The 144,179-nt window shown below is 40.1% G+C and overlaps 1 protein-coding gene across 1 annotated transcript; it reads right to left on the minus strand.

The window, feature by feature from the left end:
• Positions 1-710: 710 nt before the first annotated feature.
• PARM1 (prostate androgen-regulated mucin-like protein 1) lies at positions 711-95,900 on the minus strand. The gene is made up of 4 exons (XM_019720707.2): positions 95,434-95,900; positions 36,362-37,078; positions 15,921-15,999; positions 711-4,687 (listed from the first exon to the last, which is right to left on the minus strand). Exons 1-4 carry the CDS (start codon positions 95,474-95,476, stop codon positions 4,603-4,605), a joined length of 924 nt encoding a protein of 307 aa, XP_019576266.2. The 5' UTR covers positions 95,477-95,900; the 3' UTR covers positions 711-4,602.
• Positions 95,901-144,179: the final 48,279 nt, after the last annotated feature.

The raw sequence follows: 144,179 nt of genomic DNA on the forward strand, positions 1-144,179 counted from the left end.
TCACGGCAGGTCCTCAAGAAATGACTGAATAATCAGTGGGACGTGTCTGTTCCATGCTTACTCCTCATTCCCCATCTTGATTCTTCGCAGTCAATCCTCCATGGTGTGTCTCTGGAAGCCAGGTACCTAAACTTACTAAATTGGACCTTCATTTTACATGCAATATGAAATCACTGAACCCTAGTTTGCAGAAGCTTCCATTTGTCTCCTATGTTGCATAATGTGTGGCTTTGTTGATTTAGAATCAGAATCACCTTTGGGTAGTTTCTGGGCGTTGAAATTATATTTTGGATGATTGATATTGCTTGCCGTTTAACTGTCAGGTAAGGATGGGTATGCTGAGTGCAATTTTTTGAAGAAGAACAAACCAAGTACTACTAAAAGCACTGCTGATGCCAACAGGCTTTCATGTGACTTGATTGTGCATCATCATCTATTTATCAAATCAAAGTGTTTATTTTTACATCTATTTTGTAAGGCATGGTGTTTAAGTAAGACTAAAAATCACTGCTTGGAAAATTTCTTCATTTCTGATACTCTTCAATTGTTTTTCAAGATCAGAGAAATCTTCCTGATCTGCAGAAAATATTATTTATTGATTGGGATAGGTTTTCTGTAAAAACAAGCCAGGGCTACTTAATGTAAGCAGTATTGGGCTAAATGGCTTGAATAACAAAACATTTTAAAATGTGAATCACCACTGTTGGACACAAGCTTTTAACAACTTTAATTGATATAATTGGTATGCAATACATCTTACAACAAATGTAGATACAATTACATTAAATATCAAAGAAGTTGCACGCCTTTCCATCTTTAAATAATGCCAGCTGATTTTTGTTGAATGTTTGTTGAATTCAATTGCTAAAATCCTCTGACCAACTCAAAAATTGAAAAAACGCATGTGGAAAAATAAGGTTCCACCCATTGGTGTTTTATACTAACATAACAAGGAGTGTTAGAGTGTTCATGGGAAACTGTCACCCCAAGAAAGCAATCTGGCATTGGTCTCTTGGTTAGCATTATTACCAATAGCAAGTAGCACTTTAAAATCTAAGTTGAAATGGTACATTCATTTGCCAAAAAGGAGGTTAAAGGCAAATAAGGTGAATCAATGTGCAAATCTGCATCTGGCCCAGTTGCAAAATCCATTTCCCAGATGCAAGGGATTGGACCATGCACCCTTGCAAGCAAGATAAAGAGCAAACAGATGCCATCAAACCAAAATCAACTCCACAAAGAACCCAGCAGACCCCAGGATGATAAAGGCCAGGAGTCTGTTTCTGTTAGTGCTTAGGTATCCATACTGTGCTACCCTACCCTCCTAGATCCTAACTCAAGCCTGCGAGACCCATGTCCAGGGCCATCCTATGGAGATGGAAACTAAACTTTGTGGTCCCAGGCACAGTTAACCCTCAGTCAGTCAGCTGCACTGGGGGGTAGCCTAAAGCTGTAGCAGCTGTCTGATGTAGCTACGACACAGCTGTCTTTTTATAGATTTCAGTAAAAACAACACACCGGTATAACAACAAACAAGTAACGGAGATCGCTTACATATCTATGTAATACGTAAAGTACTTAAAATGTCTATAAATATTTCTCTGCAGAAACTGAAAACACTGTACACATGATTTCATTAACCCTCACAACACATTTGTGAGGTAGCATGGGTGAAGCCAATAAGAAAGCATCACCCCCACTTACGAAATGGTAACACAGATGTCCAAGAAGGGCAGGAAACTTCACTGGGGCCCCAGAAAAAGAAAACAATTTAATTTCACTGTTTTATCTTTTGCAAACTATAGTCTGGAAGAGGCTGCTTGCCTCCCTCCTGCTCTGACATTCCCTCTAATGCTTTCACTAGTCCTGTCCCTGGATGGTATGTGGTTTAGATCCACTGGAGTCATTTCCCATGGGTTGAGGTGGAGAGACTCCCTGAGGTAAAGATTATCAATTATCCACATATACTTCCGAGGTGTATCTGTGTGTGTAGCAGTGTTTGTTGAATTCAATTGCTAAAATCCTTTGGCTAACTCAAAAATAGAAAAAATACATGTCGCAAAATAAGGTTCCACCCACTGGTATTTTATACTGACATAACAAGGAGTGTTAGAGTGTTCGTGGGAAACTGTCACCTTGCTGAACAGATTTGCTTGAGGTCCAGATCCCTGCCTTTGCCATAAGGATTTGGAATTTAATAAGAGCACAAGCGCATCAAGTGTTCTTGTACAATTGGAGCCTTGGGTAAGGAAAGCCGCTGGCGCAATCCATGGCTCGTACTCATTGGTCAGGATAACGTGGGAAGAGGCTGGTCCCTCTGACCCAGTAGTTATGACGGAAGCAACGTCCAGAAGTGCACCTCGTCAAAGGCGTTTCATGGACATTTTCCCAAAACGTTTTTGATAGAGGGAGAAAAAAATATATGGAATGTCCTGTTTTTATTGAGTTGTCCTTTGCCAAAATGAAAGCCTATGCAGGGAGTGAGGGCAGGGAAGAGGGACAATTATTTAGGCCAACCTCGGCCAGAGGGAACATCGCTAGTCATTCTTGACTGTTTTTTTCTGAGAATGTCCACTTTTGTTTTTGTTGTTTGTTTGTTTTAAATAATCAGAGATATCAGAATTCTACTCCTTGTTACCCACTCCTGTTGTAAAATACCTCTGGCGGTTGCTCCTTTTCCTTTGGTCCTTAAGGAGTTTAGGAATAAATTCTTTTCAGAGTGTGGGATGGCAGGTCTGTGGAAATGGCCCGGATACTGGTGTCTTTGACATCAGAAGGTTTAGGACAACACAGCAATGGTGGTTTACATGTCAGTACTTGGCTGGGTCACAACGAGTGACAGGATGAGCTGAGAGTCAAGTTTCTGGAAACAGAGTCGTGGCAGCAGGTCCAAGTTTAAAAATAAAAATTGACCAGTGTCAAGTTCTTTATGACATTGTCAGACAATATAACCCATTTTGAAACAGGACACAATGCATGTTTTCTGTGCCATGAAATCAAGACATCAAATGCCAAGTTGTTAATATCAGGTGTTAGGTATAATAGGACAGAGATATAGCCATGAAATAAAGTTAGCTAGAACACACAAAGAAATAAAAAGGCAACCATGCATGCCCCAAACAACCCATTAGACAACACGTTAGAAAGAATAAAAATTTAACAAATCATTTTATTTAGTTAAAAATCTGGGAGTGTCTTGTTCTGTCACAATGGGCATTGTAATATTAGGGTTTTTCAAACTCAGCACTATTGACACTTTGGGCCAGATAATTCTTTGTTATAGTGGGCTATTCTGTGCATTGTAGGATGTTTAGCATATTCATAACCTCTGCCCACAAGTAACACCCCAAGTTGCGATAATAAAAAATGTCACCAGACATTTTCAGATGTCCTGTGTGTGGGGAGTTTGGGGGGTTGCAAGACTGCCTGCTGGTTGAGAACCATTACAATAAATGGATACCTACAAAAATGATCAGTTCTTTCTCAAAATTCATTATGCAGGATTTTAAGACTATCTAATCAGGGGTTTTCATTTATTAAAGGGCAGAATTAGTAAGGTAAATGTACGGGAAGAATACATGGATTAATCACGGTACCTGTTTCCTATGGAAATGCCTTACTGAGCACTGCAGATGGACTAGTGCCTTAAAAAAAATTTTTTTTTCAAAAACAGTTTACAGCCATTATCCAACAGACAGTAAGGCAGTGAACCAGTTGCTTTGTGGTTATAAAGCAAGGATTCTATGGGCTCCTCCAAGCGGTGGATGCCTCTGACAGTTACTGAGAGCTGATTCTCACTTTCCCTAATGAGGTACTCAGTGCGTGTCAGCTCCCTCCTTCCTCCACTCCTTCTTCTGTACACGCACTCCACCAGCTTCTCCCTTTCTCTTCTCTAACTAAGCTCATCTCATAGTCTTCTGTGCCGGGAGGGGAGAACAGATAGAGGATGCGCTGAGATCTGACAGCAACCTGCTACTCTGCTCTGCGGCCTGCAGGCCTCCTCCTGGGCACTTTCTAGTTTCCTCTTTCATTAATTAGGCAGCTCAGAAGCTGGGATCCAGCTTGTAGAGCCACGCAGGCTTCTTGTCAGACACAACCAGCTGAATAGAGATTTAAAAGGAATCTGAGAAACCCCTACTCCCTTACCTGCAGGGTGAAATCCTCCCAGTACTCATTTTCTTTCCCCTCATTGAGATTTAATGTAATTTCCTAAATAAGAGTTTAAGAAATACCACAAACAAAAAGCTCCCCTAAAAGTAACCCCCAACAAAATAACTCAATTCCTCTTCCTCAGTCCTTCTTGCAGTGGGTGTTGTGGTGGGTACAGAAGCCTCCATCGAGGTGGTCTGGCCTCACCGGCTCAAGGTTGGCCCATTTTAGCTGCAAATCAGCCTCCACTCACCTTTAAATAATAGTTCTTTTTGTACCAGAAAGGGTAAGTTGTAGCAGCCAGAGGAGAGGGAGGAAAACAAGACAACCAAACCAACAAAACAGGGCTTAAGATTGTCACTCAATGCGCGTCAGGTACTTGTTATTAATTCTACTGGATAAGCACTTATAAATAAAGAGCATTTATTCCTCATCCCAGGCCACATTCCTTTGTTAAGAGTCGTCATACAGAGGATTGTTGTAGTTTCCCCAGGACCCATAGTCGTGATCATCCAGAAGTCTTCCATAGGAGGAATGCCTGGTGGGAAAGAAGAGAGTTGTGGTTATTTGGAGAAGTTGCCCATCTGAGGGAAGCCTAATGGCCTGCAACCTGAACGGGGGAGGCTCACAGGGCCTACGAGAGGGAAGCCATGATTCTTCACTAGGACCACCTCTTGGCAACAGATCCACCAACTGTGGAGGCCCAGGGCTACAGACACCCTGTAACTTATGAATGATGGATGGGCTGGGAGTCTGAATGGCGCCTTCTGTTGAGATCAGCAGGGTCGTGACTCTCTCCTTGCCCTCTACCGCTGGAGAAGGAGGAGGCCCCATTTCCATGTCTATTTAATAAGAAGTAATGGGAAAGGGCAGGTTGCAGTCCTGGCATTTTTGACTTAGGTCCTGGACTTAGTTTTCCCTGAAATAATAATGACACAACCATAGCCACTGTTGCTCTCACCACCCTTCCTGGCATTTATATAGTGTTTTACAATCCACAGAGCGTTTCTAGGTTCCCTTTCTACTTGATCCTCAAAATAAAGCCAGGGGGCGGATATTGTTTATCATTATTTGTCCAATGAAGAAATGTGGCTCAGAGATGTTGATTGACATGCTCAAAGTCACCCAATTGAGCTATGAGTCAACACCCCCTAGATCTAAATCCAGTGCTTTGAGCTGAGCGTCTTAGAGTCTGATTAGCACCTTAGTTCAATGGTAATATGGGTTTAACAGGCTTTGGTGGGTTATTCTGGGAACCTGTTCCACAAGTAATATTTCTTTAATAAACAAGTCAGATTGTTATCACTCCTCTGTTCAAAAACTTTGAGTTGCTCCTCATCTCACACAGAGTAAAGTCATTACAATGGTTTGCAAAACCCAACAGGATCTATCTGGCCCCTCTTACTTTTCTGAGCACATCAGCTACAATTCCAGTTTCTCTCACTCCTTCTGTTCCAACCATACTGACCTCCTTGCTCTTCCTCTTCATGCCTGGCACACTCATGCCTCAGGGCCTTTGCATTTACTGTTCCCTCAGCTTGGAACAGTTGTCCTCCAGATCATATCCTTCAAGCCTTTGCACAAATGTCACATCCTCAGTGAGCCCTTCCTTAAGACCTCTATTTAAACTTGCAACTCCCTTGCCTCTAGTAGTGCGTGCATAATTTTTCTCATAGTACTCATCACCTTCCAACATACTATATAATTTACTTACTTTGTTGCCTCTCTCCCCCAACTAGATTACCGTGTTTCTCTGAAAATAAGACCTAGCCAGACAATCAGCTCTAATGCATCTTTTGGAACAAAAATTAATATAAGACCCGGTATTAATGTTATGTTATATTATATTATATTATATTATATTATATTATATTATATTATATTTATAGACCTGGTCTTATATTATAGTAAAATAAGACCAGGTCTTATATTAATTTTTGCTCCAAAAGACGCATTAGAGCTGATTGTCTGGCTAGGTCTTATTTTCAGGGAAACACGGTATAAGTATGGATTATTTGCCTGTTTTGTTTGTTCTTAGCTCTATCTCTAGCACCTAGAAGAATATCCAGTTGCTAGTAAGTCCTCAATAAGTAGAATAAATGTTGGTGGAAGAAACAGTGTTTGGGAAAAAAAATACATCCTGGAAAGCCATTCTGTTCACAAGATGGAATCTTCCTGGAGAGGATTATGGGCATTTAAAGACTAAAACCAATGACAAGACTGGGAAAACTACAAAATGAGCATGTGATGCCTGTGAGGTTCACACTAGCGTGTGAATTATTACACCTTGCCACTGGAAATCAGCTGTGCTATATATAGTACAGATAAACATGCCTAGCCCCCCTCATCTTTGTCTCAACTAGATATGAAAATTAAACAAAATGAAAATGCAATCTGAGAGGCACAGAACGCATTTGCTATACTTATATCTGTTGCTAAAATAATGGTTGTCACTCTCTGAAGCTTATTTCCATTTGCCAGCTATGTGAAGAGGGATAATCGGCTGAAAAGAACCAGACCTTTGATGTACTGGTTTCAAACTCTTAGCCTTCAAAATCCTGATTTCTGTCCTGAAGGCAGGCTCAGCTGACCCAATCTATACACCTGGAAACTAGAGGACGTTCCACAATACGTTTTGTGTTCTCTAAAGGTCCATATTCATTTCTGCAGGTGTGAGAAGGCAAGAGATCACAAATAATACACCACTGAGCTTCTGACTGACAGGAACGGGGAGGCAGTTTTGGTAAATGGGGTCACCTGTCATTCATCACCAACACACCCCCGCCCCATGTTTAAAACCTCCAATTCCAATCAAATCCTTTAACAGGATGGTTGACAAATGGAAGCGATGGAATAAACAAGTAAAAACCTGGGGATTACAAGACTGGAGCCAGGCCTACATTTCAGCATGACCTAGCGTTGTAAACCTGGCCAACATCTACCTATAAAGCATGTTCCTTTATTGACAGGGCATTCCTGCCTCACCTTTGCACGGTTATTTAACTTCTCACAGCATTTTTATGTCTATCATATAATTTTATTCCCATATCAGTAGGGACAATAGATGTATGTCCTTGAATGTGTTTTTAACGCCCCGTTTCTTCATCTATGAAATGGAGAATGTTAAAAAAAAATTGTGTTAGAGTTGTTGGGAGGATTAAATGAGGTAATACATATGAAAGGCCTGGCGCATAGTAAATACACAATAAGTGTTGGCCAATATTGCTTTTCAATTTTTATTATACTAAAACAATACAAACACATGACAAATGTGCAAGTAGTGAAAAAAGACTGAAAAATGAGCCTCCCCCTCCCACCAGGAAGTCCTGAAATGATGGCCCAGGCACAGTTATAAAACAAGCTTCTTATATTATTGTTATTTGAATTTTAGAAATTATCATGCTGGAGTGAGGTTAGAGGATTAAAAATCTTCTGGACATCAGGTTTTACTGATAATGTTTATTTTAGGCAAAAGCTATTTGATCAGAGCTGTCCCTGAAGCTGCTGTATTAGAAGAGATGTCTACTTACACAAACACTAGTGAAATAAAGGGAAATGATGGATCTTTCATTTTCCTTTGCCTTCTCATTTGAATGAACAGTGAGTTGAGAGAAATGCTGATAAATGAGGAAAACAAAGCAAGAGATATAGATAAATCATATTTGGGAATGTATTGAATCCGTAGGACTTTTTATTATATTAATGAGTCTAAGCAAGAAGAATTGGGGGTGCTGGGATTCAAGCCAGGTTTGGATAAACCCTATCATATTATAGAAAGAGTAAGACAAACCCATTTGTGTGTGTGTGTGTGTGTGTGGAGAGAGAGAGAGAGAGAGAGAGAGAGAGAGAGAGAGAGAGAGAGAGAAAGAAAGAGAGAAGGAAAGAGAGAAGGGGAAGATTATTAATGATCACTTTAAACTCTCTTAAGTCAAAATGTCTTCAATCATGGCATGTTTTAGATGGAAATTGGGTAGGTTTTCAGATTGGCATTTGTGGAGTCTAAGAGGTGAAAAAACTCCCATTCCCAAGAAAAGGAAGGTGGGGCTCAAGGAATCTAGATGACTGCCCATGTGATTTAGCGGTACAGCTGGTACTAAAACCTAGGTCTCCGGGATCTATAATGCAACACTGCTTCATCTAATTTCATTCTGAACAGCAATTTGTATGAATGACATCATTGTCAGGTCAAAGCAGTTTTGTTTACTCAATTTCTTAGTTAAGACTGGCACCTATCCAACATAGCTCAGTTTCTACTTGCTGTCCCTTGGCTCCCCTTAGATGGTAAACCTCTTGGGGGCAGACTATGTCTGATGTTTCTTCTTATTTTCTGAACATCTACTACATTGCTCTTGATGCAATGGTTCTTTTATACATGTTTGATAATTGCATACTCCAGTAGGACATAAACAATATATATAGAGTTTGCTTGGTGGATGCCAGCAGGGGGTAGTATGGCTTGTGGAATTCATTGTGAAAAAGTGAAAATATCTTATTAAAGAACACAAAGGGTCAAAGCCACCATTTTGTCTTTAAATATAGGAAGAGGAAAGAGAATTACAGCTAAAAGTCCCCCACGTGATGATGTGGCTTGATAGCACTCAGCACAGTGCTCACTGTCCCTGTTAATCAGTGGCACTGGGATTACTGCTGATACTATTCTATTGTATGGTGTAGTGAGCTAAACGCAGGACCTGAGGCGACAGGATAGAGAATGATTTGTGTTAAGCCCTTGCCTCATTGCATCCTTCTCAAGTGCTTTGGCTAGAATAGGAAGCAGCCCTCCCCACTCGTCCTCTCCCCAATTGGTGATGCCTTGCTGATGACAACTGGTAGATGTGGTGTTGACACTGTGGTTTGAGGCCTTCTCCACCCCTGCAAAATGGGACCTATTTTAAGACAACTGGCAGCAGTACTTAATGGAACTCAATTGTCTTTAAAAATGAATGAGATTTCACTTTCCTTGTGTTGAAACAAACATATTTTAGAGAACAGCTTCTCCTTTATAAGGGTCAACCCAGTTCCCCATTAAGGCTCCAAATTTATTACTTTTCTTCCCAAAGTCCTCTCCTCTTTAGTCAAGTGAGTCTTTTCTATTCAATTATTAGTGCTTATGATGTACTAAGAAGGACAGATGTAAAGATGAATAAGATATGGCTTAGTGCTGGGAAAACACAGCTGAACTTGTAGCTTATTAGTCATTAGTAATTAAGCCTTTGACGCATATCATCCATTAGCAAAGCTAGATTGGTGCAGCTGTCATTGTCTCCTTGTTTTGTTTTCATTGGTGGCTTTCTTTCTCTGAATGTCATTTCCATGTCTGGCTCCTTTCATTTAACGATTCATTGAAAACTTACTGTCTATTAGGCTCTACTGTGAGGCCTGGGGGATACTTTAGTGAACAATAGACCAAAACCCTTGTCCTAAGGGAGCTTACATTCTTGTGAAGATAGACACAATAAATCAGACATGAAAAATAATATGGCAGATGGTAATAAATGCAAGGGAGGAAAACAAAGCAGGGACGGGGCAGTGAGGAATTCCAATTGGGAGGTGGCGATTGTAATTTTGAATATGGTGATCAGGGAAAGTCTCACTAAGATGACATTTGAGCAGACACATAAAAGAGATGTGGATGAGCCACATGGATGCCTGAAATATACCCTACAGACATAGAGAATAGCAGGTGCAAAGGCTCTGGGGCAGGAGAAGACAACACATCTGTATGGTAGCTATTGAATTATAATTTTTTAAAAGTAAACTTTTTATATTAGAATGATTTTAGATTTATAGAAAGACTGCAAAGATAAATTCCTACATGCCCTTTACCCAGCTTTCCTCTATGTTAACATCTTACATAACCATGACACATTTGTGAAGACTAAGAAATTGACATTGTAAGCTGCGATTTTGAAGGGAAGGAACTGTGACCATTAGGGGTGATTTTATTTGTCCACAGTTACCAAACTTCAGGATTCTAACAGTTCTGTCTTCTTTCTACCAAAATCCCTATGATGGAAATATTTCCAAACATTCATTTTCAAAGTGCTCTTTACATAGCCGTTACTTTCAAACTTATCTTTCAATAATCACCTTTACTTTGAAGGGGCAGATAAAATTTGTTTATTTTCCTTTTCAAAATTATCTGCCAGATATCATCCTGGCAGACACTCCTCACAAAACAGGCTTCATTGGAACACTTGTCTATTGTGAACAAATTCAGAGTCACAAGGTAACTAGTTTGAGTGTGTGGTTTAACAGATTCCCATGGCTTCCCCTTTTCCAAACCTAGTTTCTCCTGATTTGGAAGAAATGAATACTCCTTCCACACCCTAAATTTTCCTACCCAGAATCATTCTCTCAGGAAACAATTGTTTATAAAGCTACTATTATATGCCAGTACTGTCAGGGGCTTTATATCTTGCTAGTAGAGGGGACGGGCAGAAAACAAAACGATTCTACTACAGGGAAGAGAGTGGTACAAAGGATGTATGTGCAGCAACACGTGGTGGGGATGTATGTGTCCCCACCACGAAGACGATGGGGAGGAGACTTCCGGAGAGGGTCTCTTTTGAGTTAGACAACTTGGAAGCAGCCAGATTCCAAGTTGCTGTGTCTATAAATCACCCAAAAGAGGTGAATCAAACATGTCTGACAGAGGGCTCAGCATGTTGAAAGTGACGGAGACATGAAACAGTAGGGCAGCCTATCGGGGACACTGCAGTGCAGTGTGCATTTGGAGTGTTAGGAGATGAGGATAGCGCAGGTTACTCAAAGTATGGTTCTTGGACCAGCAGCCGTGCCACCATCTGTGAGTTGCAGAGAAATGCCCTACCATGACCTACTGAAGCAAAACCTGTGGAGATGAGACCCAGCAAACTGTTTTTAATAAGCTCTCCCATTGATTCCTCTGCACATTAAAATTTGATGACCACTGAGGTAAAGAATCAAGTCACCTAGACCTACAGAATGCCAAAGGTGTAGGTCACAAATTCTAGAAGAGCTTAGCCTTTAGGTCTGGCTGGGCCTACTCTGTAAACCTAACAACAACCAGAAGGAATCCAGTTGTATAAATATAATCACCAGAAGACTTGAAGCAAAACAGGTGACTTCTAACAAGATGCCTTCAGAGCCAGGCCCTGTTGTGTCTATAAATCAATATCACATTTATTTTTGTGAAGGGAACAGCCGTGTTGTCTGCCTGGGTTACCAGCACACCTAATTATAGCAGCCTCCACGTTGCTGGTGATAGCAGATACGGTCTCCTGCACAGGGGACTATCTTGTGGCTGAACGGTTTTGAGCCAATTTAGACAAAACCGACTTACCTCATTCTTCAATCATCACTAATTAAAGACACCTCTCTGCAAGAGGCAGGGAAGGCCTTTGCTTTCTTTTAAAGTTGCAAACAAGCCCTGGAATAAAAGCTACTCACAGATAGTTTCTCTTTATGGACATATAACACGCATGCAACTTCACAGGCATTTAGAAAAAGCACGATTGAAACTGCCAAAATGGAACAAGAGAAAACTGAGCTGCTGTGCCGTCTTTCTCCTCTTCCTACAACTCCCCTGTCTTGTGAATCCCTGGTGCCTACCGAATGGGATTGTTGGCAGCTACCATTTTTCTAAGCACCTAAGCAGTAAGCATTGTTTTAACAAGAACAATTACAACAATAACAGGAGTTAGTGCTTCCATCATCCTCATCTGATACTCGGTACTGAATGTTTATCTGTATCATAATTTAATCCTCATGACAATCCTGAATTAGGTATTCGTATAGTCCCATTTTATAAATGAAACTGCACGCAGAATGATTCATATACTTGCTCCAGAGTACGTATTCTTAACCACCATGCCATCTGGTCTCTGCAGGAACTCGCCATTCATTGCTTCATCTTCGAAATAAGCTTGAAATGTAGGTAGTATTAGTTCTGCTTTTGCAGATGAAGAAATTAAAGATCAGGGAGATTATAATTTGTCCAAGGCCACCAACTAGGAAGTAGAACCTGACCGCAAAGCCCACATTCCTCCCTCCTCACCACGCTGCTGCTGGCTAAAATGGGGGGTCGATAAATAATAGAGGAGAGCCCTGGAAGCCACATTCAGTAGTAGCTGAGGTCTCAGAAAGATATAGTTCTCCAGGCTGGGGTCACTGTCCCTGCAGAATAGGAGTGTTAAAAGAGATGGCTAATGCGTTTACCGATCGATGCCTTCAGAGGGAATTAGAACTTGGTGAAACTACTGAGCTACTGTTAGCAGAACCTGTAAGCTGTGCCCGTTTTCTGGTTGTGAGGCTGTCCGTTCAAGTGGACTCTTCTTTCGCATTTGCAGGGACCCAGGTTTTAGGCCAGAAGCTAATGGTTCCCTCATGGGCTATGATTTCAGCCACTTGTTTGCTACTCCAGCCAAGTGTGCTAAAAGACCATAGACAACAGGCCTCTTATGATATTGTTCTCAGAAATCTGGGATGATAGGAGCGAAATAAATTCCAGCCAAGGTAAAACCTAGCCTTAGGTATACACACACATCACACATTCTTTCTCTCTCTCTCTCTCTCTCTCTCACACACACACACACACACACACACACACACACACTTGTGAATTGAGCCAAATGTACTTTTGATTAATTATTGATGGGGCTTTCCAAGAATCTGGGAAAATAACCCTTGAGGGGGTTTTAGCACAGCCTTAAGATTCATGAGAACTATTAGCTTCCTTATGTTACCATTTTGCCAAAATAATTAATAAAGCAGCAGAATGGGGTTTTCCTTAGGGGGTTTCCAAACAGGGGTCTGATCACTTTATCCATCCTTAAATTTGTAGTGCCAAAGATAACTACCAACATTATACTTACACAACAGGGGGCCTTTCTACATTTTAGAGGGAAGAACTATATGGGGGAGAGAAACCATGACTAATTCAATTAAATCTCTCCCCGAATTTATCCAAAGTTGAGAATGCCTGAAGACAATATACTTTAAAATTTTTAAATAAAATGTTATACAATTTTAATCAGCACTCATTAGAACCAATTGTAATGGCCTGCTAACAGAATTTTCCAAACACAGTAAGTTCTGTGGTGGCAGGACTGTGTCTCATCACTGGTGTGACCCCCATGCTTAGAAGAGTGGCACATGGCTAATGCTCCATAACTATCATCAAGCAACCGTCCTACTATTGGAGTCCCTTCCTGTTGACCACCTTGATGGTGATGGCAGGGCTATGTACTTGGGAAGCAGTGTCCATTAATCCTCCCAGCAATGCTACCAAGTAGTTAAAATTATGGCCCTTATTTTACAGAGTAGGAAAGTTACGGTCAGTGAAGCTCCATTACATGCTCGGGTCACACCAGAACCAGCTACAAAGTGGTAGAGCTGGGGTTCAAACCCAGGTCTCCCTACTTGTGGAGTCTGAATTCTTAATTGTTGCCTGTCTATAGGCAGTGGTAGGTTTGAGATGGTAAACTTGAATTCTTGCCTGAAGTCAAGAGGAGTCCTCAGGTTATTTCAATATTATTTTTTGGCAAGTGTGTGGTAAGAGGGAAGAATTTCTATTTCAAGCCACACTCCAGTGGAAGTCATATTTTTGGTGATAGCCCTTCAGAAACTCATCATTGGTGATTCCAAAATGACTCTAAATTAATGCATAAGTCCCCTTTTTGAGCAACTCCTGCCTTCATGCAAAGAAAAACTTTGTTATGACATGGGAATGAGGTTCCAAGACTAGTTCATAAAAGCCAATTTAACTCAGAATAAAAATATAATGTATCCTCAGTGATGAACTAGTAATTAAACCAGATGAAAAAGAATACCACTCACTAAGATATAATTCACAAAATTAAGTTTGCTGCTCAAGGAAATATAGACTTAATGAACATTTTTTTTTTTTTTTTTAAATATGAAGGAGACTTACGGATGCTTTGATAAAAGGCTTTTAAACACAGGTAGCACTGGCCCTTTAATTCCAATTTCTCTTCGAAACCTGGCTTTCCTGTTCTTTGTACCTTAGATACAGGTGATATTACAGGGCGCTCTTATACTTGACACCATCATTAGATTGATTTGGTGCACATTTAGAATAAAAGGTGGAGGGAGATAAAAGGGAAGGAGGAGGGAAGTGTTCCCTAGTGGGTGTTGGGCTGGGCTGGGATGACTAGAGGAGATGAAAGAGGGGGAGGAGAGAGGGTAGCAAAGGATATGTGTGCACAGAGATGAGAAATTAAATACATGAGCCACACATGGGGAACCAGGACAGGAGGGAAGGAGAGGGTGTGCACACGCCTCCTGAAAAAGAAACACAGCTGCAGGGAAGAGACGTCAGGAATGTATGTGTGCATCTGCATGGCAGTGCGTGAGTGACTGTGTATTCTTATGCCAAGTTATTCACGCATTCAACTTATAGAGCATCTTCTTTGTGCCCACCACTGAGTTCATAGATAAAGTCTGGGTCCTCTTGGAGCTTACATTTTTGTCAGAGAAAGAACCAATAAACTAACTAATATATAAAAATCAAATCAAATAATAGATAGTGATAACAGCCAGGATGAAAGTAAGAGAATAAATAATGGGCACCAAACTGGAAGGGAAGTCTCCTGGAGAGATATGAAAACCATGCATGAGGAAGAATTAGAAGACAAACATTTCAGGGAGAGGGACCAAGAAAAGTGAAGGGCCTGAAGAGAAAAAGAACCTGGCATATTCTAAGAATTGGCTAGAAAGACAGTGTGACTGCAGCTCAGTGGTTAAGAAGGAAAGACAAAAATGTGATGAGTGAGAAGAGGCAGGCAGGAATGGGTCCATGAATGAGCTCAAGGGCCAACCTGAGAGGATAGGATTTATTATAATTCTAAGTGCCTGGGAAAGCCACTGGGGGCTTTTAAGGGAGGGAGTGACAGGGTCAGAGGAGCTTCTGTAAAGATGGCTCCCGCTGTTGGGAGGAGAATGTGTTGGTGGTCAGGGAGTGGCTATGCTCATCACAGCGGCACGTGCCCTTCTGTCGCTTTTTACGGGCACTGCACAGACTGGCAAATAATACTGTCACTTGCCATTTGGCATTTTACAGCTGAAAGGACATTTAGTGTGAATAATGTGGTTTTGAGACTTTGGGATTTCATACAGCAGTAGACAACAGAAGTGCAGGCTCACAGAGTATTGCAACTTTCTATTTGGCTGTAAAAAGTAACAACTCAGCTACCATCTGTGATCACCTTCATTCCATAACAAAATATATTTTAAAACCAAAAATATAAGGACATAATCTCAAGGGGAAAAAAAACACAATTTTATAGATAATGCTATGCTTTCCTTATATTTTCAACATTTTGCTTTAGTACCAGTGGAAACTTCCTTACAGACTGGATATACATATACACATCAGTGTTCAGAACTTCCTTATTTAGGAGCCATGGAGCCCACCCCATTTCATAGATGAGAACACTGAGGGTCAGGAGACATGTGGCTCCTTCACGGTGATGAGGTGAGTTAAGGGCAGAGAGCAGAGGCCTCAGTCTCCTGACTCCAGGTTCACTCTCATCCCATTACATCATCACACTGTGTATTTCAGCTTACTTCTTCTGCTTTGCCAAGGTTCAGATACTGTACCATCTATTCCTGTCCAGTGAGGAGCACACTGGCCATTTTCACTTACCTGCCAGTATTTCTGAGAGCTAAGACACTTATTAATAAATAAGCACTCAGCAAAACAGCTGTTAGCCTGGAGCCCAACAAAATGGAATACTTTTCTTCATAAAGAAGAGTAAGGGGCTTCTCACCTGATCTTCAGATACGCTGCAACTCCAAACACCAACAACACCACGGCAATGACGGTCACCGTAATGGCGGCAATGCTGCCTGGGAAGGAGGAAAGGCACAGGAAGGAAAATCAGGAGGCGTAATCATTCAGATCCTTCTGCGTAGTAGTCAGAGCTAGAACAAAACCCAGGCTCTTACTTCATATCAAAATGCTTTTCATGCTAGGTGAGGTGAGGTAAATGGTCAATATTTATTAAAACCTTTTGGCTGGCTTGGAGGTCAGAGAACAGTCCACAGTGATATTTGATTATCTTTTTAATAATAACACCAATCTGTTACTGCTGCTGCTGCTGTTTGCAGGGGTAGGGGATTTAAAATCTCCTGACATCCTTTTTTTTTTCTTTTATATGCTCTGGCTCCTCTTTCTGCCATTTCCAAGTTATTGGGAGACTTAGGATGTTTTATTCAAGGGTTACTACAAAGTAATGTGGTTGGTTTTTAAATAAACCAGAATCACGTAGCTGTATCAGTAGTGTCAACTTCAAAAGGGTCATCTTGGTAGGAGATGCACTAATTTGAATGATGCCATCAAATCAAAGCATTTTTTAAAATTCCTCATTGGGAAGTGTGTCCAATTTTTATCCTTATATAGAATAAAATCAAGTTAGGTGTAAAAATAAGGTCAAGTCTCAGAGGTAACAGTATTTTTTGTATGTAGAATTAATCAGGTGCAATTATAAAGTAACATGAATGTTTTATTATGTAATTTGAAATCTGGTTCCAAAAGCAACTATTAATGGGCAGTCAAAAAAAACAACAAAACTTTGAGCATGCAACCTTGTAAGAATAACCATACTGCTTCCAACGATTACTACTTTGAAGAACAACACTCTTCTTGTGTGAGCTTTGGACTAGTAATGTACACAGACTTCAGTTTTATTTCATCTAAGAAATGCCAAGAATCAATTGAGCTCTTGTCCCCTATAGTTAAAGTGACATTTTTAGCACTGATGCTGGTATTAGGGACCCCATTTACTCTTTCGGGCCACTGGGAAATTATTTGCTACTTCAACAAATGAATAAGACTCTGAAACACTTTGGAAAGAGCATCTGAGATCTGGAGATTAAATATATGGATTCAAGTGTGGTTCCACCATGATTGGCCACGTGACCATGAGCTGTTTACTTAGCCCTGTCCACTCATGTACCACTAGACACCATATGCACTGAGCTAAAGCCCTCTCCCAATGTACTGCCCGGGACTGGGGCCCATCTCTTGTGGACTTAGGTCTCAAAGCTGATGGACCTGCCCCAGATTTTTGGAGATTTATTAGTTGTAGATTATTTTGCAATTTCTCCTTTTATTTTTCATGTCTCTGAGGAATGGCTTTTGTATATTGTTCTTGGCATTACCCCTTCCTCCAAAGGAATTGGAGTAGATCTAAGAAGCAAATCAGTCTACTAATTAACCTTCAGTCACTCCCCAAAAGTTTTGGGTGAGAGAAGGTTACAGCAGACATCCATGTCCCCATTTGATGTCTAAATTTCTAAAAGAGAACCAAGGAGGTTCAATGCTAACATAGAGACTGAGACCATCGCTTGGTGTGTCTGCACAGATTCACCGTATTGCAGCATTTCAGAGCTTCCACACATATGGACACTCACACGCCCATCTCCTTGCTCCTGGAATCCTTTACGGCATGATTAGTATAATGATCAGTGCATTTCTCTTCCCCTTTTTACTATTGTGAAGATAGAATTATGACCCTAAATGCTCAAATGTGCAGACCAGGTCAAATAGAGAAAGTCTGAGGTTAGTCCCAGTTATGAAAAGCCACCACTCCTGCTTTGAAAGGCTGCACTTAGCTTCTTGGCCTCCAAACTGTGCTGAAATTAGAACAATTCAAAGTTCACCGAAGCCTCCTAAGAGCTCTTTTAAGAACTTGTGAAATGAGGATTATTACTGCAAAGTAAGGTGATGGGAGTGTTTCAAGATTCAAAAAGATACAGTGATTGCAATTAGGAGCAATTTAAAAAACTGACCTTTTAATTCCTCCTTCCCACACCCATTTTAAAAAATGGAAGAAAAAGAAGAATATAGCTGATTTCCCTGTAAGATTCTTCTTTCTTGCCCAGGGATAATGTAATAGGTATAGGAAATTGTAGATTTGACCTGTTTTTCAAAGTTTCTTCCCTCACGCTGAGCAGTTGGATCTCATTCAACTCTGTGATTTACTGGATTTATTTATATACCACCTCTTTCTTAAGATAAATCAGGCAGGGGCCCCAACTCAAGTACCTTTTTTTTTTTTTTTTTAAACAACAAGTGATAGAGTGACCCGCTTCTCCTCTATGTGACTGGTGGCTGTCTAGCTCTCAGTGTAACACCAGTATCCAAACAGGGCTCTTTAAGGACACCTTTTCTTGTTCACAGAGGACAGCTTGTGTGACCAGAGCTGGAATTAGCAGGTGAGTTTTCACCTGATGGGCCCTTGAGGGCAGCAGAGCAGACGGGTACTTCTGATGCTTGGAACTGACCAATATGAGGCTGAAACATGTCTATTTTAAAGTAGATTGTACTTAGACCATTGTAACTATTCTGCCATCCACCAGCCCGTCTCAGAGGGTGCCAGCCATGAGAGCAAGGGTCCTCTGGAACTAGAAGACCTTTATCAGGCCCCTACCCTCAACATCTTGTGTCCTGCGCTCTCTGTCACCTTCACAGCAGCTGCTACCTTCAGAACCCACCAGGAACCTCACCCTGGGAGGTTCCACACATCAGGGCATCATAGTTTAAACATATGAGGGGGTGGCTGAGCCAACATTAGCACAACTTTATATGGTAACTGAAAAGGCTTGATTTTCTCCTTGTGAAAACAAATGTCATTTCCCCTTGTGTTCTGTTTGAACTAAACTGGAATTCCCCATCTCCTCCTACTCCTCCTTTTCTCAGAGAGGGGCAGGGAGAGGGAACATGAGGAATGTGTGGCTGGGGTAAGGGAGGCTTTGCCCTATGAGGAAGATGGGAACATTTGGTGGGTAGTGCCCTGGGAGTGGGGGTGGGAAGGTGGCGGGCATTGCAGTTCTTCCTCGTTGGGATTTGGAGTTACAGACTGGGTGTGACTCACACAGTAAAGCCCTGGAGCCAGGAGAAAATAAGAGAGAATTGGAGGAACCTTATCTGTATATTTTATGAGCCAAGATATAAGAATATTCCACTGTGCTAGCACATTCCATTCTGCCAACATGTTGCCTGACCAGACGGCTGTTGAAGATCTGTGAGCCAAAGCCTCCTTAAATTTTGGGCCTCTCTGAAGGCTGGGATTTTTCTGGGTACCGTTTTACGACTTTCATAACAACCCAGAACAACAACAACAACAAAATCAGAATAGGCAGAAGAATAAGCTTTTTATTCTACATTTGCAGGCCATTATTTTGGGCTGGCACTGTGCCAAGCACTTTATAGCGATCATCTCATTTCATTGTCTTCATGAGATGAGTAGAATTATTCCCATTTTACGGATGAGAACGTTATGGTTCAGAGAGATTAAGAACTTGATTCAGGTGTCACAATCTGGTAAATGGTTAAGCTAACATTTGAACCCAGGGCTATTTCACTCCAGGTTTTTTTGCATTTTTAATCATTAGTGTACTGGTTACTACCTTGTCCCTTTTCTTAGCTTGGCCAACTCTTACTCTTTCTTCATGACAACTAAATATCAATCCTTCTGAAAAGCTTTTCTGACACCCCCAAACAAATTACAGTGTTGTTGTGTGTCAGCTTCTTTCAAACACTGTGTTGTGTCTATGAGCTTCTCCGGGCAGACTTCATTCATCTTGCATCTCTTTCCCCTTCTTCCCACACTCTTAGCACCAACCAGTCTGTAGACCATAGTGGGCACTCAACTCAATTAATGTGGAATGAATAAGTATGATACTGGCAAAAAAATAAAAATAAAAAAAGAAGGATAACTGGCACTTTTTGAGCTCAATCATTGTGCACAGAAAGTTGCCAAGCAGCAGGCTCCCCACCTATCATCCGTCTTGGAATCCCCTCCTCTAGGTTTTACCTGAATATCTGCTCCCATGACTCTACAGCTATGCTCCAACCACCGCAGCCTGTGCTTGTGAGTCCCATGGATGCCTGAGCTGGAAGAGAGTTATTTTAGGAATACTGCCTGAAGAAGGTCTGATAATATCCTCGAAGTAGCCAGAACAAGCTCCCAGCAGGCCATGCTCCTGGTCAGATCTGGTCAGACTAACCAAGGAAGGGGGCTGCCCTGGAAGTCATTACTTCACCTGCTTTGGCTGCTCTGTGCCCTGTGCAGCCTGCAATAAACTGTGTCCTCATTTTAAGGCTCTTTCTCCACACATCTGCCTCTCACACCACAGACATACACCCGCTTTATCATACACCTGCTAGTCCTTCACAGACACAGAAAGTCTCCCACACTCAGAAGGGGCTCTCTTTCCAAACTACTTCCCCACTCCCTTGACCTAATGGTGCCCTCCTGTCTTCCTGGGCTTAGTCAGCAATATTCCTAAACTTCAAATGCTCCTTTGGGGACTTCTCTTATTGAACCTTTTTTTCCCTCACTTTAAATGTGAAAGAAATGTCTTTCACCTGCCCTCTTTGGCATGACACTTGCCAATCATATGCAAAATGATAATAGCAGGGTGTGGTGGGGTGAACCAAAGCAACCTCTGAAAGAAAGACCTTTCTTGGGCTCTTTTAAAAAGTTGTTATTGCTCTGAGAGGGCTGGGGCCCGGAAGAGGTGATGGTAGGAAGTTTCCAGGGGTGACAAAAAGGTAAATGGTTTGATCCTATCTGTAGATGACTCCTGAACTACTTTCTCCTTGGAAATGCAACAGTCAGCTTATTTAGAATGCATGTGTAAGTACTTTGACCAAGTGCCTGGGTGTGTGTGTGTGTGTGTGTGCGCGTCTGATCTATTTTAAGAGTCTTTAACAACGCTCTTGACTGTTTTTCAATATTCTTGCTATTTTCTTTCCTCTTCCTGGTCCAGGGAGTAGGTTAGAAGTGGAGAATAGAAGCAAGAGGCCACTTAAGAGTGTGTGGCGGCTCCTTCATTCAAGGTCACCAAGGGGAAAGGAACCTTTTGTCTCAGAGGAATTCTTTCTCTTTATTTTAATTAAAAAATTTTTTTTATTAGTTTCATGTGTACAAAACACTGTAATAGTTAGACATTTATCATTTATACCCGTTACAAAGTGATAACCCTCCTCCCCCAATCTACTACCCCTCTGATACCGCATACAGCCATTACATTTCCACTGTCTGTATTCCTTATGCTGTACTCCACTTCTTGTGACTATATATATAGAGATATATATTTATATATATCTCTATATATATACATATATATGTATATGTATATATACACACATATATACATAAACATATATATAATATATATGTATACATATATTACTATAGTTGACATTTATTATTATTCAGCTTCAGCTTCAGGTGTACACTGCAGTGATCAGGCATCTACATCATCCCTGAGGTGGTCTCCCTAATGAGGCAAGTGTCCATCGGATACCCTACAAAATCTTTACAACATTATTGATTAGATTCCCCAAATTGACTTTTGTATCCCCATGGCAATCTTGTGGTTACCAATTGTGCTTTCTAATCCCCTCACCTTCCCCTTTATCCTCACCCACCCCTTTCCATCTAGAGTAATTCTTTCTCTTAAAAGCATCTGTCTGCATGTGCTGGAGGAGGGAAGTGGTGACCGGTAAGGAAAGGGGCTTGAAGGTTAGACCTCTGTGTGTGCCTGAATCTCTTTGTTACACTAGGAAAGGACTCTTCCATCTTTATAACAATAGTCTCATATCACAGCTCCTTCCTCCAAACTACAATGACAATAGTAATAAACAACAACAGCGGCAATAAAAATAATAGCAATGGACACTTTCTTGTTACTTGCTCTGTGCCAGGGGCTGTTCTGTGAGCTTCAACTATTTCAATTCATGTGATTCTCATGAGAACTCTATAAGGTAGGTACTCTTGTTATCTCCATTTTACAGATGAGGAAACTGAGGCACAGAGAAAGTAAGGGCCCAGAATGACATGGTTGGATATTAGAAGAACTAGGACACAAGGGCAGGCTCTAGAGTCTGTGCTGTTACCGACGAGGCTCTTCTTCCACCCTAGGCTCTAGTGATATATCAGCATCTGCTTGTGGTTAAAACTGGCTGCTCCGATATATCCTTTCTGTTTTCTGTTGGCTGTCCAGGAATCAGCCTACCTTGCGACTGGGTGGTGGTTTGGGTCCTCTTGTTGGTACTGGTGAAGGTAGGTCAAAGCTCAATAATTCAGATTAATTGGGAGGCAAACTAGTTAGAAGCAGACAGTAGTCACAGACCTACTGTCTATGTTAGTGACCTAAGGTCTATGTCATTGGTTTCTAGAATGTGTTGTGGTCTAAAATCACTGCTGGGAATGCTGCCAACTGCTGTACCTTGCAGTATATTAAATAACCCAGGGTATAGTTTTGTTTTTGTTTTTGCTTTGGGTTGTGTATACACACACGTGTGTGTAGGTTGTGATACGAGGGAGAAGAGAGAAAAAGAAAATCTCAGTTTTTGGATACTATCATCTAAGTGGGTTCTAATTTTACCAGTATTGAAGGTTGCTTTGCCTTCTGGCCTTGAATCTGCTTGAATTTTCACTGCTGTTTTCCTCCCACTCTACCCCACACCGTGGGAAGCTAAGCTTATCTCATTCTAACCCTAAATCAATGCTGTAAGCTTCTCCTTAATGAGCTCTACAGGCTCTCCTTGAGCTAGGATGGTACAGGATGTAGAGATGCAACACGCCAGGGTGCTGAGGTTCACCACCCGGGCACAGAGGCAAGTGTCAGGCCCCAGGAATCGTACAGGGGAGGGAGAGGCTGGATGGGCAGACAAGCAGGTGGGTAAGGTGGAAAGTGGGTCGTGGGTAGTAACAAACTCTATTTCTGCCTCGCACTGGGCAGAAGGTGTGTGTATAAAAGCTGGAGCAGCTGTGGGAAGAGGTGGGAATGAAGCTGTTCTCTGAAGGATGAACAGGACTTGAACAGTCAGCAATGAAGGACTGAGGCAGGAACCAGCTAGATGGAGTACAAACACCAGACATTTCCAGGCTTGAAGTGTTAGCACTGAGCTTGGAGACAGAGCACCTCAGCTGGTGTCCTTATCTAAAAAATGGCATAGCCCTGGTCCTCTCCACTTCACAGGGCTGTGGGGAGGGTCTGGAGAGATGAAGTGCTTTGTGAATTCGCACAAATGAAGAGGACTGTTGGGACCTTTGCACAGTCCAGCCCCTTCACTGCATGGATTAGGAGACCGCAATACTGAAGGATTCAGAAGGACTTACCCCAGGTCACACAATTTACAGAGGGGACAAAACTAAGGCCACAGTCTACATTAGAGGGTACAATGGAAATTAATAGGGACCGTGAAATGGTTGGGTACTCAGGACCACATCATGGAAAATTGTGAAAGCCAGACACGGTGTTTGGGCTTGATAGTGTGGGAACCGGGAACCATGGAAGTGTTTTGGGCAGAGGGATGATTTGCGAGAACCTTGTGAAGGCCAGTCTTCTCTTGGAAATCATCCCAATGACCTCTGCTCCTTTCGAGCAATCTTTTGCTGATGTTTACTTCTTTATTTTGTATGCAAGAATTTGGTTAACTTATTCTAGTCTAGAAGTAATACTAACATATGTTGCTGTGGGTGGTTATTCATATACAGGCAAGATAAAGACGCATAAAATATACTATTATGCTAATGGTTTTATGTGAACATGTTCTGCCTTCCCTTTCGATCGAAAGTCCCTTAAAGCCAGGGACACCAAGTATTTGTGTAGGTACAAAGTAAGAAATCCATGAAATAACTGATTTCTTCTGAAGCATAGCTATTTTTTAAGTTGCACTTTTTTAGTAAAGATACAAAAATAAAACTCCTTTATAAGGCATATAGCCATACATGCAAATATGCTACAGAAGTGTTTTTAATTAACACAACCTAAGTTTGTCTCAGTAAATTAGTCCTTTTTCACCAGTGCCCCATCCCCCCAAATCTTTAAATCATTAAAGGACTGCTTAGTCATTACCTCCCACAGAGTGGCAGAGGTAAACTTTATCAAAATTAGCCAAATATTACCACAACTGGAATTTTTTACCTCATGTTTATACTCTTACCTAAAAGCTAGTTAGTGGGCAGACCTGGTCAGTAAGCAGACTTGGGATTCAAACTTTGGGCCAGAGTCCCCAATATCTATACTTTCCCCACTTCCTGTAATCAGGAGACCTGGTTCGGGGACTGGCTTTACTTTTATCTAAGAGCATTTTACCTACATAGGTAGCACATAGTTAAAAATATATACAAGAAAGTAAGTCTCTGTGGAGATAATAAGAGATTTGTACTTGCCTGTTTCCTCTCCCTGCATTTCTCTCTCAGATGGCACATGGGCTGTGCTTTAACGTCACAAGGAGCTCTGGTTTGCAACGAACCAACCCAGGGCGCTCAGGCCTCCATAGTCCCCAGTTACCATGGTTTTAAAGTCTCTTCACTTCACTTACAATTACAATCTTTCCCAGCAATGAGGCTTATCTCCCCAATCTCCCAATCCCAGCTCTCCTTTGACAACTATAATGTGTGAACTAAACTCAATTTCTAAGAATAGCAAAGGGTGTGCCTCATTCCCTTCCCCATAGCATTAGGACAAGCCCATGACCGCACAGCAGCCATAGGTCAGGGTCAGAGAGGATTCCTCCCATTCAGTTGGCTGAAAGGTGCTGCCCAGACCAAAAGGAGGCTGCAGGGAATGGGAATTCCTCCAGAAACATGGGTGACCCCTCCATCTGTTAATAGCAGTCTGTTAATAGCATTAAATCTGTTAATAGCCTTAACAACAGTTTTCAGGGACATCTGTAGTTTTGTGCTAAGAACAGTAATAGACGCAATAAGAAAAATAATCCTAGTCATGAAAGTCATAGAAGCCATCATTACTGTGGCTATCTTGTGACAGGCACCGAGCCAGGCAGAGCAGGGCACGTATCTCCATAGTGGAGTTCAGGAAATAAAGCAGTTAACAAAAATCTGTTCCCCTGGTTAGTGGGCAGAAACAGGATTCAACCACTGAGGCTGGCTTCCCCAAACCCATGCTTTCCACTTCCTGTGATGAGAAGAGCTGACATGGAGACTGGCTTTATAAACGCACTAGCTGAAGAGTTTGGAGCAAGTCACCTTAAGCCTCCCTCCCTCCCTGGCCTCATTTGTGTCCCCATCTCTACCTGTACATGGGGATTCACTCAATCATTCACACAGCTGATGTTTACTACGTGCTGAACTTTGATGAAACACTCACTTCCTCTCAGTGCTTTTACAATTTAAATAGTGTATCTAAAATGCTTTGTTCATCGTGAATGTAACACAAAGGTCCCACTTAAGCTCTGGGAACCTCTTGCCCATAAAAACTCTGAAGCCAGGAAAGAACCTTGAATCCAGATGAGATTTGAGCCAATTTGGGTATTAGAAATTAGTGAAGACTGCAAGTTCAAGTTTTGCTTCCAGCAAGATCATGACCAATGGAATAATGTAATTTTATTGTTGAAAGGACATTCTAAGAAGTTTCATTGAATCTAACCTCTTTATTTTACAGATGACAAAGTGGAAGTCTAAAGAAATTAAGAGATTTGGTTGATATGAGTTCATTAGTGGCAGAGCTGGACTAGAACTCAGAACTTTTGATTCCTGGTATACAAGCTTTTAAATTCTCTATCCCTTGGTCTCATCTCAAGTAAAAGCTTTAAACGCCTTAATTAGCTGAAGTAATAAAAAAGGACAAGACCCCAGCCTTGACTTCAGGGCAATATTTCCAAAATTCATAAACATCTTCATAACACCCTCATATTTTTTGCAATGTCCACACCACTTACACTATTATTTTCTTAATATCTGTCTTTAAATCAAGTCATTATTTTTCTTTAGATACTTATTACATATAGCCTTATCCTAAGCCATAATAGTTACAGAATCATTTATGGTTTTTTCCAATTCACATTAAAACACTAACACAGTTTTTTATTAGAATAAAAAAGGTTCATCACCTTGTATACTACCCATGTAGGAACTTAAGCCATACTTTTGAAGATACTGCTCCTGGGAATGCCAGATTCACAAAGGGGATGGGGGTGAGAAACTGGTCTGGGGGTAAATCAGTTGCCCTTGGAGCCCCTGGAAGAGACCAGGAAGAAGCGAGGGCAGTAGTCAGGGCTGGAGCAGCCTGTGTGCGGAGCAGAGAGTGACAGGTTCTGATCACCTGTCTCGACATCTTGGTCAAGGGCAGTGACATCAGTATAATTACTGCAGCCCAAGGACACAGGAATCTCCACGGAACGATTAATTTAATTTGGCCTCCATGTAATTAATCAGCAAGGCTGGGCAAGAACCTGCTTTTGGATACTGTATTTCACCAAGTTTTAATTTCTCCCAGACTCAGGCCCCCACAGTTTTGGAGTTGAAAACTCTGAAAAGAACATAATTTCCAAACTTGGATGCCAGTTAAGGGAAAAGGGCAACCACATCAAGCTCTTAGTTGTCACCCTAGGGGCAAGTGGGGCCTTGGCAAAATCCTACAGCACGGCCTTTGTATCCTCCCTCCCCCAAGATTTCTTTTCTTCCAGCTCGAAATCTCTAGTTGTTCGTACTCTTTAACCCTTCCTTTCAGATTTTCCAAGTTTCATGAAAGCATTACTATTTGAAATGTGAACATAGTTGTTTTTCTCTTTCACACTTTTAGATTATCCTGTTCTGTATTGTGTTATAGGCGGGTGCTTAAATGAATTTTTATTGCCTAATATTTATAGTAATAATCCTTTTGGGAATCATAAAGAGTTTTACAAATGTTGTATTTTTTCAAGTTAAGAAAAATCAAAGTCTAGAAGAGTCAACTGCTGTTGGTATCCACTGAGGATTAGAGACCCAACTGTAATAATAATAAGTTAACATTTGTTTAGTGCCAACTATGTGAGACACTTTATACTCTTGTCTCATTTAATCCTAATAAGAATTCTATAAGGCAAGCAGAGTACTATGATTACCCTCGTTTTACAGATGAGGAAAATGTGATACCCCCTGAAGGATAAAATTGCCCATCTAGCAAATGGCATTGGTGAGATCTGAACCAGGCAGTCTGATGACCAATTTTGTACTATCAGAAATATTCTTGCCTTCCTACAGCCTGGCTTTGAAATGACACCATAATATCTCCAAACAGAAATACGACAAAGGGTTTTTGATGGCCTGCTTCCATGGACTTAATTGAAATTATGATTTTAACCTAAGTTCACCTTCATTTCTGAGGGTGTGGTCCACCCCTGAAGGCTGAGTCTGATGATAAAAGAAAGATACTGCTAAATAAAATGTCTCTTATTGGTCAATATTTTTCTTTTCTGGGACTTGAGAAACAAGGCATGCTGAGGGCAATATCAATGTAGTATCTATTATGTGTTCTCCAAATACAGTGCTCCTGACTCAACATGCTGGGGTGGGATTTTTAGATCCTTTACTGATAAAGATGATGGGTTGATGCTGATTCATTCTCACTTTCCTGCTATTATTTTGTAATTAAAGAGACATGCCCTTGAGTCAAAAGATTACAATAAGGGTTTAGTCTGCATATGGAATTATAGGCATAATCCAATCAGTGTTCCCAATGAGCCAACAAGTCATAGATTCATTAATAATATCAGCTGTGCTTATAAGCGAACATCCACTTTCTCAGTGAAGCATTTCCAAAATCATTTTAGTCACAACTGGTGAAAGTATTTGAAGCAGAAAAAAGAAACTATGTTCACATTGCTCCGTGGAGACATAAACTCTCCAAACATAATGAAAAGTGACATTGACACAATTAAAATGTTGTATATTTATGTTATAAATATGTTGTATGGAGTTGTAGCCTCCAGATAACAGTGTAAATGGTAACTGTCTGATTTTACTACCTTGACATCTTTTTCAAAGGATATTTTGGAAATGTACTAAAACTAGATTAGGATTTAAGTAGTGAAAGTAAATGAAGGCAAAATAAAAGTAGTAGAGACAAGAATTAAGAACAATTTTTATCTAAAATAAAATTTGAGATTTGGAGTTCCTTATGGTAGTTTACTTGGCATTAGAAGGTTTTGAAGTTTAACCTGTTTAAAGAATTGGGTACAAAAGAAAACAATGTGAGTGAGAGTTTATAAAAATCCATAACTTTGTCAACCCTGAAATCCAAAGATAGGAGTAAGCATGGTGGCAAGAGAGGTGTGGTGGGAATGGGGGTGGGCAGAAACCCAGAGTGACAGCAGAGAACCCTTTTGATGGTCTGTTATTTGACGGTGTGTTAAAGGGGTACCTTTGCATGCACAGGTATAATGGACTGAATGTTTGTGTCCCTCTCAAATTCTCATGTTGAAATCCTTACCCCCAATGTGATAGTATCAGGCGGTGGGCCTTTGGGAGGTGATTAGGTCATAGGGTGGAGTCCTCATGAACGGGATCAGCACCATTATAAAAGAGGCCTCAGAGAGCTCTCTTTCCCCTTCTGCCGTGTGAGGACACAGCGAGAAGACAGCTATGTGTGATCCAGGAAGAAAGCCCTTGGCAGACACAGAATCTGCCAGCACCTTGAATTTGGACTTTCCAGCTTCCAAAACTGTGAGAAATAAATTCATTGTTTAAGCCATCAAGTCTATGGTATTCTTGTTATAATAACCTGTACAGATTAGGGCCACAGGTGAAGGTGTTTAATTCTTCTTCATTCTCAATTCAAAGGTTAGGATTTATGAAGCTAAGAAAATAGTGAATTTATGGCATAGAGCTTGATAGGTAGTCATTAAAAATCATTCATTTACTCATTCATCAGTCATTTATTGAGCACCTATACTGAGCTAGACACTGTTAGGGACTGAGAATATATTTGTGAGCCCAAACAGACAAGGCCCCACTTCAGGTACCTGGAAAAGCAGTGTAAGCAATGGACAAAGAGCTACACAAGTACGTGTATAATTGCACACTGTGAAGGAGAGATACAACTGAATTGTGACAGTTTGTAACTGGGAGACCAGAGCTGGACTGGGGACCCCAGCAGAGACCTCCTGAACAGGTCATGTTTGAGCTGAGACCTGAGGAATGAATTGGAATTAACCAGGTGAAGTGATGTGTTGTGGGTTCCAGGTAGAAGCATTCAAATGAAGAAAGGCCCTGTGTCAAGAGGGCGAGCAGCAGGTCCATGGAACCTGGAGACACCTGCATGGGAGATGCAGAGAGCCAGGCCTAGGGGCCAGGTGAGGCAGGGAAGGGAGCAGAGGCCCCACGTTGCCAGTCTCTGGGGGCTTGTGAATTTCATCCTAAGAGCAGTGAGATGCCCCAGAGGCACTGGGATCCTGGTGGTGGTAGGTTATGTGTGACTCAATCAGATTTGCATTTAATTGTCATTCTGGCTGCTGTGTCGTTGGGTAAGATGGTGAGATTGGTACAGGGGAGGCAGTAAAGTGGCCAGTTGGGAGCTAACATGGCATTATGGGAGCTTTGACATGCGTGTAAAAGTAAAGTAGATGAATTGAGAGCTACTAAGTTCAAAATCAGTAGTAATGGATGATGGAGAGGACATGGAGTGAAGGCGAGAGAACTGAAAAGATGGGGGTACCATTTACTGTACTAGGCTGGGTCTCGGCATGTACCATGATCTAGTATTTGTAAAACTGAGCCTAAGATAAATATAATACTTTGTAGGGTTACTGCTTCCTGATATATTCTGGGCATTCCAAAAGAATCTGGTCAGTAAATGTTTAACCTTTTTTTGCATGGTCTTCTCACCTATTTATTAATTAAATCATCAGTTTCCCTTTTTTTAACATATTTTTAATATGTCATCTAAGAATGATGGTCATGAACTTACTACAGTACACATTTTTACCCCTAAAATTGTTGTAAGTGTACTTTAAAAGTTATTCTTTCACCTGTTCTAGGAGTCAATCCTGTTTTCAAATGCATATCGATCCTAAGAATTAATCTGGGGTAAGGAGATGTCATGTAGAGCTGAAAGTCCCTTGCAGGTATTGATGCAGAGATGTCTCGATGTCTGCCTGCTCAGTGGCCTTTATTTAAGGGTATTTATTAGCACAGTTCATACTGAATATACTGGGATTCAGACTAGCAATTTAAAGTTCAAAAGCTTTTACCAATTTTCACAATTATGTATCCATCTCTTTGCAATGCAAAGTATAGGATAGCATAAGACCAGTTGACAATTGGATTTTACAGACAAAAGAATGTCCACTTTGCAACAAGCACGGTGACCATAATTTTAAAGCTTGCATATGCAAGAATTGATGATGTTCTGCGTAAAGTTGGTGCGTAATGTCAGTTAACCCCCAAAGCAGTTGCTGAGCATAGAATTGCACAGCGTCATTTGTTTTAGTTCAGGGAGTCAAACATTCTGTGGTTATAGTTTCCACCCTTGAAGAGGTCGGATTCAATAACACAAAATGACCCAAATTTAACACATCATGGCTCTCTCTCTCTTCCTTTAAAGTAAAACAGAAGCTGAAAAATGGAAATCAAAACTTGTTTCTTCTGGACAGCTGCTTTGGGATGAGAGCTACTGCCACCTGCTTCTCCTCATCCCCACCCATGAGACCCAGCGGGCAGCACTTGGCATGTGACAACGTCCCATGTCACTCATTTCCACAGTAGTTCTGGAGGCCATCAGTCCTCCCTCAACTTTTCACTTCTATGAGTTCATGTGGGATGGGTATAGTGAAAGGAACACTTGACTCAAGGTCAGTCAGGAACAATGAATTTGAATCCTCATCTGGTCACTCGCATGAGAATTTGAGTAAGTCACTTAATCTCGCTGGACCTTTGTCTTCACCTGTAGGATGGGTAACCTCAACTCACCTCAGTGGAATGTTCTGAAGATTAGATGAGGGGCTCCGTGTGTCACTCACTAGCCCCATCCAAGCAACATGTATATAGCTAGTAAACCTCACGTGAATATGAATCTCACTTCTTCCACATAGAAGAATTGTCATAAACAATTTTCATGGTATCATAAGCCAAAAGGACCCTGAAAGACTGCCTCTCTTGTACATAGTTTGCAGCTAAGATCTCTTAATGTCAGAGTAGCTAAGTGTCATGGTCTGTCCGTAGCAATGATGAGCCAGAAGCCAAGTATAAATGGTCTTCATGTTTCCAGGCCTGACCTCCCTGAAACGTACTACACGTGTTCCTGCCAGTTGAATCCTCTTAAAAAGAAAATTCCCATATGTCTCTCCCCTGATCAAAAGCCATTAGTGACTATCAATGGCCTGGATAGTAAAGTAAATTTTGCTTTACTACTTAGGGTCCTGCTCCTCAGGGTCCTCTAACACTTGTCCTGAAATCTTCCTGCGTGTTCTGCGTTGTACCCTTGCACACAGTCTGCGATCCACCAAACTAGGTTATTTGCCATACTACGTACATGCCACATTGCAAGTTCCACGAGGAAGTAACTATCTTATTCATGGCCCAATCCCAGTATCTAGCTAGATGCCTGACGCATCATAAAAGCTCAATAGGAGTTTGTTGAAGATGGTGGGCATTCTTCATTATGATAAATATAACAACAACAAAAATAACAAAAGCAAAACCAATAATGACGATGACGATAAATCACAGTAAAATACCAATCACAGGTATTGACAAAGCCATTGCTCAATGGCTACTATGCTGCAAATTTATTATGTCAACTAAATCTTACAATAACCCCATCATGCAGATACTATCCTTATCCCATCTTACTGACGAGAAGACCAAGGCTCAGAGAAATTAGAGCGCTTCCCCGGTATTGATTGGTTGACTCATTCATTTATTCAACAAATGGCATTGAGGGTCTCCCATGTATCAGGCTCTGCTCTAGGGGTTGGATGTAACCTACATCGTCCTCGTTGGGAAGAAAGTCCTTGTTTTCGTGGAGCTGATAGTCTAGTGACAGAAAATAGACACCCTCTAACCAAGTAAATGAGACAAATTCAGAAAGTGGTAAATGATCAAAAGGAAAATAAAGCAGGGTAAAGGGATTAAGGGTGATGAGATGACTATGTCAGACAAGAGTATGAATAAAGGCTCCTGAGGAGCAGGCAGCTAACCAAAGTCTGGATTCATGGAAAGGAGTAAGCCATTAAAGACCTTGTGGGGAAATTGTTTCAGGCACAGGAGATGGTAAATGCAAAGGCCCTGAGGGGAGAGGCCCTTGGTCTATTCAAGAAGCAGTCAGATGGGGGTGTCTTTGCAGATAAGAGGGAAACAAGGTGAGAGCAGAGAGGCTCTGCACAGATTCAGATCGAGCTGAGCACTGTAGGCAGGACGCAGACCTTGGCTTTGCTCTAGCTCACAGAGGAAGCAATTGGAATGTTAGAGCTTTGGAGCTACAGATCTGTCCTGAGTTTTAAAAGGGTCTCTCTGGCAAGAGTGTAGTGAGTAGTAAGGTCAGTTACAGAAATATTAAAGCCCTACATGTGAGAGATGACAGAGGGGTGAGAGGAGATTGGGTTCCGATGGACTGGATGTGGAGTTTGTGAGAAAGAGAGGAGTCTAGGATTACTAGTCCATGGTTTCTGGCCTGAGGAATTGAAAGAAGAGAGGGAAAGGCTGAGGGAGGAGCCGACTGAGGGTTGAGAAAAATCAGTAATTCATCTTGTACATATTAAGTGTGAGATGCCTAGGAGCCACCCACGTGAGGAGTATGAGTTTGGTGACAGCTGGATAGACATGTCTTTAGTTCAGAGAAACAAAACAGGGATAGAATTTTATATCTCAGGGTTATCAGCATTGGGTGACATTTGAAGTCATGAGACAGGATGAGATCATGTCAGGAGTGAGTGTGGAGGGTAGAGAGCGTGAATGTAGAAACGTTGGGGAGAGAGGAGGGCAATGCTGGCCCTGGGGTGCTCTGGTGTGGGAAAATTAGGGGTGAAATAAGGCAACAGAGACTGAGAAGGAGCGGTCAGACAGGTAGGTGAAGAACTAAGCGAGACTGTATCCTGGAGATCAAGTGGAGACAGTGTTTTAAAAACGACAGCAGTGACCTGTGTCAAATGCTGCTGATAGGTCAGGTCAAGCCAAGCCTAAGAATTAACCTCAGACTTGGCAACGTGGAGTTCTGCCTACCCTGACAAGGGCAGTTTCAGTGCTTACAGTTGCTGGGTGGCTTCTGAAGCCAGGCATATGCAGCATTAACTACCGTGCCGCTGGTCCCCCATCTTTGCACACACATGTGCCCGAATCACCTCCTTAGGCCTAAATTCCCTCCATCTCCTACCTCTCAGCTCCTGTGCTCCCTTCATCATGGAGTCTTCCTAATTCCTCTAGTCAAATTTAACTCTAAAAGCATTTACCTTGTTTTAGAATTACTCATTGGTGACTATGAATGGGCAAGTTCTTGGAATAACAGAAATATGCTATGTGAATCCACGGAGAAAAAGACAAGATGCTAAACAAAAGTGTGGTATTATTACTGCCACTATTAAGGCAGCACAAAAGTCTGTAAACAAGAACATCCCAAAAGAGTAATCTGTGAGCACAGTCTCAGCTGCCACTTGGTGTGCAGGGCTGAGAAAGGTAGTAAAGTAGCGCTGGATGCTGAAAGAAGACTTGATTGTGGTGTTAAGGATCTGGGCTCGGCCCAGCTCTGCCACTGAGGTGTGACCTTGGGTAAAGCGCTCCAAACTTCTGGGACATAATTTCTTCAGCTTTGAAATGAACAGATTGTATCACATCTGCTTCAAGATCCCTTCACCCACTCCAACTCATTCTCAGATTAGAAACTAATGAGTGGTATGAAAAGTGACTTGTGCCCTTTCTCTCTACTTAAACTATAAAATCTCAAAGGACAGGTCTTATACTTCTTATGCTTCGTTGCATCAAGCACAGGGTCCTGGGAGATGCAATATATATATATATATATATATATATATATATATATATATATATATATATTAAAGGTCATAAGAGATAAATCCTCTTTGGTCTGTGAAGTGGACTCTGGCCCGCAATCAGTGATCTCCCTCTAACCTGCCATGCCTTTCTCTTCAATCGTTCAATCATTCCTTCGTTCATTTACTCTGGAGTTGCTACTGGGCAGTATTCCCTAGAACTACAAAGGGTCATGACCCAGCTCTGTCCCTAACTTTGTGCCTCTTGACCCTGCTGGCTTAGAGTTGAGGAAATCAAGACACATGGTCTAAAACCCAAGCCAGAATACTGCAATAGGACTGTTTTGGATAACCAAATCCATGAAACTAGGGCACTTATGGAAAGTAGTAGGTTTTACCAGTTTAGGGAGATTCTTGCATACCGAGCTCATAATTTGTGGATCTACCATGTCCGAAGTCTCCTGGAGGGGCTAGAGAGTGGCAAAAGGGAGCTCAGTTAGAAAACTGAAGAGCTGTGCACACAGGTGGTAGTGAGGGCCTGAACTAGGAAAGATGGAAGAGTTGAGGCCACTGCTTGCAAGCATGCCCTTTCGTGGTAACTTTGTTAGGGACAGTCCTTCAGACAGTGAGCCAAGTCAACACGTACTCTGCTCCAAGTGGCTAGTCTATGTTACAGATGTTACCTGCATACTGGGAGGACGGAAAGTATCAGCAGAAGGGGGTGGGGGGGCTAGGACAGAGATGGAGACAGAAAATACTCATCTAAATGCAATGTGGTAAGTGCTGGCTGGAGGTATAAACAGGGTGCTAATGGGGGTGGGGGAATCCACATTTGAATTGGGTGTGCCAGATTTCCTCTGCTTGCCTCTCCAGATCCACTGTCCACCCTTCTACACTTCACTCTCTGAACAGGCCTCCGGCAGGCTGAGCTGTATGCACCACATCAATGGATCGCCTTGTCCCTGGCTTCCTGCTGCGTATCAGAGGGAAGTTGGAGAGTGAGGCTAGAGTACTGATTCCCTCCACTCTCAGGAGGTTAGCCTTGGGTTAGTTGTGTCTTTCAACCGAGAATCACTGCTCCAGTCAAGATGGTCTCTTTTATAAGACTTTCCTTCTGGGTTCTGGTTACTCTTCTCTCCTCCTAAGCCTCTCGCATAACTGCTCTGCTATTATGATCCCCTGTGGTTCCCCTATAACCCAGCCAAACCTTTTGATTGTATCTCCCTTTCTGATTGGGACCCTCACTGATACACTGGGCCTTTGAAATAAGAATTTGCAATTCTTTGGGACTTTATTCCTTAGTAAACTGGGAGCTCATCCATGAGGAATCACGTTTTGTTAATCTTAGCTGTCTCCCACCTCCACTGTCTAATAGAGTGTCCATTCATAGTGGTTGTTTATTAATTGGTTATTAAAGATGTTATTTTCTGGTCACAGCCATTCCTCTGACTCCAGGTGGTCATGTTTGGCTTGGTCAGTGTAATAAGTGCTGGCTGGAGGCACAAATAGGTGCTAACAAGGATGGAGCTGGCACAGAGGAACCCACATTGCCCTCACTTCAGGCCCAAGGCAGGAGCTGCCCAGGGATGGGTCCGCAGTTCCATGTTCCCCTTTCACCTTCTGGCTGTTCTCACCTTCCTGTTTCTCAATCAAGATTCCAAATGCTCCCACTAGAAACTTTTCCTGTTCAGGGCCCTAAAATTTACAGTCTCCACGTCAATGTCAGATACATGTGACCTCAGGAAAGACACTAAATCTCTCTCCATCATAATTTCTGAGATTGCAAAATCAAGATAAAAATAATTCTAACTTCACAGGGTTGTTGGGAGAATAAAAATAAATGCACTGTCCTGTAAAATTTATTGTCTTTCCCATGAAATATATCAGTGACTACAAAGAATATGCAAGTTCTCTACACCTCCACCCTACTCTTTTGGACTGGTTTCCATGGTTTCCATAAGCACTTTGTTATTATAATAACAACTGACATCTCCTGAGCACTTACTCCCTGCCAGAAACTGTTATAAGCACATTCTATATCATCTCATTTCATCTCCACAAGAACCATATACGATAGAACTTATTTTTATTCCCATTTTACAGATGAGGAAGAATAAGGGCACAAAGAGATGAAGTAACTTGCCCAAGGTCAGGAACCAGAATTGAAACCTAGGAAGCTTGACCAACAGCTGTGCTCTCAATTCCTTTGCTTATAGAGTCTCATTCGTTTACATTCCCTGTGACATATGTAAAGACAAGTTATAACGTTGGCAATTGGCCACAATTAATGAGTAAATTAATTAATTAATTTGGAAATTACTTAGTGACTGAAAATGAAGTTTGCGCTCTTGTGGAAATTCTTCTCAATTATACTTCAGCTCAGACGTTATGTTCCAAAATTCAAACCTAACCAACTGTGTCTGGTTAACTGAACTGCATTCTCAACATCTCAGTGTAGTCAAGTGGTGTTCTAGACAGACTCACCTGGACTTAGTGCGTGCTCCACTTCCTGCATGATCACCCTGGGCGAGGCGGTGGTGGTCTCCATGTCGACCAGAATACAGGTCACTTTGGCAGGCAAAGTCGTTTGGGGCGTTGTCTCCATGGGTACCAGCTCCGACGTGGCATGTGACGTGGGGGTGTGGCCAGAGCTGTGCTCCTCCGCTGGGGCCTCTGGCGTGGTTGCAGCTCCTGTGGGCTTGGTGCTGGTCTCAGTGGAGCTGTGGTTGGTGCTGATGGAGGTAGAAGGAACTTCTGGTGGTGAGGTTGGTAGGGGTGAGGGTGATGAGGCTGGAGTCTGAGGGGAGGTGAGTGCAGGAGACTCAGCAGGGGACTGCGACCCTGTAGCTGGCACACTCGCCTCGGAAGTGCCTGAGCTGTGTTCCCCGGGTGTGGGTGTTAAGTGGACCCCACCACTTGTTGATAAGAGGTCTGCGTTTGTGCCTTCCCCAGTCAACGTGGGGCTGGTGGTGTCCTGTTCTCTGGGCTGTTCTCTGGGCTCTAAGGAAACGTTCTTGGGGAGCAGAGATGTCTGCACCGGTGACACTGTGACAGGGAGCACTGAGTTGCTGGGCGTTTCGCTGGTAGGGGAGGCAGGAGAGCTTTGTGGAGAGCTCGTCCAGATGGCCACTGTCGGAGTAGTCTTTGCCGGATGAGACACAGGCAAGAGGGCTACTGTAGGCACGCTCTGTACCCTCAGTCCTGTGGAAGAGCCAGTACAAAAGTGGTTAATGGGTGAAAACCTGAGAGGTAAGGCTGTCTCCCAGCATTTTCACGGATCTTTCTCGTTTTGCACTGTGCCTATCCAATTGTGAAGGTGACTTTTAAATAGTCTCTTCCCACGAATTGCTCTCCGCTCTCTGTGGCTATCAATAGGAACCAGCCTGAAGGCTCAGTAAGAGCAATTAGTGGGTCAGTCAATGCAAGTCCAGCCAAACCATGGAATGAACTGATCTTGTCGCCTGCTTGCTTAAAACTGTGCCCTTAAAAAGTGTGACTCCCTGGGGGACTGACTTTATGGGAATTTGGACTGCTGAGGGCCCTGCTCCACATGCCTGTGGGGAGGGATGCCCAGAGTGGAGTGTTGGGAGTGGGGAAAGCATGACTTGTGAGTGGAAAGCTGGAGAAGCTTATAATTGGCTGCTCCCTGTCAGAGGAGCTTCCTAATTGGCTGTTCCCTGCCCCAGGGTTGTGAACTCTGCATTTACACACAGGGATGCAAGAGCTATGGGCTTGGGCTTGCTGGTTGGAATGAATAAAGGTGTGAGTACATTCACTGCTGAGGAGGAAAGGCGAGAAGTTCCAGAAAAAAAAGCTGAAAGAAGGATTGAGGTTTGTATATATTTTCTGAGGCTGGAATCCAGTTCTTCCAAATTCTAGCTTGGGGTCTTTAAGATCATATCATTTTGCAAAATATTCTTTATATTTTGTAAAATTTAAAATTAGTTTGCTTTCTTCCTCCCTCCTTCCATTTATCCATTCAGTTTCATTCATTCATTCAAATATTTAATAAATGGCCTCTATGTGCTAGCACTCGGCTAGATACTGGGTTTATGATTTCACTTTTTACGTAAAACGTCTTTTGATTCCCTCCCCATGCCCATTCCACAACTAGCTTTTCCCCGAGTCATTTCCATCTCAGTGGATGACACCCCACTTTATTCTGTTGCTCAGTTAGAAATGGAGACATCACCTCTGACACCCCACATCAAATCCATCAACAAATCATGATGACTCTGCCTTGAAAATACATCCCAATCCAACCACTTTTCATTACCTCCCCATTATCTCAACATCACCTGAGCCACCAGTCACTTGCCTAGACAACTGCCATGGTCTCTTAATGATTTCTGGCTACCAGGTTTCCTCCCTTTCACTCTGCTTTTCACATAGCAGCCACTATGATCGTTTAAATCGATAAATCAGATCATGTTTTTTAATTGATCAAAATCCTCCAAAGGCGTTCTGTTGCATTTAGAACAAAATCCCAAAGAAATCCCCTATGTCGTCCCATGTTCTCCTCATTGTTCCAGTTGTTTTCTCTCTACTCAGATGTCACCGCCTCTTCAGAGGATGCTTCCCAGATCATCCTAATCTTTCCCACTCCAGCCCCTTGCTTATTTTAAAAAAGGATTTAAAATTTTTAAATTGTTAAAACATGCATAACATAGCATTTTTCATTTTAACCATTTTAAATGTACAGTTCAGTGGTATTAAATACATTCCCATTATTGTTCAACCATCACGTCATCCATTTTCAGAATCTTTTCATCTTCCCAAACTCTGTACCCATTAAACAGCAACTCTCCATTCCTCCCTCTCCCCAGCTCCTGGAAACCACTATTCTACTTTCTGTCTCTATGAATTTGACTACTCTAAGTACTTCATGTAAGTAGAATCATACAGCATTTGTCCTTTAGTTACTGGCTTCTTTCACTTAGTATAATGTCTTCAAGGTTCATCCATGTTATAACATGTGTCAGAACTTCCTTCCTTTTTAAGGTTAAATAATATTAGATTGTATGTATAGACCACATCTTGCTTATCCACTCATTCATTAATGGACTTTGATGGGTTGCTTCCACCTTTCGGCTACTGTGAATAATGCTGTTATGAATCTGAATATACAAATATGTGTGTGAGATTCTGCTTTCAATTCTTTTGGGAATATACCCAGAAGTGAAATTGGTGGATCATATGGTAATTCTATGTTTAATATTATCAGGAACTGCCATACCCTTTGCTCGTTTTTGTTTTTAATAAAATGAAGTAGTTTGTTCCTGAAATTACATATTATTCATTTAGCTATTTATTATCTGTCTCTTCTACCAGAATATAAGCTGCACAGTGTGCAGGGACCTGGTCCCACTGTTATTTCCCTGAAGCCTAGGACAGTGTCTAGGTCATAGTAAGTGCTCAATAAGTACTTGTACAAAGAAAAAAGGAAGGAAAGGAGGGAGGTAGGAAAAATAAATTAAGAACTTTACTACGAAATACTCCAGAATCTCTCTAGTATCTTCTATATACCACTTAGTATGGCAATATCCATCATAGCTGCCTCAGGGATGGCTATTATATGAGGTCAGGAATCCTGCTTAAGAAGTCAACCCCACGCTATGTCATTCTACCATGACATATCCCTATGCCTTCTGCCTTGTTAGGTCTTTGACTATTAAACCCTTCATACTCTGAGGAGATTTCCATGGGGGTAGCATAGAGGTAATGGCCAACCATGATCAAGATTCACAAGGAATAAAACATGGACTAGATGCCAGCACAAAGGAAGAGAGAAGAGATGTATGAGGGGTGGGCAGGCACTTGGGATCAAACTGTTTACTTCTTCATTCTGCCACACAATAGATTCAGTAGCTGATGAAAAGCTCTGCTCCAGAATCTAACCTGAAAACACAGTGTTCTCATTATTTAACTAAATTTAACATTTGGATTATCATAAAAATAATTGGTTTTATTTTATTTAAAAGGAGTTGGTCAAGACTAAACTACAAGAGAGGTAATCTCTAGTAACATACTAGTGGACCTCCCAAATTAGGCCACATAATAGTCTATGAAGTTATGGTGGATTTTTGGCAGCTGAGAAGTGTCAACAATTTCAGGATAAATAAGGATCAAGAGATCTTTGAAATATGGACAAAACAACAGTTGGGACAAATATTATTAAAACACTGGATCTTTATATGTGATTTTGGAGTTTACTGGCTCTGCATCCTGGTAGCTCTTACGGCTCATTTAAGATTCTGAGGATAGAAAAACAAAAATGACAATGTTTACTACTCTTCATGGTATCATATTATAGATGGGCAGACAGAGGCAGAAAGAGGTAGCTGAGTCAGTTTTTGGAAGTCTTGGATGAATGAGGAATGAGTCATCCATGCTTTTATTGAGAAGCTTCTATGTCCATGGCCTTGCCCTCAGACAGTTCACTATCTAGCAAGACAGAATAGACACCTAATTTCCTGTACTATGATATGATAAATGCCGTATGGAAGTAAAAACAAGTTGTAATGGGAGCCCTGAGGAAAGACGAATACATTCTGTCTGGGGATCATGGAATGTAAAAATATACAAATGTCATTTAGAAAAATCACAAAGAGAAGATATTTGAGTTGGTTCTGAAAGGATGAGGACACATGAGATACCATTTAAGGTACATGATATTCAGGGTGACACTTGCATTGTCATTTCCAGTGGAGCTAAAAGCTGTACCATGGATTCATTATAGTGCTAAAAATGACATGCTCCAGGAATTGGTTTCGTCTGCAGAAGATATCCATTTTCTTGTTTAATTCTAATGTACTTTTAAAACTCCTGCCCTCCCTTCGTACATTAAAGGGGACTGGAAGTGGTCATTCATTTCCATGGCTATTTACTGAGTACTTATATAAGGTACTTTACAGTCTAGTTCAGGCAATTTCTACTCCTAACAAAACAACAGTGCATGAAATTGTGTAACAACACTGGTTATCTTCACTTGAACAATTAACATTAAACCTTATTGTTTAGTTAAACATTAAGAACATAAAAGCCTCTGCTTTGCCTTATTTGACGGTATATTCCGTATTGCTCTCACTGAATGAGGATGGGGCTTCTTTTAGCATGAAAATATCCAAGGCTCAGGCACCATGACTGTCCTAGAAAATGCTTGCTGTCCTAGTTACCTCCGGCTGCCAGAACAAAATACCATGGACTGGGTGGCTTTAACAACAGAAATGTACTTCTCACAGTTTGGAGGCTGGAAGTTCAAGCAAAGTATAGGCCATCAGGTTCTAGTGAGAGGCCCTCTTCCTAGGTTGTAGGTGGCTGCCTTTTAGCTGGTCCTCAAGTGGCTTCTCCTAGTGTGTGCTTATAGAGGGAAGGAGGGAGGGCGTCTCTTCTTATAATGAGACTAATTCCATCTTGAAAGCACCACCCTCATGACCTCATCTAACCCTAATTATGTCCCCAACGCCCCATCTCCAAATGCCATCACATTGGAGATTAGTGCATGAACATTCAGAATCACTGAGGAAATATCATTTCTGCCTTCTTATGTGTACACGTAGGACTTGTGTTTCTACAGGAATACCAAACTGAATAAGTCCAAAAGCTAAGGATATATATACTTCTTCAGGATTTCAAAAAAAAATTTTTTTAGAGCGAGAGAGGACCTAACTGATGAGCAAGGACAGCCCCTCATTGGTTAAATGAGGAAACAGACAGAGAGAGGGGAAGTGATGTGATTGAACTTACACATCTAAGAGGAAGAATTGAGCATTATTGTCTGGAAAGAATTGTGTAGGGACAGAGCCAGAACTAGAACTCCCACCCCCTGACCCCCACCCCCCACCACCACCACACTGTGCCCTGGTCTCCAAGAGGCTGGGAGAACATACTGTAGCAACAATCATTCCAGAGTAACACGGAGGAGCCCATGTCAGCCTGGGCCACTGAAGAAGTTAAAATAATGTAGTGCCCCATATACCTTCCCACGTAGAGGAGAGCCACTTTTCTTTGAAGCAAAGAAGCAAAGAAGAGTTCTAATGTTTCCTTGAGAAATGGCAGAGGAAATAGAATGAAGAAATTTAACACATTAATCTCTAAATTAGAGGTAAATGAGCATTGTCCTAAAACAGAGACATTGTCAGATGTGGTGTTTCCTGCCTGGCAATGAAAGGCCCACATACCTGAAATGGATTGACTCAAGGAAGGAACTCTTTCAGACTTGGCCCAAATGAGAGGTCTAGGGGTATGACAGCCAACTAAATCTGAAATTCCTCCCTGCACGTTTACAAATGGCAGTCTTTTCTGAAGTTTGGTCAGCTTTTGTGTTGCAAGAATAGCTGACAGATTGTCGCTTACAAGAAAAGCATATGTGTAGTTGGATAGAAAATTCCTCATTTCCATGTATATTGTCCTTTATAGGGCAGACCAATATCATTGTTTACATCTCTTTGACATATGAAAGAACTGTGTCTAGCTTGATCCCTGGTTCCTTGTCTTGCTAAAGGAGGGATTTGGGGGCTGGTGGCTGGGACAGGTGGGTGTGTTCTCCCAGTGCTGAGAGGAGTTACAGGACGCTGTAGGCTAGCAAGGCTGCTTTCTGCATGTGTTCTCACCTTCTGGCCAGACCCGGGTGTCAGGAATGTGGGTCTGCCACATCAACAGCCGGTGGACAGTGAGTGCCCTGAACTGTCACCTTTTCCTGGGTTTCAATGAGCAGCAACCTGGGCCTGTGCCAGAGTCCCAGGCAGCGAGATTACCTGTGTTGCTCATCTGTTCTCCCTGTCCCCACCCCCAGCCCCCAACATGTCCTTTCCTGTCCTTGGCTTGTCAAGTACCTGAGAAAACATGTGACAAAGCTTTGGCAAACTCAGTGAAACTCGATCAAAACACAGTCAAGGCCTCTCCTGTGGCTGCCAAGTCAGCGCAAGTATTGCCTGTGGTCTCAGTGGATCAGGCCAGGCCTGCCTGGCAGCGGCCCCACGGCTGCTGAAGATCTGCACGCCAAGTAATTACTAACGGTTACTCCACACAGCCACCCACCCCTGTGAGCTTCTTAAAAGGCCAACTGGACCATATCACGCCCCTGTGAGGGGGGAGGGGAGAAAAGGAAGTCTGCACTAGCTTCTCCCTGAACTAAGGAGAAAACGTCAGATCCTCACTGAGGCCAAGGAGCCTCTCTGTGATCCAACCCCAGCCTTGCCTCCCACCAGGTCCTCAAACACACCAGCCTCTTTATTCCTTCTGCCTAAACAGCTCTCCTTCTTCTCTGCCCCAGTTACTCCTATTTATCCTTCCAGTATTAGCTTCAGGGCCTTTGCTGATTCTGCTGCTAAATCCATCCTCCGTGCCTCCACCCCTATATGTGCTCAATTTCTTGTATCTTAACTCCATAGCACTGAAATTGGCATGTAACTATGTAATTGTTTATGGGAAGCTTTTTAAAATGTATGCCTCTCCCTTTAGACTCTAAGATGGTGTGGAACTGGGACTATAGTGGATTTGCTTACCACATACCCCATTGCCAGTAGAAATTCAAACACACACACACACACACACACACACACACACACACAGAGGGTGCCAAAAAATGTATACACATTTTAAGGAAAAAACTATTAATTGTAATAACTCAATATATACTGATAACAAAAGATGAATACAAGTCACGTTTGACTTCTGCAATTACAAGAGGTGCTCAAGTGGTTACCATCAGCATCCAGACGTTTCTGATTATGGTGAACTATTGCTTGAGCAACGTTGACCGAAGTCCACTTGTGTACATGTTTTTTGGCACCCCAGGTATATATAAAATGAGTGAAGGAGCTAAGTGCTCTATGCAGGGCACTATGCTAAGCACTTTATATGCATCATCTCATTTAATCATAATCACCATTGTTATCTTGATTTCACAGATGATGAAACAGGCTCAGAAAAGCTAAGTAACTTCCCCAAGGTCACTCAGCTACTACATGGCACAGCTGAAGCTTGAACCTGAAACTTCTTCCAGGCTAACCTTTTAACCAGTTTGCTGTATTATACTAGGAAATGCAACGGTATTTTTGAAGTCTGGGCCACAAGCTTGTAAGGCAATCAAACACCAGTTTTTCTCTATCTCCCTTAATAAATTCTCTTGTATGGGGCACCAGAATGATCTTTTAAAAAGTTATCTGACCATATGAACCATTCTCCTTCCTTTTAAGCCTAACAGGCTTCCTAAGGTCCTATGGTTAAATCTTGAGCTCCCTGGCATAACACATAACACCTTTTATGATTTCCTGATCCCACACCTCACAAGCCCCTAGATCTTAGCAATCTGAGTCACTGTGCGTCCATGAAACATTCCGACTGTCCGCCTCCCTGCCTTTGCACCTGCTGTTCTGCCCACCCTGACTCCCTTCTCACCACCCCAATTATAAGGACTCAAGAGGTTTATCTCCACTATGAGTATTCTCCAACTTGAAAGAGCCCTTCTCTTCTGTGTGGCCACAGCACTTCATACAAACTTCAGTTGTAGCACACGTTGTAGTGAGCCATAATTTCTCTCCATGCTTGGTTCCCATCAGGCTGGGAGCACTAATAATAGGGATTATGGCTTATTATTATTATTAGTTTTTTTTGTGTGTGTCTTAATGCCTGGCATAATGAAGGTGCTCAATAAATACTCATCGATTAAAAACAAGGATTTTCTACCCTTTTCTAAAGAGAATTGTTCTCCGGCTTATATGCTGGGACATGATAGTAGAAATGCACCCCTCCTTTGCTTTGTCTGTAAGTTCTGTATAAACCACCAGCTAATGTGAAATTTCTATTTGCTATTTTTGCTATTTTTGTTATTTTTGTTTGCTTGTTTCTACTTGGGAGACCACAAAGATTTCCTTTCTCTCTGCGTGACATAGACCACAGTCACCAGCTCTTGAAATGCTGACTGTCAATCAGGCTGCCTTCCCTTCCCTGCATTGAATGGACTAAACTTCAGCAAGCATTCAAGAGAGAGAAAGAGAGTAAAAAATAATCTGAAAATGATGTATATTTGTTAATATCAAAGCTAGTTCTTAGTGTTCTTTAGGTTGCATGAACCCACTGTTTGAAAGACTTACACTTATAGAAATTCCTCATGTTGCCTTTGGTTGGTGCTGTGAAGGGTACCGAACACTCCAGAAGTTCATCTAACATCTGCAAAACCATTACTAATCAGAGTCTGGTCCAACCATATGGTATTTGAAAGCTATCATATGTCTAGACAGAATGTGTATGCCCCAAAGCCATCAAACTGTGTTCAAGAAGAAATTTGTTTGAAGTAGAAAAGCCATATTCTCCTGAGAATTTTGTTTATGGAAATGAGATACAATTCTAGTCCAAAAAAGAGGAAAAGCGCTCTGTGTTCCAGCTGCCGAATCAGAACCTGCAGCTCTAGTGTATGGCTCAATTTCTCCATCCATAAAGTCAGGACAAATGGTATCACCAGGCTCCCCGTGGGTGCTGTGAATGTGAATGAGAGAATAACATTTGTGGAGAATGTTGTACTTCCTGGGGAAAAAAAATATACCATTTTCTTTCTTTTCCCCGGAAGCAACATCTGTTTTTGTCAGTCAAATGCCCCCTAAAACTCACTATCGTTAGTTGGGTGGGACTGTGGTGGGCAGCTTCGGGGGTGGGGGTTGGGGGTATTGAGCAAGGATGCCAACAGACACCTGAAATTCTGAAGATGCCATATAGGGGTTTCTTGGGGGGGCAGTGGAAAGGGAGCCCATGTAGGAAGGGCACATACCTTCTCTTCAGTAGCTTTGTGGTTGAAGGTGGATACGGGCAAGTGCAGTAGGTAGTAAGATGGGAAAAGAAGACCTAATGCCTCCTTCAAGTAGCAGGGGATTTTCTGAACTTGAACAAGGTCAGGTTCCACAGGCCCAGTTCCAACATTTGTGGGGCCCAGAGCAAGACTACACACAAAGGCCCACAAAGAATGTCTAAAAATGGAACTATTATAAATTAAGAAGTATGTGTGGCCTGTGCTCTATCAAGGGCCCTGCAGCCCACTCCTAGGGGATCCCTCTCGTGATCTCAATATTAGCAGAACAGGGATCTGCTGGGGCAGTGAGGCCAAAGCTGGTCCTTGGCCCACCCGAACCCAGGTTAGAGACCGACCTGGACACATTTCTCTGGCAGCTTTGGTGGGCAGGCTGTCCTTCCCCAGGCCTCATGTTGCTGGTAGGATTTTCAGGCATTCCAAATCAGGTAGTGCAGGTAGCACTTTGGCTTGTGGTGGTCAACTTTAAGCAAAGATAGCCACTCCTCTGGTGACTCAGAGTCCAGGCGGATTCTCTCCTCGCTACACTTCATCATGGGCTTGTTGGCCATAGGCTCTGTCCTGGGGGCCCAATTCAGCTCCAATGGGCCCTCCGGTTTGTTCAATCAGTTACTGACATTTCAAACAATTTGTTTCATGGGATTAAAAGCTAAAAAGTCTGCTTGGGTGTTTGTAAAATGCAGTGGTCTCTTGCCTGGTCAAGATGGAGGGAAGCTGCAGACCCTTCTTTCCATTCCACCTCCTCCTATAGGCCCAAATCACAATCAAGTCATTTCTCATCCCCTACAGCCCCTGGAAACAATTAGAACTTAAGAAAGCTCAGGATGTTGGCCTGCTTTGATTCTGAACCTCTTCCTTCAAGGGATCTTTTTATAGACTTAGAATTGCCCAAATGGCAGAGGAAGCCCTGGAACAGTTGCACCACTGCCTCTCCATCTCAGGACACCTGCCCACTTCTTCTCCCACTTCGTCTCCAGCTCAGCTGAGTGCCCCTTCCATGACTCCTTGTTATGCAAAGAGCTGTAGATCTTTAGGGAGTCAGTTCCATGGCAATCTGCCTTTGGAAGGACAGCTCTCAGGGGCATCCCAGGCTGATGCATCCTGGCATTCTTATTGGAGAATTAGTAGGCAATTTGACTAATCACAGGATAATACCCATGAAATGCAATCCAATAAATGAAGCTACTGGCTTCATAGCATCTTAGCTACCCCTTTCCAAATGCTTATTATGAGCCAAATTCTGCATACTTCACAAGTAGTAAGTCACTTAATCTCCACACTCAACCTGAGTTAAGTATTATTGTTGTCCCCATTTTAAATGTGAGCAAACTGAGGCAGAAAGAGGTTAATTTACCAAGACATATAACTACAAAATAGTATAGCTTGGATTCAATCTCTAGAAGGCACTCTACCTCAATGACTTGACTTCTTAACCATCTTGCTATATATAGCTATATAGCTGAGATTGATGGGATATAGGCTAAGGGACTTCTGAAAAAATTGTGCTTCCTTATGAAAGGAATATATAAGAAAGGGAAATTCTCTTGGTGCCTCCTCTTCCCCCCTCCTTCCTGTCTTTAATGTAGCTGTGATGTCTGGCACAGTGGCAGCCATCTTGTGAAGTCAAGGATGAAAGTCAATCCACTAAAGATGACAAAAATGAAAAAGAGAAAGAGCTTTCTCCTTGATGATACTGTTGATCTTGCCAAGCTAAGCCTGGGATGTCTGTCTCCAGACTTCCTGTTAAATAAACAGTAAATGCCTTTGGGGATTAAGACATTGTTGGTCAGATTGTCCTTTTCTTGCAGTATTGATCATAGATCATGTAAAAAGCTTATCACAATGCCTGGCACAAAGTAAGATCTCAGTAGATATTAGGCTATTATGTTGACCTCTGTCTAACAAGAACTTAGTCCTAAATGCCTTCACCTCCTTTAATTTGCTAATGGTTTTCAAAAGGTACTTTTTAGGCAACATCAGAGGCAGACTAGGGCATCCGCTGTGGGCCTCGTGGATGGAGTGCTCCCGATACCCTTAAACAAAGCAGTAAGCAGCTGGACCTGTCAGTGTTCCCAGAGCTATTATCTAGGCTGATGCCTACAAAAGATGAGCTGCCTCACACCCACAGAATGCATCAGAAAGGAAAAAAGCCGACAAACAAACAAAAAACCCCCAGCTCAATGTGATTTGTATTTTTCTACCTTATTTTAAAAAAGTTCCAAAATTTCTGAGGCAGTTTCCACCATGAGTCTTGATAGGACAGGCGTGTGGCTGAGTAGGCTGAGGAGGAGGAGGCAATAGCCCCCGCAACAATCAGGGACACTACCTTGTCATTGTTAGACAAGTTGGCCCTCCTTTATCAGTGCTAGGAGGTATAAGCAAGAACATACTCACTAGAATGGCATCCTACTATTGCTTTTAAATTTTAAGCATCACATAGCAGTTTACATTTGAAAACTTCTGTTAGACTCTGTTTGTTTAGGTCCCATTCAATCAACATGTATTGAGTGCCTGCTACGGCCAAGGTACCCAGGTAATCTAAGTGATACAAAGGAAGGCGTACTGGAAGAGAGAGAGTTGTTTTATATTTCCTACAGCCTTTCCATGGACAGCAGCAACGTTGGCTTTATTTTTCTCTCACGTATGTTGATGCTTAATGCCTTCTGCACCTGTCTTTTGGAATAATGACCTCTGATATTGGCACAATCATGTTTCCTCCTTTACCAGCTTTGCTCCACACATATTGTCGTCTGTTTGTTAAGTGTGCTGAAAGGCTGGTGCTATGGTCTGAATGCCTGTGCTCCCCGACCCCTGAGTCATATGTTCAAATCACAACCCTCAATATGCTGGTATTTGGAGATGAGCCCTTTGGCAGGGGATTAGGTCATGAGAGTGGAGCCCTGTGAAAGGGACCAGGGCCCTTATAAAAGAGACCCCATGGAGCTCCCTAGCCCTTCCTCCACATGAGGACACACAGAGAAGGTGCTGGCTCTGAATCAAGAAGAGGGCTTTCAACAGAACGCAGCCATGCCTTGATCTTGGACTTGCCAGCCTCCTGAACTGTGAGAATTAAATTTCTGTGGCTTATTAGCTACCAGTCTGTGGAATTTTGTTCCAGCATTGCTAACTAACTAAGACAGAAAGGGATAGACAAGGAGGTGTAGGGAATTGATAGGCTAGTAAGTAGCACACTAAAGTAAGGTATTCATTAATTCTGATTTTTGCCATGTAGCTCTCTTTCTGCCTTTTAAACTGTCTCCCAAACTACAGGTTTAAAAAACTTATAGGGTCAGGATACAGTTCCTAGAATCTGAAGATCTCTGTCCTCTGTACCTTTCTAAATGAGAATTGAGTTTTGTTACTCACTTGAGTGTGCAGGTCTGGAAGTGCTGAGGCAGAATTTGAAACCCTAATGTCTCTATCTGGCTTTGTGGGAGTTGAGGCCATGGTTTCTCGGAGAAGCTTCTTCTCTTCTTTGAGACTCAGTTTCCATAAATAGAAACCTTTTCCCTATAAGGGACCCTCAACGCTGTGCTGGGACTCTCTGCGGGGGAAGGAGGGGGTACTTTCAGAATTAGGACCTTGTGTTTTATTTTCTCGTGATATGTGGTCCAAGTCCTGATATGTTGTCAAAGACAGGCAGACCACCCTAGGGAAGCAGGGAACCATGTATCCCTTCTTTCCCTGAATAAAGCAAAGGAGCCGAGAGAGTGGGAGCTCAGTCTTTAGGAGGTTCCAGTTCATGTGCAAACTTGTAGCTCACCCGACGGTCTGAAGAGCATAAGCTAAGGGGAGACAAACCTTATTTCTAGTTCATGTGTTATTAGGGTAAACGATTAATTTTATAGGCATGAATCCCCTCTGCAGAAGTGTTCCTCATAATGAACTAAATCAGTTGAAATCAACATGAGGAACCATGCTTTATGTAAAAGATGTTGTGGGTAATGAATTTTAATCAAATACATGATGACGGGAACTGGCTGTTTGAAGAAATTCCATGGTGAATCCTCATTTAATGTGACTAATTACCTCGTAAATTGTCACCTGTGTAAGAAGCCTTCTGATTTTTAATTTGCCTAAATCCGAACTCTCTCAAGCTCTTATTCCTTAACATATTCACTACTCGAGAGAAGCTGCTTGCGCTCCTTACTCACGGAGTTTGCATGTCTGCTTAAAATAACCTAAGTCACCACTTGGTCTTCAGGGTTTCATTTGTTAACCAACCTCCAACTGCTGTTACTCTCAGTATCTCTTAAATGCCTGTAACATGGCCACCTCCGCTAAGGAAAGTGTCAGCAGTACCAACTGGGAGGCGCCACTGGCACTGTTACTGGAGTCCAGCATATTCTGATGAAAATCTTTGGGACCCATTAAAATGCTGCTGCACAGCCACTGCTGGCAGATGCTATTAAACACATCAGTCTGGAAGGACAGACTCTGGCAATGTGAGCTCACTTGGGTGAATTATGGAAACTGTATAAAAATTGGCTCTGCTGGTAGCTCAACTTGAAGAATAATTTTGCTTTTAGTATGCTTATTCAGAATAACTTTGGAAAAAGTGTTGCTACTTAGAAAGAAATTATTCAAAAAGTAACTCTGCCCATTCTATACCTTATGAATCACTTCTTTAATATAGCCCATGCTCTCTCTGTCAGTGTTGGGATTATATAGTTACACATGCTTAAATGCATACATGCTTAATTTGAGACAAAGGCAGCCCTGCCTCATGAGGTTATTTTAAAAGTGATTCCCGGGTTTAAATATCGAGTCCTGCATCCTCTCCAGTGCTCTAGCCCTCTTTCTCCAAATGCCTTCTGGGCTTTGCACTCTAAGTCAATACTCTAACAACTGCTTTATCTTTCCCCTGAAGCCAGTTCCTACAGGCTTCCTTTATTTCTATCATCACCCTTCCCCTTATCCAAGTTATTTTTATTTATTTATTTTTTAAATTGATGCAAAAGAATGAAACTAGGCCACTATCTTACACTATATACAAAAATTAACTCAAAATGGTTTAAAAATTTGGGTATAAGACCCGAAACCACAGAATTGCTGGAAGAAAACAGGCGATAAGCTCCTTGACATCTGTCTTAGCAATGTTTTTGTGGATCTGACTTCACATATAAGCAAAACCATCATTAAAATGAAAAGACAACCTACTGAATGGGAGAAGATATTTGCAAATCATACATCCAATACAGAGCTAATATCCAAAATATATAAAGAATTCATACAACTCAACTACAACAAAAACAACTCAATTAAAAAATGGGCAGAGGATCTGAATAGACATTTTTCCCAAGAAGACACAGAGATGGCCAATAGGCACGTGAAAAGATGTTCAACATTCACCAGTTATAGGGGTGATGCAAATCAAAATGCAATGAGAAATCACCTCACACCTTTTAAATGGCTGTTATCACAATGACAAGAAATAATAAGTGTTGGCGAGGATGTGGAAAACAGGGAACGTCATACACTGTTGCTGGGATTCTAAATTGGTGCAGCCATTAGGGAAAACAGTATGGAGACTCCTCAAAAAGTTAAGAATAAAACTAACATATAATCCAACTATCCCACTGCTGGGTATTTATCCAAAGAATATAACACTAATTGGAAAAGATATGCACCCCTATGTTCACTGCAGCATTATTTACAATACCCCAAATATGGAACCAACCTAAGTGTCCATCGATGGATGAATAGGTAAAGAAGATGTAGTATATACTACGTGTATATAATGGGATACTACTCAGCCATACAAGAGAATGAAAAGTTGCCATTTGCAACAACGTGGATGGGCCTTGAGGGCATTATGCTAAATGAAGTAAGTCAGAAAGAAAAAGACAAATACCATATGATTTAATTCATATGTGGAATCTAAAAAAGCGAACAAACAAAAACTCCAAAACAAACAGATCATAGGTAGAGAGAACAGATCAGTGGTTACGAGAAGGGAAGGGGGTTGGGAGTAGGCAAAAGGTAGGGAGGGTGTCAACTGTATGGTGATGGATAGTAACTAAATTTTTGAGGGTGATCACTTTGTAGTATATACAGATATTGAATTATAATGTTGTACAACTGAAACTTACACAATAAACATAAATTGTGTATATTTAAGGTAAACATGATTTGATATACATATGTATTATATATATACACATTGTGAAATAATTACTACTGTCAAGCTAATTAACATACCATGTCCTCCCACGTTTACCATTGTTTTTGTGATAAGAGTTCTTGAAATCTACTCTCTTAGCAAACTTTCAGCATGCAATATAGTATCATTAACTATATACACCAATCTCAAGAACTTATACATCCTAGATAAGTGCAATTTTGTACCTGTTAACCAACATGTGCCCATTTCTCCCACCTCCCCACCCCTGGGAATGACCATTCTACTCTCTGCTTCTATGTATGCTACTTTTTCAAATTGCACATGTAAGTGAGATCACGTAGTGTTTTTATTTTTTCTTTCTGTATCTGGCTTATTTCCTGTAGCACAATGTCCTCAAGTTCATGTTGCTGCAAATGGCAGGATTTCTTTCTTTTTTTAAGGCTTAATAATATTCATATACATATATATCATAATTTCTTTATTCATTCACCCAAAGTTACACAGCTCACAAGAAGCAAAGCTGGGGTTTAGGCCCAGATATGTTTATTCCAGTAATCCTTCCGGTCTTTTTGTAAAGAGGATCTTATTCCTGTAGATATGAAGGCTAGCAAAGGAAGAATTTTGTTTGCATTATGGTGAAATATTAAGCTACACATGAATACACACACACACACACACACACACACACACACCCTTCTAAATGATCCATTAAAAAGGCAGAACTTTTGCTTGTCCAGTCAAACACAGAAATTCCTCACAGAGCTAGCTAGAAGGAAACGGGTAGGTCATTGTTCAGGCTATAGGACAGATACCCACATGTCCTTTGGCAGGAGCTACCTGACAGCCAGACTACTGACACACCTCTCTAGTTCAGAGTCTGCTTTTAGCATGACAGATTCACATCTCACCCTAAAAGCATTTAACTGTTAGTCAGGTCTCTGTGGACTGAAGCAGAATCACTTTGGCTTGGTGTGGCTGTGGGGCTGTAATCGCATTCACAAGTCTTCATCCACCTTTTACTGAGTCCTTATCAGATAATGATACATAGAAAAGCCAAAATTGTTCTTTGCAAGATCAGAAATAGCATTTCTATTTGCTGTGTAATTGAATCAAGATCATTTCAGCTCTGGCTTCTTTCTCTGAAATCCACCCTTTCATTCAGGACCTAACCAAGTAACAGCAGAATAAAAAAGATACAAGAAAACTTTCATACACGTCTAGTGGGAATGAAAATTGGTGCAGTGACCATGGAAAACAGTATGGAGGTTCCTCAAAAAATGAAGAATAGAATTACCATATGACCCAGCAATCCCTCTTCTGGGTAGCTACCTGAAATTTTTTAAAACATTTATTCATAAAGATATATGCACTCTTCTGTCTACTGCAGCATTGCTCATGGTGGCCAAACGATGGAAACAATTGATATGTCCTTTGATAGATAATTGGATAAAGAAGATATGATACATATACATACATATATACATATACAATAGAATACTACTCAGCCACAAGAAAAGATGAAATACTGCCATTTGTGACAACATGGATGGATCTTGAGGATATCATGTAAGTGAAATGAGTTAGATGGAAAAAGTCAAGAGCCATATGGTTTGAAGAACACATATGTGGAATATAAAACTGAAAGCAACAAGTGAACAAGAAAAACAAACAAAAACAGACACAAACAATAATGCTATGGAGGTTACCAGATGGAAAGAGGTAGAAAAGGATAAAGGGGGTCCAATATATTGTGACGGAAGCTGATTTGACTTTGGGTGGTAAACACATAAGGCAATATACGGATGATGTATTGTAGAATTATATACTTGAAACCTATATAATTTTATGAACCAATATCACCCCAATAAATTTAATAAAAAAGAAAACTTTCTGAACCATACAGACAAAATTAATTCTCCCTTGTATGCATGATCATATTTGCAATGATACTTAATAATTTTGGCAATAGTTATTGATTATTTTTGGTAATAACTTAATTACCTGGTAATGATTTTGATTTCTGTTTCACTGTTCTAAATAAAGCCATGATCAATGTAGGCAAACACTACCAAGAAAAAAGGAGGAAAGCAAAATTCTCTTTGAAAACGAATGGTAGACTCTTTGGGAATTACCAAGTTTAAATCTCCAGACTCACAAATGATCCATGATTCCATCATTCCAGCTGCACACAGGGCATCTCTTCTTGGAAGACATTTTAACACCATATTCATTAGGGCCCAATCTAAACTGAACAATTTCTAAACAATTCTCCTAAATGCTCCCTTAATGTTGCCAATGGCACTAGCTAGGTTTAATGGTGTGAGAAGAAAGTTTGATTTCCTTCTCACTTTTGTTTTTTATATCCTGTCAAACTCAATCCTTGTTTATCCTTTGATCAAAAAAAAAATTATTCAGAGCCCACTATATACTAGGTGCCATGCTAAGTGTTGGGTATAAAATAATGACCAAGGTAATTACCCTCACAGAGCTTAATATTGAGTAAGCCAATGATTAAAGCATGACGTTAGAATGCTGTATAATTAGTGATGGTACAGCGTACAGTTCAAGCACATCAGAGGAGCCTAAGGCATATGTGGGTTAGGGTGTTTCACTGAACTTACTGAGAAAAGTGACCTCTCAGATTAGATGGGGGCATAAGTAGAAGTTAGTCCGTGAAGAACAGGGAAGGTGGAAAGAAGGGGGAATAGCATTTTAAACTGAAAGAGCATCATGTACAAAACCCCAGAAACGAGAGAGCATGAAGTCTCATGTCTGGAACTTAGAATGCAAAATGATCCAGATCATATAGGACCTTATGAGAGCTGTCTGAGCTTTGGACGTTATCCCAATGATTTTGAACAGAGGGGCGATGTGATCAGCCTTAGGCTTTTGGAAGATACTCTGCTGAGGGCAGAGACTTGATTGGAGGCTGGCAAGTCTTCAGCCAGGGAAAGCTGCTCGAGGCCATTTCAGAGAAGAGAAGCCACTGCCCTGGACTAAGAGAGTGGCCATGGAGTTGGAGAGAAGTGCACTCAGGACACCTCTGGAAGAGGGCTCCTTTAATGTCACTCTCAGTACTTAAGATGGGGCCTGAACAGTGAATACACATTAGCTCTCTGTGACCAGGGATAATTTAATCTCTTAGTGCCTCAGTTTTCTCAAATGTAAAATAGGGATAATAAGAGGTATATATCCATAGTAAACACACAGTAAATGCATAGCTAATACTAGTACATATAAGCAGTTTGAACAGTGTCAGGCACATAAGAAGCTCTCAATAGATATTATTATTATTAAATGTGTTTGGTATCGTATTGTCAGTTCCTTTATTTACAATCTCATCAGTCTACCCCATGATGACATTTCAAATAGCCTTCCCATCTTGTTCTTTCCTCGCTTAATCCTACTCTGCACCTGATTTCTAGATTAATCTTCAGGACACGTGACTCACAAGCCTCCCAATTAAGTCCAAAATTCTTGATCTAACAATTAAAACCCTTCCTTAACCTGGTCTTATTTATTATTCTCTCAGCTTATTTCCCATTATAGTTATACCCTAGGGAATACCCTTTTGGTTTACAGGAATTTAAATTTGCAAGGAGTTTCATGTAATATCTGCTTTGGCTTCTGATGTTGCATTTATTCACATTTATGAGAACTGTTTTGGATGGTCTGTACCTCTCAAGTAGCTGAGTGCCAGGAAGAGCTCCTATGAGGTCATCTTCCCAGTGGTGAAGTATTCCCAGTATTTGTGGTTTGTAAGTCTGCAGTAGTGACAATTTTATGCACCATTTTCTCTGCTTTTATTGATTTATTTTGTCTTTTGTGGGATAAAAAAGGAAAGGACAGTAAGGACTTAAATACATGTTATGCAATAGCTGTAAATGAGCTAAACAAAGGCATTCAGCTTTATTACAGAGTAATTAATGAAGGGAAATTGCCTTAGGCCATGCAATGATAACTGATGTCATTTACTAAAATGAGTGTCCATTGGAAGAGGATTTGGTGGTGTTTTAGTATGTGGCTTAATTTCAGGGCTCGAAAAGCAACATCTCTTGAAATTAATAGTAATTATGTTTTAGACTTACATGAGTTTGCCTTATGGAGGTTTTTAGGAAGAAATTACCCTTGAAAGATTGAGGAAGAGTGTTTTCTTCCAAAGGCATACTCTGCTCCGAGCTGGGCATCACCTTATTCTTCTCTTCACACCATACTAATTCCTGCTTCTTGGTCTTGCTGGTACTCTGCCCTCTGCCTTAGTTCCCTCCCCATTTTTCTTCTACCATTTTACCAATGACTCCATTACTAGGTCCTCTGTCCTCTGTGAAGTCTTTCATAATAATTACAACCCACGTTGATATTTCCCATCTTTAAACTTCTATTGCCTATTCCTTATTCTTTTATTTATATCTTTTTGACTACATAAATAAGGTATAATTAATGTACAATAAACAGTGCATATTTAAAGTATATAAAACTGATGTGATTTGACCTATGTATACTCATATAGAAACCATCACCACAATCAAGGGAATGAACATATCCATCAAAAGTTTCCTTGTGCCCCTTTGTAATCCCATTATTTTTTATATCCAGCCCTGTTCCCAGACAGCCACTGATCTGCTTTCTGTCACCAAAAATAAAAAATATTTTCATACATTTCACTTCTTCATTTGTTATAAATATTTTTGCCTTAACACTCAATTATATTATAAAAATATGTAAAAAATTAAAGGACAAAATATTTTATATTTATCCCCATGCATATTTAATTTCTCATCCCCTGGTGTATCAATTATATAGTGCTGTATAATAAATTACCCCAAAACTGAAACAGCTTAAAACAACATGTATTATTTCACAATTTCTGTGGATGTGGAATTAGGGTGTAGTCTAGCTGCAGATCTCCACAAAGCTGTAAGAAACGTGTCCAAAGTTTCAGTCAATTCAAGGCTCAATTGGGAAAGGATCTGCTAAGTTCATTCATATGATGGTTGGCAGGATTCAGGTCCTGGTGAGATTTTTGCCCTGAATACTTCAATTTTGTCATGGCTATTAGCTAGAGGCCACCCTCAGCTCTTTGCCACATGGACTTCTCTATAGAAGAAAGCACAGTGTGGTAGATTGCTTCATCTGAATAAGCAAGACAGAAGAAATAAAGAGAGTATGAGCAAGATGGAAGTCAGCACCTTTTATAACTTAATCCTGGAAGTGACATCCCAGCACTTTTGCTGGGAATGCATTAGAAGCAAATCTCTAGGTCCATCTCACACATAGGAAAGTGGATTACACCAGGAAGTGGAAATCATTAGGAGTCATTTTAGAAGATTACTACTTCGTACTATGTTTTTTTTTTGGGGTACATATATCATAAAGCACATAACACACTTATCATTTTTTTAAAAAAAGACAATTCCTGGAGCTCTTTATTTTTTTGTTTAGATCCTGATTTCCATCTGGCATCATCTTCCTTCTACCTAAAGAATTCCCTTTAACATGTCTTACATTGCTTCTCTGCTAATAGCACATTCTTTCAGCTTTTGTGTGTCTGAATAAATCTTTACTTTGCCTTTGCTTTTTAAAGTTATTTTTGCTGGGTACAGAAGTCTAGATTGATAGTACTTCAGACTGTCAGTCTAGAATTTCAGTACTTTAATGCTGTTGCTTCACTTTCTCATGACTTGCATTGTTTCCAATGAGAAGTGTGCTGTAATTTTTATCTTTGTCCTTTATAGTTGTGTCTTTTTTTCTTCCTGGCTGCTTTGAAGACTTTCTCTTACTCATTGGTCTTAAACAATTTGATTAAAATGTGGTTTGATGTAGTTTTCTTCATGTTTCTTTTGTTTGGGGTGTTTTGAACTTCTTGAATTTCTAAGTTTATAGTTTTCATCAAATTGGGAAAATTTCTGTCATTAGATCTTCAAATATTTTTTCGGAACCCCCATTTCCTTTAAGGACATATATATTAGGGTACTTAGAGTTGTCCCACAACTCATTGATGATTTGTTCATTTATTTTTTTTAAGTCTTTTTGCTCACTGTCTCATTTTAGAAATTTTCTATTGCGTTTTTTTTTTCCTCCAAATTTACTATTATTTCTTATGCGGTGTCAGGTTCTGTTAGTCCAATTTGGTGTATTTTTTCATATTAGACATTGTAATTTTCTTCTCTATAGGTTTGGCTTAGCTCTTTAAAAAATCTCCCACATCTCTTCTTAAAATTCTCATTCTTTCCTTTATTTTTCCTTTATTTTCTTGAACATATAGAGTACATTTATTATAATTATTTTAATGTTCCTTTCTACTAATTCCATCATATGTATCATTTCTCAGTCTGGATCTATTATTTACTTTTTATTCTCATTATGAGTTGTATTTTATTGCTTCTTTACATGCCTGGTAATTTTTTATTAGGTAATAAACATTGTGCCTTTTTATGTTGTTGGGTGTTAATTCCTTTTTTTCCACCGCTATTATTTTAACTGTTCTTGAACCTTGTTCTGGGACATGGTTAAGATACTTAAGATACTTAAAAACATTTTGATCCTTTCACAGCTTGCATTTAAGCTTTGTTAGGTGGGACCACAGCAACCTTTAGACTAGGGTTGATTTGTTCCCTATACTTACGCAATATCTTTTTGAGTACTCAACCTGATGCCCCATGAATTACCAGGTTTCTCTCCTCTGGCTGCTGGGAGCATGAATTTTTTCCACTCTTGAATGTGTCAACAATTTTTTTGGTCAATTCCTTTCTGATTACTTTTTCCTCAACTTTAGGAAGTTTCCATACAAGCATGTACTAATCAGTACTCAGCTTAGGACATGAAAGGATTCCTCTTCAGGTTCTGGATCTCTCTCTCTCTCTCTCTCTCTCTCTCTCTCTCTCTCTCTCTCTCTCTCTCTCTCTCTGTAGTTCTCATACTCTGCCTTGGGATTGGGAATTCTAGCTGCTTTTTCCTCTCCTAAAATTCTCAACTGTGTTTCCTCAACTCAGGGAGACTGCCTGGATCTGCCTAAGTTCCTTTTCTCTGAACCCCAGCCTGAAACCTTTGTCTGGGTATCAAGGTGAGGAAATTGTAGAGCTCACCTTGTTTGTTCCCCTTCTCTTAGAGATTATTGCCTGTTGTCCAATATCAGAAAATCACTAATTCATGTTTTCTTCTTCTTTTTTTCTTTCTGCTTGTGTTGGTGTTTAAGGTATAAAGTTAAATTTGGTCTCTGTTACTCCATCATGTTCAGAAGCGGAAATCTATTCCATATGCTTTAGTAACCTATAATACAACTTTATCCCTATGCCCATGAAAAAATGCTCCCAGAGGGCAGAGCCCATATTATCTGACTACTTTTGCCCTTAGTACAGTGCTGTGCACATATATATTTCTCTTTATATGGTCTCTTGGAAGTTTTGGCAGTATAGTGTATTTCCTTTGCTTCCATAATAATGCATCCTTTTGGTCCACTTATCTCTGTCATTTAGTTCCTATTCCTACTCTATAAATGTAGGAGCTCCACTTCACAAATTCACTCAATCTGATGGCTTTAGCTATTATCTTTGTCAAATACTTAGTGGAAATGTGACAATACCAGAGGGTCTCAAATTAGAATTTATGTGCCAAATATTTTAAAGGTTGATAGAGATGAAAACCCACAAAATTAGTCTGATTATCCTACTTACTAAGCTTGATTGCCACCCATTATTTTGGGTACATTCCCACCTTCTGATCCTAAGCTCCCACTCTCTGCTATGATTTTTAATGTCTTCTCAACTCAGCTGGTAGCAACTTGTGACTTTCCAAGACTTTCCTTGGATGGTCCTAAGTCTCTTTCTCTTGGATCACACACAGAGCCTGAAGTCCATTTGCTGTTTCTGGTACTGTTCCTGCATATCTAAGTTTGATCGCTGGTTAGACCTATGTTGTGCTGAGGCCAACAGTATTCTGGAGGAGCTCACTAATCCCTATTTATACTGTAGTTGCAAAATTCTTCCTCCTTCCAGCTGGAAAAGCTGGTTTTGTAGATGAAAATACCAATAAAATTACTGTCTTGTAGGTGAAGATCAATCCCTTAAGGACCAATGGCTGCAGCTCCCAGGCCTTGCTTGCTTCAATTAAAGACCCTGTCAATGGATGTGCTATTCATTTCTATGCAGATACTCTGCTCTCACCTCAAGCCTAGTATATCCAAAATTCACATTCTCATCTTCCCTGCCAATCTGATCCTTCCCCTGTGGTCTCTATTTTCATTAGTGATGGCTTCAATCTCCTGAAGAGATAAGATTGAATCTCAGGAGTCATTTTCAACACCTTGCTTTCTTACTATTTTCACCTGATCTGTTTTCTAGTCCCAAGAGTTTTACATTTATGATGTCTCATGTATGTTAATGGATTCTGACCCTCCAATGTTTCTCTTACTCCTTTTAAAATCTACATTCCCATTATTACTCCCTTGCTGTAAGGTTTCATTCCTGATTCTCCTGCCTCTAGCATCACCAACCCATCTCGCATAGTATTTCCATAGTAAAACACCCTCAAGGAAGACCTGCTTATGTGAATTCCCTCTTCCAAAGTTTTAATAGCTCCCCACTGTCTACAAAACTAAGTTCAAGCCAATCCTCCAACACTGAAGGCCCTTTCTTCAGTGATTTTGGCTTCTACTACTTTTGTAATCTTAGCCATCATACCTCACCTCACACCTGTCATCTCCAGCCAAACTGAACTTCTAGCTTCTCCTGGAATTCTCTCAGGCCCATTTATGCTTGTTTACACCTATGAATCTGATCTTTAAGGTCCAGCACACATGCCAACTCCTTCACGTCATTTTCTCAAAGTTTTCAGCCAGAAGTAATAGCCATGTGCTTATGCTTAGAACAGTGCCTGGCAGAGAAGTATCTATTTGATGAATGAATGATTCTTTTTTATACGTTCATAATATTTGATACTTGTTCAATAGCAGTTTTATCATCCTGCATTGATGTCCCAATTAGTCAATTCATTCAACAAGAGATGATTGACCACCCATGATGTGCAAAGGTTCCATTCTATAAGGTTGACTGACAATGGTTGTCTACATATGGCAGTGTGAACATGCCCAGTGTATCCATGGACATCACTTTCATGGCAGCGTGAATGTGTCCATTGCATACCAGCCATTTCCTCCTACAGTGAGGTGCCAAAGGGAACAGACCACATTTTACTTCTCCTGGCTTCACTCATGGAGCCTGGCACCAGGCCTTGCATGACACACAGTAAATACTGAATTGAACGGATATGGATTCTTTTCTGAATTAATGAAATAAACACAGCTCTGACAAGAGTCAGAATACTGATGATCTGTTTATGTCTCAAATAATTGAAAGGAAAACAAAGATCATTTAATATCCCTGGAGGTAGTAGGTGCTGACTGCTTCTTTGTATCTGACTGTAATCTCTTTCAATCGATCTACCATAATAGAACACCAAAAAAACAACGCAAAATCTGTCACGTTAATTTCTTCAAATGGTAATCAAGCTAACTGAGCAGCAAACTTTAAAACTTCACAATTTCATCTCCTGACTTGACATAACCTGGCTTAAATAACACCTCAAATATTTTAACTTTTAATGTACAAAATGCATATTAGTATAACTATTATTTCGAATATAAAAGAAGTCTTTACAAATAATTTTACTTCATGATCTTCTTATGTACGATTTAACATAGGGCTTGACTTATACACACCTTTCCTTAATATAATTACTATTTATAGATAGGACTACTAGAACACTCACTCTCTGTCATTTATAACTATGACTATTTATAGTAGATGCAAAAGTGTTCTGAAAATTCTGTGTCACTTATTTTCTAAGAACTAACAAAGGAATGGGCCCCTGTAGTCACATCCAAACACAGTGGCCCTGTCCTCCCACCATAGCTGACTGGACTGGGGGTAGAACTTGATCCATTGACCCAAGCTGGCCCAGTCAGATGCCTTCCTTCAGGAAATTGTATTTGGGACTGAGACATCAGGTAGTCTGTGAGAATTAATGTTTAAATTGGCAGGGCATCTTCCTATGTGCATAAAGAAGAAGGGGAAGCCAATTTGTAGAAGAAAAAGAATGAAACAAACATGAAAGAGAAGCCCCCAAAATATTGAACATTTAGTAAGTATCAGGTACTATCTCACTTAATTGTCATAGAATCAACTAAACTCAGGTGTTTAATGTCAAGAGGCTAAGAGAGACTAACGGAAGTGGCAGAGCAGGGATGTGAATTTGGCCATCTGACTAGGGAGCCCAGCTTGTTAATGTGACATTACATTGCCCTGGAGCAGTAGAGCAGGGTGAGGGGACCCCATGACTCCAGAGAGCAGAGCACTGCCTTCCTTATTGAGACATTTCCTGGTCTTGCCAGAGACTTGTCTGGACTGTCTGCCTTTAGATATTACAAGGAAGACCAACTTCTTCCATTAAATTCTCCCCATTTTACCTAAACAATTTCAGAAATTTCAGTTACCTGCAGCCCAAACATCACATACAACAGCCCTGCTCCCTTCATTCACACCCTCTGTTAGACCTGGCGTTGGCACTGAAGTTCATCTGCATGTGCTCGCAACCCCAGTTCTACAACCTCCTCTGCTGTGTGTGCTAGTTTCTACCCATAGGCACACACAAGCACAACATCTTTTCCCACTTGCTTCCACACTGTACACACAAATCAGTTACTTGTTTGTGGAAATGTAGACCAAATAATGCAAAAGGTTTGGAAGATGATGTCTGGGCTTTGTTTAATTGATGGGCCTGGATAAGTAATGAGGGATTATTTTATTTTGAGTTGCTGTTCAGATTATCTGCAATTAATGCTCTTAGTGTAATTAGGCAGTTTGAACATTAGCTAGAGAAGGGTAATTAAATCTGTGTTTTGCCTTTCATACTGCAAAGGGAAACTTTCAAAACAACTGGGAAGGTAAAACCTAGCCAAATCTATTTTTTACCAGGAAAGTTTTTGGCAAAAATTTTGCAGGCGTCTAAACGTATGTAAATCTTTAAATGGATTATGCATGGCAGGCCTCATGCATTGTGAAATACCATCTGTTAGCATTATTGCTATTAAAGGAAGAAGGCAAAACAATGAATTCTTTTATCAGTATATAATTTAAGTTGAGTTCTTATGGTTCTTGGCTTCTTGTGGAATGAAATGAGGCAATAGTATGTTGTTTGAGCTTTGCATTTAGCCTGCTCAGGGTTAAATCACTACTCACACCACCTATATGAGCCATGCAACCTTGGGCAAGTTACTTTTGACCTTGGGCTAGTTACTTTGTTACTTTACTTCCTCTGAGCCTGGGTTTCTTCATCTGTAAAATGCATATCTACTTCAGAGGATTGTGGTGAGGATGAAAGGGACAATCCATTATTAGGAAAGGTAGTCTGCCATAGGCCCAAGCATCTATGTACTTCCTTGCTGAGTGTGCCAAACTGCAAGGCCTACCTTGCAGTTTGTCCTCTGATGCCGAGCCATTTCTATGGCTAGTCACACAGCCAATGAAGTGGAGCAAAGTGACACAAAGTGACTGCCATCTGACTACTAGCTCCCCAGGGGGAGCCTGGCTTGTTCACTACTTGCTGTAAAAGGTGCTGAGCCCTTGGTCCTGGATTCCTCAGCTGCAGCAGAGCTGCCTACATAGGCAGCATCTGGGCCCATCGTGTCCTGTTGGATTTAGTGGCAGAGGAACCAGCCCTACCATCTAACGCGCCTGCTGTCTGCTGCGCTGTAAATGACAATTGTCTTGCTCTTCTCCATTGAGTTCCATTGTCTACTTTCAGCAACTACGGAGTTCTGGCAAGCCAGTCTTCTTCCTGCCACTTACGCATGGCCTTCGGATGTTTTTTGGAGTCTCGTTGCCTCTTGCCATCCTCTATGACAGGAGTTGGCAAACTTTTTCTGTAGGGACCAGGTAGTATTTTAGGCTTTAGAGCCACATATGGTCTCAATTGCATATTCTTCTTTGTGTATTCTTTTTTTCTTTAACAACCTTTCAAGAATGTAAAAAACCATTTTAATTCACAAATTGAACAAAAATAGGCTGAGGGCTGGATAGGACCCCTACTCTTAATGAGACGGGGGTTCTTCCCTGGTGGCCATGTAAAACACTAAAAACACTATGTACATTAGCTATTCTTCCACTTCATGCTTTCTGTTTTGTTGATCTAGAATCCTAATGAAGCCCTGTTAGTACTCAAAATAATGTTCCCAATTAATGGAGAACTTTCTGGTACACATATGATGCATTGTGATTCGTTTTTTCTACTCCTACAAGCAAGTCCTACTTCTTTGCTAACAGGACAATTCTGTATGTCAGGCTTCCCAATGCAGTGCCAGGAATAGGTTACACGTGTGTCTGTAGACATGGAGCCCCTTAGCCTTTGGGGCAGCTGGGCCACTGGCCCTGGGCATTCTCTTTTGTCAACCCCAGTGTGCTGTGCAAATATGATCATTTCCTATGTGCCAAGGCATGACAGAGCTTGGCAAGTCCTGCTCCAACTCATTAAGTTATTGTTTCATTACATACAGCTTTGGTGTATAATATAAGGAGGTTTACATTTTCAGGCCACTATATTCAATAGAGTGTAGGAGGCATGGAACTCAGAGGGGCTCTCAGGTCCCTCTACTGATCTCAGGTGACTGGGGAATGGTTTCTCCAACAGGACAGAAGATAATAATAAGTCATACTAACTGCTTAATTCTTAATGGCCCAGACAGCCTCTGAAGAGAAAGATGAACAGAAACAGCTGGGAAGTCATTAAAGACATAAAGAATAAAAATCATAAACTAGGTCTTGGAGGATTGCTGAACTGGAAGGTGAAGGGTTAAGAGGGAGAGGAAAGCCAAAGGAAAGTATAATTCAGCACCCACAAATTTCCAGGCACTGATTCTAATGAAAAAGGTGAACTCTCCAGGGCCAAAGCTGAAAACGTAAAGGGAGGAAAAATAGTGGAAGAGCCATGAGTCACTCACAGCCTATAGCTCATCCTCCCTCAGTCTCTGCAGCTCCTTAGGAAGATGGTGAAGTATTGCGGCACCAGGAATGAATCAGGAATTTCAGTGTTGTCACCCTCTGCCCTGTGCAGAGAGAGGGACACATATGCTGGTGCCCCTGCATAACCCCAGCCAGGGCCCCACTACCAGTGGCCTCAAGGAGCTATAAGTGAATAAAGAAGTCCCTGGGACACAAAATCATTATGCTTGTGGCTGTGCTCTGGTCCTGGCAGGGACTGTCACCGTACAGCTAGTTGGTGTTGCAGGAAGAATGTGTTTCTATACCTGAACTTCTCAGAGACCTGGAGGACTTTCTCCTGGAAAGAAGAGTCTAGACCAGCCTGGGAGAAAATGAGGCTCAGGAGTACGGCCGTGAAAAGGTTAAGCCAGCTCCTCGTTAACATCGCCTGTGGAGGAAGGCCCTGGGATGGACAATTCAGTAAAGCAGAGTTCACCTCACTCAACTACTTCATTTCCAGATAAACAAGCTCAGCTCAGAAACATGACCTAAAAGTAGTGACCATCAGACGCACATTATTTTGTGTGCCATTAGGAGTCTGGCAAATAGTGCCAATAAACTAGAATACGCCATTGCCTGTGAGATGTATCCAGTTTCAGAGGTGGTAAATGTAAGGAGAAAAAAAGGCGCGTGTCTGAGGATCGATGAGATGTATGTAGTAAGCCACTTGCCCCAAATGCTCAGTACTTAGTCCTTAGGTCTCTTTCTGTTCTCCACTCGACTAGGTAGCTTCATTTCACAGGTGAGAAACCCAAAGGCCAAAGGTTGGGTGACTTACTCCAAGTCCCCGAACTTGGAAGGAGCACAGGCAGGACTTCAGGGAGGCCTGTGCCTCCTACAGCATGACTCCCACAGCTCTCTGTGGCCTCTCACTTCAAGGTATTGATCTCTGGCTCTGGCAAACAGAGCTAGGTTTGTCTGCAGAACATTTGTTCCTGATGAGGTTTTGCTTATGATGCTATAAAAATTGAATGGCTGCCCTGAGCACATGCTGACAGGTTGGGAGCAGCCTGGGTAGACGTGTGCCAGTGGGGGAGACAGTGCCTCTGGGTTTTAAATGCGCTAAGGAAATCTGTAAAGTAGGTAATCCAAATGCCTGGCCATGAAAGAGATACTCATGGCAGGTAGATTTGATGTTTTACTTGATCTAGAATTACTGGAAAGTGAGAGAAGGGCGAGAACAATTTTATTTTCTATAGGCCTAGCCTTTCCCTCCACCCTAAGCTAGTGTGCTAAGGTTCCTCCACAACTCCAGCACCACCACAAAAGTGCTGGAAGTGTGCTACGCCTGTCACCACAGGCTCTGGTGGCTGGCCTGTGAACCCTTAGGCCGATGTGGCCCAGAACCCCTCAGTCTTGAGAAGAGGGACAAGGTCACACAAAAGGACAATACCCTCTGCAGTGCCTACTCTGGCCAGGCTGGCATCAAGGCACAAATTAGGCTTGGAAGAGAATGATCTGGAATGTCTCACCTACCAGGTTCCTCAGACACCTCAGCTGCTGTGTACCTCCCATCCATATACTGTGACTTTTAACGTCAGCTTAGGGAATCATGGCCTCTGATTTCTTGAGTGAGGACCATGGCCGTTAACTCAGAGCACTCCCACATCTGGATTACAGGTGAGTGGACCTGAAGGCCCTTCCCCCAGTTCCAGGGCTAGTCCCCTGGCTGTGAACTGCCTTGTTCTCTGAGTAGCCAATGACGTGGACAATAAAGGAAGGTTGCATCCACATGTCCTTGGCTCCTGTAATCGGCCCTGGGAGCTCAGCCCACAGATCTCAAGATGAGAGTGTGGTGCGCGATGATCTCAAACACAGCGGGAAATCAAACCTGCTGCTCTCTGGCCACTCTCTTGTTGCCTGAGGCCTGAGAGCAAGGTGCTGAGCAGTGCCCGGGAGAGACGGAGCAGCCAGGCTGCCCTGCTGGAAGAGGAACAAAGGCATCTCCTTCTCACAAGGTATTTGGTTCTATCACGCTACCATCCAGCCTTTTGGCCTTTATTTTCTTTGTTGTTCCCTGCCCCGTGAAGAAAGGAAACACTCTCAGAGCTGTGCCACCAGACCAGGTGCCGGAGAAAATGTATCATTCCTCTTGAGACATGGACTGTTTTTACAAGCAAGATAGGCACTTTAGCTATTGTGGTGAAACGTGAAGCCGTCTGCCCTCTCTGTCCTCCTCCGGCTGTGGAGGACCACTGTGGGAGTGTGGAAGGCAAGACACACATGCTGGGTAAAACAGGGGTGGCAAATGCATTCAGATTTGGTGCTTGCATGTCAGCAACGTGGATGATACAATATTCTGGGCGCTGTGCTATATACTCCCTGAATGTAAGTCCCTTCTTGCATGGGAAGTCAGAGTTTACATTTGTGCTTTCCTCTCTGAATGTCTGCAAACCTCTCTTGAAGCAACCTAACAGCCAGGAAGGGCCCCTGGATCCCACAACACAGCCACAAGGGGCCGGTGAGCTTGGCTCCCTCTGGGCAGTCCTGAAAGTGAGACAGACAGCAGGGAGATTTCAGTTGCTCTTCTTCACTCTCTCCCTTGTCACCAGAGAAGTCCTGTGCATACACCGTGGCTACCTTGACAATATCTACCTACAAGGAGACAGTGGCAGCCAAAGCACGATTTCCTGAGTGCCTGTATTCAGTCTAGTCTGGTTCTCTAGCTGGAAGGTTATTTCTATTTTTGAACATGAGCAACTTTGGCAAACCAGCTCCTAATAACCTATTATTGTCTTTCATGGCATTTCTTTTTGTCTCCTTTTACGAAGAAATATTTTTACAGCTGTAGTCTTCACTCCTGAATTGTCCATGAAAACCATATAGTGATGTTACAAAATTAACCAACATCCAAGTTCTATCCCCAGAGTCTCAGGTTAAATGCTCTGGTATGGGGCAGTGACATCGGAATGACACAAAGTGTCAAACATCATGATTTTACTCATGTATCTGGAGATATTCTCAATGCAATCACAGAATGCACTGGATATGGGAAAGTACCACTACTTTCAGAACGAGCAGAAACCGAAGATGGTACTGATCTGACGGTATTTCTAGGATACGACTTCGACACCTTCCCAAACTTAAGCTTGGTTTAATTCTATTCAATGAAATTAAATCATGTATTTTGCTACCTTTGAGTAATGGGGAGACAGAAGTAAATGATCAAAAGGAAAAACTCCTTTTGTTCTGGGAAAAAAAAAAAGGATGAAAAATTAGCAAAAGACAGCACAATAAACAACTGATCCTAAACTGCTTTTACTCTGTGCAGCTGGCAGAACCACATCAAAGGGGATGGCAGCTGGTTTCACAATTAATGACTGTTTCAGTTCATTGAAGTGCCAGTATTATTTTCCCCTCCTTTTCCTTCTTCTCTGCACACTAACAAATTTTAAGGTATGACATGTAAAAATTTCAAAACTCATTTGAGGTTGAGATGGCATGGAATTCAGCAAGCACAAAAGCCTTATTACAGAATACAACACCTGCATTTAGGGTGAAGCATCACACCAGAATAAATCGACTTTCTTATTTCCTGACCTATACAAACTTAATTATCTAGACCTGATGTCTCGGTAATCTGATTTCCAAATGATGCAGTATTGTTTTCCTTAATTTTTTTTGAGACAAATGCTCTAATTTTATTTGTAGCATTTGGGGGAAAGTAAAGTTCAATGTCTAATTTTTCTGATATATTTAGAGTTTTTTCCTCTGCTTTCTAGGAGACAAAATAGAGAAAACAAAATGGGATTAAATTCTATAAATAAATCATGGTTGGCTTGTCCTTAAATATTACAAACAGCTGAAAAGAAATGAAGTCATAGATATACATTCATTTTATTTTGAAAGCTGGTTAGGTGATGGCAATAAAATTAGAGCTTTGCAAAAAGGAAAATAAAAGGAAGGGGGGAAAAAAAACCCTGTGAAGTCTTCAGAAATGATGAACCACCTACATTTCCTTGCCAGCCTTTCCTAAGACATCAGAATCCTGTGTTTGCTGCTTTATCCACTGAGCTGGTGGGATATTTAAGTAACTACTAAAGCATTGGGGGATTAGCCCACAATCTGTCAGTGTGTTGCTTAATAATGTTTACATTTTGCCCAATATTCTAGCCACTGCTGCACCTTCTCCGTATATTAAGATATTCCCCAAGGAAAAACCACAAGTTAAATAACAGCAGAACAAGAGGGCCTTATAGGTAGACATGAATTTGGTTAGATTTTATGAGCTCCTTTCATGCCCTTTCAGAATTTATTTAAGGAGTTGGGAGAGTGAGAATGTGTTAACTTATGAAATTTTTCTTTTTTTTGCAATTGAAACCAAAAAAAAAAGGTACAACTTTGAATTTAAGTTTTCATCAATTCAGCCCATGTGCCAATGTCAACCTCCGTCAGCCGTCCCCCACAAGCTGTCCCCTTAAATGCTCCCTATGACACAGTCTCTCTCGCTGCAGATGGAGCTCTGAGGTGCCCCACAGCCAAAGACAGGTGGAGCAATGGGGCTACTGTGAAGATAATTTTAGGTTAGAATACAGGCCAGAAACCAAAACTGGTTCTGCTTGAAATTGCCTGGCTATCCCTATTTTATCACTTGGCTTTACATGGAGAACATTACTCCAGGACCTACCCAAATGACAAACAACCATGACATTCTACACCAAGAGGAATGCAAAGTGGAGACAGAGTTTATCAATTTTTGCAAAGCCCTGCACACATGGATACGTTAATGTGAACAAAAGTGCTGGATGGGGAAATAGAGCCCTCATGTAGTTCATCTTCTTCACCTAACCTGGCAGGTTTATGGGATTTGCGTTTGCACTATGTGTAAAGTTCTTACACCTGCACAAGCATCTTTTGACTGCAATAAAGGACTCCTGCTGTGGGGAAAAAACTGCCTGGGGGGGTTGTAGGTACCAAACCATCTGCAAAATTACACGCTAAATTCTCAAAGCTTGCTGTCTCCAGACCCACCAGCCTATTAATTTGGGAGGAAATTGGCTCATATAACATTAACCCGGCAGTGCCAGTGGCCAAGATCCAGATGCTGGATGTGAAATCACAGGTGGAATCTGCCCCTAGGCTATAGCATGCCAAGATTACAGATGCAACCAAATAATCTGGATAGAAGTCAAGCAACAGGAGTGCTGGTGGTATAGATGCCTCTCCAAATGGAATCAGATGGTATTAGTATGACTGGTGATGATAAAGACTCTCCTTAACCAAACTTTTGTGAGGTTCCTATGAGTCCTCTTCTAGGCCTCGACCTTGAGGTCCCCTTCTCCCCCTCCACATCCTGTCTTTTGCCTGCCCAGCCCATTCTTAGCAAGAATCCTGCCAAGTCAGGTTAGTGAGAATTCCCCTCCTCTTGACTTCTGATCACCTTTGATACCTGACCAAGTTCCTCATTCCCCACCTTTGATGTGTAGTCTTTGGCCTGCTTTCAGCAAGATTTCTGTTAAGTTGGTTTGGCAAGACTCCTTATACCCTTGATTTCTCTCCCTTCTTCCTGATTTTCCATCAATTGACCCCACCCTCACCCTGACCTTAGCTGTAAATTCCCACATGTCCTAGTTGGATTCAGAGTTGAGCCCCATCTCTCTCCTTTATGTGATGGTCTTCACACCTATTGCAAGAGTCTGGAATAAAATCTTCCTTACCATTTTAACAGGCATCAGAATGACTTTTTCTTTAACAGCAACAACTGTGCTGAAATAGGAGCCAAAGATCAAGGCACTTTGGTGATAATAAATGTCACTGTCTGCTCAGCAGGAAGCTTAAGTTTCCCTTTTTGTGATTAGTTTGTTTAAATAAACTTTTAAAAACGTTGTTAGTCATTATTTTACTTGCTTCCCCTACTAGTTTAACAAAAAGCCACCAGTGACTATTTTAGTTTTGAGGCTTTATCTTTAAATAAACTGTTTATTTTGGAATAATTTTAGATTTATAATAAACATTGGCTATTTTAGTTATTATAAACTGTGTATTTTGGAATAATTTTAGATTTACAGAAAAATTCCAGAGATAGTACAGAGTTGTCATATACCCTCCATCCAGTTTCCCCCACTGTTAATAACTTACTTTTGTCATAACTAAGAAGTTATCATTGGTACATTACTATTAATTAAACTTTTAAATTTAGTTCAGTTATTATTAATGAGACCCTTTTGGATTTCATCATTTTTTCCATTGATGTCCATTTTTTGTTCCAGGATCTCATTCAGGTACCACATTGCTTCCAGTTTTCATGTCTCTTTCCTCTCCTCTGATCTGTGACAGTTTCTCAGTCTTTCTTTGTATTTCATCATCTTGACAATCTTCAGGAATACTGGTCAGGTGTCTAGTAGAATGTCCTCTATCTGGGTTGGTCTGATGATTTTCTCATTGGTCTGGAGTTTTGGGGTTTTAGAAAGAATACCATGGAAGTAAAGTGTCCTTTCCATTACATGATCATGTTTTTGTGATTGTTTTAATTGTTCTGATTATTGCAAATGTGGCAGCTTTTGCTTGTTAATCTTAGAACAAAACTGTTCACACTCCACAGCTATCCAAAGGGAAACCCTACACTCCAAGGTATTAGTAAAGGATTTTACTGAGATTTCATGGTGGAGAATAGGGGAGGGTAAGTAGAAGAAAGTTAATGGCATATAATTCAATGAAAACCCCCACTATTATCAGTGTTCCCCTTTCTTCCACAGGAAGGTCAGCCCATGGGGCCTCCACTTGCTCAGGCAGCCTCTGAAACCCACCAACTCCAATCCATCTGTACCCCAGATCTCCCCCTCCCCACCAACTCTCTTCTTATGCATCTCTATATCCACCTTCTGGTTCAGCAAAGGCCCTTTTGAAGACCCTTCTGCACAAAAGTCCGATAAATAAGGAATGATTTTTTTCAATCACAATTTTTTTCTCTTACATAAAATAAGGTTTATTAAAATATTTTCTACCCACAATCTATCAGGTGAGAAATGACTTCAGCACAATGTCCACCCATGCAAGGTGAACTGCAGAGTTAAGGAAAATTGTCTTGACCCTAGTATCTGGGGGGCGAGATGTGTGAGTTAAAGCTAATTTTGCCTAAATGTTCAATATTGACTTTCTTCAAAGTCATGTTTACAAGGCAATGACAAATTCACTCATCATGTTGCTTTATTTGCCACCCTATTCCCTCTGTATGTCCTAAATGGTCTGACAAGACTACTCCTAAACTTCCCAGAGAAGTAGAAACTAACCAAGAGACCTCAGGAGGATAGGTCAGGTCATTCATTCATTCCCTCACTCAACAAAAAAATTATTCTTTGTGTTTTGTTGCTAAATAAACTAGTCCCTACCCATGATACATTTTTCTTTGTGTTTGTTTGAATTCAACAGATATTTTCTAAGCTCCTACTAAGTGTCTGAGACTGGACTAGATCCTAGGAATAGGATAAATAAAACAGATATAATCCCTACCCTCACAGAATCTGTAATCTAAGAAAATAGATATTAAACATCATAAAATAAGGTATTTCAATCGATGACAAGAATCATAAGGAAAACATGAAGGAAAGATTCAATGAGACCGTGTGTGTGTGTGTGTGTGTGTGTGTGTGTGTGTGTGTAATTTGCAGGATATTAAGAGGAGCTGACTTACTTTTTAGAGTAGAGGTCAGGGAATGTATATTGGAGGGACTAACATTTATAGGAGATCTGAAGGATGAGTAAGAGTTAGCTAAGCTGACTATGAAAAACACAGTCTAGGCTGAAAGGAGGGCCTGCTGGAATGTTCAAGGAACTGCAGTGGACAGTGTGTCTGGAGCATGGAGACCTATATGAGCTCAGCAAGCATGCAAGCCAGGTTAAGACCATGTCCAAGATTGTGAATGCTATCCTTTAGGCAGGGAGTGATGAGAAATGCTTGGGAGGGCAAGAGTTAAGTATGCCCTTCACTTCATAGAAGACCACTGTGTGTACTGTGAATAGCTAACTGACCTGTCCCTACTTCCCTTAGCTATTCACCCTGCTCCTTCCACACCCACAGCCCTGTCTCAGAAAAGGAGACTGAGGCAGCAAACCTGCAGCTCAGTTCCCTGACCCCACATGCCATTCCTAATGAGGGTCTGCCACAGATAAAGCCTGAAGCTTCTGTTGGCAGAAAAAGGGAAGAGCTGCATTTGTCGATTGGGTACCATAACAGTCCCCTCAGCACATTTGCGTTTGAGTTCAAGGATAACGAATTACACTGGTTGTTGCAAAGACTTGGGTCTGCGCCTGATCTTCTTTCTTTAACCAATGACTCTGCCAAATGGTTCAGTAACCTCAAATTTCCAATGATAAAGAATTTGGGCACCTGTTTTTTAAATTGTATAAGACAGTCTGTATTTTTGTTGACACTTTGGTTTAACACGCAGGCAAAGTAAAAAATGATAGTATAACAACAAAAAAGTACTAGTCATGAAAACAATTGTGCTGGACATTTTGTACTAAATGAGCTGTTGCCAATACATAATGTTCCCCATTAGCATTTGTCAAAACCAGGAACTGAAGTATCTGTCAATGAGTTATGGATTATTTGGGCCCTACTGGACGCAGCATGTGTATAAGAAATAAAAAAAGCGGAAATGTGCATGGTAGGGAAAGCAGAGGTGGCCAAAGGAACCTATGATTGTTGGGCAATGGGAACTTTCTAAAGTCAAAAGGATAATCCAACCAGACTTCAGGATAATAAGAACCTTGCCCACAGAGCCAAAGGCCTGCTGGGCTTTAGCGCTAGGTCTATCATTAACTAACCGTGTGACCATTTCCACATTTGTAGAATGGCGGTGATGGGGAAGGATGAGGGACGTTTATATCAATTTCTCCGGGGTCTCTTATAATTTAAACATTTTATGATTCCATGACGCTAGACGTCCACCATCTAACATAGTAGCCACAAGGCATTTGTAGCTATTTAAATTAAACAAAATTAAAGTAGCAGTTTCTCAGTTGCACTAGTCACATTTCAAATGCTCAATAGCCAGATGGAGCTAATGGCTACTGAACTGGATGGTGCAGACAGAGAACATTTCTATTATCACAGTAAGTTTTATTGGACAGCTCTGTTCTAGATCTTTTTTCTTTAAAAAAGACCCTTGAGAAGTCTAATGTGAACAGGATTTCTGTTATTGACTTTATTGTAAAATTGACAATTACTACCTCAAATACTACTGAGAGTTGACATTTACTGAGAACTACTATTCCTGGAATTGGGCTAAGGACTATTTTGATTTGATCCTTACAACAACCCTGAGATATGTACTGAGTGACTAAGTGAGTTGTTGAGAGTCACATTCTAGAAGTGGCAGAGCCAGGACTTGAGCCCATTGACTGTCACAGTCCAGAGCCCAGATAGTTCACCTTGGCCCCAAGACTGGTTTCTGGTCTCATTGTCTATGGCCACACCTCTTGAATTCCTCAAAGTCCCCCTGTGTGGACCCTGAGGCCTTTGCACATGCTTTGGCTAGGATGTTCTCCATCTCCGCTTTTTCTTTGCTTGGCAACTTACTATTTCTCTTTAAAAACTAACTCAAATATCACTTCTCCATCAGGCAAAATAGTTACCCTGTCTGCTTTGGGTTTCCACTACACTCCATTTAGAGCCCATTAGGCTGCGTTGTAGTATCTGTTTGTAAGCCTGATCTCCCACCTGACTCTTAGTGCATTCAAGATGAAGTCCACGCCGCAATCATTTTGTATAGTCCCAGTTCAAAGAAGGTGCTGCGTCAATGTTTGTTGAATGAAACTATCAAAATGTCTTTCTGAGATTAAGAGTCACCACCTTTTTCAACCACTCCAGCTTATCTAGATGCTTTCCATTTTTCCTGGAACTAGCAGTCTAGATGCAAGTTTAGATAGTTCATTATCATTTGACAATTCATTATCTGTAAGCAGAGGGCTCCAGAACCTTCAGGTAGGGAGCAAAGTTAAATACATACACACACACATACATACATGCATGCATAATAAATATTTCTGAGTAGTTTTCCCCAAGCCTCTCTGCAAGAAGGCTCTCATTTACTGGCAAGGAAATCCTTCCCCTTTCAACTAATTCTGATGAGGTTCTGTCCACCTTTTCTACCATGCCTGGGCAGTGCTCTAGGCTTCTTGCCTTCAGTGACGGAGGCCACTCAGAAATACTGTAGACCTCTGTCAGGGTGCAGCTTGGTTGTTGTCTTGCCTCAGCTCCTCCCCAAAGCAACAGGGCAGCAGCTGCTTTACGAAGGGATGTTATTCACAAGGTCTTGGTGCACAGTTAAAAGAGACACCTGGCAACCCCACACATTTTCCCTGGATGCAGGACAGCACCACCCCACTCCCTGCCCAGCAGCTCTTCTTTCCAGACACAAACGGAAGAACAAAAAATTACTCCTGCTTTCCCTATCCTCTAAAGTCATACAGACACATTTATCTAGAGGCATCTTTTTGCTTCTGCATTTTAAAAAGAGCTGAGCTAGGTCCAAATATAAGCAAAACAAAACAAAATCCTAGTCAATCAACCTAACAAACAAACCAACAAACAAAATAAGAACTATTACCAGAACAAAGTGTAGGAAGAGAAATACTATTTATTGAAGACCTCCTGTGTATCAGGATCATTCTGGGTAGATTAACCTCTTAGAATCCAACAGTCCTAAAATAGTCTGTCGCATGATCATATTTTACAGATTGAGACACTGAAGCCCGGAAAAGAAGCACTGAATAAGAGAAAGAACATGGGGCTAATGACAGAGAGATCTGGGTTCAAATTTGGGTGCCAATAGCTCTGTGGGTTTGGACAAATTATTGGACTTCAATAATTTGGAATTCAAAAGCAGGGTCATGGGCCCCAAACCCAAGTTCTTTGCAGCTCTGGAACGAGAACTTGTCTGAGCTGCTCCTCTTCCTCTGTGGTGGTAGAATCAGACTAGCTGAACTTGAATCGTTCTTTTCTTTGTACTGACAAAACACTCTATTATTTTATATATCTATGCCCAGTTTAAAATCTTTTAGAAATGAAAATCAAAAGACATAAATCATGCATCTCCAAGTGCATTATAATGTGCATTCAGCACTGCCTGGTCATATAAATACCTCTGCCAGCGACTTAATGTCATAGAACCACTTAGGACAAAGGTTTAATGTTGGCATAAGATAATAGGATAATCATTGGGTTTGGGTTAATACAGAATTTACAAAAAGCCAATAAGACACAGGAAGCAACAATAGTCTTTCTTGTCCTGAATCTCTCTTGTAGTCCCCCTGCTTTGAAGTAGGCTATGTATTATTCTGGAAAGAAAAAAAAAAACGAGTCCACCAAACAGTTTTTATAAAAATTTGTGGGCTGCATTTAGAACTTGGGAGGATTTCAGTGTAGGTAGTTTTCCTCCAGAATTCTGGAGGATTTCTAGTCTCGGAGCTGGTCAGAAATGTATTTGCCATTTGCTTGGTATGGAGGAAGATTCTGAACTTTTAGAAAACTTCTTCAAATCTAGACTCCAGGGAATAACTGTTTATCTTACTATGGAATTGCTTTTGCACACAGCTCCCTCTCCAATGCATGAGTCTACGAAAATGGTCTCACGTGACAACATATTTCCTAGCCTGTGAAATTCTTCTCTGCTTGCAATGCCCTAAGAACACTATAGAGACAGTTGTGGTATAATGAACAGGTGCAAATTTGGGATGGGCACTGAGTTCTGGCTCTGCCCCTTTCTCTGGGTTTTGGACATGTCACTTCACTTCTAAGAGTCTCACTTTTCCTTATCTGCAAAATGGGGTACTGACTGCCAAGAGCTTGTGAGGACTGAGTGTTACTTTGTACCTGAAAGCTCTGTGGAACCCCCAAGGTGCTATTCAAATGTTTTTATTAGAATTTAAGGAGCAGGGGTCTGAACTGTATGCAGGGCGGTATTTTCCATTTTTACATTGAAATTCATAGTTTCCCTTAGTTTGATTAATTTTGGATCAGTTTTTTTTTTTTTGGGGGGGTTGTCTTAGAGTTTGGAGACTTTAGCTAACATAAGTGGCTTCCAAAATACTGAGCTTGTGTGCATTAAAAGGTAGCTTTTATGGCATTCTACATAACTGACTATAATGGAAAGAACACCAGACCAGGAGGTCAAAACACATATGACTGACTCCTAGGGCTCTCACTGACTGCCTCATTCTGCACCCCCATTTCCTTATCCGTAGCTTGAAAGGACAATCTCTACCTTTGTGGGTGATGCGAGGGTGAGATGAATGCATGCCGGAGCTATGGGTAGGTGGAAAGCCATGGCCGCAGTGAACTTGAGCCAGTACTATTGTTAGTATAAGGACACTCTCAAACACCAGATCATCCCGAGGAGACTTATAATTTTCAAAGGAAGAGTAAATCATTTAAGGGTCATATTAATTGCAGAATGAATGTTAGATGTTCTTAACCTTATTGGGGACCCAGAATTCAAGTATGGATACAATCTATGGATCCTCTCCCAAGGGGAAAAAAGGGCACATAAGCACATACAAGCAATGTTGGATACAGCTTTAGGTGTTTCATGGTGCTCATTTATGGATCATCTACATTTTGGTAGACCTGAGGTTAAAAATCTGTTTTAGATCATAAAGAGCAGATAAAAAGCTCATCTCATTTATTATAATACTCTTATTTAGCAAGTGACAAAAGGAAGCATATAACTTATCAGTGACCTTACTATCAATGTTAAATATAGTTTTAAATATGTTGTGTGTGTGTGTGTTTTTTTTTTTTTGTCTATTTGTAAAAAGCACCAACCTACATTATATAGAGACCACTTAGTTGTTTGGAATATTTTATTTACCAGAACATTGAATCCATCATCTTGAGTGAAATCAAGGCAAGCTTATGCGTCTCATATCCATTTCCCATACCATAAATTGAATTTATACTTTGAAACGATGCTGTGTAGCAAGGAAGCATAGATTGAATTAATTCAATGTCCCATTTAAAGTCAAACTGCTAATGCTTTTAGGAGGATACTTTATCCACCAGGGCTTAAACATCACTTCTTAGATGAATTTTGATCTGTTAATCAGGTTTCCTGGATTTATATAGCTCATAGCTAACCATCTATGCTCTGCCAAATTCCTCATCAAAAAGAAAACTCAAGTGTTGCTTAAGTCTGATGCTAAAAAAAAGTATATTTTTATAAAAATAAAGTCAAGAAAACACATACACATATATAATTCCCACATTTCGGAGTCTGGGCGATGAGAGCCATCATTCCCATTGCAGATGGGGATCTGGTGTCTGTTACTTATTCATTGTCATCGCAACCAGTGGACATGGCTCTCCTAAAGGTACAGAGGGGTTTGTTCCTGTTTTCTGAACATGGTGCTGGAAGGGGCCATCAGCGTCACAAATGAAAAGGAAATGAGCAGGGAGAACCACTGAACTTACAGCGAGGTCCCAGCTACACATTGCTCACTGTGTAACTTCAAAACAGCGTAATTTATTTTTGGTTGGGCATTATTTAATCAAATACAGGTCAAATATGGATTGTCAAAAAACTTGCCCTAAGTGCTTTGCAAAGAACAGGCGTGCCCTTTTCAAATCAAAGCTGCTGTCACTAACGTTTGACCAGAAAAGGCACAGCATCAGAAAGATAAATGATGTCACTTTGACTAGCAAAGACTTAAGGAGGTATCAACTGGTACATGTTAATGAACTTTGACTCACTAGTTCATGTTTTCTGTGCCTTCCTAGAAACCCAACCCTGATTAAATCAAGAAGTTGAGTCTTTTCCCTAAAACGTCTGTCCCTTCACATACCATCTAAGAAGGCTTTTGTTTTTTCTGGGGGTGGTTCTTGCTCAAATAGTGAATGATTTCTCCCTACTAATTTTGAGAATTTATTGTGGGTATTGAGCCTTAGAGCTTCAGAGGATATATTCCAGATCTACCTCTAATTTCTGACTTCAGTGCCACGTAAAGTCTCAAGCAGTAAGAATGCCATGTTTGGAGAGGTGGTCTTGAGGTGGCCAGACCAGCCACAGTAGAGGTGGCAGCCTCCACACTGGCCAGCTTAACTTGACAAGTTGCTTCACCAAACATGACCCACTTTCCTTCCTCTTCCTGTTGGACCCTTCAGGGTTCGAGCCCCAGCTGGCTCATCTGCTTTCCTCCGTCAGATGTCTCTGGAGAGGCCAGGATGTTCTCAGATATCAGGGGCGGTGGGGATCACTTTTCAAACTTTAATGTTTCTTGTTACTTCTTTCATTCTGGAACAATTATCATAAAGTACAATCTTCCATGGAAAAGTTTGGTCATCTCAAACGTGTGCCCTAAACTAGATACATGAGCTGGTTGACCTGCTCACCCCTTATATAACCTCAGATTTCCTGATTAACTCCTTTAATCTTAATTGTTTTAGAAAAAAAATCAAAGCTTCTAAAGCTCTTTACTCCCAGTCTCCTGGGCACTGGTGTTGGGTCCCAGGCTGTCTTACCACATTGCTTTGGCAAAACAATGGCTCTCCCAGGGATTTAAAAATATAATGAGGCTGTTCTCTTGCTTTGTAATTTTTTTTATCTCAGCATGAACTCAGTTCTCATCAAGGATCATTGTTTTTAGTATCAGAGCTTTAAAATTTTTTATCCCTTTAAGAATAACTCAAATCAATAAAACTTTAGACAGTAGACCTCTCACTTTTCTTAGAATATTTCTCTTGCCTATATACACAAAACTAAGTAATTAAACCTTCTCTAGGTGAAATTATATTTTTTCCAGGGAAAAGAATTTCACATGTTGATATTCACTCTGACTTATAAGGAAAGCTATATGATTCTAAAAATTAAAAAAAAATTGAACAGTAGCTACAAAACCAAATAAATATCCATATTCTACCTAATAAACATCCTCGTTACTAATCAGAAGACATGGGTATATATGATTATAGCTGCTAAATGTATAGAATATCCTGCTTTTCTATGGGCAGGACAGTTGAATTTTAGATATTTCACAAAATGAATGTTAATTTTCCCTGAAAAGGACATTCTTTCTAGTGTTACTTGGTCTTCCCCTTTTAAAATTCCCCTTCAAATGCCCATAGCACTCTGGCTGAGAAATACCTGATTTAGACAGTCTCAACCAGCCTTCTACAAGAGCAATCAATCAATAAACAAGTAAATAAGTGAACAAATTAGAAAAAAAATACTTGAGGTGATATGTAGCAGCTGCAATCTTGAATGAAAGTAACTTATAATTGATGAAGTTATTCACTGCTTCTGTTATCAGTGGGGAAGGGTCTTTCATGAACATGGCTTTGATGTGAAAATAATATAGTTGGTATGAGTTGAATTGTGTCCCCATAGAAAGATATGCTGGAGCCGTAACCCCTAGCACCTGTGACTGTGTAGATGTAATCAAGTTAAGAGGAGATCCTACTGAGTTAGGGTGAGCACTAATCCCCTATGACTGGATGACTAGTGTCCTTGTAAACAGGGAATCTAAGTGTAGACAGACTCAGGGGGAGGAAGGCCATGTGAAGACAGGCAGAGACTGGAGTTATTGCTTCCAAAAGCCAAGTAACGCCTGTGGTTATGGGAAGTAAGGAAGGCTTCTCTCTTCCTGGCTTGGGAGGGAGCATGGCCTTGCTGAAACCTTGATTTCAAACTAAGACAATAGCTAATCTATATTTATTCTAAGCTTAGCAAGTTGGCATAGTTCCAGGGAGCAAGGGGTTCACAGCAGTTTGGGGGAGGGTAATGTTTAGGGACAGGTCATTTACTTACTGGCAGCCTCTGCTGCTGGGTACCTTAGAAGACAGGAGAAGGTTTTTGCTTTCTACCAGGAGAACACACTTCCTTTTTAAATTCCTCTACCTGTGGATCTTTTAAAAGGCAATTTTTACTGGACTCACTTATCTTGAGTGAAATTTTATTTCATAAAGATGGGTAGGTAAGGGTGGTTGCCCAAAGACAGTAAGCTTGTCTGGAAAGTGATGACAGTCCCTTTCCCAATTTCATGTGCTGAGGTGTGTTCATATGAAGGAGGCTAAATGGATCTCCTCTCCTTTCTGTGCTTCCCTGGGGGGCGGGTGGGGGGAGGCTTTTGGTGTCCAGTGCCTCTCACTGTGCAACTCCTTATCTACGTGGTATCCTACTCCCAGGCTACTGTCCACTATCAAAAATCATTTGTCCTGTAGGCCACTGCATGGCCATGGCATTAGAGAAATAACTTTTAGCGACTCTAAGTGAACGTGTTACTTCTCTCAGAGACTATGAATCTTAAATCCTGACTCTCTCAAGGGGAGGAGTGTGGTGCACAATGCCGAAGGGGTTTTGGAGACTCAGGGGACTTATATTCCTATATACATGAGATTTTTAGTTTCAGTTCAGCCCCTCATAAGCTGGGAGGCCTCAGGGTCCACATCTTTAAGCCTCAGTTACTTTAGTATAAATTCAACAAGTACTGAGCGCCCACAGTGTATGCTGTCATACATGCGATGGAGGGATATGAAATTTAGACTGGATCCCTGCTCTCCAAAGGCCAAAATCTAATAGGGCCAACATAGGCAAACAACTTCCGGAGGAAATTGAGCTCACAGGATGAAGAGAATGTTGGTGGCAGAGAATCATGGTCTAGAATGAGGAACTGGCATGGGCAAAGGCCTGACAATATGTGGCAGGTGTTTCCGTCTGGGGAAGACTTCCCAGGCAAGGATGACCCATATGCCTCTCTAGCCTCTCGCACCATGATTACCAGTACCTCTTTTTTTGTTGTTCTGCCTCTAATTCAGAGCTTGAGCTACTTGCTAAAGAGTTTGGGCTTGTTTCTGTAAGAAATAGGGAGTTTTGGAAGATTCTTTCTACAAATTTTTTTATAATGGAAAATTTAACACATTTTATATAATGGAAAATCTACAAAATGGGAGAGAATACTATAATGAACCCCTGTGTTCCCTCTGCTCAGTTGTAAGAATTAGCTCACCATAATTTTTTTCTATAAAAACCCTATCCTAGGCATCATAGCATTTCTTATATAAATATAACAGTATGTATCTCTAAAAGAAAAGGACTTTTGTTGAAAACATAAGGGCTATATCATTATCATGCTGAAAATAAAAATACCTTCATATCGTCAAATATGTAGCCAATGATTAAATTCAAAATTGTCTCATAAATATCATCATTTATTTTTATAGTTTTGGTTTGATTCAGAATCCAAATAAGGTCCACAATTGTGATTGGTTGACATGTCTACTATATCTCTTTTTAGTCTATAAATCGTGCCCCTCGTCTTTCTCTCAATCTCGCTCTTTTTTTCCTTGCAATTTATTTATTGAAAAAAACCAGGTTGTCCCATAGAGCTTTCTATAGCCTGGAATTTGCTGATTTCATTCCTATGATGTTATTTAACATCTGCCTGGGTCCTCTATATTTCCTGTGACTTACTTATTAGATGTGGAGGCCTCATCAGATGTTCAATGTTGCAAAACTATTTTATATAGGATGGTGTGGTCTTCCATTAAGAGATATATATCTGGCTATGTTACATTTCATAATGCTGGCAGCCACTGATGGTCAGTGCCGAGATCCATTAACTCATTAGGTCATGCCATATGGTGATATTCTATTTCTACGATATTGTCTTTATTTATTAGCTGGAATACTTGTATAGAGATAGTCAGTCATCCCACCATTTAATATTTGGTCATCCAGTCATATATCTCATAACATAAAGGGAAAAATAAGTTCAATCAATCAATCAAGAATACTTAATCCTATTTATCTATTAATTTTCAAAATAATGTGTTGGTTTATAAGTATCCTCCAATGGAGATTAATGGTTTGTGTTACCATTGTTTTTGGTATCATTATGAACTCATGAGTTTAAAATATGATTCAATCTATTGCAATTATCTGTATTAATGCTGAACTTGTTCCATCTTTGGCCAGGGGGAGTCTCGTTAAGTGGTTCTGAGTCCCTTTGATAGGAACCTGGTAATCTTTGTTAGCATCCTTGCTGTCTGGTATCACAAGATATTCAAGGCTCATCATATACATTTCCTGACCCAGACATGGAATTAGACACTTCTCCAAGGAGCCTTCAGTCCTTTTAGTAGAAACGGAAATTAGCAACCTCAGTCTGAGCACCTGGAAGACCCTTAAGCAGATCTGGGTCTGCTTCTCCTTCTTTGGAGGGGAGCAGGCAATTTGGCCTGGCATGAATGAGTCCCCAAAGAGTGGTGAGAGACTGAAAAGAAAAAGGATGACCTGTAACTATTTAGGAGTTACTATAAGAGTCTAGGAAGAGATGATAAGATTCTCAACCAATATAGTATCTGTGGGATGGGGAAGAGGATCAGAGTTGAGAGAAATACTAGAGACTAAATTTACACAAAAGGATTTATCAACTGATTTGGCAGCTCAGCAGCTGTAGAGGCTGAGATGGGTAAAGAGAACAGACCTTTGTCCAAAGCATAGCTCTGCCACACCAACTATGTAATCTATAGCTCATTATTTAACTTAACTTATGAGACTCAGTGGGCTGAACTACTGAATGGGAATAGTTCTGCCTATCTCGTGGGGTGGTTGAGAATATTAGGTGAAGTTGCAAATGAAATGAACATGATAGAATGTGTGATACCTACCTAGTACAATTAAAAATTTAAACTGTGGATTTCCCCCTACTCTTCAACATGTGTAGTTTTATCTTTAATGTGAAGGGGTTGGCACAGATTACAAAGCCTCTTCCAGTGCCATGTGCTCCAGACCTCACTCTAGTCATACTTGCATGGTTCTCTGATAATGCCATGGAGAATTAATAATGGATCCTCTAGCATTTGCATAAACCACATTTTATTGATTATTTTATTGAAAAGATGATATAACAAATTTAATATTGCCAAAAGAAAAAAAAATCATATGTTGTTCTGAAGGCTATTTTTCTTATTTGATGTCTAAGTTGACAAATTCCATTTTAGAAAAGCTTAGAGAATAGTGTTTTCATTTAAAATTGCTCCCATAAGTGACAAATGCTGAAGATATTAAAAACTAACAAAGTACCTTAAATACTGATCCGTTATCTCAGAGGCCTTTAAAATACTATCCAAGATGATTGTCCTGATCAATGATTTATGCAGCACTCTGGTTTCAGAAAATATAATATTACTTTAAGTCAATTCCTTCCCAGAACTGTCCTTGTCCATTACGTCAGTGATATCCTATAAACCTTTCAGAGATGATTTGCTTTTGTAAGATCTTATTTTTGAGAGCTCCATCAGAATTTTTGAAATCAAGATTTTGAGGATAGGAATAGCCATCTAGCAGTTACTACAACCATATTAACCGTTGATCAAGAGGGAGTAGACTATTGATAATACATTTTTTAATGCTGAAGGCAATACAAACTATTTTAAAAATTCAGGCAAAACAAAGGAGCATAAAAAGTGAAAGTGACCCAAAGCTTACTTGCCAAAGTTAACCACTGTATCCTACTAAACCATTTTCTTCCCAGACATACACATAAACATGATGTTTTGAACATTTTATCACAATGTACATTTTAGTCTGTAGCTTGCTTTTTCAACATATTGTGAAATATAAAGTTACAAATATTAGTTCAATATGTTGTGACCACTTTTACGTGTCAGTACAAAAATGAACCACCTCATTCTTTTAAACAGTTGCTTAGTCTTGCCCAGTTGAATAAACGTTGAATGTATGCTAGTTTATCTGACTAGCACTTTACAGTTAGACATTTACATTGTTTCCAATGTATTAATATTTGTAAAAGTTCTTAACCAAAACAAACAAACAAACAAACAAACAGGACTTTAAATCAGGTCCGGACAGGGGATAGATATTTTCTTGTCAATTTGTGTATGTTTATAGTTTCCATAGTAAAATATTTTTTTAAATCAATGCTTCAGTGCAGCTTTTAAAAACTGTCATAAGAGAACAATAACTACTGCTTGGTGACTTTTTTTTTAAACAAAAACTTGGCTGTAAATTTCTGAATCTCAAAAACCACATCTCCCTTCTTTCTGAAAACTGTTCACACTGAAACTCTATTCTTAGTGAAGTAGTAATTTTCGCTCTTTCAGCTGCCACCCTTGCCTTTGAGATTTTGGGTATCACAAGCCTTCTCTTGTCAATGCGTGTTCCTTTTCCTTCCAGCGAGAATTCAGGCCCTGCTTTTCATTTTAATCAGGGAACATGGTATCTCCCCTGGAGGAGAGCTGGGGGAATGGTCACGTATCCCCCAGTGTCACACCCACAAAACCAGACACTGTTCCCTGTCCATTGTCCAGCAGAAGGTCACGGTTACTCTCCCTTGCATCTCCTCTGCTTACAGTTAATGCTGCTGCATTTCAAGATGGTTGAGAGCCTTCCCACCTCAAGAATGGACAAGTGAACATCACTGAACAAGCAAGGCACATGTTTTTAGTATAGTGTTATCTTTGTTCTTCTTTGGGTTTTGTGTAGGTTGCTCTTCAAGTTGATATAATCTGAAATTTTACCCTTATCCTTAAGGCTTCAAGACTGATATGTTATTTTTTTAAGCTCATGTTCTTTTTGATAGCTACTAAATAATTAAACATTCCTATTTAAGGCAGAAAGTACCACGAGAATTTGTTGGATGATGAGGCTGGGGAATATGCCAGCCTGAGTGATGTCAGTACTGGCCATGTCAAGGGGTGTCAGGTCTGCAGGGTTGATTTTCACCAGGACTTCACATCACTTCTATTGATTGCTTGGACTAAAACACAGTTAGTGTTTCAGAATCACCTATGAATAACTATTTTTAGTTATTCAAAAGGTTCTCAAAGATGTTCTAATAGTAGAGGTATCATTGTCTTCTGTAGCTGACATTTTCTTAATTGACCAGAGAGTTTAAGAAATTTCAGCTATTTTAAAGTGATACCCACGGCAAAGGAAAAAAAAAAAAGTGTACATTTTGAAAAGAAGTGTTCTGTATGTGCATAGCTCAAAAAAAAAACCAAAAACCAAAAAAACAAACAAAAAACAACCACCTGATTTTAAAGTTTAGCTTTCAGAACCCTCGATGGAAACTAAAAGCCTGGCTCATTTTTCAAAACAGCTATTTAGAAACATTAAACATAAACACCTGATCACAAGCAAGTTTGCCAATGCCTCTTTCGGGTGATCTAAGGAAATTTTTGAATTAAGTCGTCATTTGGCCAGCCCTCAAAAATGTATTTTATTCATTCAGTTTAACAAATAGATTTTGGGAACCCTTAAGTGCCACACCGTATTTAGCACTGGAGAAACCACAGTAAGCAAGGGACAAAATCCCTCAGGAGGGTAAGGGATGGAGAGAGGTAGAGATTAAAGAAAACGAGGCAAGAGGCAAAAAAGAGGAACTGGAATATGGTGTTGGCGGGGGGAACAGATTGCAGTTTTACAGGGTTGGTCAGGGTAAGTCTGACTGAGAAGGTGACATCTGAGGAAAGGTTTTAGGGAGATGAGGGGATTAGTCAGGTGGATATATGGAGATAAAATATGTTCCAGACAGAGGAATCAGCCACCATATCTACCGTGTTTCCCCGAAAAGAAGACCTAGCCAGACAATCAGCTCTAATGCGTCTTTTAGAGAAAAAATTAATATAAGACCCGGTCTTATTTTACTATAAGACCCCATCTTATTTTGCTATAATATAAGACCCAGTCTTATATAACATAAGACCGGGTCTTATATTAATTTTTGCTCCAAAAGATGCATTAGAGCTGATTGTCTGGCTAGGTCTTCTTTTTGGGGAAACACGATATAAGGAAGCTGGTGTAAGATGAGCAAAGGAGAGGCAGCTGCCCAGATCCAAGAATGAGTGGAGCAGCAGCTCATGAGGTCTTGACGGTTGCTTTAAAGACTCAGGATTTTACTCTTGAGTTCAATGGGAAGCTACTGCAGAGCTGTGAACAGAGCAATGACATCATCTGATACGTTTCCACTGGATCAACTGTTGCTATGCAAAGAACAGATCTTAGGAGGGAAAGAGGAAAAGCTGGTAGATCTGAGAGGAGGCCCCTGCAGTATTCCAGGAGAAAGAGGACAGTGGCTCACACCAGAATGAGAGCAATGGAGGTGACAAGAAGTGTTTGAATTCTATATATATTTTAAACATAGGACAAGCAGATTTCCTTGAAGGACTGGATGAGAGGTGTTGAAAGAGAGTCAAAGTGGACTCATGATTTTCAGCCTGAGCAACTAGAAAGTTGGAGTTGCCATTAATTGAGATGGTGAAGGCTTCAGGAGGAGCCTCTTGGGGGAGGGAAACCCAAGAGTTCAGATTTGGACATGTTGAGTTGGAGATGATGATTAGATAGTCAACTATTGATTTTTTTTACGACCAAACCAAAATGAATCATCTTCATAGAATGTAAGTTCCCTGAGGGTTGAGTTTTGTCTATTTTTTTCATTGCTGTAGCCCCAGAGCCTTGGACAGTATTTAGCACACTTAGGTTGTCCATTAAAAATTAATTTAACAAATATGTACTAAGCACTCTTTATGTCTTGCTCTGTTCTACATGCTGAGGACAAAGCAGGAGCAAAACAGGTAAAATTCTGCTCTCATGCACCTTAAAATCCAGTACCAAAAGGCAGACAAGCAAATGAAGTAAAAAAAAATAAATAAACCTTCTGCCTATTAATATACCTGCTTAATAAATATTTGTCGAATGTGGACTCACATGGCGCTCTATCATAACCCTACAAAGGAGGAAACTAAGATCCCAGAGTTGGAATTCCATGACTGCGTGTCTTACTCCAAAGCTCCTTCTACTGCACCATGTTGCTTCTCATATGAAGTAACACAAATCTCATCCTCATCTGATAAATATCAGGGGTATGTTTCTCCTCAGATAAGCATTTAAAGGAAAATAGGCTCAAAATAGGACTCCTTTTGAAGTTCAGTTCCAGAAAGGCTTCCTGGAAGTGAGTGACCCCAGGCCACTCATCCTCCCTAATGGATGGAAACTATGCAGAAAAATTCCTCTTGACATCTCAGGGCATGTTCTCATTCTTTCCCCCTTTCGCAATGCTGAGGGTACTTTAGTTACCTGCCATTAGGGCCCCCACATTGTTTCACTCAAAAGGCCCCATTTGCAACCTTTCACAAATCTAAAAAGGTGTAAGAAAATAGACTTTTAGATTCATATACATTTGAGGAGGAATCTCTTATCCCACCTCCTAAAAACAAAACTCGATGAATTTTCCATTCCCAGAAGCAGCATCAAGAGGGTGGTTTTGTCTTTTGTAGCCCCAAATAATTTCCAATTATCACCCCCCTCATTCAGTCATCTGATATTCTCCCAGTCCCTCAGCTTCTCCCATGTACACTATGCAGAAATTCTGAAACAGCTGCTGTCCCTTCCTACTGCCCGTTTTTACCCAGTTTCCACATGTAATTTGATATCATACTCCCTTCCCCATGAACATTTCCTAAAATGTAAATGATGAATGATCATTTAGCCCCAAAACTTGATAATCCTTTCTCCTGCGCAGACCTGTCTGAACAGTTTTTCAAAAAAGAGAATTCCAGGGCTCTCTCCTCTTGAATGTTATCCCATCAACATTGTAATTTTTCAGACAAGACATTTGGGGCTGCCCATTGGTTGGGTGACAGCCATATCCATCTTGATGTTGCCTCTATCAACAACAAAAATTCCCATAACCCAGAGTGTGTGATCCACCAATACCTTGCCTCTTCTCTCAGGCCAAGAGAAAGGGGTTCGGTCCACCAGATTTCTTTAGGATTCTCTATTGAAAAAATGGGCATCGAAATCCCCCTCATGTTGTAATGCTGAGATGTACTGCAGTCATTTCATAATATAACACATTACATTAACTCAATAGAATGACTGTGTCTTAGACATTTCCCTAAACACAGGGAGACAGTGCATTGTAGCTTTTGCATAGTGAATAAAGAGCATCCTTTTATCCTTACAATAATTGTTATTGTTCTTCCTAAAGAACCAAAATCACAGTACAAAGCAAGAATCATATATAGTATGACGTGTTTATCAATCAAATAAAAGTTCAATGCCAGTATGATGGTATCTGTCTGTGGTCTACCTACGGGATCACAAAAGCTTTTCCAACAGAAACTGAAAAGATTTCATAAAAGGCAGACAGCACTAGTAACAATCCTTCGTGAATGCAACAGTGGGTAAATCAGATCTGTCAGTAATAACGTTATGATTCTGGACTACAAAAGCTGGCAAGAATATCATAATTTAAAAGGTAACATTTTAATAACCTCATATAGGAAATATAATGTTCTAAGCAGTGGGAAGTCTAAATGATAGCCTCAAGTTTACAACCATGGCAAAAAAAAACAAACAAAAAATTCAAACAAAACTTTCTCTTCTCCACTTATTTTCATGTTTAACATCTGCACTAAAGTTCCCATGTCCTTATTTCTTCCCTGATGGAAAAGAAAATCAGGTGTCAGAATTTGGACTACAACTGGAAGATATTATCATCAAAGTTGTAGTTTACCATTCATCTTATTTGGTATTGAATAGGTATGTTTTCTAAAATCACATCTGATAACTTCCCACAATTTGTTTTCCACTTATTGTGTTTCCCTGAAAAGAAGACCTAGCCGGACAATCAGCTCTAATGCGTCTTTTGGAGAAAAAATTAATATAAGACCCGGTCTTATTTTACTATAATACAAGACTGGGTATAATATAGTATAATATAATATAATATAATATAATATAATATAATATAATATAATATAATATAATATAATATAATATAACATAACATAATATAATATAATATAATATAATATAATATAATATAATAATACCTGGTCTTATATTATAGTAAAATAAGACCGGGTCTTATATTAATTTTTTCTCCAAAAGACGCATTAGAGCTGATTGTCCAGCTAGGTCTTCTGTTCAGGGAAACACAGTAACGGTTACTTATTTACAGATTTTACCTTGGGTATAAAAGGTATAAATTTCCCCCACAGTCCGATAGCTTAATGGATATTTTTTTCAATCTTCTTTGAAATTTTGCCTAATATGCTGCTTCAGGGTCTATATAGCCATAGCTTTCAAGAGATACCAATAGAGCTATCCCTCAGGAATTATGTAAACCTCATATAATTAATATTTTTGAGATGTATTAAGATCCTGGCACAGAAGAGAGCATTGAAATCCAAAGCTATTCTATAACTTTCTTTTTTAATCAGCTGCCAGCTGGATTCTAGAAGGCGTCTAGTTCCAGCTCCTATGCAAGAACATTGCTACCATTTAAAATATATTGTTTTTGTGAAAAGGAAGGATTACTAAGGAGTCAGGTGATAGAGCCTCAGGGAGGCTACAGAAATCCCACCAGTTGTTCAGAAACACACAACGGTGAACTGTACTAGATATGCAGTCAGATTCAAAATATTTCCTTGGAGAGCTGCCCCTGAATACTAATCCTTGTAGTTGCTGTTTGGAGAGAGCTGCTCTGAAATCTCTGTGTCTTCCCAACTAAAGCTGGGTGTGATAGGATGCAAAATAAAGCTACTCCTATATCAAACCCATTGCATAGATGGAATGCAAATGAAAAGCCAAAGATAGGGTTTCTCGATAAAACACAGGATGCCCAGTTCAATTTGAATTCAAGACAAACAATGAAGAATAATTTAAGTATGTCCCAAGTATTGTGTGGAACATACTTAGAATTTGCTGTTTATTTGAAATTCAAATCAGATTGGGCAACCTGTATTTTCATTTGCTAAATCTGGTAACACTGGTCAAAGGAAAATTAAAACAGCTTATTTTTAATCGACATTACACCACCCTGCACCAATGAAAAACACAAATGAAAAGAATTATCTAATTGTCTATTTAGTTTTAATGACTTCTATTACTTATAAAATGGCAAAGGACTCAGGTTTATAAACAACACTAAAACAGGTAAAAGAAATAGGCTATGCCGGTAAAGGATTATGATGAACATTAAAAGATCTGCAGATCAGAAAGTCTGATGTTACATCAATCCTCGTCATTTAAATAATTTAAGCTGTGACTGAAAAAAGTAACATCATGAACTACATACACATATCAGTCTTATTTTATTGTCACCCTGCTTCCACACTGACGGGATGATAACCTATTCGCCTTGCATTTCTAAGTAAAAAGTACTCATTGCATAAGGCACATGTACTTACTACTTACCCACCTCTTTTTAGAGCTGCGTCTATCTTCTAAATGAAACATTAATTTTTCCAAGTGACTATTTTATTCAGTCTCTTATTAGACAAGCACATATTTGGTTCCTAAACTAACATGTCCAATTTCAGTGACAGATACTTACAAAAGGAAGCAAATGGTTGTAAAGGCTATGGCAGGATTCCTTTCATTTGGGTATTAAGACAGCCAACCCCTTTTGAAAATATTTCTTAAATGTCTCTCTCCCGTGGATGCTTTTCCCCGCTGCCCTCAAGGGAAAATCACTGTTTAAGAAAGTCTGCTCAAACAGTGAAAGTACTTGGCCAATATTTTCCTTATAAAAACACAAGCACAATTAGACCAGGCCCAAATGCTCAAGTTAAATTAGCTATCTGGCCATTATGATTTGGGGTACTGGAGAGAGACATTTGGATCATTTAGATACCATGGACTGTCTTTTCCTAAGTTGTTCGATCTGAATAATCCAAAATTTGTGGCTCTGGGAACCTGACCTTAAGGTTTAGCTTCATTGAGCTTTTGAACCACACCAGTTTGCAAAAGACTTTGTGGATGAAATAAAGTCCTTGGTGAGACTATACTTCTATTTGTTACCGAGCATTTTGGGGACTCTTGTGCTAAATCTGAGCTGGTATAACTAACCTTTTCAAATTAGCCATTTAGTAGGCTCAGCTGAATCTTTTCTTAATTTGCACATTAGGGTTTGCCAGAACTCCTGGCACTGTCCTGGATATTAGTTGAGAACATAGTCCAAGAGCAAATATATAAACTCTGCTTTTGGAGAGGATGACCTAATTGATGCCGAATACAGCAAACTTTATTAATAAGAATAATATCAACAATAATAGCTAACATTTATTGAAAGCTTACTGCGTCCCATGCACTGTAGGTATGTCAGTCATTTAACACTTTCAGCAACCTTATGAGGTTTTAAGCCCCCAATTCTGTAGATAAGAAAACTCAGAGGGGTTGACTTACTTGCCCTAAATCATACAATTAGTAAGCCGTAAAACTTAGCTTTGTACCTAGGCAATCTAGCTGAAGCTCTTACCTACCACTTTGCAACACCGCCTCAGTAAATGTGTCAGATAACAAGAGCTTCCACCTTCTCAGATCAGGTTTCACGTGAAGGAGGTGTCACTTCTTGAACTGTGACACAGACTTCAGGGGAATAGAAGGTAACCAAGCTAAAGGAACCACCCGTAGGCAACCTCGCTGTTCCTATAAATGCATGTGCATATTTTTAACATGTTTATGACAAGATTTATGATGAGGCCTCAATATGCCCTGACATACATCAGGATCTGTAGTAAGAACAGAGCCGTAAATGTTTAGGGTGGGGTCTTTCGTCAACGACAAGGACATTCTAGATGTGAGTCACCAGGAGAAGAGCTATGAGAGGCCCAGACCACAAATAGGCTCTCTAGCTGGGTGGCTGACTAAAATCTAGCTCTCCTGGTCTTGATCACCAAGTAGTGGGGTGGAATGCAGTCACCAACCTGGGGGGAGACTAGGGACAGACAGGGCAGAACCCAGATCAGGAAGTCAGATCCTGGGGTCTGTGTCTCTCTTACCTATGCTTCTTTCTCCTTTGTCTTTCATAAGTGTTTGCAAAAGGCCATTTGAAAGTTCCTGTATATCTCAGATGTCTCAGTGAGGGAGCTTTTAAATAAATCGGGGCATAGAACATGGGAGGGCAGCAATGATGGTGGTGGGAATGAAGGAAGAGAATCCAGAGAGGAGAGAGTGAGGGATGAAGATGGAAGCTTTCCGGGGCTGGCCATCCTCCCTTGCTCTTGGTTCTGCTGCCAAATCTTGCAGGTTCTGGCTTGTATTTTAGTTGGGAGGCAGGACTCCTATATGCCTTGTACACTCCTTAGAGGTGTTGGGGAATGGTTTGTACAATAGCCATGCTGGTTTTCTACCAGTCAACTTTGAGAGAACTGAAGACAGCCCACCGTTTCTCTTCTTCCTTCTTTTAAAAATTCAAGTGAGTAAATATAGAGAGCTACTTTTTCTGGGTTGTTGACAATACACATATATTTGCAAGTGTCCATTATACAGGATGGAGGAAATGCTGTGTCCATATATATTGATTTATTAAGCTAAAAAAGGTCCCCTGCCAAACCCCATTCCTGGCTCAAGACAGCATCACCTTAAGAGTTTTACAGAAATTTTCCTGAAGCCTCTAAAGCTGCAGGTTGGGGGTGGGAGGAAGCAGGGGTAGGGGCGGGCAGAAACCGAGTAACAGCCTGGTGAAATGAGCTAGAGCTTTGCCAAGGGAGCTCAGAGATGAGGCACTGAAACTCATGCCGCTTTCATTTCAAGAACCCTCACCCCTCTTTCCTTTACCAAACATCTCTTCATTCTAAAAAAAGTGATCTTTTAGTTTTGTAAACCGTTTACTTTGGGATGCAAAGGACCTCATGAGGTATTTATGTCAATTTTTATATTATTTTCCTGACAACGATTGCAAGTAGGTCTAACACCCACTGACCCTAAAGAGATTCCTGCAGAGGAAAGAAGGAAGCTCCATCACTCTGTAGGGGAGATGTACACAGAAACACGACTATGTCTTGCGGAGTCAGGAGAGCTGCAGAACTGGGAGGCTGTGATTTTCCTGACTCTGATCTCGACACACACGTGCAGGGATGGGGATGAGGCTGCGAAGCTGGTCGCTGAGCCACCAGCCTCCTCACTCTGTCTGGGAACAAGGGCAGTATTCCTGTCCCCGGAATAGAGGGGCTAAACTCTGAAACTGGCCAAGAGAAAAAGATCTTGACCTCTTTAGAAAGAAAAAAAAGCCACAATACACTACCTAATAGGGTTTATCCCAATTTTGCCACCTGCCAGAGCTGTTAAAAAACAAAGAAAACACAAGCCATGAAATAAAATTAGCAAACAAACCTACCTACTCGCTCCACTGGTTCACTCAAAGTTTTCTGAGCCTCGAGCCTCATGAAAGCATTTCTAATGAGGAGAAAGTACAGGCACCCCTCATGTCATTTAGTAAACATCGTTAGCTTGGAGGATTATGGGAACCGCCGGGCAGAGCAACTCCCGGGCTGGACGCCGCTGTTACACCTGCCGGGATCCGCGCGCTCCCAGCCCCGCGGGCTGCACACGCAGCCAAAGCCGCCAGAGACTGTGCGGAAACCTTCTGTGGGCCCGTCCCCAAACCGTGCAGACACCACAGAAAAGGGCGTTTTCTCAGGCTTTCAGCAAGTAGAGGAAAAAACGCACGCTATAGCCTTGAGTTGGGAAACTTTGCCTCAAAACTGCATTATCCTTTGGGAGCTGCCAGGAAACCCCTCGCTTCTTTTCAAGGGATTGTAGAGACTTGTGTCCACAATGAAAGGAATCCAAACAAGTCAGGAGGAAAAATATACACGGACCACAAGCAGGAGTCAAACGCGCGTGTGTATGCGGCTTTGGAACATTTTTATCTAAACATGTCAGTGTCCATGCACTCGAACTACTATTTGCTTCATCTGCAGTCAGTTGTCCCTTGTCGGGTTGCATTTTTCTGGAAAAACTGGGTACCCACAACTCCAGACTCAAAGCGTTGCTATGAATCTCTCCCCGGCCCCCACCAAGCCGAGCTCATTCCCCCCGCTCGTCTCTCCTCAATCCCCTGCCAGAGGCCGCCGCTGTCAGTGGTCGCGAGACCCGCTAGGCGCGTAGAGGGTAGTGGTCCCCAGGCTGTGCGTGTGTCGGGGATAGTGGGTGGAACCCGGGCATGCTGCTTTTAGCCAAGTTATCAGTTTCTGCCGTGGCACGCATTTTGGGGAGGCTCCAGGACACTGGGTGGAACTGCAAACCCGTAGCGCGGATCGCAAGCTTGAACCGGGTCGAGGCAGCTTCCTTGGGACTTGAATACTGCATCATGTCCAAGCGTAACTAGGAAGAGACGCCGGAGACCAGAGACCAAGTCTCGGGGAACGCAATCAAACACCGCCGGGTGCGCAGCCACTGCTTAAAGCCTTCCCAGATGCGACACCCTCCCTCCACTGCTTCTCCCACTTTTTCATCCCTCCCGGAGTCCAACCGCGTTAAGAAGTCTGGTCCCGACTCTGGCAGGGTGCGCTAGGGGACTTGAGAAGCCCCGAGTCGCAGCCAGTGTCTCCCAACCGGGGTTCGAACGCGCCTCGCAGCCACCTGTTCTACAACACTTAGAGTTTGTGCGGGTGCGGGCTGCGGCAGGAAGGACCTTGTCATCCCCTCGGTCCATCACAGACCAGGATCTCCAAAGGCGCTCATCACCCCAAATCCAAGTGCGCACATCCACTCGCGCAATCCCCGAGGCTCGCACCACCTGCGCACGGCGATTTATTTCCCGGTTTCCCCACTTCGGCCCGGACCCCACTGCTGGCTGCCAGGGCCCATACCACTCCCGGCCCCTCCGGGAGAACGGCGCCCCAAAATACCTGCCGTGAAGATGCAGAGAACGAAGAGAATTTTGCAGACCATGGTACCCTGGTGTCTGGTGCCGAGCACGGCGCAGGCAGCGGGAGAGTTTGCCGGACGGCCAGAGCGCACGGGCGCTGACTGTTCCTCCTCTTCCTGGTGGGCTGCGATGGGAACCGTGAGTCCCGCGCGGCTCCAGCGGCGGGCAGGGAAGCCAGGAGAATGCGAAGTGTCTCCTTCAGCCGTGTGTCCTCCGGCACCCGGTGTGTTTCTGCTCCATCCCAGCCGCCTGAGCACTGGGCCGCCTCTGCCGCCTCGCCGGCTACCGCCAAACCCCTCCCACCCGAGTCCCGCAGCGACAACAGGGCCACCCCCTGGCCTTCCCTTTCCTAGTGCTGGGGTCCCGTGAGCCCCGGCCCAGGGCGGCCTCTGCTGGTCAGTCAGGGTGCGAGATCCGAGTTTTGAAGGTTCCTCAAATATTTGGGGTGTCTAGCACTTGGGAACTGGAGGGTTGCAAGGACGTGTGAGCGGAACTCTGCCCTCAGGAATTTATCTCAGCTTTTCTTACAGGAGCCTACAGCGTTTAAACAGGTGACCATATCTCACTTTAGGTGTCACCTCGAAGAGCCAGACCCCACCATTGTTAAGAAAGCACACATATTTCTTTCCAAGCAGAACATTTTCCTTCCTTTCACCAAATGTTCCTGCCTGTGTATTAAACCCTCACACACATCCTGCCCTGGAGGATGTCTGCTGTCCTATTCAGCTTTTTACTAGAAGAAATATTACTAACGTCAGGTAGCATTGATCACGAGATTACTATGAGCGAGGCATCATACTAGATGTTGTATCATCACTCCTTCTTACGACCCTATGACATAGAATTACTATTATTCCATTTTACAGATGAGAAAACTAAGGCACAGAGAAGTAATGTGCTCAAGGTTGCATAGGGGTAAGGGCTGGACCCCATAACTGAATAGTTTGTATGCACCAGGGCCATAACAGCAAAGGCTGACATTTCCTGAGTAATGCTGCATGCTATACAACTGTGCTGTACAGGTTTTAACTAAGTCAAATTCTCACAACAATTCTTTGAGATGAGCACTGTTTTCATTTTCAGAGGAGGAAATGGAAACACAGACAGGTTTAAGTACTTGTCCAATGTCACACAGCTAATTAATAGTACCAATAAGATGCCTGCCTAAGGCATCCTGGGTCATCCCCTGTACTCTACTCTCTCTTCAAAAGCCCAAAGGTTCTGTGTGTTCACACAGATCAAAGCTGATCTTTCATTTAATCCTCCCCGCCACCTTCGACTTGCTTATTTCTCACATCTCTATCAGACCAGATGCCAGATCATCTCCCAATATCTATGTGATGATGAGCCTAGTGGTCCTCTAGGCACTAGAGCTGGGAAGCTGCAGGAATTAATGAGCCTTCCAAAATAATTGATTTGCTCAGGACCATTAGTAGCACTGGAGAACAGCTTTGTTTTTCTGTGACTTCTTGCTCATATATCAGAGCTTCAGGTTTTATCTTCTCACTCTTTTGGGCTTCATCACTTTATCTGTGACAAGGTCAATTCCTCTGCCTGACCACCATTACTACTTGTAGATCTTGTCATGCTTCCATAACCAGAAAGAAAAACTGGCGCTCGTAGTTTTTCTTTTGTTTTGGTAAATTTATTGATTCCTTTCAGAATGAGAAGTAAGATATTAATACAACCAGTGCCCACCCTCTTCCCCTCTCCCTGGCCAGAGAAACCACAAATTCCATCTGTTAAACACATTTTCTGAGTGCTTTTGAACTTGAGATCCTCCTGGTTTCTAGTGTAATCTACATGATTATGAAGAATTTCTGCATCTGGGTTGTAGTTGTCATGGAGGCAGGTACCACACGCAGATGAGTTTTTGCAGGGCCATCCTATAAGGAACTGGTGCTTTTAAATCTGGCCATTTAAGTAAGTATTTCTATTACAGAAATAAAGCCTTTTCAAAACCACTTCACAGAAAAAAAAATGATTCAATTGAAATTCAGTAAAACTTTAATGAAGTCCCCCTGGAGTGCAAAGCGTGTGCGACTCTGACTTTGATATCTAAGATGATTGTTTGGTACCCAAAGGATGGTGATGCTCACATACTAATCCGTTAAAATTTCTAAGGTTTTTCATTGTACACACAGTAGAGTTGAAAATAATTTATTTAACAAAATTATTTATGTTTGTTAATGATTAAAACTTTTAATTTATCAATTTAGTGAAAACACATTTGACCACTTACTAGGTGCCAGACACTATGCTAGGCTGTGGGAATGTAATAGGCTGTAAGAGTTAGGGTAGGCTAGGTTATGCTGCTGTAATAAACCACCCTGAAGTCTCAGAGGCTTACGCAATAATGATCTATTTCTCACTAATCAAAATCTGCTGTAGATCCAAGTTACTCCCCAGAGTAGCTGTCCTTTACATCATATCAAAACCTGCTTCCACACTCAGTGAGATAGGGAACAAAATAAGTGAAGAGTTAGTGCAGCATTTAAATTTTCCACCTGGAAATTTCTGCTCATATTTTATTGGCTAAATCAAATCAGTGGCCATGATCAACTTCAAGAAATCAAGGAAGCCAATTTCCTTGTGTGCTCAGATGAAGAGAAGAACTGGATAGCAGGGGAAGTTGTGATGTGTGCCACAGTGGTTAAATGTCCTTTCCATGAGAAAGCTTATATTCTAGTAGTGGGAGTCAAATATTGAATAAACAATCACAAAATATATGCAATACTTTATGTTAAATGATAGATATTACAATACCCACTAACATTTATTGAGCTTCTGCTATGTGTTAGGAATTATTCCAAGCATTTTATGTAATCTGTTTAAACTTCACACACCAAGAGGTTATCCCAATTTTACAAATTGAAAGAAAAAAAAAACACACAAAAAAAACCGAGAGATACTTAAAAAGAGTTTAAGTATGAAGGAAACCAAAAGATGCTATGAGATAGTATAGCAGGGGGACTTGCACTCCTCAGTGGGGTCAGGGATGGAATTTGCATGCAACCCCTTAGTCATACATTACAGCAAAAGCCAGTGTCTTAACAGAATTCTCTTGGTTCTTTTATACTGTTCCACCAGAATAAAAACTAAGATCAATCTGCCTTTTACTGACTTCCACTCTCTTTTGATTACTGTTAAAATGAATTTCTAGTGTTGTAGACTTTCAACATTTTACAAAAAATTGCCTTTGGTTGACTTAGGTTTTGACATCCTAAATGTATTATAATTTATAGATAACGTCATATAATATATGCTAGATAATACAGAAGTGTTAGCTTTGGACTGTGGGATTCAAATGGCTTAGGAGGGATAGAACACCGAAGGTGAGAGAGCTGGAAGGAGCAGTGTGTGCAGTGGTTAGAGGCTAGGTTCTGATGTCTACACTATGGCCACTGAAGGCTGGATCTAATCTGCCCTCTGCCAAATACTGAGTTACTCTAAATTATTTGGTACTTCTATGCCACATTTTATCCTGGCATTATTGGGAAGATTGAATGGATTACATATGTGAAAGACTTGGTATGTTCTGAGTACCAATAAATCGTAGGTATTATTAGAGGAGAAACTTTTTGGGAACGTTTAAAAATTTGGGGGGATCTAAAGCATAAGAAGAAAACGTTAATGCCTACTGCAGCTATTGCTTCACATATACAGTTATGTGACTTGGGCTCTGTCCTGAGAAATTCCACTCCTGCTTACAACTGAGCTTCTGGGGAAAGCTCTAAATTATCTCTGACAGCTCCTTCTCCACCTCATCCTCTACCCTAAAGGCAGAATGCAACAGCCTTAAGACCCTGATATATTTTGCCTTGGTTTCATTTCTCTTCAAGTCACGTCGCAAAAATGTCTCCGTGAAGTCTCCTACACTTCCTCACATCACTTTGCTTTTCTCTTTTTAACTCTGATTTCCTTTTTAAAAATATTAATCACAAAAAAATATTAAAAACAGTTACACAATATGTACAAAATGGTAAATTTGGAAATTTGCCAAGAAATATCTGCTTGAAGAAGAGCAGGTTTAAAAGGGAATGATGAAACATGATTGATTTCCCTGACTTAAAGTTGTTTGGAGCTACATGAGCTCTTCGAGGACACTCAACCATAGGTCATTACTTTTTATTTTAATGAAGGAGGGAGCCCTTAAAATATATCAGGAGGAAGAAACTGGCTTCTTGGAGGTGATACTCATAATGAAAACTCTTATTTAAATAAATCTAAAACTAAATTGAGTTGATACTCAATCTCGACCTATGTTGTCCAATAGAAGTAAAATACAAGTCATATAGGTGATTTTAAAATGTCTAAGATTTCTGGTCAAGATGGTGGAATAGGTAAACACTGTGCTTGCCTCCTCTCATGACCACATCAAAATTACAACTAAATTACAGAACAAGCAACATTGAGAATCTGGTTGAACAGAAGTCCTATAACTAAGGACATTCAGAAGATACAACCTCAAAACTTGTAGGAGAGCAAAGACATAGGATGGGGCTGGTCCAACACCCACATGTGACAGTTAATAATTGGGAGGGATATCTCAGTTGTGGAGGTCTCCCCTGAGGAGCAAGGAGTCCCAGAACCACACCAGGCTCCCCAACACATGGTTCGAGTGCTGGGGAGGAAAGTTGCTATAAGTTCTGGCTGTGAAAACCAAAGCAGATTGTAGCTGAATGAGGCAGAGGGCTGCTGGAGTCCCAAGCGTTCCTCATACAGGGCCTGTGCAGGGTTTACTTGCTGACGACTCACTCTGAGTTCAAGTGCTGGGGCAGCAGCTCAAAAGGCACCAAGGAACTGAGTTGTCCGGCTAGAGAGCGAGGGCTGTAGGGGTAACTTTCTCCCAGACAGAAGTGATGGCAGAGTCCATTGTTTCTGTGTTGAGTCCTCCCCACTCCTGATGTGCAGACTCAGGTAACTGCCATATCTGAGTCACCATCAGCCTGGCTAACACTGTTCACCCCTCCCTGGTGATTCTCTCACCCCACCCCACCCACTTGCAGGCACACCCAAGTCGCTTCTAGTGGGTTTTCTATCCAAATGGCCTGTCTTGGCTCATGCCAAGATTTCCTAAAATTGCTCATAGGGTCACAAAACCCAAGCAAGCAGCATCTGGTTTCGGCATATCCTGTAACTCTTGCTGAATAGCACCAAGCCTGGTACTAGTGGCAGCCAGCTTCCATTCATGGCTTGGCCTCTCAAGGCAACTCCAAGCCCAACCCAGGTGGAGGCCTCTGAGGATTGCTTTGTGGCACATGGCAGGTGGCCCCAGGCAGGGCACAGGCTGCAGCTGAACTTGGCCTGCTTCAGGGCCCTTTTGAGGAGGCCCCAGGGCTGGCACACTGGGTGGCCAGCTTCAGACTAAGCCAGAGCATCACCTTGCCTGCCCCATCCAACGATGATACACCCAATGGGCAGACTGGGCTGGCACCAGAGCCCTGATAAAGTGAAATCTGCTCCATACGGTCATCCTGGCACAACAGTTCTTCCACTATAGTCATGGCAAGTCCTCACAACCAATCAGCCTGAGGGGCCATCCCTCCCACTAACGTGCAAACAACAACCAAGGCTCAACTACAACATGAGGGTACACACAACCCACATAAGGGACACACCTGGAGCACCCCACTCAAGTCACCAGGGAGACTGTGCCACTGGGCCCTAGAGGACACCTACTACATAAGGCCACCCTTATGGGGAAACATAGCAATCCTGCCTCATACACAGAAACAAACAGAAGGAAGCAGCCAAAATGGGAAGACAAAGAAACGCGTCCCCCAAAAAGCACAGAATAAGCTCCAGAAAAAGAAGTAAACCAAAAGGAGACAATCTACCAGATGTAAAGTTCAAAACACTGGTTATACAGATGCTCAGTGATCTCAGGCAGAACTTCAACAAAGAGATAGGAAACATAAAAGTGGAGACAGAAAACACAAAAGAGAACCAGTCAGAAATGAAGAATACAATAACTGAAATAAAGAATACATTAGAGGAAATCAGCAGTAGATTAGATGAAGCAGAGGGTCGAATCAGTGATTCAGAAGATAAAGCATCAGAAAACACCCAATCAGAACAGCGAAAAGAAAAAAAAATCCAGAAAAATGAGGATAGTTTAAGAGGCCTATGCATCGAGCATACCAACCTGCACATCACGAGGGAACCAGAAGGAGAAGAGAGAGAGCAAAGAATTGAAAACCTATTTGAAGGAATAATGATTGAAAACTTCCCTAACCTGGTAAAGGAAATAGACATACAAACCTAGGAAGGGCAGAGAGTCCCAAACAAGATAAACCCAAAGAGGCTTACACCAAGATACATCATAATTAAAATGCCAAAAGTTAAAGACAAAGAAAGGATCTTGAAAGCAGAAAAGCAGTTACTTACAAGGGAGCTCCTATTAGGTTGTCAGCTGATTTCTCAACAGAAACTGTGCAGGCCAGAAGGGATTGGCAGAAAATATTCAAAGTGAGGAAAAGCAAGGGCCTACAACCAAGATTACTGTGCCCAGCAAAACAAATAGCTATGTATAGTGCTAGGTGGGTACTAGACTAGTCAGGGGGAATTACTTCTTAAATTATATACATGTTTACATATGCTGTATACCTGAATTTAATATAAAATAATATTTAATGTCAACTGAAATTGAAAAAATTAAAAAAATGGGGAAGTTGAAGGGGAATAAGAAGTTCAAATTTCCAGTATAAAACAAATAAGTCATAGGGATGTAATGTACAGCATGGGGAATATAATCAATAATGTTGTGATAGCTTGGTATAGTCAGATGCTTGCTGGGCTTATCATGGTGATTGCTTCTTTATTCAACATATAAATGTTAAATAATTATGGTGTACACATGAAACTAATATAATATTATGTATTAAATGTTATCTATATTTTAATAAAAATCTTAAAAAGATGAAAATTTCTAGAAGTCACATTTTTTGAAAAGGAGAAACATGACATTAATTAATTAAAGCATATTTAATAAAATACTTTATTTAACTCAATATATCTAAAATGTTTATCATTTTACATGTAATGAATATAAAAAATAATGAGTTATTTTACAATTTTTTTCTCATTTTAAATCTTCAAAGTCCAGTGTGTATTTTACACTTATATGACATCTCAGTTCAGACTCGGCACATTTTGAATACTCAATAACCAAACGTGGTAGTAGCTATCATAACGTGCAGAGCAGCTATAGAACATTGGCCTGGTCATTGCCTTACTCCATGGATACGTTCTGTAAAAGTATAGAGCAGGGCTGTTGGCACTTTCTTAACTGACAGTGGAGTAGTTGGAAGCCTAAGACTTGCTGATTGCATGGCCTTTAATCCTCATAAACCTCTCTAAGTCTCAGTTTCCCCTTCTATGAAATGGAGATGATGATGATAAGAATGATACTTTATGTCAAAGGATTATTGTAAGGATTAAATGCATGTAAAGCATTTAGAACTGACCCTAGACAGAGCAGAGCCTCAATAAATGTTTACCGTTATATTTGGTAGGAATGGTTATGATGATGAAAAATGATTATTAACAGTAAAACCTTCTCAATTGTCATTGTAGTATTAGAGATTCTTTAGTACTCAGAGGCTTTGACAATAGCACTTGTCCCTAGAAATCTATGTACGAGTACACATAGTTTAGAGCAGCAGTTCTCACACATTTTTGTTTCAGGACCCCTGTACACTCCTAAAATTGATTAAGAATTCCAAAAACCATTTGTTTATGTGGGAGAGGCATTTTAAAGGCCCTTTCAGATAATAGTGGTTTTTCTTCTTTTACGTTACGGCAAAACTCAATAAGCAGTAGTTTTTTTACAAAGTTAATAGCTATGTGGAATGTGAAATCATCTCAATGAAATTCTCACATTCCATTCCATTAAAAATCCATGATCTCACTTGCACTTTGAATGTGTCTTTTATACATGTATTTTGTAACATCATGCATTGGTCAAATAGAAAATATTGTTTCACTGAGTGGTGCAGATTTTCCAAATTTTAACACATTTCACATTACAGCATCAAAAAATTGTATTTGTCCATATCTCCACCTATATCATCAGAAAAACCTTTAAATATTAGGAAGCTGTAAAGTTAATGGTGGAGGAAACAAGTTTGGCAAAAATCTAATTTTCACTTGAAAGCTTTAATCTATAATTTTGGTACCAAATACTGTCACTTGTTTTCTTGGAAGTGACAGGCTAACTTCATGGATAAAATGTGTACAAATATCCAAGTCTGAATACCATAGTTTGTATGTTAGTCATTCTTTCAAGTAAAATTTGCTTTCCATAAAAGAAGTGGTTAATTCAGCTTGCAACTAAAGTCATCGCATGAGTGCATTTTCTTCAAGACAATTGTCTCATTTTAGTATGCAGCCAACAGGCTTTATGCATAGTGCTCATTTATTTACATAGATATGAAAAAGATCTGTATTCAAGATCAAGGATTAATAAAATTAAATGTTTTTACTGCTTCTTTAAGGACATTCTTAAGTGAAAGTTGTTTTTTTTTTCCCCTTTAGACTGGACATGTATGGTGGTGAATATATAATGATTACTAGTATAATTTGGTGCCACTGCCTTCATTTACGCTAAAGCACTACAAGTTGTACCTACAATTGCTTTTGCACCATCAATGCAAAATTTAATGTGCCAAAGTAAATAAGTAAATAAATAAGGTAAATAGCATCTTAGTACTATTATAAAAATAGCTTTGACTTTGCAGACCTGAAAGGGTCTTGTGGACCCATACAACTCTGTGCACCACACCTTGGGTACTACTGGTTTAATGAAACATCTTAGAAGATTCCTAAGAACATCAACTGTTTTATCTGTCCAGAACAGACCTTTTCTTTTCAGGGAAATGCTCTTCCCCCTTCTCTAAGCAAGTGATTCCAGTGGTGGTTGCATCTTCCTGTGTAGCCTGCCTCTGTTGCCACAGCATAGGGTGGACATCAGAGTCTCCTTGCCCTACTGAGGGCACTTTCCCAGGATTTTTACACTTGGGACCAGAAAATTCCACTAATAATTTGCTCTCTGGAGATGAAGTTAGGAGGTTTGGGTACACTGGTGAAGAATGTGAAGAAACTAGTCTGAAATAGGATACAGAAATCTGCCTTTCAGAGAGAAGGAGAAATGGGAGAAAAGAGACCTGCTGGCATTCTAGTCCCTTGTCATATCTGTCTCGGAGGTGCAACCACACCTTTGCATTTTTCACCACTACATGATCATTTTGATAAATTTCCTCTTTTGGTCAATCGAGTTCAAATTGGGTTTCTGTCACCTGCAACACAAAGAAATTGACTAATGAAGAGGGCAGCAAAAGCTATTTTCCAGTCATTTGGTGTTCAATAATAGTGATTGAGGACAGGTCTTCCCATTTGGGGAAATTTCATTCTCTGAGAGAGCTTAAAAAAAAAAAAATCACAGTAAAACCACACCATTGCTAAGTTATTGAACTAGTGTATAGCAGAGCAAGTCAGGATATTCAGCTTCTATTTCTGAAAAATAATGCATGGAACTGAAAATGGTTACGTCCATAAAAGCAAATATAGTTCACCATTGACACTGCAGGCTTAATAATACATGACAAATTCCAATAACTTCCACAAGTAGTTGTAATGAAAAATACAATAAATAACCTTGGCTTTAAACAGCTTATATTGTCACAATATTCGTAAATTTATCCAACTACTAAGATTTTTTTTCTGTTCTACACATATTTTTCCACCATCAGTTGTAATATACCTTCTAGATTTCATCTCTGGTTATACCGAATTCATGTTTTTTCATCTTCTTTGAAAACATTCTTGACAACAGTTATGCTCAGACTGTTCATAGAGGCTAATGTTTCAGTTATTTCGAACTCAGCATTAAATTCCCAAATAACTACAACTGAATGATATTGATAACATCTATTGACTCATCAAGAGCCAAGGAAAACCATTAGCAATCATTTTAAGCTGATTATTGATGTTTTTAAATTGATTATTGATGTTGCTCCTAATGTCCTCGACTCTGAGCAACAGAAAGTTTAACAGTCCAAATAAATTTATTCACTCTGGACGTTTTTTGGCTGCTACAATTAAATACAATGTAATTAACTCACAATTGGTAAACGGTTTTTATTGCTTAGAGCCACTTAGAAAGTTCCTTTGGTTGCAGCTTCATTTTGATTTTTAATTTTTGTGGAAAAATTCTGCTCCAATGAGATATTTGTTTTACATTTTCTCATTTTTTTTCTTACTGTTTTAGGAATACTGTGCATTGACAATTGCATGACAATTATTTAGTTTGGTAATATTGACTTATATTGGAACCTTTTAATACAGTAATGGCATAATGCTTTGCAGTTTAATTGGAAAGCAAAATAATCCACATTCCATTGTGCCTTAAAAGTGTAATACTCAGAGTCTACTTTTCATTTTCCTTTTTTTGTTTCGACATGATGGGTATGCAATAATAAAAAAATAGTAAAATAAAATGTGGTGGTATGGTAATATGTGTGACACTCAAAATGACACGCCAAACTGTGACTTCATCACTGTGATTTGTAGTGTGCTGAGCAGCAGTGTGAAGCCATGAGAGTGTGACATACAGTGCATGTCACAACTACTCAACACTAACTGCTGTTGCAGCATGAAAGCAGCATGCCCAACATGTAAACAAGTAAGTGTAGCTGTGTTCCCATAAAACTTTAGTTATAGACACTGAAATTTGAATTTCATATGATTTTCATGTCATGAAATATTTTTCTTTTAATTCTTTGTAAACAGCTGATATAAAAACAGATTTGACCTTCTGGCCATAGTTTGCCCACCTCTGCTCTAGAGAAGATTTGCATTTGCTTCTGCTACCTTGTTTCCCCAAATATAAGACCTAGCTGGACCGTCTGCTCTAATGCATCTTTTGGAGCAAAAATTAATATAAGGCCCGGTCTTATATTATATTATATTATAATATTATATAATACAAGACTGGGTCTTATATTATGTAAGACCTAGTATATTATATTATACTATACTATACTATACTATACTATACTATACTATACTATACTATACTATACTATATTATATACCTGGTCTGATAGTATATTAAAATAAGACCGGGTCTTATATTAATTTTTGCTCCAAAACATGCATTAGAGCTGATGGTCCTGCTAGGTCTTATTTTCGGGGAAACACAGTAAATATCACGGATTGGTTCAAACCTAAAACAGCTTCAGAGTATTAGCCTGGGGTTTCGTGAACTAAGTAATATCTATTCAAGCTCCAAATCCATGTGAGGGTTGGGCTGTGGTTCTGACATATGAGGGAGAGTATTTTCCTTATTATTTTTCCTTTTTCATATGACAGATAAATTACTTTTTGTGTCTCCCTTTACCATCAGATGATTTTTTTTCTTTTCCTACCCTCCCTACCTTTTTATTTAAATTGTAGTAATCCTTAAAGGGCCCTCACTTTATGCAAGAAATCTAATCCCATTACTCTAATTTATGCAAGTCAAGCCCTTATGCTTGTTCCCCATTTGACCATTAAACCTAAGGCATCTACAACTCTAATTAAGTACTGCTAACCATTCTAATCACAGCTGTTCTTTCTTCTTTGGGTAAAGGGGGGCTGGGAATTTCCTTTGCATTCTTGTGAAACCAGTATATATTTATAAAAATTTTATCCAGAATTTTAAAGATATTTTTCACCAGGAAGTGGTATTTTAGAATAACTAGACTTACATATTTACAAATGTGAAAGTCCCTTGTGTCTTCTTAGTCTCCTTCCTCTTTCACTCACCCCTTTTCTTTTTTCTTCCCTTACTTTCTCTAACTCAATTTCTATTTTAAGTCTTCCATCTCACTAGGCTGGTAGACAGCTCTAACCCTAGTCACTGTGATTTACCTCCAACTTTTTGGATTTTTGCCATAGTTCCAGAATCTTATGCAATGCTAAAGTTTGGAGTGGGGATGAAAGCATCTGGTTGTTAAGTCCTCTATTTTGAAACTCAGGTTACTCTTGAGAATCAGTCATTCTCTTCAACATAAGCTCTTCAAATCCAGGAGCCTTCTGTTAGGGTGAGGTGTAGGAAGTTTTGCAAGGCCTATATCCCTACAAAGGTAATCATTTTATTACTGGTCTTTCCACGCTAGAGGCTTTGGCTTATGAAGTCCTATGTATTTAGACCTCAGACCTCACTGTTCTCATGATTCAACTTATCCCCTAAAATCCTGGGGATGAATTTCTTGTTTTAGGGCAATCATTTTCCTTTCTGATGCTGGCCTAGATACTTTGTCTATACCTCAACTCCTGGTTTTAGGGGCTAGGGCTTTGGAATCAAAGGCCTGGGAGATTACCAAGCTACTTCTGATGTTTGCTCTGCCACAATCCCTCTCTGTCAAGCTGTCGCTGGAAACTGGACCAAACACTTGTTTGGGGGTAGGGGAAGAATTAAATACAGCAATAATAATAAAAAAAGATTAATAGTTTAAAGTATTTCTTGTCATATGTTTGAACTATCTATCTATCCTGCTACCTTATGTATGTCCTTCTGGACTCTGTCAATGTGACTTTTTTAAGGGTGAGGAGGTTGTTTTGAGATAAAATATGTTATTCTATTTATTACAGTTACAAATGTCAAAACTTTTATGTTCAGCTATCAAATTTTATTCTATTTATTGATTAGTCAAATTTTATATATAATTTTTAAAGTTTTTGGATAATAGCCTCCTACATAAAGCAAGTTAAAGGTCTGAAGACATTTTAAGCTACAATTATAGATTTAATATTTTTAATTCCCCTTTAGGTGTTTCTGTTGTCAGGCTTAACAAACAACAACAACAAAACCCTCTCTGAATTCTTGAATAATTCTTTTTAAATCTAATAAATTAAATTTGCAAATAGTGACACTCAAGTTCTTTTAAATATTCTGATAACATATAAACTAAGAAATTTTCTACTTATAATCAGCAATCTAAATTACATATTTATGTGTTTTAAAATAGAATGACAAAATGACTATAATAATAGGCCAAATTCTTTGAAATAATAGAAGTACATAAAATACAAAATATGTAGAGATTCCTGAACCATAATTATTATTATTATTATTTTACTATCCTCTGTATTATATAATGTATCCTTATTATTTATAATCCTCTGTAATATTTTTAAACTTAATTCTAAATCTTCCTGGTTTTAAAATATGTTTACCCATTACAGAAACATTTATCAAATACTAAGACATTTTAAGGATACTTCCCACATATGTAATGGCTAAAGTTGTTAGCCACGATGATGATTGAATTCTTGTTGGCAACACCAATTATTAGAAGGACTTCAAAATGTAAAGAGTTTAGTCTCCTAGTCCATGTAGTTGACTTCCCTGCTCTGCTCATGGAAATCTTTATTCCCATCTAGGCAGCTTGACTGAATTTGGCATTTCCTTGGCTCTCAATATAGTTGTAAATCCTTTGAACTTGACAGACCTTCTTTCATATGTTTCTATTTGGTAGAACAGGTCAACTCTTAAAGCTGTAAAAATGACATTCAGTCAAGTCCTGGAAGTCTTGTGTCTTTTGGTGAGTGCTTGATCACAAATGTTAAAGTCTTTTAATGTCAGGTTCTAGGATTTAAAGCCACAGAAAGTGATTCTAGCTAACTTAAGCAAAAAAATGAGTTTATTTGAAGGGTATGGGTAGTTCAAATTGTACGGCAAAATTAACCTCAGGCCTCAAGAACTGGGGATCCTCCTGAGTAGCAGAAACTGAAGGACTATTTCTTTATTAAGTCCCCTCAGGAGATCAAGAAGAATTACCTCCATCCTTTTTATTTGTTAAGATTATCAATACAAGAGCAAATCTTAGATGGGTAAGTCTGATTGGTTTGATTTATGTCAAGTGTTACCCATTATCCATGGAGGTCCCCAAAGGAAGACAGATGCTACCACGTGAGAAGTAAAAATTTGAAATTGAGCAGGCTAACGAAGATGACACTACAGTCTTCTGGTGATAGAAATTGTGTGGATAGATTTGATTCCTTTCAAGCCAATAAAAGTAGACCCTTTGGGGTAATGACTTGATGCCAGAGGTTTCGTAAACTTATTTTCAATATTTAACCATTTTCATGTTATTACCATCCTAAACAGAACTCATGCTAGAAAGCAAACTTGTAGCAGTGTAACTTTGCTATTAAATTTTTCTTCCATATCATTTAATCATTAAATTAATAGCAAGTCACTTGTCTGGAAGCAAAATAAGGCCACACAAATTATTGGGTCAACCCAACTGCCTTTGGCTTGAATAGCATAATAAATCTGAGGCAAAGAGGGTGTGACAGGTCACCAGTGGTGACATGAATAACTGCTTCTTCACTGCATCAGCAACCACTGGATGAGAGCATAGTGATTATTCAAGACAGCAGAAATAGTCATCATAGTAACCAATTTATAGAATCAGCATCACCTGCTTTTGATGGTCAGCACTGCTCATTCAACCTACTGAATCAATGTGACCTCTCAAGAATATTGTCCTTTGAAAATATGATTCTACCTGGCATTTGCATTAACATAGTGATCCATTTCCTTATAGTCCATCCAAGCAAAGACTATGATCTTCAATAATTTTGTTTTGACTATTACTTGCAATATTTTTCTGTGTTTATTCCACTTGACATTGGGTATACACTTGCTGTTATTAAGTAATATTTTGTACTTATAAAACATCCAAACAGATTAACTAGTAATTCTTGTCTTTAGAGGTGGCAAGGGTTCGCTAAAATCAATTAGAGATCCTTGTATTATTTCTTCTTTTTGATGCTAATAAAAAAACATACTGAGCTACAGTTTAAAGCACAGTGCCATCCTATTTTAAATTATTTATACTTTAAAATATTATTGCAAAGCTACTTCTGGGTCTGCAGTCATGCTACCTTAGGTTATAGCAGTGATAATTAAATAAGAGCAGACTTGGCGATTAGAAGAGAACTTTGGCAGCAAGGCAACATTGAAAACACTTAGGTTATTTTTGCTATATGTAAAAATTTGACACACCATTAAATAAAGTTATGACAACAACATAATAGAGCTACAATAGCTTCAAGGAAGCTAAAGAAAGCTTTGTGGACTTTACTCTTAATAATTCAAAATATCAGTATGAGGAAGGCCTTATTTGGGCCATAATTTCACATGTAAAATGAAACAGAAGGTCATTTTATAACTAGCAATGTGCAGACCAGAGAATTTGGACTTCTTTGTTTTTGGTAGGCAGGATGTTTTAGCTTGAATTATATGAATTGGCTAATTATATGTTCATACTAGTTATATGTTAGCTGTCTTATTAAAAATTTGGACTCTCCTATTCCACACGTGATATGTGAGTGGGCGGAGGGTGCCCAGACCAGGTCTTCCTCCTTGATTCCTGATGTGGCAAATGATTAGTCCTTTTGAATGGAAGGTGACCAGAAGTGATCTGTGTCCCTCCCAAGCTGAGACTTTTAAGAAGGAGATGAGGCTTCTCTACTGCTTTTCTCTCTTCCCTTCCTAAGACAGAGGGAGCCTGGGCTCTGATTCACCATGGAGGTGAATCCCTCTCACCAAATAGAAACACCTGCGTTGAATTAATATGTGAGCAAGCAAGCAACTTCTACTTTATTAAACCATTGTCATTTTGGCATTTTTGTTATCAAAGCTGGTATTACCTTGATTAATATAGTATGTTTAGCAGGATACTTGTGTGAGCCTCTCCTTTAATCTGCCCTATTTATCATCCATCCATTTGACTATCCATCTATTCATTCAACAGATATTTATTGAGTGTCTTTTATGTGCCAGGCACTATGCTCAGTGTACAGCAATGAAAACACAGGCAGGATCCTCTGTTGTTTATGGTGTAAGGGGTGGATTCATTGGAAAGGGGGAAGGAGCAGGGGAAGGAAGGTATTAAAAAAGTCAATATAGTAAGTGTGATGAATGAAAGCCGACATACAGGCTGCCATGAGAGCATATATGCAGGGACCCTCATCCAACCTAGGGAGTCAGGAACGCCATTCTATAAAAGTGACTCTTAAGCTTAAGTTATAAATTTGAGTAGGAATGACCCAGGCAAAGGCTGGGGAGAGAGTGGTGGGAGTAGGGGGTGAGGAGTTGAAAGGGAGTATTCTAAGCAAAACAATAGCATGCACGAATACCTTTAAACTAAGGAAAATATATGGCACCAAAAGAGGATAATGGCTAACATATTATTTTGTTTATAGTATTCTTTAGCAGATATGCAAATGAAAGCACTAACATTTTCAGAAGTGTTTGACATGATGGATCTTTCAGTCAAACATTGGTTTCAGTGCTATCGGAAATGAGAAGCTGATAACAGTAGTTAGTATGGTCTGATTAGCTATGTCTTTCCTTTATCTTGTTGCTGTGTCAGACTAGGAACAAGCCAGCTGTTATGAAGAGACTTTCAGTAGTTGTCCTTTATTGGTATGGCAATGATGCATCTCTGATACCTGGCAGTATCTATCGTAAATATTTTCTACTATTACTTTTTCATATACATGTACCTCCAAATCAGAACCCAAATCAGTCAGGTCATGTTGATCCCACTTTATTATTTTTTCATGTCCCCTTTCCCTTTCCCTCCTCCTCCTTCTGAAAGGTAGTTATTATGTTTCTTCGGGTAAAAATTATTACAGGCAAAGAACATACTGAACTTATACTGAACCACTATATTGTACATCTGTAAGAACTCATGAAGAACAAAAAACAGTTAATAATGAACCACGAAAGCCCCTATGTCACCTGCTATCTAGTCTCTAGAAGCTTTGGGTAATTGTGTACAAGAAATGCTGATCATGTAAAATAACACTCCTTCGTGAGCTCTCCCCCACCCCCCGCCAAATTGATTTCCTTATAACACAGACATTGCACCTAAAGGGAAAACAAATCAATTTGGCAAACATATATGCTGAATCATACTGTAGGTCCGAAACCTATAAAAGCACAAAGCAGCTGAAAGATTTGTCTCTTAAAAGAGAGTCAAGATGAGTTTTCTTAGACTTATATTAGGTTTAGTTAATTGGATAAACAAACAAACAGGATAAACACCTATCAGCCTAATCGAAAATTACTCACTAGAGAGAGGTCTCTTCTGTTTCCCTCTAGTCCTTTGTGTATAACAAAAACAACAGGTACAACAACTACCAGTGGTTACATTCCTATTATGTGCCAGGTCCTGGTAAATTTATTTTCTCCAACGAAGCAGGTTGTTCATACAGCACTGTTTTGATGCAGCCCCAGTCCAGAATAGGCTGCGGGTCAGTGACCAGATAAGGAGATCTCTTGCTCTAATTACTACTTTCAGACAATGTGATTATTTTAGGTTAGGTTAAAAATGATTTGTTTGGTTTTTATTATTTCCTTTTATAGGTAAAGAAACTAAGGCTCAGAAAGGTTCAATGGCTTTCACCAAAGTCATGCCTCTAATGAGTGACAGAGCGCAGAAAGTTCCTGAGCCCTTACTCTTCCCTTCAGCACTGCTGCTTCCTAAAGCTGCCATTTATCAAGGGCCTCCCAAGTCCCATCCCCCGTTACCTGCTTAATTCCTCCTCAGCTGGCACTGCCACAACTGAATGGATGGAGGCAGCTGGTGACTTGCCAGCTATGGAGTTCCTTCCTTCCCCATTGGACCCGTGTACTGCACTGCATGACCACAACACTCTAGGCTTTTTAATTCAATAACTTGTTTTCAGTTTGGCTACTTTAGCTTTCTCTTGTGAGGATTTTGCAACTAGGCTTTCTCCTGAGCTTCTTAGCTATTGATCCCATGGCGTGATTGATGTGATTTTGGTTTTGGATTCCCCCTTTGTGGGCTGTGTGGCCTGGCCTCACCCTATAGCATAGAGAGAAGACTGATCATTCTGGCTTCCCAGCCGCAGGACACTGCCTATCGGGGCTCCTGCTCCCCACACCCAACCTTGTGGTTCCACTCACTGCCTTCCCTGCACTTGCCCGCAAGGGAGCGATAGCAGGGTGGTAAAATAGAAAGGAAATGAGCTTGGAGTCAAGGTGCTTAACCTTTTAAAAATTCCACTTGTCATTTGTAAAAAAGAGAATAATAATAGCCATGTTGCTGGATTGGCTTATATTACCAGATTACCATGTTACCAAAGAGGTAATAATTTTCCATGGATCTAGCACATAGCAGGCAGTCAATAAATATTATTAGAATCACATGAAAGAAGTTTACCTTTAAAAAGTGCTCAGAACTATGCTTGGCACGTATTGAACTTCACACAAAGGTGAGCTATCAATCAAACTTTGGGGGGTAAAAGAGATCTTTGAGGTAACCAAGTTCAACTGTTTAATTATACTGGGAAATAGTCTTTTACTATACTTTTACTTCCCTGTTTTTATTTAGTAATTATAGTAAAAAAATATCTATACTGTTGAATAGTGTACATTTTATTTAAAAATTCTATCAATTAATACCCCTTTACTTACACCGTTAATTATTAAAATCATATGGAGTTTCACAGTGGCATGTTATTTTACTTAAGCCCAATGTGTCATATTTATGGTAAGTCATCTTTTATTTAGACTAGTGCAGTTGGAATAACTGATCAATATTAGTAAAAATTCTAATTAATGGCTCATTTGAAAAGTAGATTTTTTGGCAATGATGTCATCAAGATGGCAACATAGATTGTTCCCGACTTTGATCTCTTTCAAAAGACATCCAGTTAGTAACTATCTTTAGAAAAGACACCATTCCCAGAACATGAGGGGTGGTGGACACAAATTGTTGGGTCTGCATTCAGAGGTGGTCAACCAGCAGGTTAAAAACACAAGACACAAAGTGTGTAAGCGTTTCTTTTCGCTGACTCTTGCCTGCTTTCACTGGGTCAGCTAGGTCGAAATGCTCTGCTCTTCTAGGAAAAACTCATGCGTCTAACATGCAATCTTCTTATCATCATTATTCATGAAACTATCTCTAAATGGCATCACTTTACCAAGGATGATTTGGGCCTTCAAATGCTCCCTGGAGAGCATTTGACTTGAACAAAATTGTTCTTTTAGAGGTACCTTAGAAAAGAAAGGGAATAAAATTTCTCAGGTGCAACGAGCAGTGTTTTTCATTTTTATGCAGTGGTTTCCAAGTAAAATTATTTCTCTTTTATAAAAAAAATAAAAATCTTTCGTAAGTTGGTTCTAAGGTAGATCATGGGAGTATGACCCTAAAATCCACAGATTTGAGCATCAAATTCTCTGAAGACTGAGGATACAGTCCCTTTCACAAGTTCCCTCAGAAGTCCCAAAGACAGTTGTCTCTAAAATCCTTGCTGAAGATTCATAAAGGCTCCACATACTCTGTTCTCATTGCGAGCATTCTTCATTTCCCTGAACATAAACTTTATAGAAAAAAACCAGATTCTTATTTCATAATAAAAGAAAACTTTTGTGATATATAACAACATTGTTAATCAAAAATTGAAAAGAAAAAGGCAAGTTGTAGAGATTCACAGTTATATACTACATTTACTACCATAAAGTAATACTTGTTTGATGTTGTATATTTTTTGAAAACATTCCAAATTCCAGTGTTATAAATGGTAATTGAGAAAGTCACCTATCAGTTCTGACAGTATATTTACATTTAATTACTATTGTATTTTATTTTTATTGTGGTAAGATCACTTAACTTGAGATCAACCCTCAAAAACTTTTTAAGGGCACAATGCAGTGTTGTTAAGTATTTCAAATCAAATTCTAATTAAAAAATTGTTTCACCAAAAGATTCTTTGGCTGAAACTCACGAGCAACTTGACCAACTTGACAACAAATTAAACTCATTTCCCTAATAAGTCCTCTCCCTTCTCCTCCAATTGCCCCCCTATATTGGGCATGATATATCTAAGGAGAGGGAAACACTCTCTTTTCTGATAGAGACTTTGCAGACTTATCCTATATCATTCACAAAATGACAATTGAGAGGATTTCTTGGTTTAATTGGATATTGCAGTTGTGGGTGCCATTTTCTCTGAATTATGATACCTGTTCATGAATTGACTAAGTCCTCAGTAAGAGACTCTCTCCTCTGGGAGCTCAAACATGAACAGATCTTCTGGAATCTGAAGAAGTGTCATAACTGAGTGGTTTAAAACAACAGAAATTTATTGTGTCACAGTTCTGAAGGCTAGAAGTCTGCATTCGAGGTGTTGGCAGGGTCACGTTCCCTCTGAAATCTGTAGGGCAGAATCCTCCTAGCTTCTGATGTTTGCCAGCAATCATTGGCTTGTTGATATACCATTCTAATCTCTGCTGCCATTGTGACATGGCCATTTTATCATCAGTCATATTGGATTAAGGGCCCACTCTACTCTAGCATGAACTCATCATAACTAATTAAATCTGCAACAATCCTATTTCAAAATAATGTTATATTGTGAGCTATAGGGGTTAAGACTTCAACATATCTTTTGGGGATGGGGATACAATTTCACCCATAAAAGGATTCCTAACTACAAACAGCCCTTTTGTGTATTTGTAAATGAACAACATGGATGAGCCATTGTGATTTTAACTCAATTTGATGGAAACCATCAAAATCGTCATTTATTATAGCCTCAATCTTGACCTGGTTGCAAAGGCCTTCTTAGAGGTCTTAGAGCAATAGCTGGCACTGTAACATTTGTTGACGCTTCTGGTGAGCTAGTTCTAGGTTCCTTGCTTTGTTCCTTGTACAGTGTAGACATTACTACTGATTGAGAATATACAATATTTTTCAGCCAGCCAATTAAATTCTTATGAGATTTGTTACTTTCACCCTCTCACATTACTATTCACTCAGTGCAACACCCTGAATCCTGTCTCTACCAGAAGAGGGGGAATCTCACAATTGTTTGACTTCAGGGAATTTTCTGTATCTTGCTCAGATTTATTGGAGACTCCCATAGGGAACCCTGACCTCATATTATTTGTTGATGGAACCTACCTTTAAACTGAAACTGGAGGTTATGAAGCAAGATATGCTGTCATTAATATAAGCTCTCCTTTAGAATATGACCCTCGATTTGAGGTAAAAATCAGATCAGATGGCAGAATTTACTGTACTTTCTGGAGCATGTGAACTACCCAAAGACAAGAGAGTAAACATATATGCAAATAACAGGTAAGCTTTTGGAATAGTATATGGCTTTGGGATGTTTTGGAAACAAAGGGAATTCTCAGTTCTGCTGGAACCCTAATGAAAAATGAATAGTAATTAGGAACTTTAAATGTACTCTTACTTCCTAGAGAGGGGGCTATTATAAATGTTGAGACCTGTGTCAAAAGAGACAATAAAGAAGTTGAAGGAAATGCTCTAACGGATTTTTATGCCAAACAAGCAGTTTTAACCAAGGTTAGGACCTTAAGGAAGCTCTCAAAGAAAAATCTTTGGAAGAGTTCAAAGAGACCAGGATAAAATATCAATGTTTATCGCCAGATTTGGAAAAGGAAAAATAGAAAATACATGGTTGTACCCTTCACTCAGATCATCTTTGTCATTCTTGAGGTAGCTTCTTGGTAACATCTTATGATTTCAAATGGACATTAGTTAAATTTCTTAATGAAACTATTAAACATGATCCAGACAAATTGGTTACTATTACCTTAAATCAACATTGATGGGAAACTTTAAAAAGATGCCTTCAGGTCATGTGCTACCTATCAATAATATAATCTTGGGAAAACTGTAAAGGTGAAAATCGAGTCTTAAGGGCCCTTTGAACACCTTCAGATGGATTTTATCCAGCTTCCATCTTCCCTAGGATTTGAATATTTATAGTTTTTGTATGTCTATTTTCAGTATGGCTTGAAGCATTTCCTAGTCAAAAAGTTATAGCCCTTATAGTTGCAAAAAACTGCTGGATTTTGTTTTCAGCCTGGAGTATACCAACTTTTATATCAAGTGACCAACATACACATTTCATGAGAATCATTATAAAGTAACTAAGTAAGGTATTGCCCCTTACTCAGAATCTGCACTGCCTTTCTCACCCACAAGCTTCTGGAAAGGTTGAAAGAATCAACGTTGTTTGTAAATTAAAATTACCAAAGCTTTTGGAAACCCTCAAGCTCCATGGCCAAAGGTATTCCCAATAGCCCTTATGCTATATGGTCCACTCCCTTGAGGCCTCATTGGTGATCCCTCTATGAATTGGTAACTGGCAGGCCCATGCATTTAGGAATTTCACCTCTGATACTAGACTCCATCATGCTGTAAACAGACATGGTAAAATGTAACTACAAGAGACTCAGATACTATACTCAGTTCCATCACCAGCAGGCTAAGGCCACCTTCCCACAACTTCTTCCAGAGATCACCTTCATAATTTTCAACTGGATGACTTTGTCTATTGGAAGAGATATCAGAGAAAAACTGCTCTTGAACCTCAGTGGATAGAACCTTACCAGGTATTGTTAATGACAAATATAGTAGTGAAACTGCCGCAAGTCAATCCTTAGGTTACACGTTTCACAACTAAAGCAGTGATCAGAATTCCACAAAATTGAAAGGCTACTCCATCAGGATATCTGAAATTGAGGATTATCAGAGATTGTCCAGAAACAGCTGATCTTCAGAAGTAGACTACTGACCTGAGATCTTTGGAATAAGCCAATGATCTCAGAGAGTACACAAATTCACCAAAGATGTTGGACCAGAATCCCTAAATAACTCCTGTTCTGCTTTCCACTGCTTCCTTATAATCGTTCTTATTTTCTTTAAATCCTTGGTTGTCAGCACTTATAATAGCCCCTCTCTCTTTTCTTTCCTCATTATGATATTTGTTAGATCAGAGCAGAGTCATTCTAGTGCCACTATTAGATTATTTCAAAAAGTAGTCACTGTTCCCCATCTTACTGACTGCTGGACACTTTATACATCACTGGATCCCCAGGATAGCGCCTCTGGTAAATTCTGTTCTTATCAAATGGAATCATAGGAAATTATAACTAATGACATTTCCACGTGCACCTTAAACATGGACAAATGGCCTTAAACAAATTGACCTGTAACTTTGCTATGTCCCTGTCTTCCAGAAAAGGACCAATTATTATAATCTGTTGATAAAAAACCAAAGTTATTCTAAATTTGAACTCAATAGCCTTATAGGGTAAAAGACTAATAGAGATTCAAATATGTAACACAACTAATGTAAATCTTGGTTCTGACCTGCCACGAACCACTTCTTTTTTTCTACCTTTTCATGTGCCCCTACTGGATACCACTTCCTTTGTGTCCTGGATATCTGGCCTTGTTTGCCTGAGACTAACACTTCGCATATTTTAGAAATAGTACTCTGAGATTTGTCTATGCACAGAGTCTAATTCTATAAATCAGCAAGGCTGGAAATTCTGATTCAGACACAAGCTCTGAAATAACGTCACTCTTGATTATTCAGGTATTTTACCTGGGGGGTTATTGACTAATTTTTTATGCAAATAATCAGATCAGTGTTCCCACTTGTGGGAATCATAAAAATGGAAAAGACTGTAATAAACTTATCACTAACTGGCAGACATTATTAATGATACCACCTCTGCATTAGATCAGTTTCAAATCATTGGCACGAGTAGTGATGGACAACCACATTGCTCTAGATTTCGTGTTGGCTGGGCATGGTGGCACCTGTGCCCTTGCTCATGCTTGTTCTACCTGTATCAATGGTAGAACATGGCAGAACAGATTATACATCTCCATAATAAAAAAAGCTACTTGTTTCTCTAAGGTAGATACTCATGGTCTATAAAATTTGTTCTTGGCCTGTGTTGGGTGATTGGAATTCCTCCTTCCCTGTATTTTTACAGGAACTATTAATTGTTTTTGTTTTAGTCATAACAGTCATTATATTGGTTCATTGCATTCTGGCCAAAACAGCTGCTCTCTCATCAGATGATCACTGTGATGATATAACAAAAAGGTCAAGCCAATCTTCCTATGTAGTTGATTATGAAGATGGCTGAACAATCCCAGAGCAATGGAGGTTGAATTTCTAGCCTTTCAATTGATTAAACTCTCTCAAGTAAGATACTGGCCAAAAAGAGAGATGAGAGATTGAATATACAAACAGACATTGGAAAGACCATATCATATGCGACAGTAGATCTCTCACCCACAATCTACGACAAACAGCCTGGGACACAAAACCACAACCTCTGCAGCAACTGTTCCAGGAAGTCAAACTATAACCTTTCCAGCAATTGATCCACAATGGGCAGGGCATGATCAGTTGTTGCTACCTTCCCTATTTTTTGCCTCTGTTTCCGATTCAGAACCAACCAGAAAAATCCAAATATGCTCCCTAAACCAATTACATTTGATGCCCTGCTTTAGTTTTTCTTCCAAGAGCTTTCCAATGCCAGCAACTTCCAATCAGGTCAAACCTGAAGCCTTCCCTTTTTTTTTCGCTATCAAGGTTTCTCATTTCCCTGTCCATCTTTGAATCTCTGCAAAATATAAGTGATGGTGATTGACTTCCTTTCTATAGTTAACTCTGAACACACAGCCTTGTTTGTTCTGGTGTTAGCAGTCTTGGTTTATTTCTACAGTTGCCAATAAATGACTTAATTTTGTTTTAGGATATCTATAACAATGGACATAAAGGTAGTAAAATTATAAAGTCAGTGTCAGACATGAAAAGCAACTGTGAGGATAGTAAAGGAAGGTTCTTTTTTTAAAACGAAGGACAAATGGTTTCTGAAAAATTGCCTGGAAATCTTCTGGAAAATATAAAGGGGAAGAAAATAAGCAATTTATTTGGCTTTGTAAAATGACTTGATGGAGTGAATGGAGTCCTTATTTTTTACAATAAGAAAAGACAGAAAAAAAATGTTCAGTGCTTTATATGTGAGAGCAATCTTCTAAACCAGGTTCTAACAGCACTTTACAAAAATCATCTGGTGTCAAGTATTATAAATCCTTTTTCAAGAACGAGAAGTGTTGATTTTTGTCAGGAGAATAGAATAAAGATTTTGTACTTTCCCATTAAATATTCTAATAATTATTCCAGTCCGTATTTTCCCATCAACTAGACTATATGGCAGGCTTTTATATGTTGTGTATGCTACGTAACTCCTAATAAAAAAAAAACCCAAGAAACATTTTTTTGACTTTCAAATTTAGTCTGTTGCTCCCTACTGTGTTCAGCAGGCTGGCAACGAATTTACATATTTATGTGGAGTGATTTTTATGGTTTGAAGTAATCCTTGCACCTCACATCTATTCTGTCGACAACATTTTCTATCATCTTGAATTTACTCTCTTTGCCTTGATCCTATAAATAAATAAAAAATAACTAACCTTGCCTTAATCTTCATTTTTCTGTTTTAGTCTGGAAGAGTGCTTTAATGTTATAACTGTGGCCTGTAAATCTAATTCTTGGAAGCAAAGTTTATTGCTTTAGACTCCATTGGAATGGTATGGAAAACATGATGTAGTTGTAGGAAATGCAAGTTGATATATATTATTTTTAAATTGCGATTTACTACTAATACAGTGATTCTTAATTTTCTAGAATGCCTCCAGGTTATCTGAAAATTTCCAAAAGGTTAATATTAAAAACAACAGCAAGTGCATGCCCGGTGGTTTTTGTTTTGTTTTGATTTTTTTTTTTTTTTTTTTTTAGCAGAGAGATGGGTAGTGAAATAAAATACTAATGAGGCTTTCTAATTCCAGGGAGGTTGACAGAGAATCTTCTGATTTTTAAAAGTGGTCTTTGCTTTGTAGTGTTGGCTTTTTCACTGCCAATGTTAGAATAGACAACTGGGCTTTGGACACTACTTCTGATTTGCCAAATATTATAGACTATTCAATCTTATTTAAATTTTTTTTTAGCCTTTGGTTTCCTGCTTGTTTTAGGTGTTGCTGCTGTCTGCCTTACAGAGATGATATAAGAATTCATTACCTAAGTAACACTGTACTGTCGAGGCTAAGTTTGCCAACCTGGTCATTATTTCTTTCTTAGAATCTTTGCACATTCCTATATTCTTTCCTAAGGATTTCATTTCCCCTTACATTATGGCTTCTCAATAACAGCAGTGTTACCATCCCAATTTTATTATTCATATTTTTCAAGAGTAGAACATGACATACAAAAAAATATGAGTCCCCTTTCTATTATAGGTCTCTGAACATAAAATTTAAGATTTGATCTCCTGCTTTTCTCACACCAGCAAGAAACTATCTTATCTTCTTGTCTAATAAAATAGAACTGCTTTTTTTATAACATTGTACAAATTTAATAAATGGAATAATGATTTTAAAAAATAATGATAATCATATTTCATGATATCATTACCATAGCAATGATTTGGTTACATGCCAAGTTGGATCTTGTTTATATTATTTTCACATTGAAAAGTTATTAGTCATGAAATCAGCAAACAGAGTATTAACTTGTGTTTGCCATTTGGAAAAAAATCAAAATTCCTTGAAATTGTGCAAATTGCACTATGAAAAAAAACACTTTGTACATAATATTATTATTGGTTAATGGCCCTACCTAGGTGGCTGAAACTCAAACAGTAACAACAAAAACATAGGGAAACAATGGTAACGAACCCCACATTTGAAATTCTTACAAAGCTTCTGCTGGGAAGAGAAAGGGAAGCACATATTGTTGTGGATGAAATTGTGTCTGCTCAGAAATTCGTAGATTGAAGTTCTAACCCTTATGGCCTTTCAGGAGGTAACTGTGGTTTAACAAGGTTGTAAGAGTGAAGCTCTAGTATGACAGGACTGGTATCCTTATGAAAAGAAGAAGAGACACCAGAGCCACAAATGCACAGAGGAAAGGCCAAATGACGACACAGCAGAAGACAGCCATTGCAAGCCAGGAAAATAGAACTCACCAAAAACTTTCCGGCACCTTGATCATAGACATCTAGCTTTCAGAACTGTGAGAAAATAAATTTCTTGTTGTTTAAGCCGTTCAGTTTGTGGTATTTTGTTTTGACGGCCTGAGGAGACTAAAACAGATATGTACGAGAAAAATGGTGTTCTAATTGCTCATCTTACTTATGAAACAAAATACAAATTCATTCACCAAGAATTACAATATCAACCAAAATCTTTGGTATACTGCATGATGTCATGTTGTGCCAATAAATTATAGCATACAGACATGCTGTAATCTCATAGGGGAACCTATGTCTTGTAAAAGTGTGATAAATTATGTTTTCGTCCCTCACATTAAAAAATATGCTGATACCCTTTCTCAACTCATCCGCTTATCATTTAACCTTTTCAAATCCTTACTTTCATTGAATCTACTTTTTTCTTTTTTAACCTCTGCTCCTTTCCTTCTTCTAATAGTCTTTGGACCGTTTCCTGTCTTGACCTCCCTTCCTACCCTATGCTCTGCTATTTCAACTATGTTCTCCTAACAAGCTTGACTCTGTCACCATCTTCACTACTATGTTACACAGCTTGTCAATTCTTAACTCTGGATAACCCAGATTTTCCTTGTTATGCTGTTCGTTTCTTGCTATCCCCAGAGAAAATTATAAAACGATAACTGAAACCAACTGTTTCTATGCTAAACAATAACTGGATATGCTTTCCTGTCCCTATGCTATGTAATTCTGAGAACGAGCACAAAATAACTTTACCTCTTGTCCCGGGAAATATTTGCTCCTGAGAAATAAAACTGACAGTTCAATTATCAAGATTTGCTTCAAGACCCCTGCCTCACTGTGTTCCTCATTCCAAAGTTATTATGTCATAACTCTGCATAACCTCAACCTGCCTAAAAATAACCCAGCCAGGTTCCAAATCCTATAAATGTTCTCCTTTGACTTGCTGCTTCCAAATGCTGCTAAGACTCTATCAAGTTGCTCTTCTATCTTACTGAAGACTAATAAACTTAGCTTTGCTCGATAGACATTTTCCTGGTGGCTTCTGAGGAGTCAGCAAGAATCATTCCCATTTGATGTCCTATAGCTTCATGCTATAATTTTAATGTATCCTTTCCACTGTCAAGCAATCCTTTCATTCACCTATTAATCTTTTCAAAACTTTCCCCCCTAGATGCCAAATAGGAATACTGCGTCCCTCAATTTCAGCAAATGACCTGATTTCATCTTCTCTGTCTCTAAGCAGATAGGAAATGAACTGTAAGAACAGTTTCAATGTGGTCTTCTTTCTTAGAACTCCCTTCTCCATTGGTTTCTATAGCTTTCATGGTCTTCAACTCACCACTGTTTTATGTTCTCTTTCATACTCATCTATTGCCATTTTTCCCTTAAATAAAAGAGTTCCATAAGGTTATTTTTCTTTTTATCCTATCTTCGTGGCCACTCTCATTCAGCTTTATGGCTTCAACCATGATCTCTATGCAGATAGTTTTACTATTCTGCTTTTCTAGCTCTAACTTCTTATATGAACTTCAGACATAAAACTGTGACAAAAATGTACCTCAGTTTCAACATAGGTTCACGGTCTCTCCCTCTCCCACAACCGCTCTTTCTCTTACATTTCCCCTCTCAGTTAATGACCCTCCTAATGACCATTCTTTGCCAAGGAAAACAATCATTTTTTTAAAAAAAGGACTATCTATGACATGTGATCAAACACTATGGTGAATATTTAAATTAAAAAATATTACAGTAAAAGACACATTGCCATTAATCCCTGTCAAAATACTCCCCCTTGCTTCAAAGAATTTATTCCATCATTCTTGCCACTTTCTGAAGCAGTTCTGGAAGTCCTCTTTCATGAGTGTCTTTAGTTGTGCTGTCATGGCTGCCTCGATGTCGTGAATTGATTCACCACATTTTCCTTTCATGGTCATTTTCACTTTGGGGAAGAGTCAGAAGTCACACGGTGCCAGATCCGGTGAATAAGGTGGATGAGGACACACCGTAATGTTTTTATTTGACAGAAATTGCCATACCAGAAGTGATGTTTGACACAGAGACTTTCCATATGTACCTACGCTTAAAAGCTAACTTGCTCCTTTTGACAAAATCACAGATACATGTCATCTTTCTACATATTCCCTTCCTCAGTCTCCTCACTGATGACATACAGAAAGAGAGCCACCATAGATGAGTATCATGATAACCCTGCCCAGGAAGACTGACTGCCATACCTCTTATCGGAGGGATGAGGTCAGTTAGGAATTAGTCTTGTGTCTACAAATGGTAACTTTGGTGCATGAATAAATTAGGCATCGAGGATAGCCAGATGAGAAAGCTACTATGACTGGTTTCTTGGATGAGGAGGGTGGGCGTGGGGAGGTGCTGTGCCTCAATTCAACAATGACTCTGAGGCTGTATCATGCAAGTTGGGCTGCTGAATTTTGTCTTAGTCCCTTCTAGTACATGAGAAACAAAGACTGGTGTGCTGCCTACACCCTTTCTGGATCTCTTTAAATCCTCTGCTATCATTTTTATTCTGCTCTCTGGCTATCATGTTACTGTTATCATGGGGCCACACTAAACTTTGGTCTTCTCCAGTCCTTCAAACAGAACACTATACAAGAATCCTTTAGCTCTCACCTTTCCTATTAAATTATATACTTTAACTACTACCATGTTTCTCCGAAAATAAGACCTAGTCGGACCATTTGCTCTTTTGGAGCAAAAATTAATATAAGACCCGGTATTATATTATATTATATTATATTATATTATATTATATTATATTATATTATATTATATTATATTACATTACATTATATTAGGCCCAGTCTTATATTATATTAAAATAAGACCAGGTCTTATATTAATTTTTGCAGCATTAGAGCTGATGATCCAGCTAGGTCTTATTGTAGGGGAAACATGGTAGGTTTTCTGCCTGGCGTGTTGTACAGTCACCACAAAGTACACAAGGCTGACTCCTGCTTACTTCTGTACATTCTCCTTCTCACATATCCCTGGATTAGGGCTGGATGGGCTTTCTCTTACTTCTCTTCCTGTCCCTATGCCTATTCATTTTCAAAGTGGAATGCACTCTCCACACCTTTCCCCAGAGATATAATGGGAGAATGGTTACTAGAAAGCATGCTTTATGGGGGAGACAAAATCTATATCAGTTTAGTACATTCAGAGTATTATTCCTGCTATCACAAATTTACTGGTAGTGTTAAAAAATATTCAACGACCCTTATTTAAGATGGTAAAGAAGACTTTATTCAGGACCATCACAGTAGGTGTAGAGACCCCTTCAATGGGTTTTTACGGTGGAAGAGAGAGACTGGGTTCAACTCTGAATACAGCATGGACAAGTGGGAATTTATAGCCAAGGGGCAGGGTGCAGGTCAGTGAATGGAAAATAACTAAGAGGAAAAATTAGGGGTGTGTGTGGAGGAGAGGTCTGGCTAAACCAACTTGACAGCATTCTTGCTAAAGATAGGCCAGGGTGATCATATATCACCTGGGTGATGGTGGGTGGAGGATGGGGAATCTGATCAGGTATTGAGTCTGGTGGGTTCTGGTTAAACTGACTAAGCAGGGTTCTTGCTAAAACTAGATTTTATCAGAAAGTGCACAGATGGGCTTAGGAGAAGGTTTAGGAACCTACTGAAGTTTGGTCAAACAAAGAATCTTTGTCAATATATGCAAGTTTTCTAGGCAAGGGATTGACAAATTTGCAAAAGGATCCGAGAGGTATTCTGGCAGAAAATGGATTGAGGCCAATTTTTTAGCCTGAATTGAAAGTTACAGATATTTGTAAGGGTGGAAGGGATGTTTCTGACCAAGGCTCAATGGAAGAGAAAGGCAGTCAGGCCATAGGTAGGGCCAATAAAGAGAAAGAAGCTGGTTCTTTATGAAGGTATATGACTGAAGCGAAATGCGGTCTGGGACTGAGAGGCAAGACACTGGATGTGTCCCAACCCAAGCTTCCAGTGGCGTGTGGGTGCTCAGGGGAGTGGTCATGCCTGGGAGTCTTGGGCCTGTTTTGTCCTGGTTGGGAGAAAGATGACCCCATCCCCCTTTGCTCCTGGAAGCTTCCCTGTGGCCTAGGTCAGCCCTATGATAGTGCCTGAGACAGGAAGCAGAGGATTTCTTGACTTCCTGACTACCAGCTCCAACACTGGTTCTCCAGTTTGGAGGCTCAGTGGTTAATTCTAAAATAACTATGTCTTAGAAATGTTTGTGACATTTTCCAACTTTAAGGGGACATTTTGACTTCTGGTTCTGGTAGCATCTTGGGAGTAAACAGGATTGATCCCTTGGACATGAGAAAGTCCCTGAGAATTTCTGGGGATTACCAAGAAAGGAAAGAAAGGTTTGCTCCTAAATGGTGAGATGGGTGTTTGGGGAATTTAATTTTAACATAAATGGTATGACCATATTTTGTGTTCCGAGCTGGTGAAATGGGTCGTATCAGTTACACCATCACTCACCAAGGCCTCTTGCTTACCTCTGTTCAATGACTTTCAAATTTACCTCCTATTTACTGTTCTTGCTGCCCCAGGGTAGGCCCTTGCTGTTCTCCAGCTCTGTCATTGCAGTAGCCACGTAACTGGTCTCTGCCTCTGAAGTTTTCCCTTTGTAATCCAATATCTGCAGTGTCCAAGGACTTCCAAGGCACAGGAAGGAGCTGGTATTCATCTTTACTTCCCATTATGATGTAGTAATGTGTAAATTTCTCATAGACATTTAAGACCTTCCGTGCTCAGACCACAGCTTATTTCCCAGCTTCAGCATGTGTTGTATCTCTGCTTACATTGTATCTTCCCATGTACTGTCTCCTTCAAATACACTTGACTACTCTATTTGCTTGGCCCCAAACATGCCCCCATATGGAGACCTCTGTCTTTCTCATGCTTCATCAAATCAATTTTTTTCTAGGTTTACCTCATACCAATAATATATGAACTATGTACTTCTTTGTATTCTGCACCTCTCACGTGACATTTCTTTGATTCCACTATTTATTTATATCACTGACTATTTTTCCTGCGAGGCTGCAGGTTCTTTGAGGGGAGATTCTGTCTGAGTCACCTTTAGGTATCCAGCGTGGTCTACGTTATGTCTACTGTACAGTAGTAGGTGCTCACAAATTTTAAAATAAATTGAATAAGGAGACATAGTGCATGACGGGCACTAAGGAGATCTGAGAGTACAGATGTGTAGGAACATGTGAAGGTGTCACGGCACCAGGTAGCCTCTATCGTGGGGTGAGCACATTCGTGCATTTCACCTGGTGGAGAGGCAGAGATTGTCAGTGAGAAGCTTCCATCATCCTAGCTTCCCAGCTTTTCCTCCGCTGGTCTCTTTCTCTTGGTTTTCTGAGAACTGACAGCACACGCTTGGCCTAGGGCTCATCTGTTTCTCACAGATGCTCCATGTAGGAGGGAAGAGATATAGTGCTCAACTTGGGGGTAGGGACAGACCCAGAGTAAAAGGACATGAAACAACTTCCTTTGCTGTCACTATTCACCTTAGCTGGAAAGTGCTTCCTCAGGAGTCTAAATAGCTGTGAAATAATTTTTTAAAAATTATTTATTGCTCTCAACATCTAATAAGACTGATTTGCTCTATTCAGGTAGCTTTCTGGCTGTCTGTCACTGTCACTCAATTTTCTAGTATGAAGAAATTCTACAGGCCAGGAAATCTCTGCTGTTCTGTCTCGCCCTGTGCCCTGAGCCTGAGGACATTAGACTGACACTGACACTTGGGTTCCCTGAGAGCAATGCTGTCAAAATCAACAATGGAGCTATCCAACAGAAAGGCCAGTCTCTCCAGCCCTTTCTGTTGAATAGCTTGGCCAATCACATGTTTGTCACCCCATCTGATGACTGAGTACCTACCTGGAATTGTTGGGATTTTAGAAATGTGGTTGTCACCCAAATAGGAGTTGAAAAAGCCAATGTTCCTTGATTAGGCTGTCAGATTTTATTATAAAAATATGGCTATGCTGTTTCTGATGTGGCGGTGGGAACACAGTACTAAAGGACTGCAGTGCTTTTGCTATATTACTATCTATCTCTTATTCTAAAACTCACTATTAATCTAATAACATGTTTTTAGATAGAAAAAATAATTATACTGGTTCTATATTATTAAATGTATATGTTGATGGCAAGGTGTGTCCTGATTTCAGAAGCACTTAAGTGACAGGAAAACCTTCATTTGATAATCAAGGCAATGTTGGGGCGGCTGGTTAGCTCAGTTGGTTAGAGCGTGGTGCTAATAACACCAAGCCTGTTGGTTCAATCCCCACACGGGCCACTGTGATAATCAGCGCAATGTAGACTTCATTGGTATGTAATGATTCTGTTAACCAGGCAGGACTCATGAAATATGATGAGAAAACGACTTAATGTACCTTCTGTGCAACCCATTCAAGCCTACTTTAAAGTTTTAGGGGTGGCTGTTTCCCATCCACTTAAATGAAACTTAAATCACACCCATGAGTTTTCTGGTTACCCTTTTGTCCCCAAATGTTGTCTAAGTTCAGGACTTAATACATCCAAACCAAGTGAGGAGACTAAAGAATCAGGTGGTTCCATTAACTAGGATCTCTTGTCTGAAGTCCATTTAGCACAAGGGTCGGCAACTACAGAGGGTGCCAAAGAAATGTATACACATTTTTAAGAAAGGAAAAAACTGTATTAAAATTGTAATACTCAATATATACCAATGACAAAAGATGAATACAAGTCACATTTGATTTCTGCAATTACCAGAGGTGCTCAAAGTAATTACCATTAGCATCCAGACACTTCTGATTACGGCGAACTATTGCTTGAGCAACGTTGACCAAAGTGCCCACTTGTACTGTTGTGCATGCCGTTTCAATTTCTAATTGCAGCACCATGCATCTCACACTTATCAGGACTGTGTGCAATTGTCAGGCGTGTTGGAGGTTCTGGGGCACACTCATGCCTCCACTGTCGTTGTACTTCCACAGCATTCTCAAATGTCAAGTACCACTTCAAAATGGTCCTGCACTCCTCGAACAACAACAGTGCTTCTGCCATTTTGTTTGACAGTCCTGCCTGTCGCATGGTGACACTAGCATTCATTTGATTAATGCCATCTTTAGAATGAACGTCATACTACACATTGCTACCATAATTCGATAAACCTTCAAACAGTAATACACAGATAACATCTCTTAAAATGTGTACACATGTTTTTGGCACCCCTGGTATTCCATTTGATGGCTACGACTCAGTTTTTTACCCCTAAGGACCCAGTGGGACCCTTCTAGATTCTTTCGGCTGAAGACCCCTTGGACCTTCAGGTAGTCTTCTCAGACAAGATTTAAGAAAACTTCACATCAGCTTTGTTGTGCATGATCCACATCTAATCTATAGCAAATATTTATGTTCTTTTCACCCTAACAAACTCTGGGAACACAGGTCCATTGCAGTGCAGCTGCTATATCCTTCCCTTCTCTATCAGAGCAGTGATCAGCTGCAGTTTTATGCCCCTTATATTTCTTAGCTATGATTCAGATAGCTGTCTACATATCTTGCTCTGAGTGGTTCCTGACTCATGGTCAGGAGAAGGCAGCTCTCACTTATCCGCCATGAGACGGCGGCAGAATATCCCCACATAGCACAGTATTCCAATATCCCATATTTTTCTCAGCCTTTCCAACCTCTTTTTATAAGTTAGAGCTAATGATTAGCTAAGGGTCACAAAACTGGTTTTCAGAATTGCGTTTTTAGCCTTAACGGTGGTACACTGTGTAACACTAATACTGTGGTATTAGTACATAATATTTATTGTTTTGGGGACCTCAGCTGAAACTAAGACTAAAAAATTCTATTTTAACATGTAATATTATATTCTGAGATTTCACCAGGCTATATATTCAAATTGGTATCAAACTACATTTTCCTGGTTATAGAGCTTACCAGTATTTATCACCACTGTGATATTGTGATTTATAGTAAGAAATATAGTTTTGGTCTTCATCCTGGTTCCTAAGTATTGAGCCATAAAGATATCTTTGTTATGTTAATGAAGTGAATTTTGGAATGCACCTCAGGATGGAGGCTGGTTGCCAGGAGAACGAGCCACATGATTAGAGAATTGGAACTTTTCGTCTCACCCTCCTGAATGGAGGTTGAATCATTGCTAGTGGCCAAGGAGTTACATCAATCACATTTATGTAATGAAGCCTCTATAAAAACCCAAAAGGATGGTGTTTGGATAGCTTCTGGGTTGGTGAACGCATAGAGATTTAGGGAGAGTGGCAAGCTCAGAGACTGCATGGCAGCTCCGTGTCCTTCCCCCACACCTTGCCCTGTGCATCTCTTCCTCCTGGCTGCTCCTGAATTATATCCTTCTATAATAAACTGTCAGTCCAGTAAATAATATGTTGCTCTGAGTTCTGTGAGATAATCTAGTAAATTAATCTAACCCAAGGAGGAGGTCATTGGAATCTCTGATCTATTGGTCAGAGCCATGTGTAAACATGTGGGCTTGGGATTGGCATCTGAAGTGGAGGGCAGTTTTGTGGGACTGAGCACATTTCCTATGGAATCCGATGCTATCTCCGGGTAGATAGTACCACAATCGAGATAAATTGTAGGACAGTCAGCTCCTATCAGAGAACTGCTTGGTGGTATGTGGGGGAAAAAACCAAAAACAAACAAAACAGAAACAAAAGCCACACATTGGAACCAAGTGTCAAAATCTCAGATACAAATGAAGCCCAGCTCACATTGGCTTGCCAAAATATGCATATGTTAATTCAAAGGATGGTATAGTTCACAAGTAAGAGTAGCAGGATCCAGGTATTGAGATAAAGTAGTCTGGACATGTTCTCTATTTCCTTTTATTTTTTCTTCCTCTCTTGTGCTTAGAATTTTTTTACAAGTAAAATCATGACTTTTAGGCAAATATAAAATGGACCCATGTCAAAGATTTTATTTATGAGAGAACCATGAAGATATTAAAACTTGTCTAAAAATTATTTGAGAAGCTAGGCATTTATAGGCAACTCAATAAAAGCACACTAAATAAGATTGCTGGATGGATACATAAACCAGTGAACAGCCAAGAGGACAATGAACTGGAGGCGTTAGGATGATCTGTTCCATTGGAAAGACATTATTTACATGTCTACCAGACAAATATCTGCAAGTTAACATGGGACTTCACTACTTCTGGATCTTTAATCAATGGAAAAGAGGGAGTCTATCTAAGTTCATTTCCCTATAGAATTCTTGGGAGGCTTTCATCCTTGAAAGGATAGGTTAACTAATTTTTTGCCTTATCTCCAAGTTTTGCATAGTTTTTCACAACATTTGACTCCACTTCCCTCTATATTTCTTTCTTTCTCAGGCAAGCTTAGACCATTATCAATTTCTGGCAGCTTTAGGCTTCCATTTTCCTTATTGTTCGTAATCCTAGTAGAAAAATTATGTCTCTTCCAAAAATTTGTAAAAGTCCTGTATTTTCATTTAATGGCTTGACTTTGGTTATGGGCCAGTCCATACTACACTCACAATGGCCAGAAGGATGAAAATATATCAACTCAGTCCTTCCTGGGACTCGTATCCACCCCCAGAGCTGGGAAATGGGTCAATTGAATCCACACTACAAAAACTGAGAGTGAGGTAGGGGTGGTTTCCTGAAGAAAAATTAGGATTCTGTTACTTGAAGAAGGGCAAGTACATGTTGTGCAGTCAGTCAAAAACAAAATTTGTGCACTATATGCTCACTCAGGCCCTCCAGCCTCTGTCAAAGTCTTTCAGAGGTTAATAGGAATCCTTAGCTCATGAACTACTGTGCTCATGCCAGGAGCTGCCAAGTGCTGGGCGCCATTTACTGGGTAAGCCCTACCTAGTACAACTGTTGCTCTGTGGGCACCCTGCCTTCTCTGTGGGCACCAGTGTCAAAACCTTGGCAGTCTATCAGTACCAGAATTCTGCTCTGGCAAAGTAAAGAAATACCCACCCTCCTTTTGTGACAGAGTTTGATAGGAGGGTCACATAACACTGTGTTTGGACCCCATAGTTTTTAGATACTTTTATGAATCCAGTCTTTCAATTTTTAATAGATTATTATTAATTAATTAATGAGCTCTCCATGGAACTTACACATGGAGCTAGCAGACAAATAATGATAAGTACTGTTATGCATTCAAAATAACTACTTTTCTGTCAACTGAGGCTTTGTTTTCTGTCAGGCTCCTGGAGTTTGACTTTTCTTTAGGGATGAGTTCTCCCAGGAAGCATCTGGGTCTGCCTGCCAAGACCAGCGGGTTGGCTGCCACAATAGTATGCAGAACATGGCCAGACATGTCCACATATTCCTTGGCCTGAAGCTGGGAGCCCAGCTTTCAGTAACAGAGTCATCAAGTATCATAATGAAAAAGAAGATTACACATTCAGATCTCTATCATTTGGCAGAGGTAGCAACTAAGGTTGAAAGAGGTGAAATAGTTTTGCCAAAGTCATCCAACGCAGTAGTTACAGGACTAAGACAAATCCCAGACCTCCTGACATCTTGACAAATACTCCTTCTACTTCAGATTTCTGCCAGTCCTCACCAGACAATGATACACTGAAATTATGTATAGAGAATATTATGTTTAGAAAGCGAATTCCTGGTTTAGAGTCAAGTAACATATACTCCATACATTAAAAAAAAAAAAAAAAAAAAAAAGTAGAATTTAGTTCAGAACCATCCTATGAATGTGGACTGTCTGCCAGTCCTAGATGATAATGTTGTCAATTGAAAAAAATTCTATCAGAAAAGAAAATATTTGCTCCTCTTTTCCCTTTCTTCTCTCTAGTCCAATTACTTTATGGTCTTTCCCAGTAGTTCTCTTCAGATCTAAGATAAAGCTTGGCAGATTCGGAATAATTACTTCCTTCATTATTAGCCCACACAGGTAGAAGTCCTTGGTAAATTACGGGGGATAATTGAATAAAAAGGATGACTATGGGTTTTTTGAAAAGTAGCCAAAGAGAATACTAGTCCTGAAGATAGGCCCCCAAACTTTCACATGTTCAAGTAACAATAGCTATGGGAGATGGCTAGGTGGATGATATTGGAGGCATCCCCATAGGTTTCTAGCACCCCTGTGTGATGTGGGAATGCAGATTGGAGTCCCTGAGCCCCGAGGAGATGCAGAGGTGGCTGACTAGGAAAGAACTCAACAGTGGCCGTAATGAGATAGAGAATGTGTGGACCGAGAAGTGGAGAACACAGTGGGCTGAGGGTCTTAGCAGCATATGCTAAGAGGACAGTGATGAAAGCCCAAGACTAGTTGGGATGAGCTAGGCCTCAGTGGATGGTGGCAAGGACTACAAGACTCTCCTTGACCAAACTTTAGTCAGGCTCCTCTGAGCCCTCTATTCTGCTTGGCCTTGACCTCTGTACTGACCTATTTTTGGCCTTCCCAGTCCAGTCTTAACAAAGAACCCTGCCAAGTCATCCCCCTACCCATGATACCTGACTAAGTTCCTCATCCTCCACCTTTAATCTGGAAATCCTTGGCCTATCTTCAGCAAGAATGCTGTTAGGTCCATTTAACAAGAATCCCCCTACCCTTGATGTCTCCTCTTGGTAATTTTCCCTCCGCGATCCCCTCACATTGTCCTTGGCTATAAATCCCCACTTGACCTTGCTGGATTCAGAATTGAGCCAAATCTCTCTCACCTATTGCAAACTCCTATTGCAATAGTGTTGAATAAAGTTTTTCTTAACATTAACAAGTGTCAGAGTAAGTTTTTCTTTCATAAGATAGAGGACAGTACACAGACCCAATGCACTCCACCTACTCACTAACTCGAGTGGGAGGCTATATAAATTTCCCTAAATCTAGGTGCCATCAGGGAGTAAGGGAGGGAGAAAACCCTGAACTGAAGAGAAATAAACCAAAAGAGCCTGAGTAGTAAACCACAAGAATTCAGTTATCTTTAAATGGTGTCATTAAGTATTTCTGTTTGCAATGAAAACTGGGGCAGGTAAGCCAAGTTCAGGTATAGAAAAATAAAGTTATACTACTTTCTACATTTCAGCTGTTTTACTTCATCTGAGAACCACATATTTCTGAAAACTATCACCACTAGGAAAATTTAACTTTTTTGACCCCAGGAAAATAAAGTGTACATTTTGCAGAGACTGATTCCTGTCTATTAACAGAGCTATTTACCTTCTCACATTAACCCTCTATCGTTCAAAGGAGTAAGACTTATTTCTGAGAGGCCTTCATGGGAGCATTTCTTATTTCATAAAAAAGGAGGCAATTAGAGTCTCAGGTATTCTTTTCTACCACGGAATTTGCATTCATTTAATCAGAACCTTATTTTTCACTCTTCAAATCTTTCCGTTCAAACAAATACCTGTGTTTATGAGCTCTCCAGCTAATAGCCAGAGAGGTCTGCCACACTCAGTCTAGCTCTCTGAAAAATTTAGCGATCTGGTGCTCATCAGGTAGTAAATGTCAGGGTGACAAATTGCCAAATCTAGAGAGGCTTCGCCTCCCAGCAGTGAACACTTTTCAGATCATTTTGCTTTTAAGTTCCCTGCCCCTCCCCTTGTTTCTCATAAAAGAAGGAAAGGGGGGAAAGATAGTAATGCACTTTGTTCAGTCAGATTTAGTTATAAGTCAATAGCTTTCCTCAATGTAAAGAGAATGTGATTCCCTTTACAGCTCTGGGTCTGGCAGATTTCTGCAAGGCCAGAGAGCACATCAAGGAATTATGTCTCACTTTGGAGGTGTAACTTTTTGCTTTTTTTTCTCTTGGTAGTATTTCAAAAATTAAGGAGTGAAATGATGTGTAATAGACATATATTTATTAATATCATTTCCAAATTGTGGAATACTAGCTCTCTGACATTCTAACGTATTTTCTGAGACATTCTGTTTGCTATGCATCAAGAATATATGTATAGTTACAAGAGCTTTTTCTTTGGAAAGAGTCCACCTTTTCCCACAATCTGAAAGAAAAATGACTATTTAAATTGGGTATATTTAAAAATAATCTGTGGAATCAACATATTTGGAAAAATGTGTTATCAACCATTCTTTCTTTTACTCTTTCTCTAACATACAGTCACATAATCAAGGAAAACTCAGGCCAGGCATATATATAGTTTCAACAAGAGTTGAAAACTCAAGGACAAGTACCCTTGCACTGGTGTGAGATTCAACTAAATAGCTATCAAATTCCTTCCAAATTTGAGACTTACTCAGATAAGTTAATCTCCTAAATTTTGTTTGGCATTAATTATTTGAATAATATTTTGAGGTGTATGAATCATCCAAGTTCAAAGTCACTGTTGCACTTGTGATTTTCTTAAGCTAAATGAATTCTATTTGCCATGATTCATCTACCATGGAGCCTGGAGATGGTATTTGAATTCTTCAATTATCAGACTAATGTAAGTCCATCTAAACCATTACTTTTCATCATTCAAGCAAAATCCTTCCCTCCATTAATGCTGCTACGCTCAGATTTCATCACCTTCCTTGGTGTCATTCAAGGCTGCTCATTCCTGGTCTTTCTTTGTGGTCTCAGTCTTTCCCTGGTATCTCCTCAACTCATCATCATGGGTAACTTCAGTGTCCATGGCTTTTAATAATCTATCAACTTGGCTTCAGCGTTTTCTGATATCCTTTGCTTCAATAATTATTATCTAGACATCCATCCATGGGCACACTTACGATCTTATCGTTTTGTATAATTGTTCCACTTCTGGAATTCTAAATTCCATTTTATTATAACCTCCAAATTCATGCTATATATTTGATACTCCTGAGATATTCCAGATACTCTATTTGATTTCACACCATAAAAATATAAGAGGATAGAGGCAATTATAAAAAACTATCCAGAGGGCATAAAGCAGCAGCTGTGTTTCCAGTCCTGGATTTAGCCCAAAGGCAGAATGGATGGCTGCCCATCTCTGCTATGAACAAAGTTGAAGTTTTATAAGCACCTCCAATGAGAGTTCTATGCAGTAGCAACTTTTTATACAACCTATAATCGCATGCCAGTTGGAAAGTATCAAATTCAGGTCTGCAGTACTAAAACTTGCATGCTTCAAAAGTCTGGCATACTGCAGGCCATTCAGAGAAAGGTTGGAATAAAAGTTGGGAAAAATACATTGATAAACTTTTCATTTTTTGCTACTAGTGAGAATAATTATGTGCATTTATTTTCATTAGCTGAGTAGTGTTTATAACTCCAGATTAGTAAGTAAAAGGACTTGGTTTGTGTTTATGCCTGAGCAAGCAGGCATATTTGATTTGTTTTCTTTTCATAATGCCAATAGTTTAAAAGAGGTGAGAAATACTCCTGAAACACTATATTACATGTATGTATGTATGTGTGTATTTATTAAAATCTCGTTGACATCCAGTTACATTTAGATTCTCTTTTTAGAAGTGTGCAAAATTCTTCCTTCTATCTTTCTAACTCATTTATGGCAGATATGCTTCATCAAAGCCAATTTGACTTTTGATACTGGCCGTGAGAGTGTGTATGTTTATATTTTGTATAGCATTGTGCTTCATTTCTCAGGTTTATGGCCACAGAGCTAACATGCTGACCTCTGTGCTGTAATCCGTCTTGGTAGAAGAGGCTGCTTCTCTGCACATTTTATGTTCTAAAGTTTCATTTGCCCATGGCTCTGTGACATTCTTTCTTCAACCCTTTTCTGCAATGGAAGGCAGAAACTATCGATGCTTGAATAAATTCTTTTTAGCAAACCAGGGAGGTAGGCAGTATTTACCTGTGGTCTATTAATCTCCATCTCTCCTCCTGTGGGTGTTTCTTCTCCTTTCTTGCCCCAGGCATTCTGCCCCCTCACCGAGCACTCTGAATCCTTATTCTCTGCCCTCTATAGCAAAGCTGTTTCCATCAGAAGATCAGTAAGAGTGAAGGACGTTGTTATGGGTTGAATGGCCCCCACTCCCAAGTCATATGTTAAAACTCTAACCTCCAGGGCCTCAGAATGTGACTGTCTTTGGAGATGAGGTATTTAGAGAGATGATTGAGTTAAAATGAGGCTATTAGGGTGAGTCCTAATCCAATCTGACTGGTGTTTTTATAAAAAGAGGCAATTTGGACATACCCAGAGATACTAGGGGTAGGAATATACAGAGAAAAGACCCTGTGAGGACACAGTGAGAAGGCAGCCATCTGCAAGTTAAGGAGAGAGGCCGGAGGGAAACCCACCTCATCAACACCTTGATCTTGGACTTCTAGTCTGCAGAACAGTGAGAAAATAAAATCTGTTGCTTAGGTCATCCTGTCTGTGATATTTTCTTATAACAGCCCTAGCAAAGCAATAAAGTTGTGAAGTAGGAAACATCTGTCATGTTCTGTGGTTAGAGAGTGGTAGCTGAGGAAGCTGGAGATATAGGCAAGAGCCAGGTCATATAGGACCTGGTTAAATATTTCAAACTGTATATTAGGAGAATGGGGAGCCACTTACAGTGTAAATAGGGAATGGGTTGGATCAGATTTACATTTGAAAATGATCATTCAGGTTTTCGTGGATTGGATGGAGGGGGTTAAAAGTAAATATGGGGAGCTCAGCTGGGGGCCCACTGCTACTGGCTTGGTGGTGATTATGGTTTGGCCAGGGAGTGGTCTGTGAAGATAGAGAAAGGTGGATGCATTTGAGATGTGTTAAGGAAATAGATCATGAATTGGTCGTCTATTACAGCATAGCAAATTACCCCCAAAACTTAGTGACTTAAAATAACAAACATTTATTATCTCATAGCTTTTATGGGTCAGAAATTCATGAGTCCAGTTCAGAGTATTTCAAGAGATTGCAGTCAAAATGTGATTGGCCTGTGGTTACCTGAAACTTTGACTGGAGGTGGAGGAATCATTTCCAAGAAGACACATGTGGTCTGTCAGAAGGCTTTAGGTCCTTGCCAACTACTGTCCAGCGGCTTCAATTCCATGCCTCTTGGGCCAATTCATAGGATCAGCTTGAGGGTTTTCATGTCCCGACAACTGACTTCCTCTAGAAGCAGGGATCTAAGAGACATCATTACTAAAGCATAATAATGATGCTTTAATGACTATTTCCTACTCAACAGAAATGAGTCACCAAGTCCAGTCTACATTCAAAGACAGTGTACTTGGGTTTTATCTTTTGGAAGGAGGAATGGAAAGAATCTGTGGGCACATTTGAAAACCACCACAGACAGGATGCTGTTGCTATAGTCCAGGCTAGAAGCAATGAGGCTTGAGATACTATAGAGGCAGCAGGATAAAAGTGGGACAGAAAAGATACATTAGGAACTAGAATTAATGGAACTTGGTGATTATGGATATTATGGATGGGAAAGATGGAGGGAAATCAGGATATATTTGTGTTTCTGGCTTGAGCAATTGGTTGAATTCTGGTGCTCTATATGGAAATCGCCACTACAGAAAGAAGAGCAGGTCTGACAGTAGAGTGTGGGGGAAGGACATTGTGCTTTCCTGAATGGGCATGTTGAATTTTGCAGGGCTTGTGGGACATCACAGTGGAGATGTCCATCAGGCGTTTGTTTGTATCAGTCTAGTCTGGAGATTTACATTTGGGAAGTTACTGCCATTCAAACGGTAGTAACACCTGGGAGCAGCTTTGATCACCAGGGATTGTTTGGGGAGGAGGAAGAGCCATAGACACAAGACGGAACTTAGTGGAATGCCAGTGTTAAGGAATCCAGACAAATAGGAGCCTAGGAAAGAGATCAAGAACAGCTACTGGAGAACCAGGATAGTGCACAATCATGACAAAACGTAAAGTAAAAAAATAGTTTCAGTATGAAAAGAGTCGTCTTTTTTTCAAAAGCTTCAATTTATTGAAATTCAGGCATCCAACAGCTGTTTAGAGAGGTACCTTTTTTTTTTTTTTCAAGTAGGGTTTTTCCCAGTGTTCCAAAAAGTCACATTGTGGGGATGGCTCCGTGTCCTCTTCCATTCTTGACTTTTAAAACTTGATTCTACTTGACCTCAGCATGGTCCTTCCTTCCTTATTCATCAAAGCTGCATGAATCCCCTTTCCACATCCTCGAGCCTGAAAGTGCAGATTTAGGCTTTAGTTCTGCTTTAGAAATTCAAGGATCTGGTGTCTTTACCCAAACCAATGCACTAATGGTACTCTCACACAGTTGTTTCCTTAAAAAGTCTTTGTAAAACTCTTCCCTTGGATGTGACAGCTTATATGTGCAATTCTTGGTTGGTTTTTGTTCTGCTTTTTAAGGACTTACAGATTCTCAGAGTTGGATGGACCTTCAGGGATCAGCTTCTGTTTGGTTTAGGAATCCATTGTATAATATTTTTGACAAAATGATCCTTCAGGCTGTTAAAGACTTTCATGAACTCATTGCATTTCAGGCAGCCCTTCCATTGTTGGTTGGATCTCATGGTAATATTTGAGTGTGGCCTTGACACAGTGTGCCTTTGTGGGAATTGGAAACGGGTACTCCTGATGAGAACGTGCAAGGCTTGACAAACTGGAGGCACCCATTTGAGGAACAGTTATCATGATCTCCTGGTTTGTTCATACTGTGGGGGCAGGGCTTGCTGCACTATTGGTATCTTGATGCAAAGATAAAGATGAATTGACTGGGACTGTTCTTTCAATGAATACCAGTTTGTAGAGCACAGACTGTAGCGCTGTAGACACTGACTTTGTCTCCAAATTGATCTCCCTGTGACTTTCACTCATTAGTTCTAGTTCTGTGAACTTGAGAGGATGTGATCAATTTCATTGCCTTTTTAATATGACAGTCATTCAATATTTGGAGAGAACTATCACATTGCTACCTAAGTCTCTTCAGGAAAACTCTCATTCCTCGCTGAAAAGATACGGTTTTGAGACTTCATGATTCGGTTCTCGCTCCTATAGATGGAGTCCAGTTTATCATCTCCTCTGAACTAAGCAAAACACTCCCCGTGTGTTCTGGTTAATGAGGTAAAAATTTCCTTTAACAGGATACTCAATGCATTTCTATAAATGTAGGCTAAAGGAAAATTTACTTATTTTTTTCTTCCAGGTGCATTACCCAATTGTCAACTAAAAGACTCAGGCCTAATATATATCTCATTCTGTACAATTTAATCACTTGAATATAGATTCAGGACTTTTCCTATATCCCTATTTTTTAATACCTCTTTTGCTTATATGAAGCTTTATTACTCAACAGATGTTAGTATCTTTATCCTCAAATAGTGGGCCACTCATTCTTTGTGCATTTGTTGATGTTTTTCTGATAAAAGCACCAGCATTGATGATAAATCCTTTTAATTTCCTGAGTATATTTTAGCCTAAAGCCTCGGTTCATTTTTGCAATATTGGCACAAGTGTGAGGCACTCTTGTGTTTCTTTTTCTGCATCTTTTGCTCAGGTCGCTGCACTAGTACATTGACTAGGATCTCCAACCACATTTGGCTAATGCCAGTTGTAGCATCACATTGTTAGGTACAGTGAAGCTTTCTGTGTGTGCCAAGCATCTAGGGTATCTTTGGTAACCCCAAATGCATTAGAGTGTGGAGCGTTCTTTCCTCAGAGAAAGGAAAAAGAAAGAAGGAAGCATCCACAAGTCAGAAGGAATAATGATGACTCTCCACAGACAATGTGGAGGGGTATCTCATAGGGACCATTGTTCCTTGTTTGGTGACACTCTCTGTTTAGCTACTAAATAGAAAAAATCAAAGACGTCTAATTAAAGCATTTCATTTTATACCAGGAGACTTTGTCTCGTTGGGAGCTAGTTGAACAAGTGCATGGGCATAAAATGTTTGGCTGCTTCCAAGGAAACCAATACCTTTGATATTGAAAAGATTCAGCGGGGAGGCAAGTATGTAAAGATTTTAGTAAAATATAAAGCAAAACAGGTTAGTGGCCCTAAACCTGAGGTCCACTGAAAGACATCTGATCCTCCATTTTCCTTGTGCTGTATCTAATTGATGATATTCTTTTTTTTTTTGGTTTGTTTATTTGATAAGGCCCAATCTCCCTAGCAATCTAAGGAGAACACAGGGTAGCCAAGAATGTAGGCTAAGAGTGGATTTCCCTTTTCCCTTCTAGGTCTAATTCAGTTTGCTCTGTTTTAGACTGACATCTGGTGGCCATGAAGATCAACCAATCACCCTAGCAGTGAAAATTCCGTCAAAGCCAAGGAAGGCATGGCCGTTTTGTGCTAAACTCTTGCCAGTAAATACTCCACAGGATTGTTTATTTTCATTTTCTGTTGTACATAAATCAGAGTTGCTGTCTGAATTTGACCACACTTATCAAAGTCTTTAAAAATATTTTGACCTAGAACTACCACTTTTAAAAAGGTATCCCAAACAAACACAAGCAGACAGATTTATGTATAAGCATGTTCCTCAAAATGTAATTTCAATAGCAAATTTGGAACTAACTCTAATGCTCAAAAATAAGGATTGTTAAAATTAGACTGGCCCATGAGACTGTGCATTCATACTTTAGAGGAACATTTAATGACATGGGAAAATATTTGTGATATATTACAAAGTGAACAAAACCAATTTTAAAAACAGTAAAAACTCAATGATTCTGGTGTTGGTTTTCTGTATGTTTCCACCTTTCAAAGACATAAACATGTAATATTTTTGGAACCAGAGAGAAAAAGAATAGCATAGTAAATATTATATATATATAGTTACCTTCATAGCAGAGTATCAGCACCAACTTTTTTCAAAGTAACAAGTTCTTGAAGATATCTCTCCTGAAACTTGATCAAGTAAACATGCTTCTACAGAATATTGGTGCGAAAGGTCGTGAACAATTGCTTCACTGTTGAGATCAGGAGTAACTCAGGCAGTTCTAGCATGCAGCTGCCACTTCAAGTTTGCTAATGGGTCTTGTGGCTGAGACAAAAAGCATGTTATTTCTTGCATGACCCTAAAGACTCATTAATTCATTCTATGGCTTATATTTTGTTTCCAAGAGTTGTTGGTGGGGAAATGGAAGAAGATGTAATTCAAATTACTCTGAAGTGTGTGAAATAATCAGAGCTTTATTTTATAATTGGACATAGTCCCTTTCTTAAAGCGTTTTTAAGACGTAGCTTTGAAATTTTTCTTTGTACAATGAAAAGGCATAAGCAGACTACCTTGCTTGCTTCACTGGGTAATTAGCCCAGAAAGAGAAGTTTGAAGGAATCTCCTGGGTTATCTTTAATGGAGCTAAGAGCAGCCACCCTTGGGTCCTGGGAGCAGCTATGTGGCTAGCCAAAGCTACCTAAGGTGTTCCTCTCATGGGAGTTTTCATTTCACATTTGTTTGCTTAATAAATTTGGACACGATTTACACATACATGGTTAACATGTCACTTTTGTCTACCCTAAAGTCACCAGGTAGCAACTCCAAAAAGAGGAAAATATTTTTCAGAGCTCTCTGCTGGCTCAATCAACACGTTTCAATTCTCCTAATGAGATGGTTAACCTCTTTTTTCATTTAGCCATTGGGTCAACAAAACTTCAATGGCTGTTACAGTAGTTTATGATTTTCACAGTTAAAGGTATTAAAACCATTGCTATTAGATTGATAAATAGGAATTTAACTAATCCTACAGCTCTAACTGGAAATATAACTTCTTATGGATCTTTCATTGCATTAACTCTGCTAAATTCCTGGCTGGGGCATACCTAGTGATACTGCTTAGTCATTTTCAAAAAAATAAAAAAGTAATCTGACCGGTGTACTTTAAACTGGGTGTGCTTCTTAAATAAATGTGCAAATATAAATTGGCTTAATCATTTGTCTATTATCTTACCAAATTTTAAAATGAATGTGCACAGCAGAATATGGTTAAATGGATATTAAAATTTTTTTTAATCGAGTAATTCTTATGCTGGTCATGTTTTAGCCATTCAATAAATACTCAATGGCTGTTTTATGTATTAGTACTATTTTCTTTTATCTAATCAAACGTTCTCAAAATAATGTTAATTAGGAGATATGATTCTCTTTTCACACCGTCTTTTGGGACTATAACATAAGGTCATGTTCTGTTATTATACAGATGTTTAAGATATGGCAGATGGAGTATACCAATCCCAGAGTTACAGAAAACTGAAGACAGAAGACTTTGCTTTTCCAAGTTAGACCTTTCTTAAGTCTCAGGTGTTCTAACTTCCAACAAAATTTTTAATATTTAGGTAATTGCTCCCATTAACCTTGCTGTTTAATGTATTTGGCTACTTTCTGAGGTTTATCATTCATCAAGATCTTAGGAAAATATTTTCCTTCTTTTTTTGACCATGGAACCAATGCAGAAAAAATGATCTATTACTTAAGGGTGTTGAAACTAAATTATTAGCTTAGAATTTCAGATATTAGTAGTCCGTGATTTAGAAATAAAAAAAGAAACTGCATTTAAATGGGTCTGCACGCAAGCTTTATACGTTGAGGAAAAAAGTGAGAAAGAATAAGAATATAGACACATAAGATATGTTAACATAATAATAGTTCCAATTTATTGAGTTCGTATTACAGTTTGTTTTTCTCATTGCACAGTTGTTCATGTATATGGAGTCAGACAATTAAGTTCAGAAACTCATCCTAGAAAAAACGCTACATAGCTCATTGCTGAATATCACTATGGTCACCTTCAAAGTACTCCCCTTGGGAAGTTATGCACCAACACCAGCGCCTAGTCCACACTTCAAAGCAATTTTGAAATTTTTTTCCTGGAATGGCCATCAGAGCTGTCGTCGTATTACCCTTGATGTCCTTAATGTCATCAAAATGTCTTCCTTTCACTATTTCCTTTATCTT

The sequence above is a fragment of the Rhinolophus sinicus genome, linkage group LG02, assembly GCF_036562045.2.
Source record: "Rhinolophus sinicus isolate RSC01 linkage group LG02, ASM3656204v1, whole genome shotgun sequence".
Classification (NCBI taxonomy): domain Eukaryota; kingdom Metazoa; phylum Chordata; class Mammalia; order Chiroptera; family Rhinolophidae; genus Rhinolophus; species Rhinolophus sinicus.

Coding starts and splice junctions, on each gene's coding strand:
- PARM1 (XM_019720707.2), bottom strand. CDS start 95,476: ATGGTCTGCAAAATTCTCTTCGTTCTCTGCATCTTCACGGCAG. Junction 37,079..95,433: donor TCTCTGCATCTTCACGGCAG/GTATTTTGGGGC, acceptor GCTCTTCCACAG/GACTGAGGGTACAGAGCGTG. Junction 4,688..15,920: donor GCAGCGTATCTGAAGATCAG/GTGAGAAGCCCC, acceptor CTTTCCCACCAG/GCATTCCTCCTATGGAAGAC.